This window comes from Mustela putorius, unplaced genomic scaffold, assembly GCF_011764305.1.
Source record: "Mustela putorius furo isolate JIRA1106 unplaced genomic scaffold, ASM1176430v1.1 tig00000596_pilon_pilon_pilon, whole genome shotgun sequence".
Classification (NCBI taxonomy): Eukaryota; Metazoa; Chordata; class Mammalia; order Carnivora; family Mustelidae; genus Mustela; species Mustela putorius.
In genome coordinates, this window is record NW_025421428.1 from 3164538 (window position 1) to 3281825 (window position 117288).

Genomic DNA, 117288 nt, shown 5'->3' on the forward strand with positions numbered 1-117288 from the left:
TCTCCATCTAGACCACCGCTGATCTGCTTCCCGTCACTAGGAGTCAGTTTTACACTGAGAATTTCGTGTCACTAGAATCTTAGAGGCTGCTTTCTCTTGAGTGCGGCGGGTTTCACTCAGCGTGATAATTCTGAAGTGCACGCATGTTACCATATGTGCTGGTAGTTTTTCCTTTTTATTGTTGAGTATCATTCCGTCGTGCGGACATACCTGCTTTTGTTTACCCATTTACCAGGAGTAAAATATACTGGTTAAGATACATTCAGAGCCTTGGGGCACCTGGATGGCTCAGTGGGCTGAAACCTCTGCCTTCAGCTCCGGTCATGATTTCAGGGTCCTGGGATCAAGCCCCAAGTCGGGCTCTCTGCTCAGCGGGGAGCCTGCTTCCTCCTCTCTCTCTCTGCCTGCCTCTCTGCCTACTTGTGATCTCTGACAAGTAAATAAATTTGAAGAAAAAAAAAAGAGAGAGAGAAACATTCGGAGCCTTGCCTCTTTCATAAAATCCCATCTTTTGTCTCTTTTAATCTATAGATTCCTCTTCTGTCCTTTTTCATTTTCCTACCAAGTATGAGTTGCAGAATCTTTGAACTTGCAACTTCCCGCAGACCGCATTTCCCCAGGCCACCCTGCACACACACACACACACACACACACACTGTCTTCAGTCCTCCGTATTCCTGTACAACAGCAGCAGTGTTCAGAGAGTGGTTCAGACTCAGGTTTGGTCCCTTTGGCAAGGCTGTAAGAGGCCCGTGTCTGGTTGTTTCTCCCCTGGGATCTCAGAAGCCGTTGATGCTTCATGCCTAAGTGTTCAGTGGGGCTGACAACCCGTGCTTTTCTATCACTCTTTTCCCGCTTAGAGTTGAAATGCTTTTATTAAGATGCGTTTCTCCTCACCTGTTATTTGGGTGGTCCCTCTGGGTCAATATTTTCAGGTACATGGTATACTTTCAATATGCAGTGTTGACCTTTTTGTTTAAATGGAATGTTTCCTTGAATTACAGTTTTTAGCATTTCTTCTTGCTTTGGGGTTCTTCTTCAGGCCTGTTACCTGTGTTTGATCTCCTTTGCGCGCCTCAAAGATGGGTCACTTTCTCTCGAATCTTGTGTCTCCAATTCTTTATCTCCTCTTTACTTATATGTCTTTTTCTTTATCACCCTCTATTTTTCTTAAGGTGTTTGTTATCTGTTGTGTTTAGTCCTTAACGCTGCTTGTGCTCCAGTCTTCACTTCTCTCTTCTAAAACTTTTCATTTATTCATTTGAGAGAGAGAGAGTGCACATGAGCAGGAGGGAGAGTCAGAAAGAGAGGGAGAAGCAGAGTCCCCGCTGAGCAGGGAGCCCAACCCGGGGCTCGATCCCAGGACCCTGGGATCATGACCTGAGCCGAAGGCAGAAGCTTAATGGACTGAGCCACCCAGGCGCCCTGTCTTCATTTCTCAAATAATTTCTCATTTTCTTAATTCTTCATTCCATTTTCAATCTATGTAATTTTCTCATGTTTTCTTTCATGTGCTTAGTGTATTTTCATTTTTAAATATGTTATGGTTTTGGTCTCTAACCACGTCTCCCTGGTGTGCTTCCATTGTCTATAGGGATGCTATTGTGCTTCCTCTTGGTCCCTTTTCTGTTCATAACTTTGGATGGAATTTGGCCTTAATACTTTTCTATTGTTTATTTGATTGTGAAATGATCCTTCCTGGCTTTTTGGATTAAGGCTATGTTCAGAAAAGATTTTCAACCTTCACAGAGCCCTCTCTTCTGTTGCTTTTGTATGGAGTTTAAAAATAAAACAGCTTGCTTTCTGGGACTGCCTCTGTCCTTACCCTTTCTTGAGTCTGGGCCATCTTTCTTTCCTTGTCTTCAAATTCTTGTAGGGTCTTACATGTTCCTACACTGCCTACAAAGACTCTCAAGAGGAATAGTCTCCCCTTTGTCTCTGTCCTGCTCAATTCTGCTTTTAGTCCCAGGTGTTTTCGCAAGTGTGGAGTCCTGTCCTAGAAGAAAGCAGGCAGCCTCATGAGCTTATAAGGGCTGCCTTGCTCCAGCCCTTACAGGTGCTCTTCCAGCAGGCCCTCGCATGAACCCACTTTTGGGAGAGGACAAAACTTCTCTCAGCTTCAGCCAGCACTTTTAGATGGGCTTCCCCTCTTCAGTGATCACCTATTGCCTATCGTGGGTTCTCCTGTTCTCACGTCCATCGTACACTACCTCGTTCCTTCCTATTCCTCCTGCACAAATGCTGTTCTCGTGGCAGTTTTTTGTTTGCCCCACCTGCTTATATTTTGGGGCTCATGGGGTTACCTTGTGACCTACTTCCAAGTATTGTCTGAATTTTTAGTTTTGCTACTGAGGGTTTGGTTTTTTTTTTAATGGACAGATTTGAAGAGATTGAAAAAATAGGCCTCCACCAACAACTTGCTTTTTCTGTTGAATTTCAGTTGTTTAATGATTTTGTCTCCAAATTCTAGCACTGTCTTATGTGTTCCTCTATTGACTACAGAGACCCCCAGGAATAATACAATCCAGTCAACCATGAATATCCTACAGTCGGCTTACAAAGGCTGGTAACTTACAGGGTATCTGAATCTAGAATTGTCTTAGTTTGGGAACTCTCTGGAAAGCTACTTCCTCTGGGAAACTGTGGTTACCACGCCTAAGTAGAGCTTCTCCCTTACTTGTACTTCCTTCATTATACCGCTTGGGTTTAGTGTGTATGCCACCCCAGAGAACTGAGAGCTCCAGGAAGCAGAGACCATACACATTTCATCTCTGCAACCCCAGACCCTAGCACAATGTCTGTCTGGTATGGGGACTTCATAAATTCTTCCTGAGAGAAGAAATTTGAGCTAAATAATGTTTACAGCTGTATTACATAACTTACAACATTTAAAAAATTATTCTTAAAAATAATTCAGACTCATCATATAAAACTTAGAAAATTTTTTAAAAAGCATATAGAAAAAATTTACCTACAATATCATCCCCAAGAGAGAACCACTATTAATTACGCTTTGGTTTATTCCATTTTGTTCTTCTGCATATTTAAACTATTTAGTTGGAAAAATGTTGTAGGCCATTTTAACCCCGTTTTTCATATATATTTTTGCACTTCTCCCGTGTATTATTCTTCCTAGCACTATTTAATAGCTGCGTATTATTCCAGTGTGATAAAAGCAATTTCAGTACAAAATTAAAGGCACTTCAATAAAGATGAGCTTACACAGACTTCCTGCTGATATCTTGACATAACCTTCCCTATAATAACTGGAAATGAGTATAAGGCAACTCCCGTTTTAGAATCCATTCAGAGAAGCTTAAGGGCAAAAAAATTAATAGAATTAATGTAGTAGACTCATTGCCAGGTGCTATTCCCATAAATTCCAGTAGGTGGCAGAACAGGTTAGCTAATAGTGGTTCTCAACCTCCATGGGCATTGTCACCTGCCAGGCTCCTGCCAGAGATTCTGAGTAAATAGCCTTGGCGTGGCCCAGTCATTTGCATTTCTGATAAGTCCCAGGTAATTCTGATACGCTGGAAGGAAACACACTGTGAGAACTCTGAATTACAGGAAATCGAAGTAGATCAATCCAAAGCGCATTCACGCACACATCCATGCATGTCCGTGTTGTTTACTTTCCACCGGTTCTGTGAACACAGGAAAGAGGAAGAGATTTCCTGTTCTCCAGACATAGCCTTGTGAAAGGGGTGGGGGGGCAGGAGAGAGGAGGAATAAAGCAAATAATGCTCTGCTTATTACTTGTACCTCTCCGTGTTTTTCTTCCTGACATGCAGCCTTCATGAATGTTTGTTTTTCTGATCCTGTCTCCAAAGAGAGTTCGAGCTTTGCGCCCTTAAAGCCTGAATGGACAACTAGGTCAAGAGTCACCTCACATGGCTGAATGTGCTCAACACCAAACTCAGTATGTCTGCTCTCCAAAAATTCCCAGAGATGAAATCTCTCCTCTCTGAACCTGAGATATAAAAGCACACCAGACAACCTCTTCCCTGACTCTGCATGAGGAAAAACAAAACATTGGTATGACTACGTTCTTGGTATCTGCACTTGGCTGCCTCTTGGATTAACTCCCCCATTTTAAATTTCAAACATATTATGGTTAATTTTGGAAGAAAAACTTGGCTCGTGATTGTCCCTATTTTCCTTTAAATACTACTCATCACCTGTGATACATCCACATTAGTAAAGGATAAAATTAAAGTACAGTTTTACTATATAACCAATACTGTTGATTAGCTCTGTTCTGCAGTTCTGGGTCTTACTAGACCTACTTTAAGAGACAATGCAGGGGTGCCTGGGTGGCTCAGTTGGTTAAGCATCTGCCTTCCGCTCAGGTCATGATCTCAGGGTCCTGGGATTGAGCCCCACGTAGGGCTCCTGGCTCAGTGGGGAGCCTGCTTCTTCCTCTGCCTGCAGCTTCCCCTGCTTGTACTCTCTTCTCTGTCAAATAAATAAATAAAATCTTTAAAAAAAAAAAAAAGAGAGAGAGAGAGACAATGCATATTTGTGACCTATCACATTAATTACTGGAATGTTAATTGTGATTGTTGATAGGTTTGCTTTCAACACATGCCTTGGGTTTAATTATTATTTCTAAATTAGTAATGCTCAGATTAGTGAAATTTTATTTGTGACCTTAATTCATCTTAAACAATATTGTCCAAGTATTTGAAAATGTAATAAAAGTAAATGGGTGAAAGATGAAGAAAGAATTAAAAAGAAGTACAAATAATCACACATAGAGTAAAAAAAATCTGTTTTCTGTCTTCACATAAAGACAAGAAATGTCAGTTAAAGCAACCTCGAGATGCCTTCTTTATATAAACTAAATTGGCAAACATATTCAAAATAACCACTCAATCTTCCCATTAAACTAACTGCTACCATAAGGAATGACTTTATAAAATTCTGAAAACTATATAGGTTACATCAATATAAAAGAAAATAATGGCAATACATCTGTGATGTTTTCCAGTCAACATAAGAATTACAGGTAAATACTGTTAAATTCTTTGTCCAACAACAAGAGTTGATTCATTTGGACAGTGTGATTTATGATTTATTTTTTTAACCAAATACCTCCTCAGTAATTTATAATGGCTTTGCAGTAATCAGCGCTGGAAAACAGATACACATTTCAAGTGGCATGAAAAGCCACACAATGGATGTTAAAAAAAAAACACTCAAAACTGACGGTGTTGTGGTGAAACATTGTATTTAATCCAGCAAGGTGATAAAGTAAATCCCTGTAACCCCTTCGGAAAGCCATAAGATAATTATGATACAAAGGTCATGAAATGTTCCTTCCCACATAGAGGAAGTTTCTGGGGAGCCAGAAATGATCCTTCGTGATTGTGACAGTCCTTAGGTGTTCGCTTTGTAACTGTTCAATAAACTGTGTGCTTTATACACTCTTCCCTGTCAGTGACAAAAGTGTTAAGAAAGAATTCTCTGCTTTTACTCGTGAGTCTTCTACTGGGAACTTATTCTAAGAAAATATGCACAAAGAAGTCCTCTGTACCACTGTCTAAAAGCAAAACTGGAAGGTACGTAATCACCCACCAAAATAGGAACAGCTTAGCAAATTATGATAATAAAAGAATAGTACAAAATATTATGGTAACGGAAAAGAGAGCACATTTTTGACAGCGCAATAAAACACAAAGATTTGTTACCATATGAATCAATACTTAGGTGATAAGGATTAGAATATTTAAAATTGTTACGATATAGGAGCTCTGGGGAATTTTCTCTATAAATCTGTCTTATTGTTAGATGATCTTTACCACAGTGAGAGCAGAACATGTGGTTCAAATGCAAAGAACAGGTACATCCCACTGGTAAAGACTACTCATGTCTAATCAGAGCAATCATCAAACATTGTGCCCAAATGTTCTCAGAACAATTTAGATGTTTATACGATATGCAGAACAGGGGAATCTAGGAGGTAGAGCTGTGTGTCACTGGTCTTTCATTTTGCTTCAGTGTTCGGATACTCAAAAGTTATTTTTCTTCCAGTTAACGTAGCCCCTAAGATGATCCATGGAACTTACTAAAATAACTTCCCAAGAACCTATGGAGCATCATGTAATGATTCAACCTTAAACAGTGTTGCTGGGGAGGTAAGGTGTTTACCTGAATTTTGAAAAGTTTATGGATCAAAGGTGAGTTGATGGTTTGCCATCTGGAAAAGGTACAACGTGAAGAACTGCCAACAGACTGCACGTCTAACTACCTCAGGCAAAAATGTTGAGTTGGGCTGAGTGGGCCATGTTGGTCAACGGAGGCTTGAAAGCTAGCGGGAGGTCAATGGGATCCTAAAGTCTGGCTCTAGGAGTGGTAACAAGGAACTTGGGGGCTTTTCCATGAGGATGGGAGAAGATCCAAGAGCAAAGTCAGGAAAACAAAGAGCAAGAACGGTTTAAAGAGATGAGCTGGAACTCGGTTATGGATAGGTTAATAAATCTAGACATACCCTGTTGGCAATAGGAAGTTACTGCAGTTGTTTCCACAGAGGGGCCACGCGCTCAAAGGAGTGGCTGGTAAGATGCCCTAGAGGCAGGTGCCAGTAGCTTGAAAGGCACACACAAGTGGCCGAGGGGGAGGGGAGCTGTCCAGGTCTGGATGGAAGAGCCTTGAAGTAGGCAGAAAATGGGAAGGGAAACAAGGATTGGGGGGCGGTAATCTAGGATCTGGGTCTGTGGAGGCTAAAACTCTGGGCCCCAACCTCCTCAGCACTCACTATTCTTCTAAGCAACTGGCCGTTTTCCAAGCCTCAATCTGCTCCTCTGTATAACAGAAGTGACAATCTGCCTATGACGGTACTATTGGGGCTCAAAGGTACAGGACCATGCTTGGTGAACAACAAGGAGTCCGACAAATTTAAATTAAGAATCAACCAACTAGGGGATTGAGTAGCGGAGGCAGGAAGACAATCCCCAAATCCGGAACCTGCATTAATGGCACTCTTCCCCTCACCCCTGCCCAATTTGCATCTACTCATGGGGTCGCCAGAATCCCTTCCTTGCATCTGACTTTTCAGTGTACGGTTTTCCTCTTGGATCTCATTCAGAAATTGTTATGAAGTTGGGTTTACATTCTAGAGCACACAGGAACAGTAAAGGCACAGAGCTGCTTCAGCTCACACGAGAGGCAGTTCCACTTCTAAAAACACATTCTAAAATGCAAGTGCTCTTGCAAAGTCCCATCCGAATTCACTGGGGAAAGGTGAGAAAATAGTCTTCACTACAGAATTATATTTTTAAGGAAATGCAGCTTTATTACTTTCAAGTACAAACAATAACTTGGACTTGACTAACCAAATGTTGCCTAAGTGAGAGAACCTGCCTTCATGTGTAGATATCAATGATTTATAGTTAGCACAATCACCCATGGTAGAACAACGCTTCTGTGATGCATGAAAATAATTTCTCATTTTATAGAGACATCTTGTCCCACATTTGCTCTACTATCTTAGGCACTCCCTTCTCCCCACATCCCAGACACTTCAGATAAACTTTACCTCTTTCCCTAGATTACAACATACATCAAATTAGTTAAACGTGAGCTGTGTTTATCACGTTGCCATAGACGCTGGATTGGTGAGACCAGCCTTTCTCAACCTGAGCGTTCTCCTCAAGAGCACTAAGTCTAAATTAGTGAAATTCATCTGTTTGCAATGTGAATAGAGGGAACACAGAATAACTGTGAGTTTCATCATCTGAACTCATGATTTTCCAGGTTTAAATATGCAAAAACATTTTAATCTGAGCACATTCATGAAGAGTAGAAGTAGCTGGGTTCTTTAAACTGTAATAATCCAGTGGGGTCTCACTCCTCAGGACTGTGATACGGATTTGAAGCAACCACAGTTCCGTGCTGTAGGGAAGACTGGAAACACACTGAAACCGCCTGACTGCAAACATCCATCTGCACTGAGCATGACCATCCCGCCTGACCAGGGAGCGGTGCAAAGACTATCCAGACTCCACTGGAGGATTTATTATGGGAAAAACCTTCACTTTCCTAGAGTAGTCACGAACAAGGGACCCTGTGATCAGACACTGCCAGAGATGGCTAGTGGGTATTTCTATCAAAAATGCTAACCTGCTCTTTGCATCAGACACTCTAGCTGGGGACTGCATAATTCTCAAGACAGACTTGGTGATCTTAAAAGTATCTTAGCAAGCACCAACATAACCAGGTAGGAAGGCTGCACCAATGGGACAGACCTAAAGAGCTTCTCCCCTACCCCAACGAACTCTGTCCCTAAAAGCAAAGGTGACCGTATGCCCTGCCCCAGACTGCATCCTAGAACAGTGATCTGATTCTGCACACTTCCCTACTCAGAAAGGCACTTGCAGGCCACCTCGGCCCGCAAGAGGAGGAGGCCCAGAGACTGGCAGAGTGATTTTGGAAGATTCATCGCGAGGTTCCCAAGAAGCCAGGGCACACAGCCAGAGCTGCAGGGAGCTGGCTGGGTTTGGCCAAGGCAATGTCGTAAAGCCCAGCTCCACCATCGTTTGCTACTTCTGCTAGGTCAAAATGCCTAACCTAACAAACAGCTTCTTCATGTCTAAAATATACTGTTTCCAAAAATATTTCTTTTCTCCCTGTTTTCTAAAATGCAGAGCAATAATCACTCTCCTGAGAACAAACACTAGAGTGATTACACAATCCTCATTCATAATTTAATGTGTCTGTAGTGGCCAGAATGGTCTTTTTTTAACCATGAAAAATGAAGTACAATCCTTAAAATTTAGTAGCAACAGTCCCCTACCTTCCACTTGTGAAAAGCTATCCAAAGCTATGTACCTTCCTGTGGAACTTTTCAACATCCAACCCCCCCCCCACCCCGCCCCGGAAAAGAAGTCTTTCTTCCTATTTCACCCATAGGTCTAAAGGTCAGCTCAGGGCCAGTTTTGACAAATTTGACTTATTACTTCAAATAAGGGGGCTGGAGGAACTTACCACCCTTTGGAATGCGAAAATGTCCCACTCACTCAGCTCTCCTAGACCCCCAACGCTCACCCCGGAGCCCGAAGTTGTTTCTCTGCCCTTTATGCACCTGACAGGAGAGGGGCCCTTTGCTTCCACCACAACAACTTCACTCAAGAAATCCAACGCTCATCAAAAAAGGATGGGGTCTCTTCTGCTCGTGACTTACGAATTTTTCAGAAATGAGAATATTCACCAAAAAAAGAGTAAAAGGCAATTTCTTCCCCTCTGAGCTAAGGAAGCAGAAGTCACTGCGTGCGGAAGGGCAGCCCCCTCATGCAACGCAAGGGGACGACGCCACTCCAGCTTTGGCTCTCCCCTACCCACTTCTCTCACTGGCCCTCCACTTGGCTTTATCTTTAAAGGATGCATTAGTTTTTCATTTTTATAAAAGCTGGCACTTGTATGAATAAACCCAGCATCTATAAAGCTTTTAAATAAAATGCTCAGGTGAAATGAAGGCCTCTGTGAGGAGGAAATCAAAGCTGTACCATGCTACCACCCGGAGGGGAACTTCGGTGTCCACCGAAAACTGAAATGGGATGTGTCATACAAGTTCCAGGTTTGTCGTTAAAAAAAAAAATCCCACAAATAACTCTAATTACTTGCCCTGTGAAATGCTGGATGTATCTGGAGGTGAGGTGGAATAGGGATGGTCATCAGATCAGTGACCTCAGAGATCTGTTCAGGTCGGAGGTAGAGGAGAAAGGCAGTCACCCTCCTCCTTGCCCCACGTCTCCCGAGGCTCCTCCAAAATGGATTCCAGCCGCAATTCCTGGTCCATCTCTTGAGAAGCCCAAGCGGACCTCAGGCACACAACTGAGTGTGAGATGGACTTCAGGGATGGAGACGATACTATATTCTTTTGCCTAACCTCCTTAGAGTCTACAGGAATATGAAGTATACCTGTCCTTGAAACCGAACACTGATTCTCTAGAGTCTTAACTCCACAGCATTCAGAGGTCCAGCCAGGCTCTGTGTTACTGCGGATTCTGGAACAGCAGGGTCCCCACCAGGTTTGGCTTCCTTCTCAGCTTTGCCAGCAAGCCCTCTGCCCACCTGTGAAGTGGATAAGCTTTATATCCACACCAGCAAGAATGAGTCAACCATACCCCCAGGCAGAGGCTACAACTGAGGTTCCAGTTTATGTGTCCATCTTCAAACTACTTCCTGTTGGTGTGCGGATGAAATAAGCCCCCTCACTTCCTGTAACACAATAGGAAACAGCTGAATTGTCCTGGAGCTGGCTCCCTCTTCTCTCCCCCTCATGTCTATGACAATTATGTTAAAACATTCCCACTCCTGATCCCAGAGTTACCTAACTTTACAAGAATGAGAAGGTGGAAGATACAAACTGGCAGCTCGCAGACTTACTTTGTTTAGCTCACTGTATTTTAAACTTTCCTCAATTAGCTGTCAACATTTTACAGATCAGGAGATTTCAAATAAAAATCTGGATTTCCACTTCCTCCTGAAGAAAATCACAAGACCTGCCTCCACTGTGCTCACTTCTACCTAACACTTAGAGCTGAGTAACTTCCCCATTAGATAAGCTTTCCATGATTCAGCACAACCCTGTCCAGCACACTCCAATCATTTACATCATGTACATGGCTGCCATGGCACTGGAGTTTGTGAACCCCAATCTAGGGCAATTCCTTCATTTTAAAGATGAAGAAAATGAGGGTTGGGGGATAGAAAGTTAATCTGCCTAAAGCCACATATCAGGTTAGAGGCAAAGGAGCAAGAAAAGTCAGGTTCAGGTGTCTAAGACTGCCCATTCTGTCTAAAGAACCACAATCCCCCTTAGCTAACATTTTCTAGGTAAAATCTGTTACATTTTCTACATTCCTCCTTTATCTATCCTTTTCATATACCTGGTTTCCTTATAGAGAATAACTTTGTACCAATGATTTCATTTAAATATCTTCGACCTAAATGAAACAATGAATCAGACAAAACTGAAATACCAACTCGTGCCCACACCTCAGCAGACACAGGACCAAAACCTTAGAAATCATTCAGCTTAACAAACGTGGCTACACAGACAGGGAAAACGGGGCCTAGCGAAGTGATACACTGAGGCCACACAAATGCTAGGTGATAGAGCTGGTTTTCAACCTTCCTGCTCAGTGCTCTTTCTACTGTATCCCATCACCTCTGTGCACTCACCCAGGTGGTAGGGGTCAAGGACAAGTGTGTTCCACAGGGGAACAAAAACTCCAGAACCCCCTTACACCTAAGACATAGCCAACCTTGACTCTGCCAAGTGCGAGAGTTTAGAATGTGTTGTGAACAATCAATTTGTAGAACTTGATTTGCCCTGGAAGACAGACTTTCTTTAGAACTGGTATTTGGTGAAGAGTTTTTGAATGTCACAGGACTCAGCGGTCTTTATAACACTGGTGGTTATAAAAGCAAAGCCCCACATGAGAGAAGTTGCTGGAACAACATCATAGCACCTTTGCTTCAACTTCAAAAGGAAAAAAAGGCGATAATAAAAAGCTTTAATAGACTGAATGTGTTTTTATAGGCAACCAATTAGCAGATTAATGAACCATTGAACCTTCTTTACTAAAAACGAATATTCAAGAAAGATGAATCCCAAATGCATCCTCTTATACTGACCAACGTAACTAAGTACAAATGAAGTCATTAGCATGCTGTGCTGTGTGTCAAGAAAACAAGCCCTCCCCCGCCCCGAGCCCTGGCCCCCTGGCAAACACAGATAAATGATTGTGCACTGCGCGATGATACCGTTAGGTGAGAACTTTGGTTCATGCAGTCGGCTGCCAGAAAGGTTGCACTGAAAACCCGCAGCCCTGGCACCCAAAGTCAGTCAGCGGTGGTCAGCTCGTGGCGTCAGCCGTGCTCCTTCCACAACACCAGGTGAATACTGTGGTCAGGCATGCTGGTGGCAAACACCAAGCCCGTGTCATTGTGCCCATCCAATCCATTGAGCCAGGACGCTTCGCCTGCCAGGAAGCTCGAGCCTCTCTTTGATTTCCGGTACTCTGGCAGAGGCCAGCGGCTAATCAGGCTCTCTGTCCGCAAGTCCATGATGTACAGGTAGCGGTTGTCAAACAGCAGGGCAAAGATATCTCCAAAGCCAAGTAAGGCCAAGTTTGCTATCTCAGGAGTCTTGATGACCCTACAAAGACAAGAGTTAGGAGATATGAATCAGAAGGCAATATTACTTCTGTTTCTGCCACTGTAATCTTTTCTGGAGACACAGAAAGACAATGCAAAATTCAAGAAAATTTAGAGAGTTAAATTAAAGTTTTGCATAAAAAAGAAGAGACAAAATACGGAGCTTCCTTAAGAAAGGGCGGGGGAAGAACCCTTCACAATGACACGGTAACATAGGCATGTAAGGGGAAAGGCAGCATCTGATGAAAATTTACGGAAGCACAAAATGCCCACCCAGATTATCTCACTTAACATCTCATTTCCAAGATGTAAAAACTGAAGTCTAGCTGAGGTACATACTTTGCCTAAGGATTCATAACTGGTCAGTTACCAGTAAGAACTGGGGTGCAATCACCTTCATGACTAGGTAAAAAGATGGATTCATCAAATCCTAGAATACCATCAGCCTCTTAAAGCCTGGAATAAAGACTGGAAACCAAGGGACTCACGTGCTACTCTATTCAGCAGGTAGCAAACTATAAAAACAGTAGAGGCTGGGGACGCCTGGGTGGCTCAGAGGGTTAAGCCTCTGCCTTCGGCTCGGGGCATGATCCCAGGGTCCGGGAATCGAGCCCCACATCGGGCTCTCTGCTCAGCGGCGAGCCTGCTTCCTCCTCTCTCTCTCTCTGCCTACTTGTGATCTCTGTCTGTCACATAAATAAATAAATAAAATCTTTAAAAAAGAAAAAAAAACAGTAGAGGCTGAAAGATTAGTTTTCCTAAATAATCCAGAAACATTAATAATAAATGCTTCAGAAGTTGTTAGAGACAACTCAGGGAGTGGGAGGGCAGACAACCTTCACCTTCCCCAAATGCTGGTGACAAAGGCACAGAGTGGGAGCGATCCCGCCAAACAGCAGCATAAATGAAAAACAAAAAATCATCGTCTGTTGTCTGCACACTTAAGTCTTTTGTGAGCACGCTTAGATAATTTGGAGGCACTAAGAAAAGAGCTATGAGAGAAGGATATGCAAATTCTGCTCTGGGAAAATCAGTTTGGGCCCCATGAGAGGTCAATTAACTTGACTGGCAACAAGGACACGACTGTCCAAGAGGTCAACCAGAAACGGCAGGGCCTGGTAACCAGGACAAATAAGGAGCAGGTGAAGGAGATCAGCTGAGAGGGAGAGAAACAGAATTTGCAGGAACAAATAGCTGGTCACCACCTGTAAATATGAAATGAAGGATGTGTAAGGCCAGACATGCTGAGCTCTAGAAGAGAGAATTCAGTCCACGTCAGAGAGTCACAGCTAAGCAGACTTCACCTGACATTAGGAAGGGAAAGGGATTCTGTCATGAAGAAGACCTGTCCCTCACTCACTCTGTCCCAAACCGAACTTGCTGGCCAAACCTGTTTCTCCTTCTTACTTCCTGGCTTGCTCCTTCACCCAGTTACTCAAGCTAGGAAACATGGCAACCATCCAACTCTCCTCCTTATTCAAGCCACAAATTCAATCACCACCATCTATTGATTTTACCTCTTAAATTCTCTCCTACTTTATTCACTATTATCTCAATTGTGACGACTCTGATCCAAGATGTCATCTTTTGCCTGCAGGGCTGCTGACAATTCCAATTGGTCTCACCACATCTACTCTTGGCCCCTTTCAGTCAATCTCACCTTAAAAATCTAATCCTAGGGGCACCTGGGTGGTTCAGTGGGTTAAAGCCTCTGCCTTCGGCTCAAGTCATGATCTCAGGGTCCTGGGATCGAGCCCTGCATCAGGCTCTCTGCTCAGTGGGGAGCCTGCTTTCTCCTCTCTCTCTGCCTGCCTCTCTGCCTACTTGTGATCTCTGTCAAATAAATAAATAAAAATCTAAAAAAAAAAAAAAAGTTAAAAAAAAATCTAATCCTATTACCACCTCATTTAACTTCAAACCCTTTGAGGGCTCTCTACTGCTCATGCATCTCCAGCACCAGGCTCCTTCAGTCTCAGGGCCTTTGAACAGACTGGTTTCTTGGTCTCCAATGCTCCTTACTGCACGCCCACTGCCGGGTAATGCAGATACTCGTCCTTCAGAGCTAAGCCCAAGCCTCTTCTTCAAAGAAGCTTTCCCTTATTCCTCAGCTACGTGAGGTCTTGAAGTACTTACTCCATACAGTGTGGCCCTTAGTCCAACCATGAAAACATCTCTAGGTAACTAGCTATTTAATATCAATCTTCCCTCCTGTGGGAATTTCCACCAGTGTGGTGAGTATTTCTGCAGGCTCCCATGTAGATCCTGATGCCTAAAACATAGGCAGTGCTCAGTAACCATCTGCAGCACATAATGAATGCAGCCGTGGAGCAATGAACACCGGCAAATGAAAATGCCTACAAAGCAAATCCAAAGGAAACTAGGAAAACAGCAAGAAAGTCTAGTAAGCCCCACATCACCAATGCAAAGCAGGAAATAACCAGAAACTTAGATAACTGGGTGGCTGGGGATAGGAGCACCGACTCCAAAGACTGAAGCACATGTATGTTGCAGAGAATGCAGGTCCTGACAGGCTCACAGCCCCTTTAACTCTGATTACTTTAGAACTGTAAACACACATCCCTGCCCTGTAGTCTGGGCCCTTGAACTTAAATAACCCTGCTTGCTGTACCAAGAGAACTCAGCTCCAGAGATTGCGTCATAGCGTCGATTTACTGAGCAACAGGCGACCATTCGTGCTTTGCTTCTTCTCAGTCAGCTTCAAAGCGTCAGCAGCCCGATCCGATCTTAGCAACTGATGCCAAAGGAGTTGCACTATGATTTCAAAAGAGGCCGGTTTATTTGTGTTGTGGCAGGTGGGGAGGAGGCAAGAGATAAAACGGCCCACCTTCCAAGAAATCTGAATCTAACACTTCTTAGCGGCAAACAATTCTGCAGCTTTATTGCTCAAAGCTAGTGTATCCGAATCCCCAAATTAACACAACTTTCATCTGGGCCTCTGGACTCTGTACATGCCACTCAGAGTGCAAAAAATACATACACAAGAAAGGCAAATGCAGGATCAAATTAAAACCCTTAGAAACTCAAAGCATTAAAAAGATGATGATACCTCTATTCCACCCTACTTCTCCATCCCTCCCATCCAAGTCTTAACTGAAAACAAAAACAACACAGCATGCCTGGGTGGCTCAAGTGGTTAAACGTCTGCCTTCGGCTCAGGTCACGATCCTGGAGTCCTGGAATCAAGCTCTGCATCAGGCACACTGCTCAGGCAGGAGTCTGCTTCTCCCTCTCCCTCTCACCCAGCTCATGCTCTCTCTCTCTAATAAATACAATCTTTAAAAACAAAAATGATACTAAACTGTAAAAGATCTGATTTTCCCACAGTAACTACTTGGACTTGAAATTCCTTCAGAAGTTCCTTCTCTCTGGCTTGCTGGTACTTTAAGCATATGCCTGCTAGATGATGCCAGGATGGTGGACAGAGAGACAGACAGATGGTGGATGGATGGATGGATGGATGGTGGAGGGCTAGGGTGAGCTGTGTGGGATGCTGGCCAAGGCCCATACCCACTCTTGCTTCATTTCCCCCATCTATAGAATGAAACACTTAGACTAATGTTCTCTGGCACCTGTTCCAGTCTTTTTTTCTCGAAGCGTAATTATCAATCATTTCTAGAAATGATTCTGACAGTTTGGAATCCTAATTGGTTAGAAATGTAAGTCTGATTCCAGGAAGATATAAAAGGGGTTATAACTGTATGACCAGAGAGGCAGGGCCTGCCAAAGTCCTGCAGGCTAGTGTGACAGATCCCATACAGCTGACCTCAAACAGTCACGCACAAAAACAATGACGAGTACATTCAATTTTCTGTACTACTCCAAGTCAGCATTTTCTGAACCATGCCGCAGAACACTAATTCTGGGAGCTGGTAATAGGTGCTCCTTAAAAGAAAGGTTCTGTGTACAGTGAGTGTGAGGCACAGTAGGTTAAACGAGCTCAAGCAGGCTTCTTCATGCAGGACTTCTCAGAGCTGTCAGTAATACCAATCCCCCAGGTCCTGTGCTTGGTCCTCACAGGTACTTCATCTCATCTTCACTTTCCAGATCAGGAAACTGAACTAAAGGTTAACTGAAATGTTAAGAAACTTATATAAAATCCTCCAACTTACAGGAGGTGATGCTGGGTTTTAAATCAAGGATTATCACCAAAATAATTTCTCTCTTTTTGGAGAGAGAGAGAGAGAGAGCATGCATGCCTGAGGCGGGGGTGGGGTGTGTGTAGGGGCAGAGGGAAAGGGGGAGAGAATCCCTAAGCAGGCCCCATGCACAGAGTGGAGTCTGACATGGGACTTGATCTCACAACCCTGAGATCATGACTTGAGCCAAAATCAAGAGCTGGGATGCTTAACCAACTGAGCCACTCAGGTGTTCCACCAAAGTGTTCTCTTAGTCACATACAGCACCAGCTTCCATTAGCTTCCAACATGCTTACAGATACCATCAATCTCCAAGAAGGGTCTAAGGTTATGCAGGAAATCACAAAATTATTTGGCCATGGACCTGTTCTTATTTATTTCTTTGGAGAGAAATCCTATAAGTTTTATTTTTCTCTAAATACTTCTGTCTTTCTACTAGTCAACAGAAGGCAACTTGATCCCTCAATGCAGAATTCCACTGAAGAGGAAGCAAAACTTAAAATATCAGAACCATACCTGAGAACATACAGATGGCCAAAGGACACATGAAAAATGTACAACATCACTCATCGTCAGGGAAATGCAAACCAAAACCATGATGAGGAGTGCCTGGGTGGGTCAGTGCATTAAGCACCTGCCTTTAACTCAAGTCACGATCCCAGGGTCCTGAGATCAACTCCTGCATTGGGCTCCCTGCTCAGCGGGGAGTCTGCTTCTCTCTCCCTGCTCATGCTCACTTGCTGTCTCTCAAATAAATAAAATCTAAACCAAGAACAAAAAACCATGATGAGGTACCACCTCGTACCTGTCAGAATGGCTAAAATCAAAAACATAAGAAATAACAAGAGTTGACAAGGATGTGGAGAAAACGGAACCCTCCTGCACTGCTGGTGGGAATGCAAACTGGTGCAGCCATTGTGGAAAATAGTATGGAGGTTCCTCAGAAAATTAAAAATACAGAACTACCTTACAATCCAGTAACTGCACTACTAGGTATTTACCCAAAGAATAGAAAACACTAATTCAAAGGGATACACGCATCCTGGTGGTTTTACTGCAGCAGTTATTAACAACAGCCAAGATATGGAAGCAGCCCAAGTGTCCATCAACAGATGAATAAAGATGTGGTGTATGTATGTATGTACAGTGTATGCTGAATCACTATATTGTACACCTGACACTAATATAACACTACAGTGGTAACTATACTGGAATTAAAATAAGAAAATAAATATATCATTATTTCACTAAATACACATTATCTGTCTAAAACCTTAAAAAAATTTTTTTTTAAATATATCAGAACTAGGGACCTGAAAGATCTCTTCATCCAAACCCCTCATTTTCCTGAAAAGCACTTTGTTTGTTTGTTTGTTTGCTTGTTTGTTTTGGTGGGCAGCAAAGTTTATTGAGGGCTAGTATAAAGCTCCCAAAGAGGGAGGGGACAGAAGAGGGTTGCCCAGCAGGTTTAATTCTGCAAGGGGAAGTGACATAGTAAGGGGACAGATCAAAACTTAGGTCTTCTAGACTCTAGCATAAAACTCTATATGCCTCTAAAATATTTTTTATGTGTGTGATTTTCAGCATATAACTGTTTATGACATTTCCAGATTCAAGCTATTGACTAGTTCATCCAATATTTAGTTTTGTCTTTAATATTAAACCACAACAAAAAGATAAACGGGAATATTCTGTCAAAGGGAAGGCTCAGAAAAACATTACCTGAGAATATCATAACTGGCGAAGTCCCACTGGTAGAGACCCAGTGCCGAACTACAGACAATGTATTTGCCATCAAAATGAAGTCTTGGCTGCAGGCAGATACTCCTATCCTCGGAGACAGACAATGTCTTCAAGCACTTGCAGTTGATTTCTCTCCCAATTGGCCAAATCTACAGATTAAAGAAAATAAGGAACGATGACAGATCACATCACCATAGAAAAACCTGTCCTTAAACAATGTGATTTGCATTTGCCGAAGCCAGATAAAAAGTGAAGTAAATCGGAAAGACCACAGGTTTTATAGTTCAAGCTCTGATGCTACATGTATGCACTGTGTGTCCTTGGGTAAGATACTTAACCTCTCTGAATCTCAGTTCCCACAATGAAGACACCTACCACTGGAATGGTTTAAAAAATGCAGTAAGAACAGATGTGAGAGTGCTCCGTCAACTTTTTGCAAATTGTTTTTTTTTTTTTAAACACAAATAGATTTTTATGTTTTCATAGTTTAGATCTAAGAATTAGAAGGGTATGAGATATGGGTCTTAAGAAAACAGAATGTGAAGATAAGTTTTTGTGGATCTTTTTTTCTTCATTTACAAATCAGGGGTAGAAATTGCCTCATACATACAGGACTCCCGGGTGGCTCAGGTGGTTAAGCGTCTGCCTTTGGCTCAGGTCATGATCCCAAGATCCTGGGATCAAGTCCTGCATCAGACTCCTTGTTCAGCCAGGAGCCTACTTCTCCCTCTAACTGCTGCTCCCCCTGCTTGTCCTTAGTCTCTCTTTCTCTCTCTGACAAATAAATAAATAAAATCTTTTTTTTTTTTTTTTTTAAAAGAAAGGTCTTCATACATAGAATGAGTAATTCTCTTCCCAAGAAGTTTAAGATGGCTATACTAAGCCATTCCTGCTTCCCTTGAAATATTCCCTCTGTGCTATTCCATTTTAATTTTCTTATATTTCCCAGTTTTTCTTTGATGAGGCAAATTAATGGAGGAGAAAACCTCACCTTGATCTCATATTTGTCCGCACTTAAGAGTATGTAGTCTCCAGGGCTGTGCAAAAGAGACTTGACTTTACACTTTTGCAAAACCACCTAGAAATATAAACATCCATGTTACAGAATGATCCTTTTAAAACTATTTCTATATCACTTTTTAAAAAATTAAAATATGAAAAAGAGCCTGAAATGAGATGGTATGCTACAAGAGCTAAGCTGTAATTCTATGATGTTAGCCTCTAGTTAGTACAAACAGATTCTCTATAATGTCAGCAGGATGTAAAATTGTCTAATGCTGGCGGCAGCATTTAATTTCTGCTTTACTCTGGAAGCAAATATTAGAAATGATTTTAAAAACTGTAAAATGTGACTTTATAACAAATGAGAGGAATAGGAAAGAAAACAGCCCATAGACCTAAAAGCAAATACAAATGATTTGTTTTCCTGAGCAGATGCATTATAATGGAAAAAGCACTGGACTTGGGACCAGAATCTGCCATATCCTGACTCTGTAACCTTGGGCAAGACCAGCCAGCATCTTTGTTTCTCAATTTCCTCATCTTTAAAATAGGGGATGAGGCATTTATTATATCTCATAACTGAAATGAAAATGAAATAAAACAGTTAAATGAGTATGATGATGTAATAAAAGCTAACATTTCACTAGCCCTTCGGATAGTCTGTAAACATTTAGTGGCTAGTTATTTTTGTAGTAAGTCAGCATCAAGTGAGAGGGAGGCCAAGCTCACTTCTTCAGTAGTCTGTGCTCCCGATTCAGCTGAAACTGACAGACCTACTACACCCAGATGCCCTGCTGGGTCCTGTCCCATCATCTCTTTCAGAATTCACAGGAACATTTACCAGATGAAACTCAGGCCCTACAGGGAGAAGTGACTTGCCTTAAGACATCACACAGTCAGCATCCTGGTCCCAAGTCCAGTGTTTTTAACAAAACACGAGATTGTCTTATGTAACTTTTCCATTTAAATAGTCAATGTAAAAAAAAAAAAGAGAGAGAGAGAGAGAGAGAGCGATGCTTAAATAGTCAATGTACCCAATACAGAACTGTGGTAAAAGATACATAACATAAAATGTACGATTCTCAATCAAACAGTTTAGTAATGTTACTGATCTTCTCACAAACCACCCTTTTAGCTCTGCCTATTTCAGAAAAACACATTCATCTACCTGACCTAAAACCCACTGGGTAGCTCTAATTCCTCCTTCTTTGTTACCTATGAGTCAGTAAGTTCGGCTGCCTTTCCCTTAAAGACATATCCTTCATGTGTGCTCTTTTCTTTCTTCACTGCTACATGGGTCCATGCCACAGGTATCTTTTGCTTAGATTACTGCAAAAGCCTACTTGGCCTCCCTGGGTCTGTTTGTGTCCCAACTCCAATCCATTTTTTACTTAGCAGTTATTTTCTTAAAAACATAAATCACAGTTTCCTGCTGAGAACGCTCAATTGTTTCCTACTACACGTACGACACCCAAATCCTTAACACGCCCAAGGCAGGCCTACACGATGGCCACCTCTTCCACACCACCCCAACCATAGCACAGCTCCACTGGCCTTCAGACCAACAAATGTTCTAGGATCTTTCCCACGCCAGGGCCTGGGCACATACCACGTACTCTGAAACACTGCACTTTATTCTTTATCTAGCTACCTCCAATTTCTTCTTCATGTTTTGCCCCTTCTCAAGAAGCTCTCCCTGAATGAATTGGGTACCTTCTAGACATTTTCACAGAGCACTGCACTTTGCTTTCATAGCACTTAACACCATTTGTAACTGCACATTTATTTGTGAAATTACTGTTTAATAACTATCTCTCCTACTGGGCTAATAATGTCTGTGTCAAGCCCAAGTCTGTTTTGCTCACTCCTCTATCTGCTATCCCAGACAGGAAGGAACGGGAAGCTCAGGAAAAGTGTTTCTATATGACATTTCCATGACTAATACTGCATTTGATCCTCGTAATCACCTTTTTTTGAAAATAAGAAAACACAATATTCTTTTAAAAATCCTATACATTTTTCTTTATCCCATTTCTTACAACTATTATTTTTTCAAGATGAAAACTGCTTTCGTGATTCAAAAAGATACATGTTTATCCTAAAAGGAAAAATAGCACCTACAATTCCATAAGTGATAATAACCTGTAACATTCTGGTGCATAACACACTTATTCAGAAATTGTTATCATACTCTACAATGTAGTTTTTTGTCCATGACCTGTTTTATTTGTTCCCTCCACCCACCAAATACACTGTGGGCATTTTTCTGTGCCCGTGAGTCATTCATTTGTTCAACTATTTACCAAGTGTCCCTTACTTGGCTGGTCGCTAATGCAGGCCATCGTGCATTGTGGATACATCTGTTCCATTTTAGGGCTCACCTACCAATTAACAAGACAGCACCTACCATCCTCCACCCCATCCACAGCTCCCTCACCCCTACAAAACCTGATGTCAAGGAGAGTTCTTCTGTAAGTCTTCCTACCTTGGTGACCCATTCCGTGTGCCCGGTGAGTGTGTTCAGGCATGTCCCAGCAGATAGAGCCCATACTTTCACAGTGAAGTCTGCAGAGCCACTCACCAAGATATCCAGTTCATCATTGTAGTCAACGCTAAACACTAGTATATATAACATACACAAAGTTAAAACATGCCCCTGTGAGGGTCTTTTGTAACAGAGTTCAATCGTGTTCACTCTCCTTGCTGACCAACTGTGTAATTCTCAGCCAGAGATACTGTAAGAATGGCGCTATTCAACTAAGATTTTATGATAAAAAATATATTCATTTCAAAATTCTTGTTATTATTACAGCTTATTCTTCTAGGGATGGAGCATCCCTGGAATGACACAACCTCTTATCCTTGTACTAGCTTCGAAGTGAGAGGTAACACCAGTGCTGGAGATAACGGCATTCCCACTCAGCCTTGCCTGCCTGACACACCACAAAACCAATCCAGCTCATGCAGGGAAAAAACAACATAGGTGGCCCTGTTCAGATTTGCCCTATTCTTCACAATGAGACAAAATGTCAAGAACAATACCCATGACCAAGAAAAGCCAGTGTAATGAGAAAAACAAAACACACATAAGGATCTCAAAGGTGAGACTAAGCCCTTCTCTCCAACTCTCTGAATTTCTTGAGGGGTGTACCCCCAGCACCTAAAACAGTGCCTGAGTATAGCAAATACTCAAACATTTGTTTTTAAATGCCTGCCAGACTCTCTAAAGGAACATTGGGGACCCAGAGATATACACTGGGCTTTTCCGTAAGGAACTCAGTCTAAGGGTAAAGGAGAAGTCCAAAAAATTTAAATGTTTACCTCTTGCTAGGGAAACACCAAGGAGAATGACTAACTCTGCCCAAAGGTATCAGAGAGGACTTCAGGGAGGAGGCGATATTGGAGATGGCCCTGAAGGATGAGTAGAGTTTATCAAGGAAAGAGAATATTGCAGGTAGAAGGAACAGCAAAGGCATGGAGTTAGGAAAAGCCATAGCAATGTCCAGGGAACAGCAAAGACGAAATTTTTTAGAGCAGAGGTCGTGAAGTTGATCAGGTATAAAATCACCTGGAATGTACATCCTGACATATGGAACGGTATACTGAATTTAATATATACCATGCTAAATCATGTATCTTCCAATATTAATTTCTGTAACAAGCAAGTGGTAACAAATTGAGGGAAAATGTTTAAGATGACAAACAAAAATAGGGAAAAAATTGTTTTCAGCAAAATAGCTAGGTTCACTTCAAAGTATTACTGAGCACCAGACACAATAAAAGGAACTCAGGACCTAAGGGTGAATAAGACAGGCAGGGTCCCTGTCCTTCTGGCATGTATAGCCTGGCGGGGAACTGGATCACCATACTCATTTGTATGGTGAGTGTTATGACAAAATTCAGGTTATTGGGAAACCTACAGTAGAAGGGAGTCCAAGAAGACTGCTCATAAAACGGGATGCTGAAGATCATAGACTATGACTCTCCAGGGCTGAGGCAGTGAGTAAATGGAGAAAAGGAAGAAGGGAGCTGATGCACAAGAAGATGGGAAACAGCTCAACAGGATTTCTGCACAAAGCTCCAAAATACAATGCAGCAGAGATTAGCAGCTCAGGTCTCAAGGCTATACTCAAATGACCAGTTTCTACACACTAGGCCACTATAAAACTACTAGGAATACTCAGGTATCTGTTTATCTTATCTCTAGACACTGGTTTATTTTAATCAATTGTCAACCAAGATCCAACTCAACATAGTATGTGTAGATTATACAATCTGAGAACTACTGTCACTCCAAAGGATTTTCAGCCCTGATTCTACAAACAGAGTAGACTGAATTTACAAGTGTAGGACTTGCTCAATTTGGAGGTAAGGAATCTGACAAAAGCAAAATGAACTGACTGTTCAACACGGTATAAATGAAATACGTCAAGGAATACCACCCCCTCCCAGCACAAGGGTACACAGAAGAGTTTTGAAATACACCACGGAAAAGCAAAATTCAGGAAAAAATTCCAAATAGGAATGCCTTAAGTAAAGGGATTAATGGCTATGACTAAGAAATAATAGGAGGGAAAGGCAGGTTAAGTTAAAAAAACAAAAAGAAAACAAAACAGGATCACATTCTTGGCTCCTGGTTTTAAGGAATGAGAGGTTAAATTAACTGTAGAAATCCCTGAAAAAGGGCAACCCACCCGCCCCTGTGTGCCCCCGGAAGTGCTGGGTCCTGGCTCCGGAACTCCACTCCCAGCAGGCCACAGTGTTGTCAAAGGAGCCTGTCACAAGCTTCTGCTCATCAAATTTCACTGCTGCACAAGTGTGGGTCTGGATGCCATAAACACACTGTCCTGTGCTCACATCCCACAGTTTTGCAGACAAGTCATCTGACCCTTCAAGAGAAAAACAGGGAAGTTAGTAAGAAACCAAACACTAAAGAAGGAAAATCTATCCCCAAACCATGGTATTCTTCAAGCAGAACCTCATGATCCCCTCCTTCTAGCATTTCCACTTAATAGCTGAAAAAAGCAAAGCATGGGGAGGGTAATAACTCACTCAGGGTCACCAAAATGGTGTGAACAGCACAGGGACTAAATGCAGGCTTTCTGGTTTAGTCCTCTTTCCTTAATTTTCCAGGTGACAGAGGAGTACTAGACAAAGCATCCCTTGGGCTTGCACTTGCAAAATTTCATATACCTTTGACTATCACGAGCTTTCTGATTTGAGCTTGAAATGATGAGTATTACCTACGATTGCACGTATACATTTGTATGCCTACCCATGACCCAACAACTCTGAGCGAATAAAGAATGCTGAAGAGTAAACCTGTGTGCCGGAATATATTCTACCCTAAGATAAGTCAAAGATAAGCCACAGATCACAGGCTAACTTCTGCAAAAGCTAACTGCTATTTCCTTAAGCCATCCTGAAATCTGTAAAGGAACCTCTAAGAAAACCATGGATAAATTATTCCCACACATTCACAACTCAACAATTAGCCTATAAAGCGTCTCAAGATTCTGCAGAAAAAAAGTGAGTTTTATCTCCGCATCTGATCAAATTATACTGATCATGATGATAATTCAGGATTAGCTTTATGTTTAAAAGTCTAATGATTAAATCAGCCTCACAAACTTACCTTTATAACAAAAAAGTAGTAATAAGAATTGTTAAAGACATTTTGAAAATAAAAAAATACACTCACAAGGACACAGTATGCAGGAAAGCACTGAATCACTGGCTTTGGAAAAGATGAAATGACTAAATAAAACTGGCCACAATTCTACCTTTAAGGTTGGTAGAAAGCCACTGTTTCACACAATGAAAAAAATAACACTTATGAAAAGGGTAGAGCATGAAATTCAACCTGGACAAACGCCAGGAGAACACACGGAAATGAAGACTGTACTTGCTGTCACTCTAGGTATTTACAGACCCAGTTTCCTTTTTATAAAACTAGAGATGGGACGTGGTTGGTGCTCCTCAATAGTCATATGGGGCATCAGAATCATCTGGGGAGGGGCACTGGGCTGGCTCAGTAGGTAAAGCATGAGACTCTTGATCTTGGGGTGTGGGTTCAAGCCCCATGTTGGGTGTACAGATTACTTAAAAATAAAATCTTTGGAAACAGCACTGTCCAACAGAAACAAAATACGAACCACAGAAGTAATTCAGATATGTAATTTAAAATTTTCTATTATTTACTTTAAAAAGTAAAAAATATATATAATTTCATTAGCCCAATGTATCAAAAATAAAATTTCAACACGTAACCAATATAAAAAATAAAATATTTTATATTCTAAATCCATTGAGTATTTCCCATTTCACATCTCAGTTTGGACTAGTGCCATCTCAAGAGCTCAAAAGCCTTATGTGGCCTATAGCTACTATACTGGACAGTATGTCTAGATAATCTCAATTATACAACACTTAAGAATGGTTAAAATGATAAATCTAAATGTTCCATAAATGTGTCATAGGAAGTGGAATGACTGGATCCTCAATCTTGTGTCTATTTTACCACAACTTGATAAAAACAAAAAAAAATTATCCTAATTGTTTAAATTAGTTTATATAGGAAAATATTCAGTTTTACACCCTAAAGAAGTATCAGAGAAAATTAGCTTGATGTCAGTCCCATTTTACAGAGCTGCAAGTCTACTCTGTTGGGCCTTCAGGAGCCACTATTCTCCTCTCCTATTTAATTTTTATTTCAACCTCCCCTGTGGACTCCCATTTGCTGCACTGACTAGCAGCAGGTCATCAATGATGCAACCCAGAGATGAAAGGGGACTAAATAAATGAAGACTATTTTTCATTATATGAAAGAAAAAACAAGGCCTCTCTACTCAGGAAAGATGATGAAAACAATACTTTGATATAAAAAAGCACAGGGATGGGTATGTAACAAAAAGGTAAGCAGAAAATGGAGCTGTAACTCAAATGGAGTAGTAAACTACCGGATCAAGTGAAGTTTAAATATTTAACTGGTAGAATCAGATCTCAGCTCTCAGCTGCCTCTTGGGGGCATTTGACTCTGATGACTAAAATGTCCTTGAAACTCTTCACCATTCTGGTTCTGTACCTCTTCCCCCTCTAACTACGCTCTTCAAGGATCCATCCTAGGCTATATTCTTCTTCCTCTCCAACTCCTTTTAAAAAACCCCTGTTCTAGCCATAGCCATGACGTGGCTAACCCCTCAACCTTTTGCTCTTGCCCTGAGCTACTCCCGAAGCTCTGATGTTGCATTCCAGATACCTATGGGAATCTCCACTCACATCCAACTACGTTAAGTTCATCCCAAATTTAATTCCCTCTACCCTCTCTATTTCTTCATTTTCTGTTCTTGTTACTAGCACCACCAACTTCCCAGGTGTATATATAGCTAGAAATCCCAGTTATTTTTTAAATTAACCCTTTCCTCGCCACATACTCAATCCATTCCAAAATCCTGTCAATTCCATTTTAATGGTGGCTCTTCCATTTAACTGCTCCTTTAAAAAATCTCTATCCTTACTGTTCTATATCTAAATCTATCTACTCTGACCTAAACTGCAACACGCTAATACTTTCAAATTTTTATTTATTTTTTAAATTTCTTTTCAGTGTTCCAGAATTCATTGTTTATGCACCACACCCAGTGCTCCATGCAATCTGTGCCCTCCATAATACCCACCACCAGGCTCACCCAACGTCCCACCCCTCATCCCTCCAAAACCCTCAGATTGTTTTTCAGAGTCCACAGTCTCTCATTGTTCATCTCTACCCTAATACTTCAATTCAGAAACTCTAGTTCTGTTTACTCTTCCCTAAACCGCAATACTCTAATACTTTAATTTGGAAACTCTACATTTGTCAATGCCAGAGGTCTCAACAGAAGAAGTATCATCTCCTAAGGGAACATTTTAGAAATGTTTTTAGTGTGTTTTCAATTGTCACAATGATTTTGGGGCAGAGGGTAAGGGGCATTACTAGCCTCTGCCAGGCTAAGGCTGAAAATGCTAGACATCATGGACAGTACACGAAAAGAATTGTCTCGTATTTTGCATGACCTCTTAACGATTCTGCCCGATATTCCTAAGTAAAAAGCTTATCCTTAGTTGTCTGAGCCTCAGACCAGTTTTACAAAGCATGGAGTTTATTCTAAATTTTCAGAGTATATCAGGTAGATTGAGGAAAAATGTATTTTGCTTTCTTGGGGACTTTGCTAAGAGTTTTTTCACTGCTTGAGGTCATACCACTGATGGTACAAATACAACACACTGCACTTAGAGCCGTCATGTTCATGACAACAGTACATACACAGGTGCAAACATCTCATTACATTTCTGTCTTCTAGCACAGCTGGGCTTGAGCACAACATGTTTAATGTATATTATTCTAAAATTACTATCTTTTTATTTCTGCTCTGGATCAGCATTTAGGTATTACATTAACTTTCTGAAATACGTGCCAGTAAGTTATTTCTATGAATTTTAGTTTAAGGTAAGATAATATTACAAAATATTTTAAGAAGAGGACCTGGGTCTGATAGAAATAAGAAAAACTGGTCTACTTGAAGACAACTCTGATATTGGCCCTTTTTCAGCTCAGAAAACTTTCATATTTTTTTCTTCCTACTCACAGAAAACCGTCCAAACTCATGTTCCCAATATTTAAGGTTTTCATAATACACCTCAAGCCAATTCTTCAGCTTATATTCTAAGAATCTCACAGGGTCCCTACTTATATCCTGAGATCAGCTAAAATGAATGTTCTTTATTTTTCTCCTATAAGCTCCACACTTAGTCTTTTCCACACTTTTGCTAATGTTAATGCTGATCTTCCTACTGGAAAGCACTTATTCTCATCTCTCTAAAATCCGCCCACTTTCCAAGTGAAGGAAAGCACTGCTTCCTCTGAACAATTATATTTGTTCTCCTCATATAATTCAACTGTATCATTTGATAACACCTCTTTTATAGCTATTATTTTTCTTATTCAACTATAAGCCAAGGTAACACTACAGCAGCCTGCAGACTCAATATGACCCAACCAATATTTTTAAAATGTGAATAATACTTAAAAATCAGCACACTATAAAACAAACAAACAAACAAACACACTAAAAAAAATCAGAATATTGCACAGAAATCTAGATCTGGGACTCTAAGTATCAGATCTGATCACTCTAACCTTAAATCCCATATGGCAATAATTCACTACAGTGGAGCAGCTGCTACCCTCTCTAAAAGGGCAAGTGCTTGCTCTTTCATAGTCTAGATGGAGACTTCTACCTAATCAGGGTACCTTCCTAATCCCACTGTGCACATTCTCTGAGCAAGAACTGTCCTAATTCATCCATGTATACTTCACATTGTCTTTCACATGGAAGTCATTTTATATATACCTACTGAATGGCACAAAGCACAACAGGTTCCTTTCTTACCATTTTAGAACTAAGCAGAAGGGTAACTACCTAATTCACTCTGCTATGTTAATTTTTACTATCAGCCATCAATCTTTTTGGCAATACTATTTTATTGCTTGTTCAAGGGGCTAATCTAAAAATGTCAACTGTAAACTTATTGCCAAATTCAAAATTTCCCAATTCTACCACGGAGAAAACACGAGCTCTTCAGTAACAGCAGGGAACAAACACATGTATGATTGTGTAACAAATACTTCTCTCACTGGTTATGCTTCCAGGGATGCTATTAGAAAAATTAAACTAATGCTTTGGATTATTTTCAAAAGACAGAGCAGAATTTTCAATATGCAAACCTGATGAATTTAATCAGAATAAAAAATACAAACTATAGACCTACCTAGAAAACAACCTTAAAGTGCAGGGCTGGGTTCATAGTTATTGTAGATACTAACTTTCCAGGTAGTTAAAGAACTCAGTGAATGTTTCCCATTCACTTCTGCTTCAAATAACTAATGCAGCTTTACTACATTTCAAAAGTAAAGTTTGATGAGAGGTGTTGTTTTTTTTTTTAAAGCTCAATGTGGCTCTGAAAATGAGTCAACTCGCCAGTACTTACCTAAGTACAAATGAGCACAAATCTCAAAGGCAATACTGCATCTTAATCTTTAAAAACTACCTGCCATTGATTGATCCTAAGGCAAAAAGAACACAGAAAAGCTCTCACCCCAATGGGAAAGTACATCAAAGTATAAAAGAACAGATGATGCCTTTCCAATAATCTGACTTATAAGACAGGGAATAACAAGAGCACGAATAGCTTTTGGATGACAAACGAAACCATGAAATGCCTTAAATTTAATGTTTATTTTATAAAACTGGCAAGGTATCTAGCATTTCAGAGAATATATCACCACATGAGAAAATATATATGCTTGAGAAATCCTACATCTCAAAAATGTTAAAACTGAGTCTGGTGGAACTCTCAGAGAGAAGGAGGGTTATTTAAAACTTTGCTGTGGCCATGGCACCAATTTGATCTCTCTGGAAAGGACAGTAAGAGGAACTTTAAAATCATTCATATTCCTGGATCTGTGATTCTACTTTAAGGCTTCTGCCCCAAGGAAATAATTCAAGGGAAAAAAGTGCAAACAGAGATATTCATAAAAATAGAACCACCTAAATATGAATTAATGTTGAATTGGCCAAATAATGGTGACATATTTACACAAAGGAACAGTATATGCTATTTAAAAAGGCAAATATATACTTAGGTAAAACTCAAATGTCTATTAGAAATGATCTTGGGGAAAATAAATAAATAAAAGAAAAAATAAAAGAAACTATCTTGGGGGGTGCCTGGATAGCACAGTTGGTTAAGCATCTGACTCCTGAATTTTGGCTTTGGTTGTGATCTCAGGGCTGTGAGATTGAGCTCTGTGTCAGGCTCCATGCTCTGTGGAGTAAGCTTGAGATTCCCTCTCCCTCTTCCTGTATCCCTCCCTTTCTGCTCCCTGTCTCTCTCTCATAAATATTTAAAGAAGGAAAGAAATTATCTTGAATGAAGAAAGAACACCAAGTATCCCTAAATATTATACACAATGAAAGTGAACAGACATTGGGATCATTGATAAGAACTACCTGGAATCATTCTAGACACTGCCTAAGAGTTATCTACAATGCCTATCAAAATGTATTGCCTAAAACATATGCATTGATTATAAGTAGAAGCACACGCCCATCATAATTAAGATATACATAATTCCAAATTTTAATGATTATTTTGTTATATAGTTACTCAATTGCTTAGGGTTAAAATATCTAACTTCCATGTGTAAACTCGTCTAAGTCTTCTTAGAACCACAGGAATTTACAGCAAAAGAGAAATACTTCCCTTCCCATATTAAACAGACAGGGAAACAAACACACAAAGGTTAAGTAATTCTTCCAAGATGAGCTAATTACTTGCTAGATCTAGACACCAACTTTTCCATTGATTTTTCTCAAAAAATACTGCTGACAGAAAAAAAAAATTTAACCAATATGGAGAACTGTACATGGAAGGAAGAAGCACTGAAAAAAACAGTTACAGCTTCCTGATTCACATCACATTTAAAAGAATGTCTGGAGCTTTCTTCTCATACAATTTTATAAAAATGATTTGTTTTCTAGAGGGAAAGAGGAAAGGGTTAGGGATGGGGGAAGGGAGAATGCCACTACAGATATCTCATATAATTAATCTTGCCATTCTCAAGCCTAAGGAGTAATTTTTTTCTGGTTCTAAAATTATAACCTATGAAATACAAAGCAACAAAACAGTTCCGAGGTCTCTTACCTGTACAGAGAAGTCCATCTTTATAGTAAAGTGCATACACTCTGGCACTGTGTCCAATTAATGATGAGGTCTCAAAGGCTTCATGGTCCTCCAGTTGCTTCATTCTCAAAATAGCCTTCAAATAAACCTTCTTCCAGTGCAAAGCGTCCTGAACAGAATCATCTATCTGCCAGCCCAAATTTTTACACGCAGTCTGCCACACCTCTGTACAGGCACTTATCACCTTATTCCACTGTTTAGAGACGAGGCAGCATGTGAGTAAAGTCTGAGGATCGAGCCATTTTAACAAATAAAAACTGAGCTCCAGGGGAAGGAGTTTGAGGAAGTCCCGCTTGAGGAGAGTCTCCAGGTTATTGGAGAGATGCCTGAGCTGGACTGCCCCACTCAGACTAATCAGGTGATCCAGAGTTTCATTTTTCTGCAAGTCCGTCAGAGAAAGAAATGTAACAGAAATGTTATCAAGCCATGTCTCAAAGTCCTTTCTCTCCATAAGGTTATGGAAAAATTTACCTGTGGCACATCAAAATATTGTATTAGTTCTGCTCAAAAAGACTGTTCAAGCAAGACTGCTAACAAATGAAAATTAGTGTAAAAAACTTGGCATTACAACTTTATGCTTAGTTACCACATTACAACTTTACAGTAAACATATTCCATCTGAAAATCTTCCATGCACACAGAGGAAAATACATACTGAGAAAACATACTTTAATAAATCATGATCTCTGAAACACAAGTCAGTGAGACTTATGTAGGTGTATGTGACTTGCTCCTTTTGAAGTCTAGCACATGCTACATGCATCTTCACAGTAAAAGATTTACAAAATGTTCATTATAAAATAGCTTTTTCTACGTAATATACTTCTCCCCACCCCACCACTCATCAAAACCTTCATAACACTGTTTACTTAATACACTCTATTTGGGTACTAAAATCACAAAAACAACCAGAAGGCAAGTCTCCTGAGCAGTAACTGGACATTTATCATGCTAGGCACAGCCTGACCTGTTACCAAAATCACAAAACCAACTACTGGGTTTTCGATAGATGTTCAGACAAAAAGGTTTAGGGAAGAAACATAAGCAGATGTCTTAAGTTACAGGTATTCTGGCTCAGGTATTCTGGTTCTTCTACTTCTTTTATGGCACCGCCTGTTAGAACATGAATTACTAAAGGCCTTACATGGCCTTACCTAGTTTTTATAAGCCTCATATGAGCTGGTGACAACCCCTAACCATGTGCCACACACATGAGCAGTGAGGGTCAAGGAAGCCTCACAAATAAGTCAAATTAGTAATCCCGAAGCTTCGAAAACACCAAGAAAACAAGAAGCATCATCTCTACTTTGCAGGGGAGGAAGTTAAAAGTCAGAGAAGGTAAGTGATTTGCCTACAGTCAACAGAGCTATTAAAATAGCATCAGAACAACCCGGAGGTCAGTGCTCTCACCATCCGTACTCTTCCAACCACACCAAGCTGTCTCTCTCTGATGACAGCCACAACCAGGAGAATCACAACCTGGTTATAAAATCTGGAGGCACTATGACTATCTGCTTATAGCACCTTCTCCTTTAGGAGAATGACAAATTGCTCCAGGACTAAATGGAACAGAAAAAAACCTTACAAATAGACAGCATTACATACTGTCAAGGTGTCAATCCACTTTTGACAAAAGGGACTAAACTAATGAAAAGAAAACAAAAAATAAACCAAACCCATAAAAACATCTTTCCCAAGGTTGGCTATATGTTGATAGATGTTGGTGCTGAATGATCAGTACACAGAGGTTTTTTTGTTCTTTTTATTATTATATGTTTAAACATTTCCATAATTTAAAAAAAAACCTTCCTTCTATCTGATCATTTATTCTCCAACCAGATTGTCATACTAATTTTAAAAATTTATATCCAAATTAATGTGGAAGAGGAAAATAAATTCCTTCCCATATATGTCATCTAAGTCAAGTCTACGTCAAAAGCCAGATCTCATCTTCCAACTCTGTTCATGTAGGTCAGTAAAAATCATTTTCATTAATTTTCCAATATCAAATTTGGCAAGAATGTTATTGGACACTAAAGAGTAAAAGCAACCAAACCTTCCAATCATATTATCTCCTATCGAACAGTTTGATTTTGGGAACAGTGAATGAACTTTAAAATAATACTCCAGAATCCTCAGGGCTTGGGCTAGGCAGGACTTTTTAGTTCATGGATTTACTAGGCAGCCAAAAAATAATCAGTTCACCAAAAGTTTTATCAACAAAACAAGCTAACAAGCTTCCTCTTCCTGAATCTAAACAACATTCTATCTATAACATTTCTGGAAATTTTTTACTTTAAAAAAACCACTCATAGCAAGTCAAAACAATCCTTTTCTGTGGACACTCACAAAATGTCACAAAATCTAATTAATTAATACTGGCCAATTAAAAACATGTAACAAAACATCTACCCAGGAATAAGTGCAGAGGACTTCCTCTCTCACACCTACATACACACAGAAGTATCCACACATCCATCACAGAAATGCTTATTTCTGCTTATAAGAAGCTGAATTACTATTTAAATGACTACAAGGCAAATTTATAATACCCATGAAAATGTTATCAGGTTTCCACCATTGACAAAAACTAAGACATCCTACAGAATGCCAAATTAATGTAGTCATGACACCACAGATTATGGGACAAACTTTCCAATGAGCACCTTTAAAAAACTCAGCCATGTCTGAGATTCAGATATTCTCTTAACCCCTAATAATTTTTTCCCCAACTCTGCACTATTACAAAACAAAACCCACCAGTTTTTACTTTTCAAACAAAAAAAAATCAACTGACTTTGGAGGGAACTTTCTTAAGGTCACAGGTCTAAAATGAACCCTTTTGGAGAGCCTCTAGGAATATCATGTACTCCTGGCAGCACAAGGCCCAAACAGGACAACTTCAGGAAGAAGGATTTCAACTCAACAGGAGCTTTCCAATAATGTAAGGGCTGTCTCCAGAACCCAATGCAATTCCCATTGCTGGGAAAGTCAAAGACAGTGGAAACAGAGGCAGAATGAGGTAAATGAAAATGCCCTGGAGTCAGTCAAATCTTTTACGGATTCAGCCACTTCCTATGGGATTATGGGCAACTCTGAGACCAACTACTAAAACTTCAGTCATCTGTAAAATGGAAGCTATCACTCACTTTGAGAGTTATGAAAATCAGAAACAGGGGCCAGAACAGCTTTAACACACAGTCTGAAGTAACTCACATGGTATTTTTCATAGTTTTATCGCTATGAATACCTGCCAGGAAAGCTGGCAGTAGCCCTAAGGCTGGAAAACATAGGGCCACCAACATCCCTTTCGACCCTATGACCCTAATCATAAAATTTCCCTTAAAATGGCTTAAAATATATGGAGGAAAAATTCGAGAGCTTAAACTTACTGAGATTTAGTTTTATAATTAAGGGCAGTTATTGACTTGAGGCTAGAATTTCCCACTAGGTGCATTTTTGTCTCTACCCACACTTCATTGTGTCTTGCCCTCCCCTGCCCCCACTTCAGATTAAACATTAAACCTGCCCTTCTGCCCTCAATACTAACAATCACTAAGGCTCCGAAATGGGTGGCGTGATGAAGACACCTAAACTGGAAGGTGGGAGGTCTAGGTTTGATCTCTAGTTCTGCCATTAGCTCCCTATTGTTCCCTTAGGCAACTCTCATATTTGTACTGATTTAAAAGACTCAAGTACTACTCATAGACATTACCTCATTGGATTATCAGAACTTCATGGAAAGTATCAGTACTACTGCCCTTAACGAATAAAATGAGGAAATTTATGGCCTAAGAAGTGGAGTGACTTCCCCAGGGTCCCATAAGAAGCACCTTAACATCTTTCTCAGCCCCCACCCCCTCGAAACAAAACAAAACTATACCCCTAGGTTTTATTGGAGACAGCCATTCTAGATAAAACACCCCATATGTGTTCTCCTTGTCTCCACCAGGACCTGGCCTAGTTAAGAATGAAAGCAAGACATCTGTTGTTGGAGAGGAGGATTCATCTTCCCTGTTTTCTTATCAAGCACTATCAGCAGTTACAGTACAGAGGTTCTGAACACATGTTATTTATAAACATACACATGCCCGGTATCTTTTGAATATCAAGAAGCTGGTAACCCTGGTTGCCTCCCGGGAAAACTGGAGAGCTAAGGAATTGGAGCGAGGAGCCCTTTCTTGAATTTAAAACCATGTGAATATACTATTTACTTTAAAATCGCCTTTAGGGGCGCCTAGGGGGCTCAGTGGGCTAAAGGCTCTGCCTTCGGCTCGGGTCATGATCCCGGGGTCCTCGGATCGAGCCCCGCATCAGGCAGTCTGCTCAGCGGGGAGCCTGCTTCCTCCTCCTCTCTCTCTCTCTCTCTCTCTCTCGGCCTGCCTCTCTGCCTACTTGTGATCTGTCTGTCAAATAAATAAATAAAATCTTTTTTAAAAAATAAGATAAAACCGCCTTTAGCTCTAAGATAAATAAAAACAGCTCGGAAAGAAACAGTGTGTTAAATACAGGCTCTGCAGCTCCACCTGTTGCTGAGTGACCCTGGGGAAATCACTTCACCCATCTCAAGTTCAGTCTCCTCACTTGTAAAATGCAACCACGCACAGCATTCCGTACAAGGGTTTTTGTGAGGATTAAGTCGGATAACGCACGTAAAGCGTTTAGCGCAGTACCCGACACACTGTAAGCTTCCAGGAAATGCCAGTTACCATTATTATTCAGCATTAATATTGTTATCTGTATCTCAAGCGGCACCCCACATACACACCTGTTTCCATCGCAAACCCACAACTATGGCGCAGTCCCTCACATTAATACAGCGCTTTGTACTTCAGAAACCACCTCGCCACACTTGATCATCTTTCAAAGTCATGGTAGCATCATTGTTTACTCATTTCGCGGCTAAGGAAACTGAGCAACTAACAGGCAGTAACTCCGAGACTCAATTTTCCCATCTTTAAAATCAACTCCAGATCCCTTCAACCCGCCTTCGTCGTTCCCAGGTCCCCCGCTTCCAGAGTCGTGTTCCGCGCAGCACTGACCTGAGCGAGCGCCCCGGGGCCCAGGACCTCGCGCCGGGCTCACACCGACTAGGCGCGCTCGGGCCGCCAGAGCCTCGCAGCGGCCGGGTCCGCTCCGCAGCCATGGCGCCTGCAGAGAAAGAAAGACAAACGGCCCGAGGCGCGGCTGGTCAGCAGAGGCGCGGGCGCCTGAGAACCCCCTCCTCGGCCTGACCCCGCCTCACATACAGACCTGGACCAGCGGCCGCCGCTCGGGGTCTGCAACCTCACAGGGGAGCGGCTTCCGGTGCTGCCTGCGTCATCTCCGCGCGTCCCTCCGCCCGCGGCGCCCAGCGGACGCGGGTGCACTTCCGGCCCCGGCCTCCGGGGGAAGCGGGCTGGCCCGGGAGAGCGCGGAGGGAGGGGGAGCGTGCGCAGTACAGCTTAGGCTTGTGGACCGTCGTCCTAAACTTATTTTTTGCTGTGTATCGGGGATGTGTCTCATCCGACCTGACCTGGCCCTGTGTGGCCCTTTTTCTTATCCTTTCTTTACGGAGGAGAGGCAGGACAATTTCAGATACGTGTCCGAAGTCAAACAGCCCATTGAGTCACCGGTTATTTCCCAAACACGGTTCTGGGAGATAGGGTTAATGAGCGAAAAGCACAAAAATACGGAACCCCTGGGATTTACGTCCTAGCGAGGGAGGCAGACAGATAAATAACTAAGCAAGGCATGTGCAAGTCTTAGCAAGTGCCAAGGAGAAAAATTAAGCAAGTTAAGGGAATCGGTGAGCGAAAGAACAGTCAGGTGATCTAGGTTCGAATCCCAGTTCTTACACTCATGCTGTGCCTATGGCCTACTTATTTAACCTCTCTGCATTTATTTCCTTCTTCTGCAGAGTAGTTTAGTACCTTCCTCATGCCATCCTTCTGAGGACTGAAAGTTGAAGCATAAATCTTTAAGCTTGAACTGTGCTTCCGATGTCCCCAGCAGTATCCTAAATCAATTTGTGTCACCGCTCTCAATTCCCACAGCAGCCCTACACCGCAGTTACTATTATTAGCTCCGTTTTTAGAGATGGGGAAACCGAGGTCAAAGGCATCTTGCCTAAAGTCTTAGTAACTGGCTTCATAGGATTTCAAGCCCCCTTCAGAACATAAATTCTCCTGGTCTCTCTGTAAAGGTTCATAAACTACATACACATACTCCTATCTTATACCAGCACCATCTGATAAGATTTTCAGCAATGATATTCTAATTTGCATCGTCTGATAGGGCAGCCACTAGCCCCTTCTGACCATTAAACACTTGAAAATGCCTGATATGACTGAGGAAATACAATTTTAATAGATTTAAATTTAAATAGCCACATGTGGCGAATGGCTACCCTGTTGAACAGACTGGTCCAATAGATATATCACATTATATAGACAATAAGACAGTCACATATTCAGTTAGTGGTAGAGAATAGCCAAGACTCCAAGCATCCTGGGTTCATCTAGTGTACCTAAAACAAGGGAAGTAAAAATTTGACTATGTGAGGTAGAAGTCACTATGATGGCTTGAAAGTCAGGTCTCAAGAGAGCAAAAGGGAGTCTCTGTAGCCAAAGAGTGACTGATGACATTCTAAGAAAATTTAAGAAGAAATGCACACAAAGATCAGATAACCTCTATGAAAGGGAAGGCAGTGCCAAGGAAATTAAGAAAACCAAGCACCCCTATGTGCCTCAACCCAGTGAAGTAAGAGTTTGATGAATCAAACTGAAAATCCCAGATGGAGCTGCCTGGAGATAGTGTTGTTAGACCTTCCCATGGACAAAGAAACCAAACTGTCTAAAAAACAGAAAGAAAGAAAGAAAGAAACCAAACTAAGTTGAAGCCAAGAGGAGATCTGGGAACAAAATTTATAGCTGAGAACTGAAAGTTGCAAAACAGGATTTGTATTTAATTAAATACAAGACCTATTTAATTGCTAAACTTAGAACTTATAAACAATTTCTTTTCACTTGCATTTTTTTTAGGTTATATTTTCCCACTTTGTAAAACAAATTTCCAAGATTGCATGACAGTGGTTGAGAAAGCATAGTCAGCTTTGAATGTAATAAGATTTTCCTAGCCAAACAATAAAAAAAAAAAATGCTGTGAGTGGCAGGCAGGAAGATCAGCATGAGAAAAAACAAAGATGAAATATAGCCCTGCCTAAAAACAGAATGCTCAATACAACTGCTTATGTGACAAGAACATGAAAATATGCTGAATGTTGTTTCTTTTCTTCAGCTTTCTGGTAGGAGCAGTGTTTGGAATAATTCCTACACATTCATGCCCTAGGAAAATGGCAAACATTAAACAAATCTCACCATATGATGTTTCTTCAGAAGAAAAGTAGGCACCCATTAGGGATGACTATTCCTTGATGTTTTTAGTCTACGTCTTGCACGTGCATATACTAGGGAGCAGGAACTATTCCAATTGTTTAGTTTCTTGAAAACACTCCAAAACAGACTGTACGACATTTCTCCTTGTGTGATGATGTGTGGAGGGGTGATGTAGGTGAACTGCTCTTTCAACTCCCACACTTACTTCACCAGGAATTCAGCATAAAGGCAAGGAGTTCGTTTCAAGAGGTACACAAGGTTGGGAGCATTTGAACAGGTTTGTGTTCTCTGTTTTTTGTTCTGGATTCACTCTAGCTGTAACATAATCTTCACTTGCTTTCCTATGCAGCCAGCAGGTATTCTGGGACAAAAGCTCAAGTTGATTAGGAAGAAACTTTATCCTCAAAGTCTTGGGCACCAAGCACTTTACTTCAATTGCTGTTAGACTGGAATGATGCTGAGCCACATTCGGGCATCATTTGGCATCTGGACTCAATAATTTCCAAAGCCCTGAAATTGCTTACAGACAACATGCAGGTAAGCTTCTTAAATCTTTGAAGCATTTGATGTCTATTAAAATAGGCTTGAGGAAAGTGAAGTTTCTTCTCTTTTTAAATCATTAGCAATTGAGCAAATGGAAAGGAGTTCAGATGATAATTGCAGGGGTTCGTTTTGTTTTGTTCCTTTCCAATTCAGTGGACATGGAGAAGGAAGAGAGTCAGGATTCTCAGGGGTTAAGAGTGAGCTTTGGAATTTTGCAGACTTGAATTCAAATCATGACATTACTCTTTGTACTTACCCATTGAGTGTTCTTTGGCAAGTTATGAAACCTGGATGCTTAATTTTGAAGATAACCTATCTGAAAGCATTACCAGGGCTAATTAAGGCATATAAAGTGCTTAGCACAGTGCCTGGAACACTGCAAGTGCTCAGTAAGAGGTTACTTTTATTATGAGAAGCTTTGTCAATTGAAGCTCCAGTAGAAATTTAATTCCTTGAATTTTCCCTTGCTTTATTATGTTACAATACTGTATTTACCCTTCCAGAAGGAAAGTTTCCATCTTCTTCAATGATGTGGAGTAAACTTGGCATAGGTCCACCCTAGATCTCCAAAGGGGTGCTATGCAGATAGCGGGAATTTGTCCATATTGATAGATGTGTCGGATGGATTAGGGGACATTGCCAAAACAGACAATGTCAGAATTCAGTATTGGATTAAACTGGAAAACCATACTGGAAGGATATAAATGTTTTATAGTAGCCATTGTTCACTGGGCAACAAAAGCAACTACTTCATGGAAAATTAGCCCTTGACCTTTGTAATTAGAGAAGAAACCGATCCAAGTGTTTCACTTCCTGAGAGAACATCATATATTTTCCTATAGGTTTTTAGCACAATGATGCCACTTGCTACTTTATATCATGTGTCTGTGTCTGATTCTTCTTTGCTTCTCCAGCGACCGACACAATGCCTTGCATTTAGTAAGTAGGCTTTCATCCAAACGAGGAAGAAAATAACCAATTAACATTTTATTCAGTTTCTATCTCATACCAAACACTGAACTCTGCAGAAATGAAGAAGAAAGAGGCATGATATCACCTGTCCAAGGAGCCATGATATAGTGGGAGAGGCTTAGAGCAAAAATAAGTCAGAAACCCTTAAAATAGTGTACTTCTAAGTGCTGTGAGGAGTACTTATAACATTCAGTGGGGGCAAAAACAAGAATGGAGATGAAGTTTGAATGAACATGTTTTTTTTTTTCTTATTTAGGTGACATTCTGCAGACTTCGGACTCACCAGTGGTGTTTCATTCTATTTAATGTTATCTTATTTCATGCCTTGCTTTTTGGGGCTGATTTTGTGGAAGAATACTTTTTGCGTGCTTTGCCTTATGTAGATATGAAAGTTCTTGAAACAAAGGATAAGGCAAGAAAATTGAACGTGGAACCCCTAAGAAGTAACCTTTCCAAGCATTATATCCTAAGCCAGTCGGAGGTGTGTAAAGGGAAGAATATATTTTTACTCTCTCTTATCTTCAGTAGCCCAGAAAATGGAACAAGGCGGGACCTCATCAGGAAAACCTGGGGTAATGTGACCAGTGTCCAAGGGTACCACATTCTCACACTGTTTGCTTTAGGAATGCCTGTTTTGGTAACTACCCAGCAAGAGATAGACAAAGAGTCCCATAAGAATAATGATATAATTGAAGGAATCTTCTTGGACACTTCTGAGAACCAAACCCTGAAGATCATCACAATGATGCAATGGGCTGTGACTTTTTGCCCTAATGCCCTATTCATTCTCAAGGTTGATGAAGAGATGTTTGTCAATCTTCCAAGTTTGGTAGACTATCTTCTCAATCTGAAAGAACACCTTGAGGATATCTATGTGGGAAAAGTTATCCATCAGGATACACCCAACAGAGACCCCAGTAGTCAAGAATTTGTCCCTTTTAGCAAATACCCAGAAAAGTACTACCCAGATTACTGCAGTGGTGAAACCTTTATTATGTCCCAAGATGTGGCTCGGATGATGTATGTGGTTTTCAACGAAGTACCCATAATGGTTCCTGCTGATGTGTTTGTAGGGATTTGTGCCAAGTCCATTGGCCTTATACCCATCCACAGTTCAAGGTTTTCTGGGAAAAAGCACATCAGATACAACAGATGTTGCTATAAGTTCATTTTTACATCCTTGGAAACTACAGATGCTGAAATACCCCTGGCATGGGAGGAAATTAGCAGTGGGAAAGAATGCACCCTGTTTGAGACTTACTACGGACTCATTTCCTGCAAACTTCTGACATACCTTGACAGCTTTAAACGTTTTCACATGAATACCGTAAAAAACTATGACATGTATTCTGGTGATTAGGAGGGATTTTTGTGGGTTTTTCTTTTTTTGGCGTTTTCTTATAAATGTGTTCTTCGTAAATTAACTCATACCTTGCTATAAAAAGCGTCCCTCCTTCCTTGTGTTTCTGTAGTTTCTCTTAGCAAGTTTCAAAATGTTATTAGTGCTGTGATGTAGTACATCATACTGAGATTTTATTTTATGGTATTTAAGTTGATAGAGTATGATTCTTTTCAAAATAAAACCTTTTGGGGTGCTTGGGTGGCACAGTCACTTAAGCGTCGGACTCTTGTTTTTGGCTCAGGTCATGATCAAAGGGTTGTGACATCGAGCCCCACATGACGCTCTGCGCTTGGCATGGAGTCTGCCTAAGACTCTTTTTCCCTCTCCTTCTACCCCTCCCTGCTGCTTCTCTCTCTCTCTAAAAGAAGAAGAAGAAGAAGAAGAAGAAGAAGAAGAAGAAGAAGGAGAGGGAGAGGGAGAGGGAGAGGGAGAGGGAGAGGGAGAGGGAGAGGGAGAGGGAGAGGGAGAGGGAGAGGGAGAGGGAGAAGGAGAAGAAGAAGAAGAAGTAAATCTTAAAAAAAAACAACTTTTATCCAGAAATGAGAGAACATTAATTATAACCAGAAGTCTTGTTTCTCTTTACAGTTAAGTGTATTTGTCAAAATCATATTCTGTGGAACTCTCGTGACTCACCAACAGAAAGGGTAACTGATTTTTGAGAATGCTCAGAATTGAAAGAGAACACTAAGGAATGTGTTGAACAAAATTTTCATCTTGGATGTAAGCAAGAAACATTTTGGTAACCGGGTGGTGGAATGACACTTAATTTAAAAGCATAATCACCTAGTATATGTTAACTTAAACCATACCAAAGACTTGGATCTCTCTTGGTAAAGCACTTTTCATCAAGTCCTAGTTAGACACTGTGTTACAGATGGGAGGCAACAAATTCACATTTTGTGTTATGTGTATACTCTTCATTAGTTTCCTAGGAATGCCCTAAGAAAGTACCACAAATTGGGTGAATTAAGAGAACAGAACGGTATTTGCTCAAAGTTCTGGTGGCTAGATGTCTGAAATCAAGGTGTTGGCAGGACCCTGCTCTCTCTAAAGCCTATAGAAGGGAAAATCCTTGTCTTTTCTAGCTTCTGGTGGTGGACAGCCATACTTAGCATTCTTTGGCTTGCAGAGAGATCACTTTAATCTCTGTTTCCATCTTCTCACATGGCCTTCTCCTGTGTGTCTGTGACTTCACAATCTTCCCTCTGTGCTGTGTCCTAATTTCCCTGTTCTAAGGACACCAGTCATTGGACTGGCACCCAAATGACCCCATTGTACTTTGATGACACCAGCAAAACTATTTCAAAATAAGGTCACATTAGGAATCAGGGGTTATGATTTCAACATTATCTTGTTGGGGGGACACAATTCAACTTACAACACACTTTCTGATTTCTCTTGTATAAAGACCAGGTCCTAGATCAATAGCTCCCATCCCGGGGTTCTTGGGATTTTAGGTGTCCCCAAAGTAACACACTTTGAAAATCCCTGCCATTACACTTCTTAGATCGTATTTTTTGACAAATGACTTCAGTTTATGTATAAAATCAGACTTGTGGACTAAATGAGATCTGTCAATCATTTAGCATTGGATTTGGCCCATGGTAAGTGTCCAATAAGAGGAAGAGGCAGCATTTAAAAACGTATGTATGCTCTGAGTTAAATAGCTTAGATTCAAATCTTGGCTCCATTTATTTGCTCTGTGATCTTGTGCACGTTCCTTAATTTTGCTGTGCCTTGGCCTCATGCGTAAACAGGGAAATAACAGTATTTTATTCCTGGGAGAGGAAGGACAGCAACATGAGTTAATAGATGAAAGGCTATTTGTTTATTTATTGGGGTGGGAGAGAAGCAGAGGGAGAAGGACAAGCAGACTCTTCGCTGAACCAAGAGCCTGACGTGGGGCTCAGTTTTACTGAGATCACGACCTGAGCTGAAATCAAGAGTTGGATGCTTAACCGACTGAGCCACCTAGATGCCCCTGAAAAGCTTTTAGAACAATGCTTCACAAACATTTGTTTGCTGATATCTTCAAAATATAATCAAGTAACACATCTGAGTAGCCACCAGGAAGCCAGGTTAACATTCTAGCTCTGAAGTGTGCAATCTGTCAGAAATAGTAGTCACTGTTAGTAATAATGGTAAAGAATTTTGTAATTTTTCCCTTTTAAGTTCCAGGTTTTGGTCATATTGCCTTGCAGTTCCTCCAAATGTTTCTTGTTTTCATATCTGGACCTCTGTTTTCCCTGCTGCTCTCTGTTGTTTTCCACTTGACTCTATCCTACTGGTTCTTCAAGATTCAGGTGTTTCCTTCTCTGGAAATCCTTCCTTCAAGTCTAGGGTAGATGTTTCCTGTTTTTCTCTCTTATTGTACTTACTATACACTAATGTTCTATATCTATTTCTAACAGAATTTGTTTCTTTTTTCTTCCACTATTCGTGGCTTGCTACCTGTGTGATTTTGAGATGACCTACTTAATTTTTCTGAGCCTGGGTTTCTTCGTCAGTGAAATAACAGATGTAAAAATGTCAACACGATGAATTTAGCACTTAGGACAATGTCTAACGCTTTTCCCAATGCCAAGCACACAATGAGCAGTCAATAGTGTTTATTGATTAAATGCAAAATAAAATAATTTGCAAATTTTATTTAATCGTTGAAAAAAAGTCACAGGTGCAAAATCAGAATAAGTTTATAGGTCACACATAGGAGAGAGGGCAACTCTCTGAACTTGGACATTAAATGACTAAAATCAACATCATGAATGAGATTAAACAAAAGTCAACTTAGAGATAGAATGTTTCTCAGGCTAGGAAAGACTTGGCTATAGCCTAGCTAGTGGTATTAGCTGTAGAGAAACAATGAGCATGGAAACAAACAAATCACCCACAGAGGGATATCAGAGATGATAGAAATGAGATGATTAATCTGGGACAAGGGAATTCCGGGCACCTGTGAACCACTTTGTTAGATTTGGAATGGTTTATCAACATCACTATGGCTTAAAAGAGATCTACCTGATTCTGAATCACACTCTTGATAAAACACTCATGCCAAAACCTCTGACTGGTGATTGGTGTGCAGTGTACTTTTCCAGTTAGAAAGCAGCGCAATGGAAATAGGTGGGAACATTTTTTTTCTCTTTGTCAATGAAAAGTGCATCCTTTGTTAATCAGTGAGATGGCATCCTGGTTTTTGTATAGTGCCCTGCTATCAGACTCTGGTAATTAAGGAGTCAGCGTCTCTCTCTCTCTGGTCAATTCAATTCTGACTTGATGGCTCTGAAAGATTAAAAGCGAAACCCTCAACGATGCTGACCCACCAATAAGTAAAACAAGAGTTTGGGGAATCTTCTTGCTTTAGCATGTTAGCAATCCTTCCAAACCACAAACCACAACGGAATAAAAGTCAATGACAAACAACAAAAAAAGCAAAGAACACCAGAAACATTTTTTAAAGATTTATTTATTGTCCATTTTCTAAAGGGATATAATGGTAACAAAAAAACCCAAAGACATCATATTAAGTTTTTATTCTTAGTATGGAGAACATAATTTCAAGATTCTATACTGTTTTTCAAAGAATATTTATACTCAACACTTTGACAGTGAAATCAGAAAGGTGAAAGGACCAAAAAAGAAAAAAAAAAGTGGTAAAGTGAATTCAGAAACAATTTGGTTCCATTCCATCTGAAGCAGAACTTTAAATAAGACATTGAGTAAGTCCATGAAAATTTTCTGGGAGAACAAAAACACCATCTTCTTGGAAAGATTAAGGCAGTCAAAGGAATCTGAAAAATACCCGGTGCCATGAAGACCAAGTTTGCCTGCTTTCCTGGCTCCACACTATGCTTCCATGTAGAAACACCACAGACATAGTGATACAATAACATTAGACACTCCATGATAATTCTGGGGGAAGGGAGGCCTCTCTTTTGTAAAATACAGGTGAAATCAAATGCCTTAGGAGAAGTTTTGGTCAAAAATGGTCTGTACTCTAGAAGAAATCATTCAGCTCCTTCCACAGCTGTAGTGGAAATAGGTTTCACGTAGTATGGACCTTCGCTCAGGTAAGTTCTGAGCCTCAAATAATTTGGGTTCCCAAAGATTTCTGCAATTGTCTTGGAATTGGCAAGTGCTTTCACCAGTTCATATTTGGCATCCTTTGAAGCTTTATCATGCTCCACAGACCGGTCCATCACATATTCCACAAACCCTGGACTATTAAACATAAGTTTCTGAGCCCAGGGTTGGTTTGCGATGGCCTGAAATGGAAAGCAGAAAGATTACAACTCCTCTGAGCCTTAAGAAGTTATATGTGTTACTTGGATAGCACATTAACCTTAAAAATGTTACTTTTGGGGCCAAGTGGGTGGCTTGCTTAGTTAAGCGTTTGACTCTTGATTTCAGCACAGGTCATGATCTCAGGGTTCTAGGATTGAGCCCACATCAGGCTGCATGCTCAGCAGGGAGTCTGCTTGAGATTCTCTCTCCTTCTGTCCCTCCCCCAACTCACACTCTCTCTAAAATAAATAAAAATAAATCTTTAAAAAATGATACTTTTGCCTAAATAAATTCCCCTCCAAAAATCTAACTTAAGAAAATAATCTAGGGGTGCCTGGATGGCTGAGTCAGTTAAGCATCTGACTCTTGCTTTTGGCTCAGGTCATAACCTCAGGATCATGAGATCGAGCTCAGTGTTGGTCTCTGTCCTTAGCGAGGACTCTACCTGTCTCTCTCCTGCTACTACTCCCCCGACTTGCACTCTTTTCCCCTCTCTCTCTTGCAAATAAATAAAATCTTAAAAAAAAAAAAAAAAGATCTAAATATTAAAAAGCTTTGTTTACAAAGATGTTTATCATAGGGTGAAAGTTATAATATAAATGTCTAATAGTGGGAGGGACAGGTAAGTAAACTACGATATAGAGTAAGAAAAAATTAAATAAACATTAAGCATGTTTATAAAGGAGGTGCCTGCGTGGCTCAGTGGGTTAAGCATCTGCCTTCGGCTCAGGTCATGATCTCAGGGTCCTGGGATTGAGCCCTGCATCAGGCTCCCTGCCCAGCGGGGAGTCTGCTTCTCCCTTTTCCTCTGCCCCTCCCCCTGCTTGTGCACTCTCTTGCTCTCGCTCTCTAATAAATAAATATAATCTTAAAAAAACAAAACTTCACCAAAAAAAAGTAAATAAATACTAACACTAAAAGGAAATACACAAATCAGGTCTGACTTTAAGTGATTTCAAAAATTTCTACTTAATGTTTACCAAATTTTAAAATAATGAATAAACAGCTTTTATGAGAGCTGACACGGCTTAACTCAACCTTGTGGGTTTGGGCAAAGCTTGCTGAAGACATACCTGAGCTAGTCCTTTAAGAATAGAGGTTACCAAGCAAAGTTGGGGAACACTGTTGAATGTAGAGGGCACAAAAAGGTCCAGAGATGGGAAGTAAGCAGTCTGGTGTCACTAGAGCATTAAGTGCCAGAAGGGGAAATGGCAGGAAATAAAGCTCAGGAAGAGGACCAGGGCTGGGACAGTAGAGGGCTCGCTTGATGGCACATAAGGAATCTGGAATTAATTCTGTGATCCCATAGAATCCTGCCTAAATCTCTGCCATAATACCTAATACCTTTAATGAGACAATCATTTACACACCTGTCTCCCTCATTAGTCCACAAAGTGCAAGGGCAGAATGTGCACTATGTACTCGTATATCACAGGCCATGGCAGAGGTACTGGCGCATTCTAAGTACTCATGTGCTGAGCTAGCTTTGTACCAGAAGGACCTGTGAAAAAGAAGAGGATGTGTACCGTGAACACTTTCAAGGCAGCGCAGTGCAGTTCGGGGAAGGGCTGATTACTGATGCCACGGAAGAGCTCCAGCGGATCCCGAGATAAAGAAGAAAACCAGGATTCTGTCATCCGCAGGAGGTCATCAGTCTGCTGCTCTGGCTACAGGACCGAAAAGAAAAATCTCAAGCTTTTGGAAGTCAGGAAGCTTGGGTCTGACGGCACATGTCCTGAGTTTGCTCTCTGATCTCTAAGTCTGAAGCACACTTTTCCAAACCCCGCTCACACTTCCCTAGTCGTTTCTCCTTTTCCTGATGGGGTTGATTAGGCAAGCTCTAGGGTCCTCTCTCTCCAGTTCTGACCTGGCTGACTCCACTTTAACTTAAAAATTGTCATTAGGGGCGCCTGGGTGGCTCAGTGGGTTAAAGCCTCTGCCTTCAGCTCAGGTCATGATCCCAGGGTGCTGGGATGGAGCCCGGTGTCAGGCTCTTTCACAGCTAAACCTGATCTCTATGGGTTAGGAAGAATTCTCTGCCCACTAAGAGACACTGGAAGTCACATGGTAAATGGCAGTTAGTTACACATCTTTCTTACTGGTAGGGCATCAAATAATTTGAAATAACAAGCAACCAATTTATTACAATAAAGTTTTCCTGTACGTTCATCAAATGACAAGTAGGTCATTTTCTCTTATTGATCAACAGTTTTATCCCTGGATCATTATCATTTTACATAGTACTTCTTCATCCTTTCCATGAATGATGTATTCATCCACTCTGCTTCATTGGCTCACTCCCATGAACATACCTGAGGACCTGCTGAAATCCCTGTATGACCTCAATTTCAGGCATTGCTCTCTCAAACCATTTATCTTTTCTACTCATGCCCTTTAATGTCTCAACTACAGGGGCGCCTGGGTGGCTCAGTGGGTTAAGCCGCTGCCTTCGGCTCGGGTCATGATCCCAGGGTCCTAGGATCGAGCCCCGCGTCGGGCTCTCAGCTCAGCAGGGAGCCTGCTTCCTCCTCTCTCTCTGCCTGCTTCTCTGCCTACTTGTGATCTCCGTCTGTCAAATAAATAAATAAAATCTTTAAAAAACCAAAACAAAAGAAAACTGTCACTAGTCATATACTGACTTTAACTAAGAGTTGAGTAACATTTATATTAAGTTAACCAGTATTTTGTTGATTTATACAGATTTATTCTCCTAAACATATCCCACTGCCCTTCATTAACTTCCTGATTTACTTACCGGTATATAAAAAATCGACGAAATTGCATCCAAACACCTAATTTTGAGCTCTGTCGAGGCATTCTTTGCTTGATATCCTATTTTCATGAGCAAGCGTTCAAAGCGAGTTCCTTTGAAGGATAACAAAATGTTTTTTATTGTGATAAAATTAATATTAACCAATTTTAAGTATACAGCTCAGAGTGGCATTAAGTACATTTATATTGTTGTGCAATCGTCATTATCCATCTCCAGAACTCCATCATCTCAAATCAAAACTCTGTATTCAGTAAACAGTGACTTCCCATTTCCCCCACCTCCATCCCCTGATAACCAGGATTTTACTTTCTGTCTCTGCATATTCAATGACTCTAAGTATCTCTTTTAAGTGGAATCATGTAATACTCCTCTTTTTGAGTCTGGCTTATTGTACTTAGCATAATGTCTTCAAGGCCCCTACATGTTATATACCATGTATGAGAATTTCATTCCCTCTTTTGGTTCACACTGGTCCACGCCCAAGGTGAAGCCCAGTGTGGGGCTTTAACTCATGACCTCGAGATCAAGACCTGAGCTGAGATCAAGAGTTGGACACCTAACCAAATCAGTCACCCGGGTGCCCGTCATTCCTTTTTAAGATTGGATGTTTCGTTGTATTGTATGCACCACATTTCGTTTAAGCCCTCGTCCATCAATGAACAGGATTGTTTCATAGCCAATCCTTCTTGGCTATTATGAATAATGCTGTTATGAAGACAAGTGTACAAATAAATTTTGAGTCCCTTCTTTTAATTTCCTTGGGTGTATATCTAGAAGTGTATTTGCTGGATCAGATGGTAATTTTAAGTAAAATTTTTAAAAAAGATTTTATTTATTTATTTTAGAAAGAAAGAGAGAGTGAGAGCACACTCAAGCTGGGGAGAGGAGCAGAAGAGGAGAGCAAGAGAGGGCAAAAGAATCTCCAGCAGACTCCACACCGAGTGTGGAGCCTGATGTGGGGCCCATCTCAGGATAACTGAGATCATGATCTGAGTTGAAACCAAGAGTTAGTCTCTCAACAAATTGAGCCACCCAGGTGCACCTCTATGTATAATTTTTTGAGGAACGATCCACCATAATGTTTTCCACAGCAGCTGTACCATTTTACATTCCCACCAAATATGTACCAGGGTCCCAATTTACATCCTTGTAAACACTTGTTATTTTCTGTTTTTGTTGTCTTTTTTTTTTTTTTTTGTCATTAATAGCATCTAAATGGGTATGAAGTAAACAATGGGATTTTTTTAAAAGTATGCTTTCAGGGGCGCCTGGGTGGCTCAGTGTGTTAAAGCCTCTGCCTTCAGCTCAGGTCATGATCCCGGGTCCTAAGATGGAGCCCTGCATCGGGCTCTCTGTGAAGCAGGGAGCCTGCTTCCCTTCCTCTCTCTCTGCCTGCCTCTCTGCCTACTTGTGATCTCTGTCTGTCAAATAAATAAATAAAATCTTTAAAAAAAAAAATCTTTAAAAAAAAAAGTATGCTTTCATATATAATGAAATCAACCTAAATTGACACAAAAATTAAACATGCAGTCAGAGACTAAATGACAAACCTAAAACACACATTCGTATGTAATACAGTATATATATATATATATATATATATATATATATATATATATATGAATGACAAATTATAGAGGATTTGGAATCAAAGGACCTGGATTTGAGTATGAGTTGCCCCACCCCGTCTGTGTGATCGCCAAAGTATGCTCTTTGCAGGACCGTAAAAGGATTACATGTTATAGGTAAAAGCACTTAGAAAAGTATGTATCACAAGGATACCGGTTGTGATACACAATAGCATTTTCTTTTTCTTTTTTTTTTTTTTAAAGATTTTTATTTATTTATTTGACAGAGAGAAATCACAAGTAGGCAGAGAGAGAGAGAGGAGGAAGCAGGCTCCCTGCTGAGCAGAGAGCCCGATGCGGGACTAGATCCCAGGACCCTGAGATCATGACCTGAGCCAAAGGCAGCGGCTTAACCCACTGAGCCACCCAGGCGCCCCACAATAGCATTTTCAATTTTCAATTCAAGATATATGTCATAAAGGTTTTACAGTGCCCGTATTATTTTTTTGTCCATATTATTTTTTGTATAGAATTCAGAGTGCTTTAATATACTAATGGATGTACACTGCCTACAAGAGACCCATCTGGAACCCAAGGATACATCCACACTGAAAGTGAAGGCATGGAGAAGCATCTTTCATGGTAATGGGCCTCAAAAGAAAGATAGGGTAGAGATTCTCACATCAGAAAATTAGATTTTAAACTAAAGACTAGTCAGAATACAGAAGGACACTACATCACTCTTAAAAGGGTCTATCCACCAAGAAGATCTAATAATTGTAAATATTTGTGCCCCCAATACGGGAGCAGCCAACTAAATAAGACAACTGTTAATCAAGATAAAGCGTCATATTGATATAAATACATTAATAGTAGGGGATCTTAACATGCCACTGTCAGTAACAGACAGATCATCCAAGCAGAAAATCAATAAAGAAATAAGAGACTGAATGACACATTGGACCAGATGGACCTCATAGATATATATAGAACATTCTATCCTAAAACAACAGAAAACTCATTCTTCTCGAGTGCACATAAAACTTTCTCTAGAATAGACCACAGACTACACACTGGGTCACAAATCAGGGCTCAACCGATACCAAAAGATTGAGATTATTCCCTGCATATTCTCAGACCACCCTGCTTTGAAACTGGAACTCAATCACAAGAAAAGGTTTGGAAGGAATTCAAACACTTGGAAGCTGAAGAACACCCTGCTTAAGAATGTTTGGATTAACTAGGAAATCAAGAAAGAACTTAAACAATTCATGGAAACCAATGAGAATAGAGATACTTTGGTCCAAAACCTATGGTATATGGCAAAAGCAGTCCTAAGGGGGAGATACATAGCTATCCAAGTCTCCCTCAAAAAAAAATAAAAAATCTAGAATACAAAGAACTGAAGAATCAACAACAAATTAAGTGAACCTCCCACACATGAAGAGAAATAATCAAGATTAGAGCAGAGATCAATGAGATAGAAACTAGGGATACAGTAGAACACATCAATGAAACTAGAAGCTGGTTTTTTGAAATAATCAATAAGACCGATAAACCACTGGCCAAATTAATCCAAAAGAAAAGAGAGAGGACCCAAACTAATAAAACTATGAATGAAAAGGGAGATCATGACTAACACCAAGGAAATAGAAACAATCATCAGAATTTATTATCAATAATTATATGCCAATAAGTTAAGCAACCTATGGATGCATTCCTGGAAACCTATAAACTTCCAAAACTGAATCAGGAAGAAACTGACAGCCTGAATAGACCAATATCTAGTAAGAAGATTGAAGCAGTGATCAAAAACCTCCCAAAAGGAGCACCTGGGTGGCTCAATGGGTTAAAACCTCTGCGTTCGGCTCAGGTCGTGATCCCAGCATCCTGGGATCGAGCCCCATATTGGACTCTCTGCTTGGTGGGGAGCCTGTTTCCCTTCCTCTCTCTCTGTCAAATAAATAAATACAATCTTTAAAAAACAAGCAAACAAACAAACAACCTCCCAAAAAACAAGAGCCCAGGACCCGACAGATTCCCTGGTAGAATTCTACCACACATTCAAAGAAGAAATATCTATTCTCCTGAAGCTGTTTCAAAAGATAGGAACAGAAGGAAAACTTCCAGACTCTTTTTATGAAGTCAGCATTACCCTGATCCCCAAACCAGGCAAAGACCCCACCAAAGAAGAGAATTTCAGACCAATATTCCTGATGAATAACGGATGCCAAGATTCTCAACAAGACCCTAGCTAACTGGATCCTACACTACATTAAAAAGGTTATCCACCATGACCAGATGTGATTTATCAATGGGATGCAAGGGTGGTTCAACATTCGCAAATCAATCAATGTGACAGAACAAATCAATAAAGAAGAGAGAAGAAACCACATGGTCCTCTCAATTGATGCAGAAAAGGCATTTGACAAGACACACCACCTGTTCCTGATTAAAACAATTCAAAGTATAGGGATAGAGGGAACATCCTCAACCTCATAAAATCTATCTATGAAAAACCCACAGTAAATATCATCCTCAATGGGGAAAAGCTGACAGCCCTCCCTTTGAGATCAGGAACATGACAAGGATGTCCACTCTTGCCCCTATTGTTCAACATAGTACTAGAAGTCCTAGCAACAGCCATCAGACAACAAAAAGAAATAAAAGATATACAAATTGGCAAAGAAGAACTCAAACTCTCTGTCTTCACAGATGACATGATACTTTATATGGAAAACCAAGACTCCACCCCCAAACTACTAGAACTCATATAGCAATTCAGTAATGTGGCAGGATACAAAATCAATGTACAGAAATCAGTTGCTTTCTTATATACTAACAATGAAAATACAGGAAGGGAAATTAGAGAATTGATTCCATTTACTATAGCACCAAGAACCATAAGATACCTAACCAAAGAGGTAAAGGATCTGTACTCGAAGAACTACAAAACACTGATGAAAGAAACTGAAGAAGAAACAAAAAGATGGAAGAGCATTCTATGCTCATGGATCAGAAGAATAAACATTGTTAAAATGTCTATACTGCCTAGAGCCATCTATACTTTCAATGCCATCCCAATCAAAATTCCACGGGCACTTTTCACAGAGGTGGAACAAACAATCCTAAAATTTGTATGGAACCAGAAGACACACTGAATTGCTAAGGAAATGTTGAAAAAGAAAAACAAGACTAGTGGCATCACATTGCCTGATTTCAAGCTTTACTATGAAGCCGTGATCACCAAGACAGCATGGTATGGGCACAAAAACAGACACACAGACCAGTGGAACAGAGTAGAGAGCCCAGATATGTACCCGCAACTCTATGGTCAACTAATCTTCAACAAAGCAGAAAAAAATATCCAGTGGAAAAAAGACATTCTCTTCAATAAATGCTGCTGGGAAAACTGGACAGCTATATGTAGAAGAATGAAACTCGACCATTCTCTTACACCATACACAAAGATAAATTCGAAATGGATAAAAGACCTCAACCTGAGGCAGAAATCTATCAAACTCCTACAGAATAACGTAGGCAGCAACCTCTTGGGCATCGGTCACAGCAACTTCTTTCAAGACACATCTCCAAAGGCAAAGGAAACAAAAGCGAAAATGATATCTTGGGGACTTTGTCAAGATCAAAAGCTTCTGCACAGCAAAGGAAACAGTCAACAAAACGAAGAGGCAACCCATGGAATGGGAGAAGATATTCACAAATGACAGTACAGACAAAGAGCTGATATCCAAGATCTATAAAGAACTCCTCAAACTCAACACACACAAAACAGATAATCACGTCAAAAAATGGGCAGAAGACATGAACAGACACTTCTCCAAAGAAGACACACAAATGGCTAACAGACACATGAAAAAATGTTCATCATCACTAGCCATCAGGGAGATTCAAATCAAGATCACACTGAGATACCACCTTACACCAGTTGGAATGGCAAAGTCAACAAGACAGTAAACAACAAGTATTGGAGAGGATGTAGAGAAAGGGGAACCCTCTTACACTGTTGGTGGGAATGCAAGCTGGTGTAGCCACTTTGGAAAACAGTGTGGAGATTCCTTAAGAAATTAAAAATAGAGCTTCCCTATGACCCTGTAATTGCACTACTGGGTATTTACCCCAAAGACACAGATGCAGTGAAAAGGAGGGCCACCAGTACCCCAATGTTCATAGCAGCAATGGCCACAGTTGCCAAACTGTGGAAAGAACCAAGATGTCCTTCAATGGACAAATGGGTAAAGAAGATATGGTCCATATACACAATGGAGTATTATGCCTCCCTCAGAAAGGATGAATACCCAACTTTTGTAGCAACATGGATGGGACTGGAGGAGATTATGCTGAGTGAAGTAACTCAAGCAGAGAGAGTCAATTATCATTTGGTCTCACTTACTTGTGGAGCATAAGGAATAACATGGAGGACACTGGGAGATGGAGAAGAGAAGTGAGTTGAGGAAAATGAGAGGGGGACACAAACCATGAGAGATTATGGACACCGAGAGACAAACTAAGGGTTTTGGGCGGGTGGAGGATGGGGTGAGCCTGGTGGTGGGTATTGTGGAGGGCACATATTGCATGGAGCACTGGGTTTGGTGCATAAACAATGAATTTTGAACACTGAAAAAAAATAAAATAAAAAAAAATGATACTCATGGATATGCCATAAAGTATCACTCTGAACAAAAAATTTCTAACAAATTTTTGTTTCTTTTTCTTCCCGGATATTACAAACATAAAACAAATATGTGTTTTCATTAAGTAGTCACAATCCCAAGAAGCAGTTGTTTACTCTTTTTATGAATGAATGAGGAAAACAGGGCCTACAGTAATGAAGTCAGTGTTAGAACTGGGACATGAATTCAGGTCTGACTCCAGTCCACGGTCTCTGAACCATGAATACTATCAAGGAAGGTATAGAGGGGACACAGTGCTTGGTCTAGCCAAATAAAAAAGTAAACAAAAATTCATTAGTAATTGAGACTTTCTAGGGATGAATCCAAAGTCACAGTAAAAAGGCTGTCCTCTGTAAGAGTAGTTTCTACAATGTAGCTAATGCACCAGCAAGTGAGCTTATATATTTAATCCTTGTCAAAAGTGAAGATATCTCTAAAGAAAGCCAAAATAGTCATACCAACCTGTTTTTTGTAAAACTTGTTTTCCTTCAACATTGGATCCCAGGATTCCAATTGTGTCCACTGCTACACCAATCATGGTGGGGTCCTGACTTTCTGTCATTTCAAAGACTTTCTCCACAAAGATAGGATAACGCTCACAGATCTGTTGAGGACTATCCATGATAGCCAGATTTCCAAAAAACTTCACAAATCCTAAAGATATTTACAAAAATATACGTTAATAGAGGAGGAAGACCATACAAATTGTGGGCCCAGGGCTTTCCCAGGGAGGGTAATAAACTACTGGCCAGGAAGGGGAAAATGGTTATAGTACTCTACTCGGTTGCCTGGCAATCAGATCGCCCATAAAAAGATACCAAAAGACCTGTGATGTGTGTTCCTGAGAACAGAAACCCCAGGCTGCCAGTGCAGCTGAAGTCAAGCACTGAAGCACTGTCATATGCAGGGGGAAGAGCAAAGAACAAAGACCACTGGATATAAACTCCAGGAAAGCAAGTTCGGAATGCTCGTTAGGAAGAAATTTTTTTTTAAAGTAAGCTCTATGCCTAAATGTGGGGCTGGAACTCATGACCCTGAGATCAAGAGTCGCATGTTCTACTGACTAAGCCAGCCAGGCGCCCCAAGAAATTTTTAAACAGAGATGTTCACTGGTGAAGTAAGCAGGCTACCTAAGGAAGGAATACAGTTCCAATTTCTGCAACTGCTCGAGAAAAGCTAATTGGCCATATCCTAGAACAGCATGGCTGGACTAGATTCTGTATTAGATAAAGAGTCTAAGAGAGAGTTGCTGAATCTGTGAAATATACAGTAGTAGTATTTTTATTTATGTTGCTTTTGACTGAGGTTTGAAGGAAACCATCCTAATGCTCTAAAAAGCAATGGTATTTCCAGAAAATCAGAATTAAAAAGGCATGGCTCCCATGGCAATAGATTCCACGTCATTAAGGGCCTGCAGGTATCATCTAAAGGGAATCTGCTCTAAAGAAAATAATCCCTGGCCTCTCCTGTCAGAGATAACTCAGAAAAAACAGAAACCAGTATTTCTTACCTGGCAAATAGAAACTAGAGAAAGGGTCTGAATCTGCCCCAACAATTATATTAGAAATCTGATCAATTACTCCTTCTTGAGCAAGGTACTGTCGTCCATGATGAGTATATGCCAGTGATGTCACCATTTCTATACAGGTGGCTCTGAAATGCCAAGATTTTGCATATGGTTAACATAGTTTATAAACTGTTTTCATAGGCTATGTTACCTAACTCTTTTAATCGGAACGTCAGTAACCTGGCTCTACTTTTCAGATGAGGACACAAGGATGAGATAATTGCAGGGATTTGTTCAGAATCACATTGTTATTACAAGATAGAGTTTAGACTTAAATTTTGACCTGACTTGAGGCCCATTACTATTTCCACTATAACAGACCTGCTCTAAAGAATTTTTCTTAATTTTTATTTTGAAATGTCATGCATATACGAAAGAGATCAGTGCAGTATGCCCCCATGTACCCATAATCCTGATTGCATAGCCATCAAGATCTTGCCTTACACAAGGCTTTTTTTTTTTTTTTTTTTTTTTAAAGATTTTATTTATTATTTGATGGAGAGAGACACAGAGAGAGAGGGAACACAAGCCCGGGGAGTGAGAGAGAGAGAAGCAGGCTTCCCGCTGAGCAGAGAGCCCGACTCAGGGCTTGATTCCAGGATTCTGGGATCATGACCTGAAACAAAGGCAGATGTTTAACGACTGAGACACCCAGGCACCCCCTTACATAAGATTTCTAATAACGTTTTGCTTTTCATCTTTTTCCCTCCATTTTTGCCGAATTATTTTAATTTTTTTTTTAAAGATTTTTATTTATTTTATTTGACAGAGAGAGAGATCACAAGTAGGCAGAGAGGCAGGCAGAGACAGAGGGGGAAGCAGGCTCCCTGCTGAGATCATGACCCGAGCCGAAGGCAGCTGCTTAATCCACTGAGCCACCCAGGCGCCCCCCGAATTATTTTAAAACAAATTCTAGTCATCTAGCCATTTATCTCTGCATATTTCGGTATGCATCTCTAAAAAACACGAACACTTCCTCAAACAATTATGTCATTTCCACATATTTTAAAAATTGATAAAAAAAAAAGTGCTTGGTATCAGGGCAACTGGGTGGCTTACTAAGTTACACAGCTGACTTGATTTCAGCTCAGGCCATGACTTTAGTGTTCTGGTTACTAAGTCCCAAGCTGTTTCCTGGACCTCCAAAAAAAGACGTTTTGCTTTAAGAGCTCTCTCAACTAACATACCTGACCAGCACATCCTCCCCAGTCAGCTCTCTGAGGAGCTGAGTTACCAATCCACTGGTGGTACAGTAGGTTAAAGATTCTGTTGACACGGAAGAAATCTCCACAATTAACTGAACGAAAAAGAAACAGAAGAAGCAAAAAGGTCAGAACAGCCCCAAATCTGTTAGATCTCATTTTTTTAAACAGTTAATTGGATTTTTATAACCAAACAGGTTTTCTTGTCCTTTCTCAGATTCTTCTAATGACAAGATGAAATGAAGCCTCTTCTAACATAAGGAAGACTCTACTCTTTTCAAAATTCCCTGGCCCAAGGCCTTTAATATTACTTCTTCTTCTTTTTTTTTTTTTATGTTCAGTTAGCCACTGTGTAGTACATCATTAGTTTTTGATGTAGTGTTCAATGATTCATTAGATGCGTAGAACACCCCATGCTCATTGCTACACGTGTCCTCCTTAGTACCCATCACCTTGTTACCCCGTCACCCCAGGGTAACAGTTTCTGAAACCCTCAGTTTCTCGAGGTCCATAGTCTCTCACAGTTTGTCTCTCCCTCTGATTCCCCCCTTCATTTTTCCCTTCCTTCTCTTAATGTCCTCATGATGCTCCTTATGTTCCACAAATAAGTGAAACCATATAACTGTGTTTCTCTGCTTGACTTACTTCACTTAGCATAATCCCCTCCAGTTCCACCCATGTCAGTGCAAATGGTGGGTATTCATCCTTTCTGATGGCTGAGGAATATTCTGTTTGATATATATATATAAAACATCTTCTTTATGTATTCTTCTGTTGAAGGGCATCATGGCTCCTTCCACAATTCAGCTATTGTGGACATTGCTGCTATGAACACTGGGGTGCATGTGCCCCTTCTTTTCACTACATCTGTATCTCTGGGATAAATATCTTGCAGTGCAATTGCTGGGTTGTAGGGTAGCTCTATTTTTAACATCTTGAGGAATCTCCATACTGTTTTCCAGAGTGGTTGTACCAGCGTGCATTCCCACCAACAGTGTAAAAGTGTTCCCCTTTCTCCGCATCCTCGCCAACATTTGTTTTTTCCTGTCTTGTTAATTTTTGCCATTCTAACTGGTGTAAGGTGGTATTTCATGTGGTTTTGATTTGTATTTTCCTGATGGCTAGTGGTGTTGAACATTTTTTCATGTGTTAGATATCATTTTAAATTAAACACAGGACTAGGTACTTTATATAACTGAATTTTTTTAAAAAGTCCATTACTTGTCTCCATAAGTAGAGAAACTTCATAAAACATGTAAGAATTACTCTGGCACATAAATACTCTACTATATCTGATTGTATCTGTACCTTTTTTTTTTCCTTAAGAAATCATCAATTCATCAATCAGGGTACAAAAGCCTAAATCAGCAAAAAGACAGTTATAAATCATTCATTCATTCATACATTCTATCAGTCAGTCATTCACTTACTCATTCCACAAGGTTGTCCTGAGGGCTTATAGAGAGATATAGGACAATGAAGGATTTTAAGTAGAGGAATGACAACCAGATTTGAATTTTTAAAAGATCATCCTGACAGCATGTGAAAATAGACTAGTGGTGAGAGCTCCTGGTAGTTTAGACTAGGGTGGTGGTGGCTGTATGGAGGAAGAGAAGTGCATGCTTTAAGTAAAACTGACCCCGTGTGATGACCTAATGGTTATGTAGCAGGGAAAACAAGGACTCACAGAGAATGAGCTCAAGGTTTAATATCCAACTATGTTGACTATGATACAGGGCCAGGGTGTTGTGGCTAGTTTTGATGGGAGCATGGGCTGGGTAAGGAAACACAGGAGTTTGGTTTGAGCATGAGTGTGAGGGGCCTAGGATACATAGGTCTAAAGAGAAAACAGTGAGTAAGCTGTTGGGACATGAGGGTCTGAGCTCAGAAGAGAGGTCTGTGTTGGAGGTTTATGGAGTCATCCCATATAGATGGGAACTAAAATCATAAGATGAATAAAAATGCCTAGAAATGAATATACAGTGGAAATAAGGTTCAGGAAATCACCTTCATGAACTCCACCCATTAAAAGTTCAATAGAGGATAAGAGCCAGGAGAGTGAGAAGAAATAACCAGAGAGGCAGAAGGGAAACCAGGATAGCATGGTATTAAGACATGCAAAGTAAGAAAGTGTTTTGAACAGGGAATTAGACTGTCAGCAGTTCCATTTTGAATATGCAGTCTATTAACTGTATGGCCTCAGTTAGCTCCTCCATCAATAGCGAGGTTAAACTGGGAGAAGGAGAGGAGAAGGGTGTTGGGGGAAAGTGGGAGGGGGAGACGAACCATAAGAGACTGTGGACTCTGAGAAACAAACAAACAAACAAACAAACAAACAAACAAACTTTTGGAGAGAAGAGGGGTGGGGGATTGGGTGAGTCTTGTGGTGGGTATTAAGAGGGGTACGTATTGCATGGAGCACTGGGTATGATGCATAAACAATGACTCTTGGAATACTGAAAAAATAAAGATAAAAAAAATAGTGAGATTAGGGGCGCCTGGGTGGCTCAGTTGGTTAAAGCCTCTGCCTCCAGCTCGGGTCACGATTCCAGGGTCCTGGGATCAAGCCCCATATCGGGCTCTTTGCTCCGTGGGGAGCCTGCTTCCTCCTCTCTCTCTGCCTGCCTATCTGCCTACTTGTGATCTCTGTCAAATGGGTAAATAAAATCTTTAAAAAAAAAAAATAGTGAGGTTAATGATGATCATGTATAGTGTTTACTATAAAAATTGAAGACAATATATCTGGAGATTTATCACAATGTTAAGTACAAAGTGGGTGCAAATCAGAGTCATTTCTTCATCTTACTACTATAATCATTTCAAAGTTTAGTTTTAACATTATCTCCTTTATTATAGTACTTTATGTAGTACACTGTAAATAGTTTTTATATGACTGTCCCACATACTAGGGTGGTTGTTCAGCCCCACATCCCCAGCATCTAATATAGGGCCTAACACACCCAGTAAATGCATGGCAAACAAGCCATCTTGCCTTCCAGCGTGAGCACTACTGCATTCTGAATTGTAGGCATCAGAAAGTGTGCTTTTAGGGATGCCTGGGTGGCTAGGTTGGTTGAGCGTCTGACTCTTGATTTCAGTTCAAGTCATGATCTCAGGGTCATGAGACTGAGCCCTGTGTTGGGCTCCATGCTGAGCTAGGAGACTGCTTAAGATTTTCCCTTCCTCTCCCTTTGCCCCTTCCCCTGCACTCCTGTACTCACTCTTGAGAAAAAAAAGCATGCTTTCAGTCTTACCTCATACACTCTGTATCGAACAACGTCGTTTGTTTTCATTACCCTTTTCACATCATCCAGCAGATTGCTTTCAAATAAAGCCTCCAGTCCAGCTTGGGTTAGTGATATTCTTGATAAGGACTTAATGGCCTTATAAGAAAAGAAAATATCTCTTAAATCATAAATGCAGACTATTAATATCTACTTCATGAGATTGATGTGAAATTAGTGTGTGGAATGCATCTTGCACAATGAGCATTCACTATGTTTTAACTATCATTATTTAAAACTGAAAAAGATACATAGTATTCCCTCTAGAAAACAATGATGTAATTTTGTTGTCTTCTCAAGCAACCTAATATAAGCTCCATGATGGGTACTTTGGATATGTGTATTCCAGAAAACAGAAGGGGTTTACTGGTATTTATCTGACACCATTTATTTATCTGATACCATCTATATGAGTTTGGGAATTCAACTATACAACTCATTCATCCTAAACTTTCACCTCTCCATCCAGAAGGTCTTCTTTGTTTTTTAGGATACTCTTTGTTTAAGTTGATGGTTCTAGGTGACTTACCGCTTTAGCTACAGACAGATTGTCTCCACCAATACAATAAACGATCTGTTTTAGTAATTCAGCATTATTTAGAATCTCAGTAACCGCTTCAGAATTTTCAACAATTCTTCCAACCTAAAATAAAAAAGCAATCAGAAACTTCCTTAGTGTTCATTTATCTTAGAAGTTACTGATTACAGCTATAAGACAAGCCATTAAAAATTCCAAATGACTCAAATTCATTAAAGCTGAACACACTCATGTATAGTCACATTACTGAAAAGAAAGAAAAAAAATTAATGGTAAAAAGTTGACACTTCAGTGACAGAAGACAATACAAATTCTAGTTCTATCCATTTTTAGCTGTACTGACCTCAGGCAAATTAACTAACTTCTTTGAACCTAATTTCTTATCTGTGAGGATACAATACTTAATTGAAGGATAATTATGATGATTGAAGGAGACTAAAGAGGAAAGTACCTACTATGGTGTCTAGCACATAAATGGTTAGAGAATCAATCAATACTTTCTCCTTTTTTGTTAACTCATACTTCCAGAGGAGAAAAGGAGAAATAGCACTTGAATGTCTACTGAATAACTAACTGCTTGGTCGCTAACAACTTAACAAGATAAACCTCAGCAGCAGCTCTTCACCTGAATAGTAGAGTAGTTTGGTTACCAGGATTCTAAGAGTCACTGTCTTAATTCTTGGTTTAGTGACCTTTACAAGACTACTTTTTCCACTACTATAATAAGACCTACTATGGCAATGACTTTCTCTAAGACTAGGAGCTCCCTGAAGGAAGAAGCAGGCTTTATTTGTCTTGGTAATTCTAACAGTATATTGTACAACGCCTGCCATGTAAAAGGAATTCAGTCAGTATTTGATGAATGAGTATTTCGGACAATACTTACTAGAACTCCTTCCTCTAGCTTGGATCCTCCTGGTTGTAGTTAGCTATGCACACTGGAATAGACTAGATACTTGCTAGGCATAGACAGATCCCGTTTTCTTCATCCCTCTGTCTTTGGCACCCAACACAGAGCTAGTCCAGAGCAGGTGGTCATTAAATGTCAGTTCCCTTATTATGTGCTAGTAAAACTTCATACCTGGGATAGAGTGAGAATTTTTACGGAATCATTGGGGTGAGTCAGTCCCCTCTGAAGGTCAGCCCCGAGGTTCCGGGCCACGTGAACTGGCTCCACAGCTTGGAGCAATCTCTCCAGAATGGATACACACAAAGTGGTCTGTTCCCTAAAGAAAACATCACAGATCTCATTAGTTTGTGTCCTGCCAGGTATGAAGTAACAACCTATTAATATCTGAAGCCTGGCTTAATGAGGATCTTCCCCACACAGACTTTCCTTTAAAATACTAACTTCAGGGGCACCTGAGTGGCTCAGTCAGTTAAGTAACTGTCTTCTTCGGCTCAGATCATGAACCCTGGGTCCTGGGGTCAAGTCTCACCCCCATGTCAGGCTCTCTGCTGGATGGGGAGCCTCCCTTTCCCTCCTGCTCACGCTCTCTCTCGTTATCTCTCCCTCTCTCCCAAATAAATAAATAAAATCTTTAAAAAAAATACTAACTTCTATGGGGCGCCTGGTTGGCTCAGTGGGTTAAGCCGCTGCCTTCGGCTCAGGTTATGTTCTCAGGGTCCTGGGATCGAGTCCCGCATCGGGCTCTCTGCTCAGCAGGGAGCCTGCTTCCCTCTCTCTCTCTCTGCCTGCCTCTCCGTCTACTTGTGATTTCTCTCTGTCAAATAAATAAATAAATAAATAATCTTAAAAAAAAAAAACTTCTATTAATTTATTAAACATTTACTAAGTACCTATTATGTGCCATGCCTGTGCTAGGGCTAAAAAGAAGGAGAATATATATTCTCTAGCCTCAATGAACTCAGTCTAATGGAAAATACAGGAGAACAGAAAGGCAACTATAATTAGGTGGATAAATGTTAGAGGTTGGGGTGGGAAGCTACGGGAGCTCAAAAAAGAACACAGGGATTAGGAAGCCCACCAAGAGGGGCAACAGCTGAGCTAAATTTTAAGAAAAAAGTGGGGATTACCTAGGACAAAAGTGTTCCAGGTAGGACACATGAAGAGGAACAGAGGAATGAGGCAGTGTTATACATTCAAGGAAGTACAAGGGGGAAGAATGGGAGAGAAGTGGGGAGAAAGAAAAAGAAAGTGTATGAATGGGGAGCAATAAAACAGGAAAGATGCACAGAAGCCAGATTCTGATGGGTCTTTTTTGCCATGCTACAGAACTCAGACTTTTTCCAGAAAGCAATGGCAAGCCAAGTAGTGTTTTTTTGTTTTTTTTTTAAGATTTTAATTATTTATTGACAGACAGAGATCACAAGCAGGCAGAGAGGCAGACAGAGGGGCGGGGGAAGCAGGCTCCCCACTGAGCAGACAGCCCGATGCAGGGCTCGATCCTAGGACCCTGAGACCATGACCTGAGCCAAAGGCAGAGGCCCAACCCACTGAGCCACCCAGGTTCCCCACCAAGAAGTGGTTTTAAGCAGAAAGTAACATGATGAGATCTGACTTGAGGAAGTTACTCTGCATCAGAAGTTTTCAGTTAGAAGGCAGGTGATAAGGGAATGAAACGAGGGAATACTAAGGAGGGATAGAGAAGAGGGAAAAGATTCAGGAGCAATTAAAGAGGTAAATTAATCAGAACTTGATGATTACCAGCTGTGGATAAAGAAGATGTTTCAAGAATAACTTTCTTTTCTATTAATGGGCAGTACAAGTAAAAAGCCCGGGCACTCATATACTGTTAATAGGAGCATACAATTAAACTGATACAGTTTTTCTTTTCTTTTCTCTTTTTAAAAATCTTATTTATTTCACAGAGAGAGACACAGAGAGAGAGGGAACACAAGCAGGGGGAGTGGGAGAAGGAAAAGCAGGCTTCCCACCCTTGAGCAGGGAGCCTGATGCGGGGGTCGATCCCAGGATCCTGGGATCATGACCTGAGCCTAAGGCAGACGCTTAATAACTGAGCCACCCAGGTGCCCCTGACACAACTTTTCTAAAAGTTGATTAAGCAATACATAGCAAAAGCCTTACAAATGAACATAACTTTTTTAACTTAGGGATTCCACTTTGTATAACTACACCTATGGGAATAATTAAGAATCTTTATTATGCCCAAGATAACTGAAACTGTATGTCTATGCAAGAATTTGTACATGGGGGGCGCCTGGGTGGCTCAGTTGGTTAAGCCGCTGCCTTCGGCTCAGGTCATGATCTCAGGGTCCTGGGATTGAGTCCCACATCGGGCTCTCTGCTCAGCAGGGAGCCTGCTTCCCTTCCTCTCTCTGCCTGCTTCTCTGCCTACTTGTGATCTCTGTCAAATAAATAAATAAAATCTTAAAAAAAAAAAAGAATTTGTACATGGATGTTCACAGCAAGAGAAACAACCCAAATGTCCATCAATTAATGAATGGATAAACACAAACCAGTTTTATCCATCCCATGGAATATTATACAACATGGATGAAGTATGGAAATACTATGCTTAGTGAAAGAAGCCAAATATAAAAAAAACTTCCTTTTGATGATGATTCCATTTAAATGAATGTCCAGAACAGACAAACCTATAGATTCCTGGTTGTCAAGGACTGGGGGAGGGATAGAGAGGAGAAAGGGGGAGGAAGGACTGTTAATGCATATGGGTTTCTTTTCCTTTTTAAAAAACTGTGACTGGATATACCACAGAATTTACCATTTTAACCATTTCTTTAATGTACGGTTCTGTGCATTAAAGTTCATTCATGTTGTGCAACCATCACCATCAACCACCTCTAGAACCTTTTCATCTTTCCAAATGGAAAACTCTGTATCTATTTTTTTTTTTTAAAAGATTCACTTATTTATTTGGTAGAGAGAGCGTGAGGGAGCATGAGCAGGGGATGGGGACAGAAGGCGAAGGAGAGGGAGAAGCAAACTCCCTGCTAAGCAGGACACCCAACACGGGAGTCGATCCTAGGACCCCAGGATCATGACCTGAGCCAAAGGTAGACAGTTACCCGACTGAGCCACCCAGGCGCCCCCGAACTCTGCATCTTTTAAACATTAACTTCCCAATCTCCCCTCCCCTGAACCCCTAGCAACCACCACTCTACTTTCTCTCTATATAAATGTGATTACCCTTGGTGCCTCATCTAATTGGAATCACACAGTATTGTCCTTTTGTGACTGGCATTATTTCACTTAGAATGGTGTCTCCAACTTTCCTCCAAGTTATAACATGTATCAGAAGTTCCTTCCCTTTTAAGGCTGACTAATTCTCCCTTGCCTGTATATACCACACTTTGTCTATCTATTCTTCTGCTGGTAGACACTTGAATTGCTTTGTTATTGTAATTTCAATTTGCATTTCCCTAATGACTAATGATATTGAGTATCTTTTCATGTTCTTATTTGCCATCCATATATCTTCTTGTTCAAATATTTTGCCCATTTTTAAACTGGATACTTTTCTTATTACTGTATTTTGAGAGTTCTTTGTATATTCTGAATACAAGTCCTTTATCAGACATATTCTTTGCAAAGATTTTTCTCCGTTTTTGACTTGCCTTTTTATTCTCTTAACTGTGACCTTTGAAGAGCAGAGTATTTAATTTTGACGAAGTCCAATTAACAATTTTTTCTTCTATGGATCTTGCTTTTGGTGTCAAACCAAAGAAATCCTTGTTCAATCCAAGATTAAACAAACAAACAAACAAAAACCTCTCCTGGGTTTTTTTTTTCTAGAAGTTTTATAGTTTCAAGTTTTATATTTAGGTTTATAATCTCTCATACACTGTTGGTGGGAATGTAAAATGGTACAATTACTTTGGAAAACAGGCAGTTTTGTAAAAAGTTAAATATACACCTACCATACGATCTAGCCATTTCACTCCTAGGTATTAATTCAAAGAGAAAAAAATATGTCTATGTAAAGACTTGTACACAAATATTCATAACAGTATTATTTGTAATAGAGTCAAATGAAGACAGCTCAAATGTACACCAGCAGGTAGAGAAAACAATGTGGTACATCTAGACAAGGGACTACTACTTAGCAATAAAAAGGAATGAAGTATTCATCCACACCACACATGAAAAAATTTTAAATAATTATGATAAATAAAAGAAACCACAGTACATACTATGGGATTTCATTTATATAAAACTCTTTTTAAAAATTTTTATTTATTTATTTGAGAGAAAGAGAGAGCAGAGCAAGAGAGAGAGCAAAAGCCGGGGGCAGGAGCAGAGGGAGAGGAGGAAGAAGCAGACTTCCTGCTGAGCAGGGAGCCCGACACGGGGCTTGATCCCAGGACCCTGGGACCATAACTTGAGTTGAAGGCAGATACTTAACCAACTGAGCCACCCAGGTAATCCCTCAAATTGTTTATTTTATTATGTGCAGCTTATTTTATTCAAGCTGCATTTCAATAAAGCTATTTATTTTTAAAAGCAGCTATAGATTGAACAGTGTAGTACAAAAATTTCAGGTCACATGTGGCCCTTTTTACTAAAGAGCCAAAGAGTTAATCACATACAATCAATCTCCATGCTGTAAAGCAATAATCTTAGGACTTACTTTATTTCACAAAAACTCCTGTCAAGTTTCTAGATATACATCTATTAGGTCAGATTCTGAACCAATATATAGCAACCTGGGTGGTTTTGCCAGGATAACAGAATTAGATCTAGAGACTGCCAATCTACTAGCTGCATAAGAATTATTCCCACAAACTGCAATTGGTACCTACTATGTACCCAGTTCTGAATCACCCTGTTTTAAATTAAAATTGTTTCCTTGGGCACTGCTCCTTCATTAGGCAAAACACATCCCCCATGGACTTTATTCTTCAAACTCCCATTCATTTCACTTCCTACTCTATCTCTGGTAACTTACGATATGACTTTTGAAATTTTATTCATCCATGATATAAACTGGTTCGATTAGGTGGCCTCTTTAAAATTTATGAGAATAATCTTCTATTTGGCTTATATTGTACTGTGTGCTACACCCTAAGAGAGATGCAGAGATGAACAAAATATGTCCCTTGCATTCAAAGAATTTTCAAACTAGAAGTAAACACATAAAGAACTATAATATAATGCAACAGTGTCAAGCATCATTAACAGAAATAATGATAATGTCTCTCAGGAGGTCTGAGGACAGGTCACTTGAAACTGGAGTGGCCAAATGAGACTTTTTGGAGGTGACAGCACTTTACCTGGGCTTTCAAAAATGGAAAATATTGGGCGCCTGAGTGGCTCAATTGGTTGAATGACTGCCTTTGGCTCAGGTCATGATCCTGGAGTCCCTGGATCAAGTCCCACAGTGGGCTCCCTGCTCAGCAAGGAGTCTGCTTCTGCTGCTGACCTCTCTCTCTCTTTCTCTCTGTCAGATAAATAAATAAATAAAATCTTAAAAAAAAAAAAAAAAAGAAGGACCGGCATGAACGAAGTTAGGAAAATGCCAAGTCATGCTCAAGGGAAAGTAAAGGGTGCCACATGGGAGCTGAAGCTGAAATATTTGTACAGGAGTGGAGGGGAACGATGAGGCTGGAAAAGTACATGGAAATATACTGGAAGGGCCCAAATGCCAGAAAAAGAAGTCATGATTTCACCCTGTGGACAATGGGAAACCATGGATAAGAATTGGGACAAATGACCTAAGAAGTTAACTGTGGTTGCTGTGTGGGAAGAATGTGCTGGACAAGGAAGCTTAAAGGCAGCGAGTCAGACTAATGCAAGAGACCTAGCAAGAGGGAGAAAATGAGGGCCTGAATTAAAGAGGAGAGAAAAGAGATATTTCATAGGCAAAACCAGATAATGTTAACTAACAGACTTAATGAAGCGTAACATGTATAAAAAAGGGAGGAATCTCAGCAGGATATAGCCAAGAAAGCCCCTGAAATTAGCCAGTGTTGATCCAGTGATTTTTTTTTTTTTCACCTTTTCAAGGAGACAGATCACTTTTACATTTCTGGATCACAAACATTTGTAAACTGTTTTAAATGATCAAACGCTCAAATGCAAAGTGCTTAAAAAAAAAAAAAAGATTTTGTTTATTTATTTGACAGACGGAGATCACAAGTAGGCAGAGAAGCAGGCCGAGAGAGGAGGAAGCAGGCTCCCTGCTGAGCAGAGAGCCTGATGCGGGGCTTGATTCCAGGACCCCCGGGATCAGGACCTGAGCCAAAGGCAGAGGCTTTAACCCACTGAGCCACCCAGGCGCCCCTGCAAAGTGCTTTTTAATTGAACCGTACAGATGGGCATAAAATGAAAAAAGTTGCCATCCTAGGTCCCACTTCTGTATTAATAGATTCTGCTGTACCTTTCAGATATTCTCAATGTTACAATAGTCTGTGTAGTGCGGGGGAGGGGCAGCGATTGAAATCCTTAAAAACGTTACACATAATGAGACCATAAACTCCTATAATATTCCTTTTTCATTCAACAACTTGTATTAGAGATTTTTCCACGTCCACATATATAGATCTACCTCAATTTTTCTACTAGCTGCAAAGGCTTACACAGTAATGTATCCTAATTTATTTCCAACCCCTTTTAATGGATATTTAGGCTGTTTCTAGTTTTTTGCTGTCACCTTCTGTCATGCATCTCTCTCTCTCTATACAGGACATTTCGAGTGCGAGCATACCTGCCTGTTCCATGCCTACGGATCAAAAGATACGTGAATTTAAAATGTGGGTGGGCCTTGCCAAATTGCCAGGACAGGACCCCTTCCTACGAGGACAAGAGTCACGAACCCATACACTCGATTGCGGAGCCTCCTCCCAGGTGGGCAACCTCGCTTTCCCTCTCCAATTCCTGTTTCAAGGATGAAGGCAGCGAGGCCGGGCGGCGGCCAGGGGCACACAACTCAGAGGCTGGACCTGCACGTCGGGTCTGACCTCCCGACCCGGGGTCCCTTCCGCTGAAGTGTCACCGATTTCCTTACGCTCCCTGCGACCGGGGAGAGCCCCTCCCCTGGTCCCAGCCACCCCCGTCTCTATGCTTGGGGTCGTCTCACCGATGGTTCTCGTTGAGCAGGGAGAAAAGCGGGCCGAGGCGCAGTTCCGCCGCCTGCTCGCGGAGCTCGCTGAGCGGCACGGTCTGCAGCACCGAGTGGAGCGCGCGCAGCTCCTCCAGCGGCGCTTCCAGCCGGGACACCTCCCTCAGCAGCGCCAGCGCCTGAGCAGCCATCGCGCCCCTGCCGCCGGGGCTCGCGGGTCCGCGGGCTTCCGCCTCGCGGCTCCCACGTCCCGGCGCGCCGCTCCTAGCCTCGCGAGATCTGCGGGGCGCAGCCTCTCTTCCCGGGGTTTCGGCCGGGACTGCGAGCTGCTCCGGCCGCACCAATAGCGATGTGGGGCCCGGCGGGCCGCGCGCGCGCTCGGGGGCCGCCAAGCCTCGCGAGACGGGGGCCGTCAGGAGCTGGGCCAACTGTCGCCAGTGGTGGCGGGGTCGCGGCCGGGCGTCATCGTGGGCGCCGTTCGGTGGGTCGCGGAGGCCGACTTTCCGGTCGGCTTGCGTATTTCCCTTAGAGAGCGAAGGCGCGTCAGATGCCCGGCAAGCGGAGTGGTGACTATGAGGACCCACAGAAGGTTAAACGGCCTCGCGGGCGGCCTCCCGGCCCCAAAGCCGGGCTGTCGGCTGCGGCGAGGGCGGCGGTGGTGGAGGCCGCCGCGGCTTGGGCAGCGGCCGAGGCCACCCCAGGCGGCGCGGAGGCCATGGGCATCCTGCTCCCGGGCCAGACAGGAATCAAGAGGAGGCGGAGGGTCATGCCTCTGGAAGACAAGATGAAAATTCTCGAGAAGCTGGAAGAAGGCGTGAGTAACACCGACGTGGGGCGCCTGTTTGGCGTCCACGAGTCAACCGTGCGCACCATTAAGAAAAACGAGAAGGCCATCAGGGCCAGCATGGAGAGTGTTTCGCCTGTCTGCTCCAAGGTGTTGTGCATTCCCCGGGACGTCAACATCGAGAAGATGGAAACCGAATTAACCTTTTGGGTGGAGGACCAGACCATAGGGGGCCGGCCTCTGACGCTGAAGGCCATCTGCAGCCAGGCCAAACGCATTTACAAGCAGCTGGTGGAAACCACTGGCAACGGCAACCCGGATAAGTTTCATGCGAGCAAGGGATGGTTTGAGAAGTTTAGAAATCGCTACAGCCTGCGAAATTCGAGGTTGATGGGAGAGGAAGAACCGTTAAATGCCCAGTCGGCGCCCAAGTATTCCAAACAACTCCAGAGACTGATCAGGGCCAGGGGCTATGTGCCTCAACAGGTCTTCAACGCCGAGGAGATGAGCCTGTTTTGGAAGTGCATGCCCTCACGTACTTTTAGGGAAAAAGACAAAAATCCCGAAAGCTTAGAGGAAGCCAAGGACAGGATTTCCCTCATTTTTTGTGCCAACGCTGCCGGTGACAAAATGATAAAACCCTTGCTGCTTTATAAAGACCCTAATCCCACTTGTCTTTTGGAAAAAGATAAAAACCGCCTTCCTGTGTTCTGGCGATCACACCCCAAAGTATCACTAACCACTGCCCTCTTTTTGGATTGGTTTCATAATTGTTTTATCCATCAGGCCCGGACTTACTTAATAGAAAAAAATCTTGAGTTCAGAGTGTTGCTAATTCTGGACAGAGGTCCCAATCACCCAGACTCATTATTCTTTGCTCATCCTAACGTTGATATTGTGTTCCTCCCTCTGGAAGGCACTAGCTATCTTCAGCCCTTGGATCAGGGTATAATTGAAGCATTCAGGAGGTATTACACCAAGCATATGTTTGACCACTTTGCTGACTGTATTGAAAAGAACCCTTGTCTTACTTTAAAAGAAACATGGCAACAGTACAACATTGCCGATGCGTTGGTAGTGATAAAAGAGGCAATGGATGATATAAAACCGGCCGCTCTTAATAAAGCCTGGTGGAAACTTTGGGATGATGTTGTGAATGATTATGCATGTTTCCCTAGAGCTAACGAAGAAGTTGCGAAAATCATAGAGTCTGCAAAACGGATGGACTTTAAATTCTTTGACATTGAAGAGGGTGAAATTAACGAACTGCTCAAGTTTCAAGCTTTGGCCATAACTGAGAGAGAGTCTGTATCAGTAAATACGGAAGAAGACAAGTCCCCAGAACCAGAGGTTAAGATGAATCTAAGGAAACTGAATGCTGTCTTACGTCAGGCTTCAGACCTCATCGATGCTGCAATTGATATGGATCCGTTCCTCGACCGAAGTTTGGCCTTTAAAAAAGACTTAAATAAATTGTTATATACCTATAAAGAGGTGCAAAAGAACCTTCAGAATAAAGCAAAGGAGTTGAAGGAAGAAAAAGACACGAACAAAGAGGTAGTGTGGATGAAGACGATGGATACAGAATCGGAGTCTGAAGAGGAGTCTGAATCTGAATCCGAGTCGAAATCCGAATCCGAGTCGAAATCCGAATCTGAATCCCATAAAGAGGAGAAAGTAGAGAGAAAGAAAGAGGATAAGAAGCCTCCAGAAGAAGATCCTGGATCCTCAGGCAGTGGCACTGAGACTCTCACTATATCTGAAGAATCTGCCAAAGCCATAAATGCAGAATTGGACTTTTGGAATCTAACCTTGGAACTGAATCTGGAGAGAGTAGACGTGCCTGAACTAAAGGAAGAAGAGAATCCAGAGGCATTTCTTTCCAAATGACAGTTCATCTCTTGCCATTCTTCCCCTGTTGCCCCAACATCTACCTTCATCATGACCATCCTTATCATCACCAGCCACACATCCATATCATTTAGTCATTCAACAAACAGTAATTGAGTATAAGCTCTGTGGGGTCCTGTGCTAAACTTGGGGACATCATCTCAGGAAATCATCTCAGGATCTAAGGTAAATGGTCATTAACAGTGGCTACATTTCTTGTTAATGTAATAGGTATAAAAGATCACAGTCTTGACTTATTTTACTGGACTTTGAATATGAAGTTTTTCTTAGGGCCACAGCTTCATTTTCTCTAACCCAGTTTCCCACAGATACTAAGTTCTTCAATCACAAACGGAGATTTTCTGAGTTAACCATGGTAGTCAGTATGAGATTACTTGCTTTTTTGTTTGTTTCAAAGTTTCAGTTTTAAGTAATCTCTGCACCCAACATGGGGCTCAGACTCACAGCCCTGAGATCAAGAGTCATATGCTCTGTCTGCCACTGAGCCAGCCAGGAGTCCGGAGACTACTTGCTTTTGAAAAGCTGACATGGGCGTACGTGTTCTACAACATTCTTACATGAATTTTCTTTGTTATTCCTCACTGTAGATCTGTGAAGGTATTAGTATCTGATATTAGGTATAATGTATCTGTGGTATTAGTCCTTCCATGCCCCCCCCCCCTACTCAGAGCGTTAATGTAATTGTCCTGAGTCTTCACAGCTAACTATGTTAAGTGTTGAGATCAGGGCTGCAACTCCTTTATTAACGACTTAGTCAGACACTGGTGAGAAGTGTGGGCCTTTAAGAAGTTGGAGTCCCAAGGAATGAGACATACAGTAAACAGATAATGAAAATAAACACAAAGGCTGTGAACCAGCAGCCTGCTGGCCAGATTTGGCTAACAGATGTGTTTTGTTTATACCCAGCACACAGCAATTTTGAATTGGTTTCCAGCATTTCCACGGCTCCTTAAGGTACAGTTCACATATGATACAGAATCCACCAATGTAAGTGTATAGTGTGTAGAACTTCTAAACATTTGTGTAACCACTTCCACAATCAAGATATAGAACAGTTTCCTTAACTTAAAAAAGTTTACTTGTGGCCTTGTGTACTCAGTCCTTTCCCCTGCCCCAGAGATATCATTTAGATATTAAAATATTTCACATTAAAAAGCTGTATTAAAAAATTGCACATCCTGGCATCAGTGGACTCTGCGTTCGTGAAGGGAACAGTCAGTCATTAGCTTGCTACTTTTTCTTATCTGCTTGCAACTCCGCATCGCTGATGATGTTGAACAAAAGTGTATACAAAGTGCCTTAGGGGAAATGGACTGTGGGTTGAACCCTGCAAAAATCTGCACGAAGCAGCTGGCCAGAAAGATGAATGAGTTCAGAGGGAGAGCAGGTGGGAACAAGAGTATTTTAAGCCAAGGAGGATTAGATGGGAGATCCTGTGAGGAGGAGGGGCTCTGGTGGATAGGAAGGCAGCTGTGGGTGTGGGTGTGCGCACCCGTTATGTCTTTGTGTGTTTCACTTGTTTTTGTTGGCAGGGTGGGCCCCTATAAAGTGGAAGAGTTTTGTGTATGTGTATTAGTGTTTGTGTGCCATGGTTTCTGGAAGTTTCATATAGTTAAGAAACTTAGATCTCTATATGTATACATGTGGGGATCTTAATCATTTTGTTGTTGTTAGACTGGGATGGGTAAATTAGTTTCTTCATTTTGCAGGCGTTGTAGGTCAGCATATGGTGTCTGGGTTTTTCGGTTCTAGGAAGAGAATTTCCTAGTGAGAATTACTCCCCCTTTCCCTGCCCCCTCCCCTCTTTCCTCCCGGCCAAGCTGCTGGGGCATGGCTGGGCTGTGGGGCAGGCAGCAGGTGGTGAGGGGATAGGGCAGTGGAGGCCCTCAGTGCCCGCCCATAAGCTGCAGCTCAGCTCGAGGCTGCAGTTTGCTACGTCTGTGCTACTGAATTACCAGCGACGCCATGGACAGGCTGGGCTCCCGGTGCCCTCTGCCAGGCTACCTGCAGCCCTCTGTCCTCATATGCCTCCTGGTGAGTGCCCTGTGCCCTGTGAACTCTCGTCCCTAACCCTCCAACCTGGGGGTTGCGGGGAGAAGGTGCATTTCTTTTTTCTGCTCCTGGGATTTTGAGCTGGGAGCAGGCAGGTAGGAGGTGGAAGGGGAAATCCTCCAGGAAAATGTTAATTGGAAGTGGCCACAGAGTGCCACCAGTGGTGTGGTGGTGGTGGTTGAGTGGGAGGTGGGAAGAACTGTAGGAGAGCGTCACAAGTCTTGCTGCTCACTTTTTGGGTGATTTCTTTTCTCTGGCCCTTACATTCCTCATCTGAAAAATTGGCACAAATCAGTAGCTCTTAACCTTTTTGGAACTGTAGGTTTTCTTGATTTGTGTGTGTGTGTGTGTGTGTGTGTGTGGAGTATATGAAAATTCTGGATTTGTACAAGGAAAATGTATAGGTAAACACAATGTAGCACTCAATGCCAGAGTATCACAGATTACTTTAAATTAGGTCAATGATAAGGTTAGGACCACTGGGTGGTTTCTGAGGTCTCCTTTGCCTTAACAGAGGTTGTAAAGTCAGTTAACCTCCTAAAGTTATGTAAATATTACAGGACCAAAAAAAAAAAAAAAAAAAAAAAAAGGCAGCATGAAATAGGAACCAAAAGGATACATAAAATATTTTAAAAGAATGTAAATTAGAAAAAGTCTTTAGTAAAAGGTAAGTATGAAAGTGTTATAAAGACTAAAAATTCTAGTGACTCTTCTTCCGTTATAATGTTTCTGTTGGGGAATATTGTGATGTGTGTATTTTGTCAAGTTTGTGTTCATATGTCACAGAATATGTTACAGAATATATTGTAGTCCACTTTTGGTTCCAAACTGGCCTCTCATGCTTCCAATACACTGTTGCTAGGTCTACAAACATTTCTCAAACCTCCCAATCAAGGGTGGTCAAGTCCTACACATGTGAAAATGAGTGAGACTGAAGAGCTCATGCGCAGTGGGGGACACCTGTGTAAGCAGCTGTCTGTACTTCACTGGGATCAATGGAACAGCAGAAGGATGTGAGCAGCAACCCTGGCCTCTACTTACTAGATGCCAAGAGCATCTCCTCCCTAGTCCTGACAGTCAGAGTTGTCTCCAGACATTGTCAGATGTCCCCGGGGAAGCAAAATTGCTCCAAGTTGAGAACCACTGGAGTATGTGAAGCTGAAATGACCCCACTAAACCCATTCTTAGACATGCTCACAGCACTTCAAAAAACCCACAGTGGGATACAGGAGTCTTGGATTCAAGTCTTGGTTCTGTCCCAGCGTTTCTGTATGTTCTGTCTCAGTTACCTTGTTTGTGAAATGAAGGATTATCTTAGATACCTGGGGGCCCATTTACCTCTTAGCATTTTGACTATGAGTTCATATGGGACTCTCAATACATTTTAGGTGAGTTAATAGTTAATCCTATAAGCTCAGTTTTTCACTCATGCCTACTGGCCGGAATGTTCCAGATCTTCCTTAGGAATGACTTTTTTGGTTGGGGGACAGGCCACTACCCTTATTGTCCAGAGTCTTTGCTGGAAGATACTTTAGAGTCATTGGAGCATTTCAGTGTTCCAGTATTTTGGTTCTCTGCTCACAGTCAACAGTGGGTGACTCAAAAGCCCTACCTACTTCACTATTTAGCCTTTTTTTTTTTTTTTAAGATTTTATGTATTTATTTGGCAGAAAAAGAGAGCACATAGGTAGGCAGAGCGGCAGGCAGAGGGAGAAGGAGAGGCAGGCACTTGGCTCCCTGCTGAGCAGAGAGCTCTATGTGGGACTCCATCCCAGGACCCTGGGATCATGACCTGAGCTAAAGGCAGACACCTAACCTATTGAGCCACCCAGGTGTCCCCACTATTTAGTCTGTATAGCCACATCTTGCTGGTGTATTATTAATTCACTAGTTTATAAGTATTTATCATGACCCTTCTGTGTGCCGTGAACTGTGCGGGAAGTACAGTGATGAGCAAAGCACGGGGCCTTTCTTTATTGGATCAGTGATTACAAAGTCTTTTTCCTGTCTGGTTTGAACCCATGACAACTCTGAGGTAGGCAGCAGAAGTGTCAGAATGTACATTCTCTAAATAACAATTATAGAAGGGAAAGGAGGTAACTTGTCAAAGGCCACAGGCAGTTAGCAGTACTGGCACTAGGTTTTAAATCCTGATCTCTAGTGCTTTTATTTTTTTCTTACAGTCTAACTGAGTTGTCATTTAAAAACACGCATACAATAAAAGCTTCATTGAAAAGCCTGGTTCTTTTGTTCTTGCGTGGTCACTGATATAGTTCAAAGGACTGGTATTTTGATTTGGAGGTGGTGGAAGTAGTAGGAGGGAATGAGAAACCCAACCCAGACAGGCCTCTAGTCAAACTGAAGCTCCACACATAAAAACGCTGTTCTCAGGCCTGCCAAGAAGTAGGAGCCAGGCCCCAGGCAATAATGTGGATGGAGTGGGAGGACTGAGGCTTATTTGAGTGAGGCCTGAGCCCTGGGCTGGGAGGCAGGAGAAGCACACTTCTGTTCAGCCTTGCCTGGGTCACCATGGGCCCCTTGCAAGTTGCCCTCTATCCTGTTAGTGGCTCCATGATCTCCCCTAAGCAGAGAGCCCTGGAATAGAAGCCATTCTCCAGTTGTTTCCAGTTCCTCTTATTTTAAATGTTTATCATTAAAATAGTAAGAACAATTGTATCTTGAGTGTCTTCTGTTCTCATATTTTCATTGCCATCTTCTTTGCTCAAGATCTTGAGGTCTGTTTCCTGGATCATTGTAATGGCCTTATAAGTAGACTACCTTCTGGTTCACTCCTCTCTCTAACGTTACTCTATCCAGCTTGACCATGTTTATTACTCTCCTACCTAAAAAACCTCCAAAAGCTCCCTATTCCGTGAGTACAAACCCTAAATACCTCTGTCAGACCCTTTTCTTTATAAGGCTAGCCAGTCTTACTTCCCTATGATGCCATACCTGCAGACTGGATATCTCATGTATCCCTAAATACCTCTTGAGTCTATACATATTATCATTTACTAGGAGTACCTCCCTCTCCACTTGACAACCTACTTACGATTTCAGATCCAGCTTAGATGGTATCTTCTCTTTAAATCTTCTTCTCCCTCAGGTATAGCCTTCCTCTAGGTCCTACCACCTCTTAGTTACAGCAGCACAGGTCACATTACTTTGAATTAGGCTACCTTTTCCACTGGACTCCCCAAAGTACTTCCCCAGGCACAAATGACTGGAGGTGAAATTGACTCTGTACAAAATCATTAGATCTTTCATAAATAATCCCCATAGGATAATAGCAGTTCAGTGGATTCTGGTTGCCATTACCTCCAGTTGTAGTTTTATACAGTAAGAATGGATTTCTGCTCATCTAGAGGACAATTCCTAATCACGGCTTCACCAATTACAAACTATGTGATCTTGATTTCTGAGCCTCCATTTTCTTGTCACCTGCAAAATGCAGAGGAAAATATTTAGGCACAGAAACTTTGTTTAAGCGCTAAAGCTTGATATTGATACCAAGAATTATTTTGTGAATGGGGGATAGGGATTAAAAAAATGACCCTTAGCCTTGGTTCCAGATGGCTTGAGCTCTGGAAGATCATGACTTGGCCATGTCCCTGCTGACCTGTGCTTTTCTTTTCCTACCGTATAGATCCTGACAACTGCTTTCCTGTCATACCCCATGCTCAGGACCCTTAGCCTGCAGCTCCGTTCAGCTGTCGCTGGCAGCTATGTCTCCGGCACTTACTCCATCGTCTTTGTCAACTGTCCCAATGAGCAAATTGCTAGAGATATCGCCAGGTATGGTGAAGGGGCTCAGGTGCTGCCCCGGGAGGCTGGGGGAGCTCTCAGGATGCTCTACTGTGTCCACTACACAGCTCTTCGCTTGGGGTCATAAGAAGAGCATGGCTGGGGGCGTCTGGGTGGCTCAGTCAGTTAAGCGTCTGCCTTTGGCTCAGGTCATGATCCCATGGTCCTGGGGTCGAGCCCTGCATGGAGCTCCCTGCTCTGTGGGAAGCCTGCTTCTCCTTTTCCCACTTCCCCTGCTTGTGTTCCCTCTTTTGCTGTGTCTCTGTTAAATAAATAAATCCAACCTTAAAAAAAAAATAAGTACTGCTGAATGATCTCTCATCAGATCCTGCTGCTGGGCTGGAAAATGTTGAGTGTGCATGAGAGCATTTAAAAGATACAAGGCCCAGAGAGCTAAGCAGCTTGCCCAAGGTGTTAAGGTCAGAGGACGGGGGAGCTCTGCAGGCTGAGAATTTTAGTCCTCAAATTCTTGGCCCAGCTCTCTCTCTTCTCGGTGATACTCTCTTAGCTTGCTCCCGGAGGCGCTCACCATGCAAGTGAAGCGGAGGAGGCTGTTCCATGTATTTGGCAAATTTCTTTCTTTCGTTTCTTTATTTTTGTTTTTCTAGAGATTTGTTTATTTATTTTAGAGAGAAAAAGAGAGTATGTGAGCAGGGGAGGCACAGAGGGAGAGTGAAAGAACCCCAGGCAGTCTCCCTCTTGAGCGTGGAGCCCAGTGGTAGGGCTTGATCCCACATCCCCAAGATCACGACCTGAGCTGAAATCAAGAGTTGGATGATCAACTGGCCGAGCCACCCAGGCGCCCCAGTATTTGGTGAATTTCTCAAAGCAGCTCTGGTGTGGTGCAAAGAGCACTGGCCTTATGACGAGACCAGGGTTTGAGTTTTGGCTGTGCCACTTCCGTAGCTGTGCGACCTCAGGCCACACTTTCTTTCTCAAAGTGTTAGTTTTCTGAGTTACAATATAGGTTAATGCCACTTAGCTCACAGGAGCAATATAAGGGTGAAATGATATGAAATTGGTACAGTTCTTACCCCAGTAGATTGGGCATAGCAGATGCTCACTAAGTGTTTGTTGTATCTGAATGTCCCCCCTCACTCCTTTTTATAGAGGTGACTTTGAAGAGGGTTAGTGGGTCTGGAGGGTGAAAGACTTGCCTTCCTCTTTAACTCAGCCATCTTGAAATTTGATGGTAGACTAAGTTATGGTGTTTTAAAATGTTGAATCTGGTCTTTGGGGACACACAGCTTCCAAATTCTTGGTCACAGATTAACCTTGCAATTTATTCCATTTTTCTCCCCCCAGCCAGAATGTCTGTTTTTCCATCATTAATATTACATTTGGAGACTAGCACTTGTCTGAAAGAACCCATGGTTATTCCAGAAATATGGCCATAATATTTAGCAGCTAGGAATTGAAATCCCTTTGATGTTTCTGGTATAACTCGGGTATGTGCTAAACTGTTTGGGTCAGCCACTCCGAGTCCGATGTCCAACATCAGATGACATCTGTGAGGTGGGGTATTGGGAGGAAAAGGACTCTAATGACTGGAGCCTAACTAGTCAAAAGGCCAGTTCAGTAATGGGTCTGTGTCTCCCGGGGAGAGGTCTTTATTGCCTTCTTGCATCCAAGGTTCTGACGCAAGTCAGAATAATAAGTAGGGGGGCCTGGGTGGCTCAGAGGGTTAAGCCTGCCTTCGGCTCAGGTCATGATCTCAGAGTCCTGGGATCGAGTCCTGCATCGGGCTCTCTGCTCAGCAGGGAGCCTGCTTCCTCCTCTCTCTGCCTGCCTCTCTGCCTGCTTCTCTACCTACTTGTGATCTCTGTCTGTCAAATAAATAAATAAAACCTTAAAAAAAAAAGAATAATAAGTCAGGTGTTTATCGAGGTCTCATTCTTGGTAGGTAATGCTTTTGGTCTCTGATAGGCTTTAGGAGTTTCTTAGTGTTCAGCTATTGATTTGGTAAATATTCTCTATATTTTCTGTGTCCTTCTGTGTCTGTTTAACTGGAACTCCTAGTTAGGTAGATGCTGACTTTGTTCTCTGGGACTGAACTTTTATATTTTTCTGTTTCTTTATTCTGCATGCTGGGAGAATTTTGGAGTAGTCTTTCCTTTGTTTGTCAGCTGTTTTGCTATTCAGCTCTCTTATTTTTGTTTGTTTGTTTGTTTAAACAATTATAACTTTTTTAAAAAAGATTTTATTTATTTATTTGACAGACAGAGATGACAAGTAGGCAGAGAGGCAGACAGCGAGAGGGGAGGAAGCAGGCTCCCGGCTGAGCAGAGAGCCCGATGCGGGGCTCGATCCCAGGACCCTGGGATCATGACCTGAGCCAAGGGCAGAGGCTTTAACCCACTGAGCCACCCAGGCGCCCCACCACAATTATAATTTTTTAAAATAGTTTTTTAATTGATTTCCTTTTTGAGATTTCTCATTGTTTTTTAATAACCAACTGCTCTTATTTTATAATTGTCTGATCATATTTAATGGAATTAATAACCTTGCCTTATCTCTCTATGGATATTAATTATACTGAATGTATTTTAAATTTTTTTCCAGCTTTATTGACCCACTATTGATCTATAACATTGTATAAATTTGAGGTGTACACCATGATACTTTATATAAATATATATTGCTAAATGATTACCACAGAAAGGTTAGCTGTTACCACACCAGTGACCACAGATAGTTACCTTTGTGTGTGTGTGGTGAAAACTTTGAAGATTTGCTCTCAGCAACTTTCAAGTATACATAATTATACTTATTTTAAAATTTTGGCTTTGAATGTTCTCTTAACTGATTCTTTTATGTAAATTCTTCTGTTCAGTTTTTGTCTCTCTCGGTTATTGATCTTCCTCTGTTCCTTGTGACTAATTGGGACTTCTCTCATCTTCTCAGTCGTGCTTGTTAGGCGGTGCAGAAGGGCTGCCAGGTATTGGCATTAGGCAGCACCGTCTTCAGTGTGAGTCCGGGCGGGGGGCCCTCGCAACTGCTCTGCTGGCACACTTAGCGATCCTGCCTGGCGACAGACACTCCATTACTGGCGCCCGGGCTCTGGGAGATTTCAGGGGTCCACCTGCTCCGGCCATGGCATCCCAGCTACTCACTTGGATGGTTGCCTCCATGTTCCTCCCTGCTCTGGTTTCGTCACCTCCAGACGGGGACCATCGCTCTCATCTGTGGCAGTTGGCCTGCATGCTCCCCCTCAGGTCTCAGGGTGGTCTTTTCTCCTTGGGGGCTTCCTCGCCGTCGCTGGTACATAAGGCGTTCTTACTGTGTGCTGGCAGGGCTGAGCAGTGAGCATTTCCTGTTGTTTCTAAGGTTTGCTGTCAAAGTGGCTGCGGCATCGGTTTGGTCCACGCACTTAGCCTGCAGGTCTGAAGTGGAGCCTTTAGGGATGTGGCTGTGGAGCTCTCTGTGTTTTGTTCAGTGTTTTTTTCTTGGTGGTTTCAATAGAAAAGAGGCAGACAGGTTTAGTTGCCAAGATTTCTAGGAGAATAAATGGTACATGATGGGGAGGGCCTCACGAACAGGAGCAGGCAGGAACCCCAGCTTAGCCACAGAACCAGCACCGAGGCCGGGTTCCTCAGCTCCGGGCCGGCGGTCTGTCTTCTGTAGTGTTCTTTTGAGTTTAGTCTGCTGCCTCTCAGTTCTGGGTCAGTTCAGTTCTGGTTCCTGGTTCATTGAAAGACACATTCTTAGCTAGAAAAAATAACTAGAAACATTTCTTACTGGAGCCAGGGTGAAAATTCTGAGTGTTGAATCGGAAGACCTGGATTGTAGGGTCCTTTCTGCTGCCAACTGCATGTACGACCTTAGGCAAGTCTTCCTTCTCTGGGCTTCCATCTCCTGTGTATAGGGGGAAGTGGATTAGATCAGGACCGTAGCTCACTAAATAAGCAACGTGGGCTGCAGTGTCATGAGGGCGGGTGATGGTGGAAAGCAGCGCAGCCCTGACGCTCCCTGTGAATTGGGAGGAAGGAGAGCGGTGGGAACTGTGTGGACCTGAGAAGCGGATGTCACGCCTCAAGGGAGTAGCCACTGCTCGGCTCTAGCTAAATGTGACCTTGTCAGACTGTAGTTCTAATGTTACAAGACTTACTTTCTGGTGAGAAGAAAGATAATCTGTATTTTTTTAGTGTAAAATATCCTAATAGTAAACATTAGTAACAAAGTCAAGATTTTTTAAAATGCTGTAAGAGCCAAACCGTGTCTGTGGTCTGTGATTCACTAGTGTGTGGCAGTTTCTGTGTAGTCTTGGCAGTTTCTCGAGGCCCTAACAGTTCCATGTGTCTTTGTGTCTGTTCTCAGATGAGAATGAGGGCTCCAGCTCCCATCTGGAATTCACTGTGTCTTGGGTGTGTGTGTGTGTGTGTGTGTGTGTGTGTGTGTGTGTTATCAGCTAATGTACCCTTTTGCTCTCATGTTCTCTGGTTTTATTTTTGTTTTTGTTTTGGGTTGTTTTTGGCCATAGGGTCTTTTTGAATAACACAGTCCTCCATATTTCTACAGTCTTTTATCTATGGACAGGCTGCTGTGACCAGTCACTGAGGAGTTTACATTCTGGGCCTTGGAGGCAAAGGGATTACTTTTTTTTTAAAGGTTTAACTCACTCCCTGTGTTTCCTTGCCATCTTTAAGAGCAATAAAATGTAATTTCTCAGTGGACAATTGAGTAAGTAAGACTTGCCACAGTTGCTTAAACAGATTTGTGCCATGTGCCTCTCCTTACAGTCAGGGGTTTATTTAGCTCTGGAACTTTCTAGGGGAATGCCACATTAATGTGGAGCCTTAAATAGAGCACCATTGAGCCTGGAACTCTTGGAAGAGAAAGTAGGTCAGTTCTCTTGGCAGCAGCTGAAGATAGGAGAGATCGGTGAGCAGGGCTCCAAAGAAGTTTATCTGGCAGGATCCAAGCACTTCAGAGCACAGAGACTGGTCCCCCTTGGTGGCCCAAGACCCGAGAAAGGGTTGTCAGGGCCTGCCTGATTCTGAGGGCTTCTGGCTTTGATGCTTGGGAATGCTTCTTTGCATCAATGATTTGGCGGTGCTCCTGTTTCTGTGACGCCTGCGCTGATTCGGGCACATCTGATTGTGTTCCCTGGGGCTCCTCACGGGAATCAGAACTTCAGACCAGGAGCTCCAGCCCGTGGTCTGTCCAAAAAATCTTAGAGGTCTGCAAAGTGATGACTGTGCTCTTAGGGCTCTGCTAGAAACGTTTACATTAAAAAAGGTGAAGAGAGCCTATATTTTCCAAACACAAGGTATGTTTGTTGTGGTTGTTGTTGTTTGCTCTTACTTGGAGTTATAGCTGTTCTGTGTGGTCACGTGAGTATCTACAGATCAGAAGCAGTGAGTGTCAGCCTGACACATACCTGAGAGGTAAAAGCAGAAGATGGTGGTAGAATAAAATGACCGTGGAAGGGTTGGAAACCACTGACCGAACTGATCCTGTTGTAGTACAGCAGGAAGGTCAGCTTAAGTGAGGGGGACATGTGTGTCTTGGATGGGTGCTCAAATACTTATTCTTGGAATGAAAGAAAGAACGTGGTTAAATTCATACCGCCATCCACTGCAGGGTGAGGAGTGGAATCCAGGTCTTGCGTCCAGTGTTGACCAGCTTCCCTTCCGCAACCAGCCTGGGCCTATCCCTCAGACTGCTTCGCCATAGCAGCTCCCTTCCTTTTCTCCCGAACCCAGGGAAGGATTTATAAACTGTGCTTTCTTTAGAAGTTCTGGGCTTGTTGGTTATGGAGTGTGTTGGTTCGAGGGGGAAGAGCACTCTAAATGGTTCTCTACTTAGACTTTGGTTTCCTGGGTAATTCCCCTAACTCCTGTCCCTTGTCCCTGTTCTTAAGATGTTGGGTACTCAGTCTGGTGACGGTGACTGTGTCTGTTTGCTTTAGGGCTAGCCTGGATAAGAAGCTGGCTGCCTCTGTGAACATCCTGCCCAAGGCATCCTCACTGTGAGTTTTGCTATGGCCTGTGGGGGTGCTAGGTCAGGTCCTGGCTGGTGGGAAGAGCATTCAGCTCCTGGGAAATTGTCAAAGAACAACTCAAAGATATTTGTTTAACGCTAATTTGTATTCAGAGGAAGTCACCAAGTGGATTTCTGTCACCTAACAAAAGCAAAAATGGTCTGTGCATGGAGAAGGGCGGGAAAAGAGCTATAGTTTAAGAACAGTGAACCTTGTTTGCACTTTCTTTGTTTAAATTAGTTAGCTTGCTGTTAGGAAAGAAGCCCGACTGGGCATTCCATCCCTGAGTAATCCTGTGAGGGATATCAAAGAAAATAATTCCCACTGCATTTGAATTGTCTGGAAAAGTCTGAAGGGTTGGCTTATGTGACAAGCTGTTTCTGTGTTGTCTGCCTTTCATTTCTTTAACACCCTCACCTGAGTTAATTCTGGTCTGTTCCATCTTCCTCATCAAAATATGTTCCCAGTACTAGCTGTGCAGGATTTGTCTTGTGCCTTGATGTCTCCCAGCAGCCTGTTTCTCATCTCCTTCCTCCCCTTGTTGTTGGGGTTGGGGGCAGTGAGGAGAGAGAAATAATATCTACTCTGAAGGTCGAAACAGAAAAGTGCTCTATAATGGAAGTTCCCTCCACACCCCTCTCCCAACAATGTCATGGCCTCAGGGACTCACATCATCTAGAGCTGTAATTCCCAAATTTGGCTGTGTTTTAGATTCTTGAGCTCCATTCTAGATCTGCTGTATCATTCTTCCGAGGGTGGGGCTTAGGTCACCGAATTTTTAGAAAATTCTGTAGGTGATTCACATGAAGCCAGCCTGGGAACCAGTGCTTGGGAACTAGAACAGAATTTCAGCCTCACCTTCCCTTTGTATGTCCATCCTTTTTATAATTGACCCCTTCACCATAGCACCTGTGGCCTAGGTCATCTCAGCCTCGCCCTGAGTCAGTGTAGATATTTTCAGGCCAAATTTCTTTCCCTTCCTTTAATACTGTTGTTGTACTCTTTTCTGAACATCATTACTGATTTTGTTTTTTTAACTTTTGGACCTGTTTCTATATGTTATAAAGCTCACTTGTCCCCTGAAGCCTCCTGTGTTTTTTTCCCCCCTCCTGTGCTTTTTTAATTCTCCATTTGTGGGCACTCCACTTTGAAGGTAAATAATAAATGTAGCATTAGTCCAAAGGATAGGAGTGGCCTAGAAGCCAGAAGTATAGGATGAGCATAGAAAGAGTTGAAGGGGTGCCTGGGTGGCACAGTCGGTTAAGTGTCCGACTCTTGGCTTCAGTTCAGATCGTGATCTCAGGGTTGTGAGATCGAGCCCTGTGTTGGGTTCCATGCTTAGTGTGGAGTATGCTTGAGCCTCTCTCTTATTCAGATAAATAAATAAAAATAAAACTCAAAGGGCTGGAGAAGCCCAGTTTGGAGGAGAGATAACATAGGAGTTTCTGCAGGGCTGCCCTGAGGTGGCTCTTCATGTGGAAGTTGGGGAAGACGACTGGGTGGCAGGTGTTGGCATTCCATAAAGAAAACCATGTCTCATGTGAAAGCCTGTAAGGTAGAGCGATGGGTTTCTTCAAGAGATGGTGAGCCTCTCACCCCCAGGAATGTTTAGGCAGCTGCTGGGAGCATGCATTAGAATGGTTGGACTAGATGACCTTCAGGGACTTTGGTCAATTCCAGACATTTTAATGTGGGTTTGGGAAGATTTTTTTTTTTAAGATTTTATTTATTTACCTGACAGAGATCACAAGTAGGCAGAGAGGCAGGCAGAGAGAGAGGAGGAAGCAGGCTCCCCGCTGAGCAGAGAGCCCGATGCAGGGCTCGATCCCAAGACCCTGAAATCATGACTTGAGCCAAAGGCAGAGGCTTAACCCTCTGAGCCACCCAGGCACCCCAGGTTTGGGAAGATTTTAAAGTTTCCACCTTGAGGGTGCCTGGGTTGCTCAGTTAAGTGGCTGCCTTCGGCTGCCTTCTCAGGGTTCTGGGATCAAGGCCCACTGTGGGCTCCCTGCTCAGCGGAAAGCCTGCTTCTCCCTCTCCCACTCCCCCTGCTTGTGTTCCCTCTCTCTCTATCAAATAAATAAATCTTTAAAAAAAAAAAAAAGTTTCCACCTTGGTAAGTCACCTGATTGGGCCAGATTTGGCATCCTGCTGGGCTCATCTTGTGAGCACCGTAATTTTTTTTCTCTTCTCCAGGTACTTTTGGAATGGAGAAATCGAAGAAGCCACTGAGATCCTGTTGGTGAGTGAGGATGGGGGGGTTGGGGCCTTAATAGGGGAAGAGTGAGACCAAGGCCTTTTCTCAGGTTCCAGTTAAAATTAGCAAAGATCAAGCAGTTGAAGTTCTGCCCCATATCAGATACCCTAAGCCAATTTGCAAATGCACCCTTGCCTGGTCACCTGGAGGAATGTTGTTTCCTGAATGGCCAGATGACTCAGCAGCTGCATGACTGGGGCTAAGGTCCTCCCTAAAGCAGGGTTTGTTTGTTTGTTTGTTTGTTTTTACAGCTAATAAAGACAAAGACTTCCAAGGTCCATGCGCTGTCCAGCTATATCAGGTAATTCTGGCATCTCTTCTCAGCCAGGGATGTACTGGGGACTAAATGAAGGAGCTTGAGAAGCAGGAGACCTAGAGCCTAGTCACCCACCTCCCACATGACCCTGGCATGTCCTGTCCCTGTAAAATGAGAGGCTAGAATGAATTAGTTGAGACTGGTTCTCAAAATTTTGGTCTCAGGATCCTGGTACACATTTAAAAATCATCAAGGACCCAGAGGAGCTTTGTTTACGTGGGTTATGTTAAAGTTTATTGTATTAGAAATTTAAATTGAGAAATAAAAAAAAATTTTTTTAGTTCCTTTAAAATAATAGCAATAGGGGCACCTGGGTGGGTCAGTCAGTGAAGCACCCAGCTCTGGATTTCGACTCAGGTTATGATCTCAGGATCCTGGGATCGAGCCCTACATCAGGCTCTGTGCTGGGCATGGAGCCTGCTTAAGATTCTCTCTCTCCCTCTCCCTCTGCCTCTCATCCCCTGCAAAATAAAACAAACACATATGTTGATATGTGTCCCTAAAATAGGAAAATGCATTATCCCCAGTCACTGGATAGGATTACCCCAACTCCCAAAAGTTTATGTGCGCGTGTGTTGTGATTTACTAAGTAAGCTGCCTCATGAGAACTGGACAGTGCCTCTTTCACGGGAAAGGAGGGAGCGGATTATCACCCCCATTTTTCAGATGAGGGACTGAGGCCCAAGGCTTTATATATCTTCGGTCTGGGAAGTGAACTCACACTGTGGGTTGAGGGCCAGATGAAAAAAATGGAGAGAAAGGAGAGATCCCTGTGGGTTTGGATGGTCAAGGAAGATCCATTGGAGAAGGTCAGTTGTTAAGTTGGGCCTTGAGCGATAGATAGGCTTTTAAGTGATCAACAGAACTTTCTAGGTGGAGAAGAGCATCCAGAGGTGTAGGGGAGGGAGGGTTGCTTGGGGAAGGCACAGTGATGAGTGTGGGAGAGTAATGAAGGCGGTAAGTGACATTTAACGAGGGCACGCAAGGCTGGTCAGCATCCGGGTGAGCGCATCATGTGCGTGCCTCATCGCGCTTAATTCTCGGCAGTCTAGTCATGGAGGGACATTTTATCTCCTCTTTTGTAGGGCCTTTGGGAGGAATTAAGGGAACTGTCCATAGTTCCAAAGCTATGAGGGGCAGACTTAGAATTTGAACCCATGACCGTGAGACTCTAAAGCCACCCGAGACAACTCCTCACTTGTTGACAGGTGGGAAGCAGGCTCCGGAGCAGTGGGCCACGGTGCCAGGTGGGTGTCTGTGGCAGATCGCAGAGCAGCTCCCGTGAGGCTCTCCAGTCGGGTCTAATTGCAAAGGCTGATTCCAATGCTCATCACTTACAGGCCTCTGCTTTCTTTCCAAAGGTTGGTGCATCCTTTTGAAATCCCAGAAGTCTTCAGTCTTCCCATGGACCAAGGAGACGTCCACTATTTCAAGTGGCTGGAGGAGGGCGTGGAGGAGGACTGAGGGCGGCGGGGCTTTTGTGTCTCCTGATGGCTGCCTCTAGCCTGCAGCAGCTGCGCTCTGGGGAAGGGGGGCCGCTCTCTGCTTCCTAGAGCCCCTGGATTCTGTGTTTTTGTCAGCATGGAAGAACTGGGACTTGAGCTGAAGGTCTGAGCCCCTGAAGCTGGAAGAACCCAGTGGAATTTGTCTCAAGTGCTTCAGGCTTAAAGGTGGCCGGGGGCAGGTGGGAAGGCAAGCACAGCTATGTGGGGAGGCCAAGGGGAGGTGGCGCTCAGGGTGAGGTTTGTCGTCTGCTCCTTCCGTCACTGGGCCTACCTAAGTGTCCAGGATGCATGGACTCTCCTGCTTCTCAGGAGGAGAAGCCTGGTGACCTGTTCACCTGAAGTGTGTGGGAGGAGTGTCGCCTTCTAGGGGAACTGGCAAGCGCTTTAGCCAAAAGGATGAATTGCTAATGGTAGAAATTCAGGGACAAGCAGGATTATTTCTTGCAACTAAAGATGCTCTTTGTTATTCCTGAGTCCCGAGGGGCTTCATGAGTGTGGGTAGGACTGGGGAATATTAGGTATTAGACACAGCCCCACGGCTTAGAAGCAGGTCTAGACTCCCCCATAGCCTGAATGTGACAGGTATCTGAAGGTTCTGGTACCTTGCTCTTTGGAGACATAGATTCTGAGCCCACGGTACTAACCTTGTCACATGAGTGTTGAAACTGAGCATCCTAAAGTGGAAGGCCCGCTGGGGACCTGCCTGACCAGTGTTTTCCAGACTTGTTCCCTTGGGCCTTAGGGGTTGGTGGAAGGTATCCTGGGTGCTTCCTGGGTGGGGGCAAGGGTATGAGGCTCCCCACCCGTACCTCAACCTCCTCACCCATACCTCAACTACCTTTCATCGTTTTTATATATTAAGCCCCCTTGTAAGATTTTTGTTTTTTGTTTTTGTTTAAATTTTCTTGGTTAACAGCTAGTAAACCAGTGGTCTAAACCAGTCTCCCATTTTATAGATTACCAAAGGGAATTGGAACTGCACTGAGGTCCAGCAAGGGGCTGGCGTGTTGCGTTAAGGATGGTAAGATCAAGACTGCTCACCCCGTGTCTGGTACTTCTCTGCCTGCTCCTGGGTCTCAGGTGGAAGAGGGCAGAGAAGGCAGGGCCTGTTGGGGTGAGAAGAAAGACTTGAGCTAAGCCTCCTCCATGAATCTGTCAACAAGGTAACCTCGCTCTGGGGAGACGCAGGGGCAGTTTGGATGGGAGTCCACAGACCTCTGTGGAATCCTGGATCTTCCCAGAGGGAAGGGTATTTATTGCCAGGCTGTAGTTCTGACTTGTGCTGTACTTCTTAAACCTAAGTTCCTCCAAATACAAAATGGAGGCCCTCCCAGGGCCCTTCTGTGAAGCCCTTATTGGGACTTAAGGCTGATGCTATTCCAAAGATCCAGAGGATCCTTTTTTGATAGCCAGTGGGGATTTTGGAGCTGCCTAAGGAGGACAGAGAATGATAATGGTGATGTCCATTTTTACAACAGATGTTTCTGATACACGGGAAAATCTTAAACCTTAGTGAAAATGCTTTGGGGGCCACAGAGGGATTGCCTCTCTTGCTTTCAGGTTAGAGCCCAGATTCCTGGTCTGGCCTTCAAGGCCCTTCATAGTCTTGCCTCACCTCACTTTTTCCAACTTCACCTTCCACTTCTCCGTGCCCACGCTGGCAAGGAGATGGCTCCAATGTGCTGTGTGAAGTGATTCCTGTGTTCAGGCCTCCCCTCAACCCGGAGTGCCTCCTGCATGAATGCCTGGGAAATCTGGCTGCTCCTTGTGAGGCCGGCTCCCCCGCTTGGAAAGAAGCTCTCCGGCCTCGGTGTCCCCGTTACCCTCGTGTATCATAGTCAGCCTCCTGTTTCTAGATCGTGAGCTGCTCAAGGTCAAGGGCATGTCTCGATCTATTTGATCTCTTGCACAGGATTTGGCTAGTATGTCCCAAATGGATGTTTTAAGGATTTGAATAAAGCTTTCTCTGTAGCCCACAGCTACTAATTTATGGAATTGGCAAAACCCAGCATTTTTTCTTTGAACTTCCTTAAAGTGGGACTAATTCCAAAGGAGATTTTTCTATTTCTGGCCTTCACCGGGCCATTTTCTGTGCTATGCACAGAAAACTGCTTCTCGGTGAACTTCCTCTGCCTCAGTGTCACAGCTGGCTACAGGAAATGGGAGAGGAGAGGACAAATGTCCGCTCTCTGCCTAGTGCTCTCCTAGATTCTCCTCATTATTTTATCCTTCTAATTCAGTGTTCTCAGCTGGTAACTGACTTTTGAGATCAGAGAGCATGACACTTAAAATACTTGGCTGAGCTAGGCTGTGAACCCACGTGTCCAATTCTTGATCTGACGCTCTTACGGTCTCCTTCAGAGAGGTTGGACATATCCCTTTATAGGCCAAACAACTAGAGAGCCTACTGTAGCCAACTCTAAATGAAGGGTTATTGGGTCCAAAAACATTCATGCAGTAAGTTGGTCTGGCACTTAAAAATATATGGTATTGTTTCCTTCTCCCCACAGATCTGGAGGCTGGTGACAGGATCTAATTCTGTAGATGAGGGAACAGATCTAGGGGAGTTCAGTGATTTTTCCCATCTGCGTGACTCCCAGCTTACTTACCCTAGACCACACTGTCCCCGCAGAGTGCTGCTGTGGGCTGGGCTCGGCCCTAGACTAGCAGCTTCATACAGGAATGCCTTCCCAGCATTTCTCAGGAAAAGTCTGTTTTGAATCCAGACTCTCCAGAAAAAATCACTTGAGAAAATGAGAAAAAAATATTAAAATTATCTGTGAATACTAAAGCTTTAAAGCATAGAGATGTTAACTGGCTTGAAGAAATCATCAGATTAAAAATAAAGAGCAGGAAACACCAGCGTGCAGAGTTGAGGGAGAAAGGAACCAGGATGGGAGCGCAGGGGAGAAATGAGTCAGTCTTGGGTTGTTGCTGTGTCCCAGGTGTGTCTGTCTAGCTGTGTCTGCTGCAAACTGTGAGTTATTTTTGCATATAACTTTATGCACATAGTATACTTTAAACAAATTCTGTGAGCTTTGTTTGAAGACACTAACTTTGGAAGCAAAATAAATTTTAACTGAGCAATTTTGACACATGATTTTGTGTATTCTTAACCTTGCTAGGATATTGGAATATTCTTTGAATACTATCTGATAACGTTCCCTGGCATTTTCCAGTGTTTAAATATTCCCTACAGGCTACAGTTCTTTGTAAATACTACTGAGCTTAAAACTCCTATTGGTTAAAATTTTTTGAGGTATGTATAATGGAGAAAATATGAAAAATGTTTCAAGTATTTTAAGAATAACTTGTGATTTAGGGAATTTCTGAGAATTCTAATTTCTTGCTCCTAAGCTCTGAAGGTAAATGTTTGTCGTAAATCTGGATCAGTAATCTTGACCACAAAGAACCAGGCTCTCTTCACCCCGAGAAGGACCACTGATCTGAGGGGGTCTGTACGGCTGTTCACTTTGGAACATGGACTGGAACTCAGGTCTCCTGAGACTGCAGACCAATCACTTTTCATTCCATTAAAGTGATTTCAGTCCAAAGAATCATCCCACCCCCTCACCCAATCCTGGCTCCAGCTGTGATTTTGTTCTAAGGGCAGTTAAAAGTTGAAAGCAGAAAGCAGAAAGCAGGATGGAAAAAAGTGGGGGCCACAGTTAATTAAGAATTCTAAGTGCAGACTTAATACTCAGGGGGATTAACATGCTACACTTTACCCCTGAACTTACAGAATCCACTTGAACCTGTGGCCTGCATCTCGCTATTGCTGACATTTCCCTATCCATTCATACCAGTTTTTCTCAAATTAGACAAGCTTAAGGTCCTAACCCATTACATCTCTATGGTTTCCTCTTTCACCTGGGAGCTGACTTCCGCAGGGGTCACAGCTGGCGTTGGAAGGGTGAGGAATGCTAAGGAACCTGCCTAAAGTGCTGTAAGTTAGAACCAGCAGAGACAGGCCTTGAAGTGACTGTAGATTTCTAGGACTGTGTGCCTGTGAGCACTAAGTAGTTTTACAGTGACTGTATATGTATTTTAATAAGGTCTGTTTGTAAGGCCATTTCCCATCTTTTACTTCTCCCCGGCCCTCAGCTAATGCTTTTTGCTTTCATGCGTCAGACACTCACAGATAAAAAGTTCCACATCCTATTGGCGGTAAGGGTGAGAGTCCGGCGGGTGGGGAGAACAGGGAGTCAGTTGAGGGAGTGGCAGGTGGCCAGATGGGATCCTGTCATTCCTCCTCTGTTTCCAGAAAACCGAGACCAGAAACCAGATAACTCCTCCTGGTACCCAACAGTGGACAGTTCATTCACTAGGGGAAGGATAGTTAATTTTTCAAAGGGAGCTTTTAAATTATAAACCAGACACATTAATTATAACTTTAATATAACAAATGTTATTAAAAGCAGCAATTCAAAACCATAAATCTTTCCAAAGGTGCACAGGGTTATTATAAGGTCAGTTGGCAGTAATGCAGCTATTAACTGGTATGAATGAAATGCTGGGATGTGGCCTTGCTAGGCCTTGTGCTGACTTTCCAAGTGAGGAAGACACCCCCCTTTCCCGCTTCCCCCTCTTCAAGCCCAGAGCCTCTCCGGAGCATGAGTAGAGAAGGTGCAGGTGCACTGTGGCAGGCCTGGCTCAACCTATGCTTTCTCAGAAGCCTAGAAAGCAGGCCTGGGGGGTTGCTGTACCCTCTGAAGCCAGGCAGGAAGCCACAGATTGGATCCCAGATCCCACACCCTTGCCAGACTGGAGGCTGGCTTCTCAGTCCCCTTCCATCTGGCCCCAGTTGGGGGCTTCAGTGGTGGCAGCTGTGGGGCTGAGAGGAGGGAGGATGGGGCCCACCCCCCGCTGTTCCCTGCATGGCTGATGCTAGGGAAGCAGGAGGAAGTGGGTGGGCCACGTGCAGCAGGTGAGGTCCTCTGTGAAAGGCACTGTAGGAGTTGAGATTTGAGGCAAGGGGCATCTGGACGATCTCAGGGACTCCCTGATGCTCACAGGTGGGGAGGGGCTGAGCCTAGCAATGGAAAAACCAGCTCCCCAGGCCCGCTACCCCCACACCACCCCGCTGTTCATCTACCTTCGCCCTGCAGCTGGCAGCCTGCAAAACCCAGCCAAGCTGGAGGCCACAGCAGTGGTTGGCAAGGCCGGTCCCCATCTGGTCCACCCCCTGCCCTAGTGAAGGCACTTCTTTCTACTTTCCAATCATGTGAGTCTAATATCTCTGGAAGCAGCAAAAATGAGGGGTCCCCTCTCCTTCTCACTTTTGGTTTTCCTCCAGATGGGTATGAGTTGTAATGTCAGTTCTAAGAATTCTATTTTTACTCTCACTGACAAAGACTTTCCTTTGAGGGGACTGAATAGCACAAGCCCTTTAAAAATCCCAACCTGTCCCAAAAAGTGATTGTCAATCTCAGGGCCCAGCAGGGGCTAGGGAAGAGAGTAGGCGTCCTCTGTGCCTCCTGCGGGGTCACAGCTGGATCATGGCTGAAAGAAGGGGGCAGAGGCTGGACTTTCACATTTACTTGCAGGACACGGCCCCTGAAGAGGGCCAAGGGAGAGCCAAGGGCAGGAACCAGGCTGGCACCGGAGGGGGTGGGGTGTGTATGTGTATATGGTGTGTGTGTGTGTGTGTTGTGTACTCCAGGAGGGTGAAAGCATACGTGTGATGGGAGCTTCTGTGCGAGTGTGTATGGTCTGGCTTGTGTGGTGGGTTGGGGGGGTGTGGGAGGCACAGGAGACAGTCTGAAGGTTAGCATGATGTGGCTGCTTTTCCTCCCACTTCCTCTCCCTGTCCCACAGGTTTTCAAGGCCACTTCCATTCCGGCAAGGCCAGGTGCAGCTCCTTGGCAACTATGAGGGCTGTGGCCAAGGAGAGGCCAACTTCTGGGACCCGGGAAGCTGACACTCAGAGCCTCTACTCTTAGCCTTAGTAAGGGGGCCCTGGAGTCAGTGCCTTCTGAGGCAGAGACCCAGCCTCTTCACACCTCAGATCCCGAGAGTCCCACGGTCTCTGCCTCACAGGCTGTCCCAGAGGCAGTCTCCCCCGCTTGCCACCCCGGCCAAGGGCAGCAGGGAGTGGCAGGAAAGCAGGAGGGAGAAGCTCTGAGACGCGTCCCCTTCTCCACCTTCAGCCATGCTTAAAGGTTCTTATAATGCGATCCCTGGGTCGACTGGCTGCCCGTGGGTCCAGTGCGAAGGACATCCAGGAGAGGGACAGCCATGCGTGTGTAGGTGTGTAAACACACACACCCAAATGGGGTAGGAGTGAGAAGGACACGGACAAAGAGAAAGACCTGGGCCTCAGACAAAGGGGTCAGAGAGCCAGGGGGACACAGATTCGGAGTTACAGGTAAACAGTCTGAGGAAGTATGTGGAGACACCGAGTAACAGCCAGTGGGACCTTAGAGACACAGGCAAAGGGGTCACGAGGCTGAGGTGGCCTGGGAGCAGGACGGGCGCGCAGAGCGGCGCAGGCCACGGGCTGGCAGGCAGGTGGGAAGGGCCTCTTGCCAGGCACGTGGGAGCTGTCGCGCTCCTCCCCCACCCCAGCCTGGAGAGAACGGTCTCTCCGTGGGGTTCCCGGCTGCGGGCATCTCCCGGAGCGAGTCAGTAAGGGGTGGCCCCTTCCCACTCCACCAGGTACTGAACCTTGCCCTCGGGCGTGACCCTCCGGGCCAGCACCTGGTACTTCTCCCCACAGGCCAGCCGCCCGGCCGCGCCGAAGTAGTTGGTGATGGAGGACTTGAGGTGGGACAGGGACGAGTCGTCCTCGCTGATGCTCTCGAAGGTGTGGCTGTCGATGCCTTCGTCCAGCCGCTCGGGGCCCGAAGCCGCCTCAGCACTGCTGTCTGAGGGGCAGCGCCCCCCCAGCTCGGCTGCCCGCCGCTTTGCCCGCAGTGGCAGGTACGCTTTGGCCCCCAGCTTCCTCTTGCGGCTGCCCACCGTCCGTCTAGGTCAGCATGGGGAGAGGGAGACGACAGGAACGGGGTGGGATCATCCTGACGAGCCCTCTTCCCGAGCACCCCTGGACACCGGGCACCGGGCACTGGGCCGGGCCTGGGGCCTGGCGGGGGATGGAGTATGTCCCTGGGTCCTCCCCACAGGCCAGAAGAGGCTCGGGAGGAGGAGAAACTGGCTGCGGGGGAGCAGTGAGCCCGGAATTCCGACGAGGGTGTGCCCCCCACGAAAGCATGCCTGCGGAGGCCCTGCTGGCGCTACTTGGTCCCTTCCCTGGGTGCTCCTGGACTCGTTTGCAGCTAGGCGTCCAGTGGTGTGGGCAGACAGGACCGACACACTAACGGACCTTGTCCCCAGAGCCTGGACTGGAGAAAGGCGTGCGTGTGCGTGCAACACACACACAGGGACAGAAAGAGCTGGTGGAGAGACGGACACACATAAAAGAAGAGGTGCGTGTCCACAGGTGCTTTGGAACAGAAAGCGAGCCCCGAAGAGCTCGGAGAACCAAAGAAACTGGAGGAACCAAATACAAATACAAAGGTGGCGCCCCGAGATGCCCGCGGGCGCACAGACGCCAGGAGGCCAGTGTCCTAGCATGCAGGTGCAGGAGCCTCCCGCACCGCTAGGGACCGGCTCCTGTCAGACACACTGTAGCCCTGCCCAGGTCCCCAGGCGTTTCTGTCCCCTCTCCCAGACCCCCACAGAGGTAGACAGCCAAGAAGCAGGACACCATACAGAGACCTGCAAAGCCATGGCACACAAAGGCCAAAGACCCTAGCATGGAAACTTCCCAGTGACAAGTGTCACATCCCCTGCAGCTGAGGCAGAGCATCCCAAGTGGCCATATGCAGCCCCGTCTGCACCCCAGGACTCAAAACCAGACGGTTCCAGACCCAGACTTACAGAGCAGAGAGGGTCAGGTCCTCACGCTTGAGGAGGTATGGGGCCGGGGGGCGGGGCGGGGGGGGGGGGACTAGGGAGAAGGACGGAGGCCGAGTCCGTCCCGCAGGAACCTCACCTGGAGTCATAGGAGAGGCTGGTGGAGGCCGAGCCGGAGGTGCTGGCGGCGTCAGTGGAGTCCACATCTGAGAAGAAGGTCTGGCCTGAGCTGGCACTGAGAGGGAGGAGAGGGTGAGCTGCCCCCCGCCGCGTGTCTGCCTGTCCGCCTTCCACCCTGCCAGCCCTCCCAAGTCCAAGGAGTCCCGGGACACTAGAGAAAGCCTCCCCTTGGCACCATCCCTGGCGGTGATGGGAGCCCTGATGAGCCTGGCCCCGACACCTGGCTACTCCACAGACCCGAAGGGCCTCCATTTCCAGCCTCTGTTCCCATCTACCAGCCAGGCAGTCCCAGGTGAGGAGGTTCAGAGAGGCCGGAGGACTGTGCTGAAGGTGCCCCGTTAGTAACCGCTGGGAGGGGGCTGGAGCCCAGGCCTGTCTGGCCGAAGCCCTCCTCCTCCAACAGGAAGCACCACATGACTTTTCATCCTTTTGGAACTGAAATGGGGGACTATGCAGTCCCTCCCCTGAGGTGCACCAAGCACGAGGGGCTGTGGGAATACACAGGAGCGTCCGCACATCTGGGTAGTGTCCAGGAGGGCTCCCTGGAGGAACGGGAATGTGGGATGACCTAAGCAATTCTGGTATCTGAGGGCCGGGAGAGCAGGAGAGGGGCTGGAGAGGACCGGAGGGCCCAGGCCACATGGCCTGGCCTTTGATCCTGCTCTGGGGAGCCGTCCCTGGGAGTCCTGGAGCTTTCCCACAGGAGGAAGGAGGGTGTGCCGAGACCGCTCAAATGTGGGAAGAGCAGCAGGCAGCCCATGCAGGTGGCCTAATGCCGTTTGGACCCTTTTAACTGGAATGACCCTTGAGGGAGCTTCCATTCCTTGAAAGGCTCTCTGCTTTGTGCCTTCCAGAGCCTTCTTTCATTGCTGGGGGAAGGAGGTCTCACTGCTTGCTTCTACCGCCACGCTTTAGAGTAGCTCTCTGCTGGGTTCCTTGCAGTTACCTTTTTTTTTTTTTTTTTTTTAAGATTTTATTTATTTATTTGACAGAGAGCTAGAGAAAGAGTGCAAGTAAGCAGAGTGGCAGGCAGAGGGAGAGAGAGAAGCAGGCTCTCTGCTAAGCAGGGAGCTAGATGCGGGGCTCAACCCCAGGACCCTGGAATCATGACCTGAGCTGAAGGCAGCTGCTTAACCAACTGAGCCTCCCAGGCGCCCCACACGGCTACCTTTTTAAGCTCTGAATTTCATCCAGCGAGAAGTCGAATATGCTGGCCAGGTGGTGGTTGGTGCTCCAGGCTGAGGTAAAGTCGCTCTGTGGACACAGGATGGATGGGGATGAGGGTCAGTGAGCATCAGAGCCACCTCCCAGAGCACCCTCTCTCCGCCGAGGGCCACACAGGCTCTCTGAGAACTGGGCCTCCCCAGGGTAAGACTTGCCACCCACTCCTTCGTCCTAGGCTGACCAGGGAGCTGGACCATCCTGGTCCTGCCCCCAACTCTGTCTCTAGCTGACTGCATGACCTTCCTATCTCTGGGCCTCAGTTGTCTGAACTGCCCGAGGCGGACAGAAGAGCTGCCATGCTTCCCGGCTCAAGGGGTTGGGACGCACAGCAGAGTGAGAGGCTGCCTACGAGTGCCTCGCACGCCGTCAGGTTGGAGGACATGTGAGGACCGTTAGTGTCCCTGCCCACGCGGAGGGCTGTGGTGCCAATGCCTGGCCACTAAGGAAGGAGTGCTCTGGGCACCTGTCCCAGGCTGAACTCGGCCAGTGGCTGACGTGTGACCTCAGGAGAGTTACTGGCCCTTCCTGGTCCACAGTGACCCCACGGGACTGTGGGGGCAAGGACATTACCTCCCCTGCCCCGCCCCCCTTGGCTTCTGGGGAGAACTTGGGAAGACAAGGGAGTGGTCTTGCAGTGCCTGGCCTTTGGCAGGGATCTGGCTTCTCCTTTAAGGGATGTGACAGAGTGCCCCCGGGCCTGGGGGGCTCAGTTCCCTGCACAGGAATCCCTGATATGGGCTGACCCTGTGTGTGAATGTGGAAAGCAAGAAAACAAGAAACTAACACTGGGAATAGCATCTTCCAGCAAAAACTTTGATCTTTTTCTTCTATAAACTCGCCTTTTCTGCTGCTGGAATTCGTGAGGCAACAAACTGTGGAGACAGAAAGGGGAGAGGGGGGCAGGGTCAGAGCCTGAAGGCCCAGAGGGAGGAGGGACAGGACTGGGGACACAGCAGTGGAGGTGGGGAAAGGCGCTCTTTCCGGACAGTGGGTGTGGGAGGATGTGGGGGGCGGGTATGGTGGGGAGAAAAGAGAGGAGGCTGCTCTGTCCCCAGTGCCCAGGACAAGGCGCTCAGCTCGGCCAGGAGAGCCAGGGACCCTTTACACACTCACTTCCCCTTCCCTCTCTGCCTAAGCCCTAACCCAGCAAGGCTGGGCCCCATGACCTGGCTTGCCCTCCAAGCAAGGCAACAGGGGCCACGGTGGAGGGAGCCCAGGATGTGGGACTGAGGCCCAGCTCGGTTGCTAACTGGCCCTCTCTGGTGCCTCCAGTAGGGCCTATCCGGGTGGAGATCTTCCCTGCTGGAGTCTTCCCTGCTTGCGTGGATGCCACCGTCCCCTCTGGGCCCACCGCACAGCCCATTGGCTGGGGCCGGAGCTGGGAGGAGCAGAGACCCCTGAGCTCAGTCCCCGGGCACTGACCCAGGCTTGCTCTTTCCTCTCTTACGCAGCTCAGAGGCGCCGCCGCTCTCGGTGGGCCCCAGGCCCTTGTCCGGCAGCAGCTTCCCTGGGGGGTTGGGGGGGACACGGATGCGCAGACGGAAGATGCACTTCTTCTTCTTGATCTCTTTGCCGCAGAGGAACCTGGGGGGTGGGCCGGGGAAGGAGAAAGCTCTGGAGTCTGTCGGTCCATCGTCTTCCTGGTCAGGAGAGTCAAGCATTAAAATAACCTGCTCTGCCTCCCTGGGCCTAGAGCTATAACCCAGGGTTGTCCATGGAGACGCTGATTCCTCAAGGCCCGTGGGAGCGGGGGTCCCGGAGGGTGGCTGGGAATGTGGCTGAGGGCTCCTCCCTGTCCTGCCTCTTGCACATGTGTGGTTCCTGCTGCTCTTCTCCCTCTCCTTCTCCCATGCCTCAACCAGCCCTGAGGTCGCCTCCTACAGCAGGGCCTCCTCCAGCCCCCAGCGGAACTGCTATGGCCGAGACACTGGATTCTACGCCATTCTGCTTTCTGGTCTCCCCAAGGAGACTGCAAACACCTCCAGGCACTTCCCTCCTTCCAACACTGGCTGAGCTACTGTGAGCTGCAGAGATGACTCAAACAGGCCTACCCTCAGGAGACTGTCCACAGGGAGGGCAGGAGACCCCACTCTTTAAGACTAGCTGTGTCTGGGCCCCAAACCACAAGAAGGTGGATGATAGAATGGATGATTGCATCTAGAGATGTCTGGAGGGGCCTCACAGAAGCAGGGACCATGTGCTATTCCTCACTGCATCCTCGGCACCTACACAGGGCTGGCCCAGAGTAACGCTGCAACAAACAGCCATCCAGGGAACAAATGAGCGAAAGGGACGGAAGAGCACTCTAATTAGCAGAAGGGTCGGAGCCAAGGCTCTGAGTGAGAGAGTGGTGGGTTCAGAATGGCTGACACCCAGAATAAATACGGTAAAAGATCAGCGGCAGAAGGTGTGAGCAGGGTCTGCTCAGGAGAGGCCTTGAATGCCACGCTCAGGATCCTGGGCACTCCCTGCAGTGGCAACAAGGAATGTGTCAGCTGTGTGCTCTGAGAAGGTGTCAGCAGTCCGGAGGGGAAGACACGGCCGAGGATGAGGTAGGAGGCTGCAGCCTGGCCGGGAGATGAACGGATCCTTCCGTGCCTGGCTCAGAACCACAGATGGCTGGAGCAGGAGGGGCCCTCAAAGATCAGGGGCGCACCCTCCATGGAGCCAAGCCAGGACCCAAACACATCATGCTGCTGGAGGGGTCGGGGAGGCCTCACAAAGGAGGTGGGGTGCTCCCTGAATCTTGAAGAATGGGTAGGACTCATCTAGTCAAAGAGAAGGGGAGGGAGACCCAGGCTGGAGCAGTTTGAGCAAAGGCCACGAGGCAGGGAGATGCTTTACACCCAATCCCACTTGCTGGGGGCCCCACGCACTCCCTCCCTCCCCTGCACGCACCGGCTTTTGTAACTGTTCAGCGCATTGAGGAGATGTGGTCCTCGGTCCGTCACGGGGGTGCTGGTGAGCTGAGGAGGAGCAGCCAGCAGGAGAATCAGACCCAGCACAGGACCCTTGTGCCCTCCCTCCCCTCATCTCGGAGTGAGGATCCTGACTTCTTCTAGGATTCTAAATCTTTTCACCTCTCTGAGCTCACTTCTCCATCTGGAAATGCGGAGAGTCAACTCTTGTCCTAGATGGATCAAGAGGTTTAATGGGTCACCCGGGTGGGGTGGGGGGGGGAATGCTCAGTCAGTTAAACATCTGCTTTCAGCTCAGGACATGATCCCAGGGTCCTAGGATCCAACCCAACGTCGGGCTCCCTGCTCGGTGGGAGAGTCTGCTTCTCCTTCACTCTCTACCCCTCCCCGCCTTGCTCTCTCTCTCTTGCACATGCACGCTCTAATAAATAAGTAAAATCTTAAAAAAAAAAAAAAAAAAAGTTTAAGAATGTCCATGCTCTTGACCCCGTCATGAAACACCATGGGCTCTATCATAGAAATGGAACATGAAATACAAACAAAGCTTTAAGTACAAAAACCTTCCCTGGTGCATCAGTCCTATGACCGGGAAGTATGCAAAGTGGGGAAGAGACTACTCGCCCAACCAGAAGGAATGCAGTGAGTAAACCATGTTGGAAACCAATGGAGCCATTACAAATGTTGACAAAAACTCAGAATATGGAAAAGTATTTGTGATGTAATGTAAACTGAGAAAAATGATTTCAAATTTTATCTACTATATAATGTAAGCCAAGGAAAAGCAGACATAAAAGAAAGGATGGGAGACGTCAGTAGCAGTTGTTTTTGTGCAGTGTGATGGGGGAATATGGGTGGCTTTTTTTTAAGTGGGCTCCACACCCACCACAGAGCCCAACATGGGACCCGAACTCAAGTCGCTGAGACCAAGACCTGAGCTGAGATCAAGAGTCAGACACTTAACCGTCTCAGCCACCAGGTGCCCCTGGATGATTTTTTTAAAGTCTATTCCCTTGGTTGGCTCAGTGGGTTAAAACCTCTGCCTTCCGCTCAGGTCATGATCTCAGGGTCCTGGATTGAGCCCCGCATCGGGCTCTCTGCTCAGCAGGGAGCCTGCTTCTCCCCTCTCTCTCTGCCTGCCTCTCTGCCTCCTTGTGATCTCTGTCTGTCAAATAACTAAAATCTTTAAAGTCTATTTCCTTATACTTTTTAGCACTTAACAGTTTTTCTACCAGGAACATGTGTGTTCTTTTTATAAATCAGAAAAAAGTTATTAAAAATATTAGCTCTACCTATTTTTTAAGGCTTTACAATATGTATCAGTTTTTAAAGATTTATTTATTTGTTTTAGAGAGAGAAAAGGTGTGTGCACACACACCCACGGGGTGGGGGAAGCGGGGGGGGGGGGAGAATGAGAAGCAGACCCCCTGCCAAGCACAGAGGCTGATGTGGGGCTCGGTCCCACGACCCCAAGATCATGACCTGAGACAAAACCAAGGATTAGCTGCTCAAGTGACTGTGCCACCCAGGTGCCCCAACAATATCTATGTCTTATAAATTATCAGATACTATAAATGAAGATGTCATTATATGAAAAGCTTCTGCAAAGCATAAAGGTCATTTTTTTTTTTTTGTAAATTCCTGTCTATCAAAGAGAGATTTGGGGCACTCAGTAGAGAAGATACCTCACTCTGGATTGGTGGAAAGGACTCTAAGGTGGTTGTTAGGGAAAAGGGGGCATGGCCCCCCATGGGAGAGCTTGGTTCTAGTCCCAGCTCAGCTCAGCTCAGCTCAGCAAGTCAAGTCTCCACCTCTGATGTCCTGAAAGCCTCTGGTTTGTTACTTTGCTCCCTGGGTCCCAGGCCCCAGGCCCCGCGGGACGACTTCTGCTATGCAGAGTGAGACCAACAGGGGGCAGGCCCACTTCACTTTCCATCGTAACCAAGTACCTGGAGGTCTAACATCTCTGTAGAGAGCCAGATCCACCCCTAGCTCCCTGCTGCTAAGTCAGTGAGACTCCAACCCGCCCGCTGGCAAAACCTGGGCCAGGAAGCCCGTTGCAGGGCACGGGCTCAGAGGCTTGGACTCAGGGACATAGCAGCTAAGAGGCTCTGGCTCTTTGCCCCAGCCCACAGCCCTCACAGACAGGCAGGGCTGCTGAAGAGCGAGCCCTCAGCTCCCCAGATCCCGGTCTGGTCCTGGGCAAACCCGCTCCCCTCTTGGGAGCTTGGGAAGCCCCCTGGAGAGCTGCCTCCCGCCACTCTGCCGTCCCACGGTCCTGTGTACCTTGCCGAGCTGCAGGAGCTCCCAGTGGTGGTTGACAAAGGCCAGAATCTCCTCAAAGTCAAAGTACTTCTTCTTGCTCTGCACCCCCAGGTTGTAGAGGGCCAGGTGAACCACATCCACCCTGGGTAAGAGGGTGAGGAGGTGGGGCTGGGGTGAGGCGGCGGCCTGCCGGGCCAGGGCCGGGGGCCTCCTGTGTCCGGGCTGAAGGGCGGGGGCAAGGCTGGGAGCTGGTGGCTGGAAATGGAATTGTTCCCGGGGGGAGGCGGGAGCGGAGCAGCTGGGAGGGACGTGGGTGGGCCGCAAGCCCCACCCTCTCACCATCGGAGGGGCAACCGCTCGATGTACTCCGGGCCCTGGTTACACACGGAGCAGAAGAACAGGTAGAACCTGGGGGCGGGCGGAGAAGGGCCTGTGGTGGGAGGGGCTGACACCCTACCCTAGCCTAGACCCCCGCCCCGCACTGCCCTCCTGCCTTCCCACAGTCGGCGCCATCCTTGTCCCAAGGGCTAGTGGCCCTACAGCGGGTGGGGGTTAGCATGGGGCGGGACAAAGACCAAGAGAGACTTCCCCACCCCTCCTTCCCCCACGTTATCCTGGAGGGCGGCTGAATTCGCAGCGAGCTGCGCTAGGCTGAGCTGGAGCGGGGACCCTCTTCCCCTCTGAGACATGCATGCACACAATCACCAACACGACACACTGACCAAGACGCACAGTATCTGGGGCAACCCACAGAAGCCTTCTGTTAGCTTAGCCCCATTTATCAGAAGCCAGATCAATCATCCACCTCCCAGTTCCCCCTGGAGTAGCCAAGGTAGGGGTGGGGCGGGGCTGCCTCTCTCCTTCTTCCCCAGACACTGCAGGAGACTGGGGCTTAGGGAAGGTGGGACTGTGTCTAAGGTCCCCCCACAAATCGGTGGCATCTGGGGCTGCGGCCTGGTACGGTCCTCTGCTGAGAAGGCCTCCTTTGCCCCAAGCTGCCTCTCCTAGACAGGGGCCCACCATCGGAGAACCCCGCATGTGCAGGGCCCGGCAGGCAAGCTGGAAGAGCCGCTGCCCCCTGATGCTCTCCCACCCAATCCCTCCCCATGACCCCCACCCCGCGCCCCGCCACCACCCCAGGCTGAGCCCGACCAGCCGAGCACCTACCGGTCTCCGAACATCATGGGCTCATTGAGGCACTGGGTGCAAGCCTCATGGAACCACTGCCGGCACCGGTGGCACTGCAGCATCCGCAGGTACCATCTGGAGAGCCAGAGGAGTCAGGGTCAGCCAAGCCCGAGCTCCCAGCCAGCCAGCGGCCTCAGCGGCCTGGCCCTGCACCAACGCACACTCCGCCACGGGCAAAAGGAAGAGAACTCACAGTCACCGAGCATGGACGGAGCCTGCACCGGGGGCGGTCCGGGCATGCGTTCCATCGGTTCATCCTGCCGTCTGGTAAAAGACGGGCCACTGCCCTAATTTTACGGGGGACTCTGAGCTTAAATGGCTTGCTCAGGTCACTCGGGACGTGAGTCGGGTATGGTGACTCAAATCCTGGCTTTCTCCCTTCAAAACCTGCACTCCTCATGCCACACCAGAGCCCCATCTCTGGACTGCACCACACACACCGCTTCTCAAACACCACCAAAATGGAAGGGTCTGCCCGGGAGATGTCGTGGGAGCCTTAAAGCCCCTGTAAGCTACAAGGGCAGCACCGTGTCTGGCTTTTCTTACTCAGTCCTCTGTCTACCCTATGATGGTCATCCAACGACTGCTTCACTGAGCGGGAAGGAAGAGCAAAGCGGCACTTCCTTAATGAAAACTGATGCTTTGTTTGCAGCTTGCCAGGTGAGGTCCCTGGACTGCGCGCGCCTGGGGTCTGGGTTAAACTGAAGATCCCTTGGTCCCCTTGAGACCTGCTCGGTGTTTCAGGAAACCCCTGGGAGATGCATTTTTAACAATCACCCTGAGCAGCTCTGCCTGGTAAGCACTGAGAGCCACTGTCTCAATTCTGTAAAGGTCTCGTTAAGCATTTCTCCCTTTTATCCCAAAGACCTTCCCACATGCATGGAAGTTGACACCAAGGTTGTTAACCCCACTTGAGAGATGAAGCACTTTAAGGGACTTGCCCAAATTACCCAGCAAGGTTGGATAAACTCAGCCTCTAGGACCCCTACTACTTGTCAACAGAGCTTGAGGATAAGATTCAGGACTTTGATGCATCCTGTGGGCTGTGTCCTGAGGACACAGACCCCATCTCTCCCTTCTGTTGTTCCTGCCACAATGTCTGGTCCAGTCAGTCCAAGGGAGCAGGCTCAGTTACCCATGGCTACATGGACCCAGCCAGGTCAGGAAGAATCAAAGACTCCTGCCCTACAGTAGGGACAAGAATCCCCTCCACAGCATGCCTGACACATGACCCTCACCCCCTGCTTGCACACTTCTAAAGGAAAAATACCTTAATATCTCACCAGGAGCCTGTCTCATTGACTCTGAGAATGGAAAGGTTTATCCTCAATTCCGTGCCCCAGCAGTAACAGCTCACATGTATTAAGTGCTGACCAGGTGCAAGGCACCGGGTGAGATTTTATGTGAATTATCTAATCGCTGCTCTGCTCACAATCCCATGTAACGGGAACACTCCGCTGAGAACTGGGCCCAGGGTCTGCGCACAGCTCCAAGGGGCTGGGAAGATCCGGACACTCTCTGCAATACCTCCCACCCTTTCCGTGAGGTGCAGTCTGAGAGTGCAAGCCGGGTCACCTCGAGCCCCGCCTCCGGGCCCCACCCGGCGGCCTTAGCCCCGCCCCCTGGGAGGCCCCGCCCCTGCCGCGGGTCCCCGCCCCTCGGGGGAAGACCCCGCCCCCGCAGCCTTACTCTCCCGGTCCGCCGCAGTAACAGTAACACTGCTGCTGGTTGGTACGGTGGGGCGAGTCCCATTCGAGCTCCTCGGGTTGGTAGGACAGCACCATCTTCACGGCTTGCAGCGTCCTGGCGATGGCGCCCTTCTTCAGCGCGCCGCCTTTCTGCAAGGAGATAAGGGTCTGACTCAGCGGTGGGGGTCCCGGCAGGGGGCTGGTGGCTGGGAGGGGTGGCGGTGCGGGGCGGCCACACGAGTCTGCACGCTGCGGCTAGCAAGGGACATGCTGACCCCGCGGACCCGCAGGTATTCCTGGCGTAGTGAGAAACGCAAGAAGTTTTTCCTCATCGATCCCAAATCTATCTACCCTCTCTCCATCCCGAGGCTCTCCTAGTAACAGCATTTTAGGTAACAATATAGGTAACAATAATAACCAATATGTATTGGGGGGGGTACTTACATGGGTGTTGTCTTTTGATAGCAAACACCATTTACTGGGGGCTTCCTACCCCTGGCACCAAACCCAGATCCATTGTACCATCTGTTGAAGCTCAGGGGGGTTAAAGAACTTGGCCAAGGACATATGACTTGCTGGTCAGCGGCAGCAGCACTGCCTGCCTCCAAAGCCCAGGCTCTGTGACCCAGAGCCCAGGGCGTGTAGGCTTCCCGGTGAAGTGGGGAAAGGCAGGGAGTGCGAGGAAGGAGGGCTCACCCGCACGGCCAGTGCGAAGATGCAGCGTCGGCAGAACCAAGGTGTGAGCAGGGGTCGGTCCGCACTGCCCGCTCTAGGGATGTGGCACTGCTGATGGTACCCTACAGCAGAGGGTGGGTGGTGAGTGCCCGCAGGGGAGCAGCAGCCCCCAGGCCAGTGCCAGTCAACCCAAAGACCACGGGGCTGGGGAGGACGCAGCAAGTCCGAGCAGCTGGGGGGGGGGGGATCGGCCGGCGATCTTCACCAAGGCAGGCAAGCCGGTGTCCAAGCAGGCAACTCAAAGACAGCCTGGGCCCCGGTGGGGGAGACACCACAGTCTGGCTTCAGCCTCTGGGTCCCATCTCTCCACCCTTTCTCTCTACTGGGTTAGGGGGAGCTCCAACCTGCACATCTTGTCTTACTTTCCAGAAGCCCCAGCTCTCCCCAAGGGTCACCTCCCCAGGCCCTCATTCCCAGGACCAGCCCCCTGTCACTCTTGGAGCTCCAACAGAAACAGGAAGAGCGCTGAGATCCCAACAGTGAGGCGTGTCCATTTGGCCAGCAGGGCCTGGGGAACCTCTGGTCAGGACCTCCTCTGTGCTCTGCTCACCACACTCACCCAGGCCACACTTCCCACAGATGAGGATCTCATTGAGTGGCCCTGACGTCTTCCCCAGACAGATGTTGCACTTGGGCTCCTCCCCCGGAACACCAGCTGAAAGGGAGAGAAACCCTCCTGGGTCAGGTCTGGCACAAGGGAATTAGAAGAGTTTAAAAATTTACCATCTAGGTACTAAGCCTCTACTCGGTGTGGGACCTGGCACTGGGCCCGTGGGCCCACTCACTGAATCGCCCCAACCATTTGGAGCAGCCTGGTATCATCAGCCCATTCTAAAGACCAGGAAATTGAGGCTCAGAGTGGTTAAGTCCCAGAAGTTAAGTAGGAGAGCAGGGATTCGAACCCATGACTGTTTGACATCAATTCCTTTGTTCTTTCTGACCATATCCTGCTTCCTCTTCTGCCTAATTTAGTTTTTTATGTAAACAATAATAGAATATAATGAAACTCCATGTTCTTAACAATTAAGAGCTCATAGCCAATCTTGTTTTGACTATATTCCCATCTATTTCTTCCTCTTGTATTATTTTGAATCAATTCCCAGATACCTAACCATTTTCTGAAAATATTTCAGTATGTAATTCTGGAAGATCAGGATACTCTTTAAAAAAAAAAATGCAACATAACTACAGTGCCTTTATTGTACCTAAAAATTAAAAACAATTTAATATCAACCAACAAATTCAATTAGTGTTCATATTTCCAATTGTTTCTTAAATAAAAATGTCATAAGAATTTTAAGTATGTTCAACTGCTTTTTATGTGCAAGTTCTTTCTCATCTCTTTTTTTTTTCTTTACTTTTTGTTACCGTTGAAGAATATGTGTGTTTATGTGTGAAAGGTTTGATATATATTAATACATTCTGATACACGTTTCTGTCTTGTCCTCCTGGCACACTCAAAGTTTTGTAAGGGCAGAAATGGTATCTGCTCATCACTAAGTCCCCAGGACCTTCTACTTTGTGTAACACATAATGTGTACAAGACACATTTGTTGAATACATGGTCTCTTGCCTCTTATTCCTGAATGTGCCACGGCCGGTCGCAGTGAACCCGCACCCGCTCAGGGAAGTGAGCTGCTGATGTAAGCCAATAAAGTAGTAAGCTTGATTAAGTAATCAATAACACTGGCTTATTCAGCCTTGTGCTCTCATCTTGGGTGATGCTAGAGGGATACTGTCCTGCCTGTGGGGCACAGTTATCTGGCTGGGAAGACAAGCTGTTCCTAACAGGTGAGCACTGTTAGCCTGTCCAGGGTCCCCAGCACCGGTGTCTTTCTTCCCCTGCTGGCTCCCTACGATGGGAGAGTAGCTCAAAAGAAGAGCTCCCCATGCTTTAGACCTTTGTAGAAGAAACTGAGAGTGACGGGGCACTTGGAGAAGAGTCTCCACTTCAGCATCAACCACGATACCTTGGAGACAGGGGTGGTTTGGAGCCTCTACGACCCGGCTGGGTTCTGTGGCCTCTACTTGGCAGGCTCCTTGAAGTCCTTTCTTACAGTAACAAATTCTTTCAGAAGTGCCACCCCGGAACTCAGCAGTGCTAAGCTAAGTGCTACACTTGGGTTCTCATGTCACCAGCCTGTGAGGCCACTAATGTCATCACCTCCTTTCTTCAGAGGAAGAAACTGAGGCTCAGGGAAGTGGTGTCACTCGCCCAAGGACACGTAGCTAGCGAGCGGCAGAGCTGAAACTTGGCCTGAGGTCTCCTGAGCCTACACTTGGAGCTCCGTGTTGGAAGCGTAGGAGTGTTGGGACTGCTGAGTGGCGTTTGTCATGTCTGTGGGAAGGAAGAATGACGGCCAGAGTAGGAAAATGTCAGCTCTCTGTGTACAGGGAGGGCACCCAACCCAGCTCCCTTTCGAAGGCGGTCCAGCTCTGTCCAAGCATGTCTGTCTCCACAATGCCTGGTCTGTCTCTGCTTTCTTGGCTTCCCACCAAGACTAGGGCTGCCTCCACTAGTTTTCTTCACATGTGGACAGGGCACACTGTGCTCACATCTAGAGGTGCCAGTTTTGATTGCCTGGGCCCCTCGCCCAGGTTCCTAGCCCCAGCCTGACCCTCAGCTTTGTGCAGTTGGGGATGAGGTGCCATCCCGGCTCTGCCGGCACCTCCCCTGAGCCACCTTCTCCACCTGCCTGCCTCCCTCGTGACGTGGGAGTGGTCAAGGGCATGATGGATGTCAGAAGTGCCTTTCCATGTAAACACACAACTAGCCATCCTATCAGCTCAGGTGGGCTTGTTGGGGAATAGGGGTCCATGAACAAGGCCAGACACAAGCAGTACAAGAGAGAAGGAGAGAAGGAAAAAAAAAATCAAGTGGAGGAGGAGAGAGGGCCAGGGATGGGGCCAGGGAGTCCGAGCTCTTAGGAGTACTCACCATGCTGTATGTCCTTCCACAGGACCCAGTATTTGGAATTATCTTCAAAAGTCACGAGGCAGCTCTGCTTAGAACTGCTGACCTGGGGCATGAACAGGGAGGGACAATGTAAAAAAGTGGCCAGGGAAAAGCCACTGGGACACGGTCTTCCACTCCCGTTTTTGTCCCCACAGGATAGGGGGATTACACCTGCTCCTTGTGCCCCCGAAAGCAGAGCTAGGCTCGAAGGGGAGGGAGGACAGCAGTTCCAGAGGCAACTCGCGCCGGAACCCGGGGCCACAGTCAGGGTCTGGGGGACCGCAAGCTGGTGGGAATGCAGATGGCAGCACAGGCTAGGTGGTCCTCTGAGATCCCTTCCAACCTGATGCTGTTTTGTTCTCTAGGCACACAGAGCTCTATTCTAAAGACCTGGTTGGATGACACCGGCCCTAAAGATGGCACCTGCAAAAGCAGGTTCTGGGTCCTTCCAGGATCATCTTTTGAGCAGGAGGGGCATGAGGGAGGCCTAGGCCGGAGGCTGCACCTGGAAACTGGGACCAGGGAGGAGAGGTTTACCCTCTTGATCTTCCCGAGGTAATACAGCCCATCGGTCCAGCGGCACAGCACATACTGGCCCTCTGTCAGCTTGGACATCAGGTCTTTGAAGTTGTTCTTGGCTTTTGCAAGGGCCCCCTTGTTGGGGAGGTGGGTGGTGGCACCATAGGAGTCCCGAGTCCCTGGGTCCAGAGAGCAATTCTCCATCGGCTTCCCCTGACACTGGAAGAGAAAGAGAAGAGGATGTTTATTCCCTGCTCTCCTGCTTCAGCAGTCCACCTGGGGAGGGAAGGAGACTACTATTTACACAACCTATGCTGCTACGTGCCAGGCACTTCTACCATCTCATGGGATCCTCGTGACAGTCCTGTGAGGGAGACTTTATTATTCCCATTCTATGGATGGAGAAACTGAGGTTTGGCAAGGGAAAGTGGCCAGTGCGGCAGAGGCCAAGCCAAAGCTCATAATCAGGTAATCAGGTGGACCGATTCTTTTTTTTTTTTTTTAAAGATTTTATTTATTTATTTATTTGACAGGCAGAGATCACAAGCAGGAGGAGAGGCAGGCAGAGAGAGAAGGAGAAGGAGGCTCCCTGCCGAGCAGAGAGCCTGATGCGGGGCTCAATCCCAGGACCCTGAGATCATGACCTGAGCTGAAGGCAGAGGCTGTAGCCCGCTGAGCCACCCAGGTGCCCCAAGTGGGCTGATTCGAAACCCTGCCTCTCTTCCCACCCATACCATGCTGCCTTCTAAAGATAAAGAATCTCTCCATCAACCATAGAGTAGTCTCCATGTCCACGTGGCCTGAACTCCCAGGCTCAGGAGCCTGAAGATTCATCCCTTAAGCAAACGTGTTCTGAGCGGAGGGCCTTTTCCAGGGGAGCATGGAGAAGACTTCGCTGCTTACCAACCCCCCACCCCAGCCCAGCCCAACCCCTGCCCTGAGATCTGGCCGGAGGAAGCTCACCTAGGAAGGAAAACGCCTAGGTGACTTGTGACGGGGTATAGATGGTCCACCTGTGTCTTCATAATCCCCCGTTCTGCTCTCAATTATGCAGTGATTTAATGGAAACCAGTCCTGGGACATTTAAACTCACTCTGTTTCTACTCAGATGCAAATGTGCTGCTAGCAGGTAAGGCAACACAAGCCACCCTCCCAGCACCTGTCTCTCCTACCATCCTGTAGAACACACTTCTGCCCCACTGCTCTCTTCTTCCTGCTAATGGGACCACTAATGGGAACCCCCAAACCCCCGAGCGCCTTTAGAGTTTTCCAACCAGTGAGTTGCCACAGTTGGTCAACTTCAAGCCCAGGGGATTTCTGGCATCTGGCCCCTCTTTTCCATGTCCCTGTCCTGGTCTGAGTTCAGGCCTCTCTTTTGCTTGGGCATTCACTCATCCCATAACTATTTCCCAAGCTTTGTGCTCACTTACGCGGGGTGCTGGAATGGGGAATGAGACCACCGGCACGCACTGCACGTCACTCCCTGCTTTCCTGTCTTCCCACCAGACACTTCCACACGGCCACCAATTCTTACTTCTCCCTTCCAGAAACCTTCTGTGGCTCCCCAGTGTCTTCACAAGCTTTGGCCCCCTCCTCCCCTCTCTGGGTTCACCTGGCTCTATGCCCCTCCACACACTCTCCGCTGAGCCCAGAGGAACACAGCCTTGCTCTGTTCCCTGCACCCCCTACTCTGGTCCCCTCCTTCTCCCTGCTGTGGCAGGGGGCACCTGGTGTTTGTAGACAGGGAGAGAGTCCTGTGTGTTTTGCTGTGTCAGTGCCTGTGGACTCCTGTGAGATTGTGTTTCCCGATGTCTGCGGCCGTGTGTCAGTGGGTTTATGAAACTGAATACATGTGTGTGCCTGTCAGGGGCCCTGGGGCAGGCAGGGCACTGCTGAGGTCCAGGCTCCCCAGACGACACTGTGGCCACGTTCCCCTCCACCCCACACCCCCATTCTGCCCTCTTCTGGACGGCAGAGCAGTGCAGGCCTTGGGCGAGGTAATTGCCCCGAATCCCAGCCTTCTCCCTGCCACCTGGCTCCCGGTCGCTGCGAAGTCCCCGCCCGCCGGGCCCGGGCCCGGGCCCGGGGCCCCGCAGGTTCACAAACTGACACTTCCTCCCCCGCTGCACCGTTGGGAGCCGGCTCGGTCGCCGCGCCCCCACTGGCCGGGCGGGGGCCCCCGGGTGGCGGCCCCCTCCCCGCGCCTCCATCCTCCCGGAGCGGGCCCCCGCCGGCTGTGATTGGTTGATTCAAACCCATCTGCAAAGAAATGCCTGTTTGCGGGTTCCCGTCGGCGTCCAGTTCAAATCCGCGGCACCCGGAGCGCGGGGCCGGGCGGGGGCAGGAAGCGAGGATGATTCATGCGCCGGGGCCTCTCCCAGGGCGGCCGTTGGCTTTTTTTAAAAAGGGTGTTCGGGGCGGGGGGGGGGGGACTTGCAGAGGTACCCCCCTCGGGTTCAAGCACTCCTCTCTTCGGTTGCTCCGACGCCAAGCCTCCCTGTCCCAGTCCTGCAGCAGCCTGACTTCAGACGTGAGCAAAATCCCAAATGCCTCTGTCGGTCTCCACCCCCGCCGCCACCACCACCCTCCGCCCCCGAACGGGAAAAGTCAAGATTTGGGGCCAGGGAGCAGCGACCTGTCACCCACGCCCCCCGCCCCCAAAGGCTCGGGGACCCGGGCGGAGCTCCCCCGCTCCGCAGACGCCGCTTACCCCCGTTCCAGCCCCAGGCATGCAGTTCCCCGGGACACCAAACTCCCCGCCCCCCCCCCCCCCCCGCCGCCTCCCGAGGCGCTCGGTTCGCCCAAGTCCGGGGAGACTTCGCAAAGAGGGACGTGTGCCGGGAGCAAAGCGTCTGGCGGGGAGTCCCCGCTGCACTTACCGCGAGCCTGCGTGTCGGCCGGTCCCACTTGGAGTCTGGCCACCAGGCGCATCGGCGGAGGCGGCTGCGCGCGGCCCGCGGCTGCCCGGCCGAGTGTCCGCCCGTGGGGCCGGGGTCGGGGTCCCGGCGGGGGCGGGGCGGGGCGGGGGCGCCGCGGGGAGGAGTGGGGGGAGGCGGGGGAGGGAGGGGCCGGGGCGCTCAGGAAGGGGCCCCCCGGGCGCGGGGCGCCATCTTTTTCGCGTTTTCCCGCGAATTATTGACGTCCCGCTTATGTAATTAGCGGGGGCCGCGGCGGCCTCGCCATTGGAGCCTGCGGCCGCGGGGCCCCGCAGCGCCGCCCGCCCGCGCCCGCGCCCGCCCCCGCGCGTCCCCGACCCCCCGCCCCCCGCGCGCGCATCCCCGCCGCCCCGCTCGCCGGGCGCAGGCACGCGGCGCGACAGCACGGGGACGCGGAACCCGCCGCGACCCGGCCACGCCGCGGGCACACGCGGAAGCACCGCCGCGCGCCGCCGGAGGAAACCCTGCAGGCTGTGCTGGGGGCGCAGACCTCCCGCGGGCCCGGACGCGCTGCGGGGAGGTGCGGACGCGCACTGATTGCCCGCGGAGCCGCGACCCCGGGGAGGCCGGACGGGGCTCCCACACGTGAACGCACGGCCGCCCGCACTTGCCGAGTGGACGGTCGGCACCGCGACACGGCCCCCGCCGAACATGGAAAGGTCCACGGCGCACCCAGCGCGAACCCAAGGTCCCAACGCGTGCTACACACAGCACACAATAGAGACACTTACAGGATGCAGGCATAGAGACACACAAGGAGAGACACAGTGTGCTGGGCATAGACACACAACAGAGCATACGCGTAATATAGACGAGCAGCAGGCATAGACCCAAAACACAGTAACAACACAGACACGGGAGAGAAAGTATCCCAATGACATATCGCGCACAAACACAACGCAAAAATACAATCGCAAATACCACAGACACAAACACAACGTATAAATAGTTCACACTGTGAAAGACAACATGCAGCGTCCTAGAAATAGACAGAGGCAACGGACATGGCTCCAGTCAGAAAGTGTCCTGGCCCAGGGCATAAAGGGCAGACCTGTGCCTATCCAGACTCACTCTCTGTTGGGGGGGTGGGGTGGATAACACTTGCAAAGAACCCCCCACCTTGTCCTTCAGCCTCCTCTGACCTGCTACCATCCCGCTCTGCAGATCCCCCTGGGAGGTTGGGCCAGTGTGTGCATCATGGGTGTGGTCAGTGGACACCCCCATCCCAGCCTTCCTTGCTCACTGTCAGGTTGCCCACTGTTGGCCCTTTGCCTCGCAGCCTGGGCGGATGATCTCTCGGGCTGGCTGGCTCTGCCTTTAGGGTGCGATGGACAGAGCTGATTGGGGGGAAGAGGCTGCCTCTGGGTCTGAAGGGCCAGTTGCACGGATTAGTGGCTGTAGGACCCTGAGTTTCCTTATCTGAAGAGAGTTGCTGTGAAGATTAGAGTTTATATTTGTACAGCTCCTGGTACCCAGTGGGTGTGCTGTGATTACTGTAGTTTCAAGAAATTATATATTCCTTGAGGGCACCCTTGCAGGGGGACTAAAGTGGGAGCTAGGAAGCCCACAGTTTCAAGGGAAATCAGGTGTGGGCACATGCAGACATCAACACACACATACACATATGAGGGGCGTGGTGCAGTGATCTAGATTGTGGAATTGGGAGAGTCCTGGTTTCCTGTCTGGTTCTGCCTCCGGGCCCCTATGGGATCTTGGGTAAGCTGGTTCCCTTTTAGGCCACATTTCCTCATCTGTTCAAAGGACTTATGAACACTACTCCATCTCACAGGTGGTTGCATTGATGGGGTTAAAATCAGATTATGAATGAAGATTAAAATAGCATAATGAAGGAGCAGATGCTTCTGTAGAGGAAAAAGGGGTATGCAAAGTGCGGAGTTGTTAAAGCACTACACCAGAAGGGTAGAGAACATCACCAGTGATTGTTCAGAGGCAGCTCTGACTTCGAATTGAGAAGAGGGTATAAATATCTTGGGAAAGGCAGCGTGTAGGTAGAATCTGGAAATAGGGAGGTGAGCCTTCCAGGTGGGGAAAATGGTATGTGCAGGAAGCCTGGGACAGAGCAGGCTGTGTTGTTGGGGCTGGAGTTCAGGAGTGGAGGGAGGCAGTGGAAGGGGAGCTTGGAAGAGAAGGTGGAGCGGACTTTGGGGCTATGCTCGATCCGCAGCCCACAGCCAACCAAGGCCACTGGGCAGGTGACAGGCTAAGCTGTGCGTCTTCTAGAGAGAACTGTGGGAAGTGCCATGATCTGAATTTACTTTGGGATCCGGGAGGAGCGGCTTGCAAGTGGGGACAAATAAGACAAAGGCAACCCAACTGCTAAAAATAAAAATAAATGGTTAAGGATAGCAATGGGCAATTCACACAAGAGGGAATCTAAATGGCCAAAAATATGAAAAGAAGTTCGGCCTCACTGGTCACATGAGACATGCAAATGAAGAGAGCTGTGAGCTGTGCTACCTCATTTCATACCTACCAGACAGGCAGAGCCAGAGGTCTGTCAACATGGGGTGAGGTGGGGGGATTGCTGAGCACGTGGCACGGCTGGAATCCCCATACATTGCTGATGAGCATGTCAGGGGCTCCAGCTCCACTGGACAAGTGTTGACAAACTTTAATGAAGTCCAGGTTGCCTCTGCCTGCCATGCAGTGACTCCACTCCACTCACTCTGCCTGTGATGCTGAGAACTTAGACCTTAATTCATTGTCCATCCTCAGATGTCCAGATAAATGATGATCTCTTCATACATGGGTGACAGATGGGGTATAAAAATAAACCAAGACTATAAGCTTCAACACAGATGTTTCCTAGAAGGAAAAAAAAAAAAAAAAAAAAAAGAACAAGTCCAGCATCAAGTTGTGGAATAGGTACAGTGTCCTATAAAAAAGTATCCCAAAATACTCAAAACTGTCATATATATATATATATATATATATATATATAAAAATATATTTAGGGACACAGGTACAAAAAATGTTAAAATGTGTACGAGAAATCAAAGACACTGAATTAATCTTAGTGGTTACCTCTGGAAAGGAGGGTTGGGAATGAGATCAGAAAGAGATACACAGAGGATTTAACTCTAACTGTGGTGGTCTATTTCTTAGGAAACTAAAAATATCTGAAGCAAAGGCAGCCAACATTTGACAGAACTGGGTGGCCCGTCCATAGCTGTTCTCGGAAGACCTTCTCCTTCTCAAGCTCAAAACATTTTCTCTGTTTTTTGTATGTTTAAAATATTTGGAAATTTCCTTTATTTGTTTTTAGTCATTTCTACACCCAGCGTGTGACTCGAACTCAGCCAGCCAGGCACCCCTGAAATATTGGGTAATTTTAAAGACCTTGATGAGAGCGCAAAGAGGGGTTGATAATCACACTAGCTGTCACGTATGTGGGGCCATCACGGTTACCATGTCCTAACATGTCTGTCACGGAGGCCTGCCAGAGATTGGGACCCCGGCAGGGCACCCTCCAGACCTATTTCCTAGGGAGAATATGGAGGCCAGGTGATGTGATTTGTCCAGGGTCACATACAGTAGGGAGGGAGGAGCGGTCCCCTTCTCCGCAACTGTGTCTCTGCACCTGCCTGTCCCAGGAGACGACAAAAGGCCAAAGGTCACCCTCCCTGCTGTATTCAACTTTCTCCGTATACTGCGCTGTTCTAGTTTTTCCTATTAAGGATAACTTGGAAAATAGGGAACGGCACAGGAAGAAATAAAAGTCACTTGTGATTTTCTCCATCTTTTCAGCTTTATAGAGGTGTACATAGTCCCTACACCATAAATCCACCTGCTTTCAAAGTACAGCACTAACTTATTTTGAGAGAACATAATTTTGTTCCAGAAATATTTTTCGAGTACTCTACAAAGAAAAACTTCTTTTCACAAATATGGATAATTATTGTTGCAATACAATTTTGACAAACAGCTATAGTAAAGCTACTTTTACCCTTGAAGCCAGGTAGCCAGCTAGTTGCGTCTGTGTTTCGCTGCCCAGATTTGGGGGTCAGTTCATAACGTCCCTGGCACAGAGGTGTCAAGTGTTTTCAAATTATAGTAGAAAGAATGATTGTTAACACCATTTAAAAAACAAAAAATAACAATGACAATGACACTTGACAAGGTCAGACTCTGACCTGTTGAAGTACTTGTGGTCTTGGTTAGCTGCCAAGCCATAAACACCTTTACCTGTGGCTTCTTTGGGGAAAAGAGAGAAGGCAAGGTTCTGCCCCCTCTTTGAGCCCAGGAGGGGAGAAAAAAAAACTTGCTGAGACCCAGGGGATCCTAACAGCCCTCCCCACAGGCGTGCGGCGGGACCATCAGTGGGTCCCTTCCCTCCTCTGAAATGTAGCCTCCCTCTCTGTTAAGTGTGCTCTATTCACAATTCAACATTCATTGAATTCCACACTTAGGGCAATGTGGGCGTCTGGACCAGAGCTGGCCATTGGGATTGCAGAGACAGACCCATCAACATTAAGAAAGCGGTCAAGGCAAGGAGTGGTAGCCTTGAGCAACTACCAGGGATCTCTAAGGCTCCTGTGACAGCACTGTCACTCTATGAACGGCATGGAAGTTTGGTTTCTCCCTCTCTGGGTGGCCTTAAATAAGTCACTTCCTAATCTGGGCTTCCGACGTCCTCACCGGTTAAAGCATAATGTTTGGGATGAGCAGTTCCTAGTCTTTCTCCACAAAGGCTCTTGTATAAAGATGAGACCACCAAACGCTGCTTTTATCATAGGACCATTTTGTCTTCTCTTTTGTGTGAAATAGGTCCACATTCAAACAGAACTTTGATAGATATGATACAAATAACATGTAAAATATAGATTTGATAGACAGAGAGGATTCAAGCCCAAAGCAAGAGCACTGGCTATTTAGTACATCTATGCCATCTATGCTTTCAGAGGGGATTACAGATAACATTCAAGCCACTCTGTCTCCTTTGCTTTATGGTGGGATATTCATGACGATCCCCAAGGGAGTGGAGCATATGCCACATACCAGGCATAGCCTGGGTTTCACATGAGCTATCATGACTCCATTTCACCCTTAGGAAACAGTAAACTTGGCAGAGGTGAGCCTCGAACCCAGTAGTCTGGCTCTAGAGCCTTTAACCCCCACGCCCTTTCTCCCCTATGAACATTGCT

The 117288-nt window shown here is 45.0% G+C and overlaps 5 protein-coding genes and 1 long non-coding RNA gene across 29 annotated transcripts; 3 read left to right on the forward strand and 3 right to left on the reverse strand.

Annotated features, from left to right (window-relative positions):
- The first annotated feature begins 614 nt into the window (after positions 1 to 614).
- On the forward strand, positions 615 to 8618 carry LOC106004016. 3 transcript variants are annotated; one of them, XR_006607408.1, is made up of 6 exons: positions 615 to 719; positions 2503 to 2578; positions 3834 to 4038; positions 5444 to 5564; positions 6037 to 6140; positions 7860 to 8618. It is a non-coding gene; the product is annotated as an uncharacterized LOC106004016 (long non-coding RNA). The 3 variants fall into 3 exon arrangements; XR_006607409.1 differs by having other exon boundaries at positions 653 to 719; positions 2471 to 2578; XR_006607410.1 differs by lacking the exon at positions 2503 to 2578 and having other exon boundaries at positions 640 to 719.
- Positions 8619 to 11526: 2908 nt separating this feature from the next.
- On the reverse strand, positions 11527 to 36197 carry FBXW2 (F-box and WD repeat domain containing 2). Of its 2 annotated transcripts, XM_004775635.3 has the most exons (8): positions 36102 to 36197; positions 35891 to 35999; positions 30810 to 31319; positions 23762 to 23956; positions 21553 to 21686; positions 19057 to 19143; positions 18045 to 18214; positions 11527 to 12166 (listed from the first exon to the last, which is right to left on the reverse strand). In XM_004775635.3, exons 3-8 carry the CDS (start codon positions 31297 to 31299, stop codon positions 11878 to 11880), a joined length of 1365 nt encoding a protein of 454 aa, XP_004775692.1. In that variant the 5' UTR covers positions 31300 to 31319; positions 35891 to 35999; positions 36102 to 36197; the 3' UTR covers positions 11527 to 11877. The 2 variants fall into 2 exon arrangements, with proteins under 2 accessions (XP_004775692.1, XP_044938255.1); XM_045082320.1 differs by lacking the exon at positions 23762 to 23956.
- B3GALT9 (beta-1,3-galactosyltransferase 9) lies at positions 35642 to 41099 on the forward strand. Its single transcript, XM_013047355.1, has 5 exons — positions 35642 to 35674; positions 35852 to 36038; positions 36100 to 36285; positions 38670 to 38761; positions 39996 to 41099. The coding sequence occupies exons 1-5, from the start codon at positions 35642 to 35644 to the stop codon at positions 41097 to 41099; spliced, it is 1602 nt and encodes a 533-aa protein (XP_012902809.1).
- Positions 41100 to 44589: 3490 nt separating this feature from the next.
- On the reverse strand, positions 44590 to 69255 carry PSMD5 (proteasome 26S subunit, non-ATPase 5). Its single transcript, XM_004775627.3, has 10 exons — positions 69070 to 69255; positions 62130 to 62274; positions 61040 to 61153; positions 60481 to 60609; positions 57212 to 57321; positions 55968 to 56110; positions 54920 to 55111; positions 48181 to 48290; positions 46952 to 47092; positions 44590 to 45406 (listed from the first exon to the last, which is right to left on the reverse strand). Exons 1-10 carry the CDS (start codon positions 69240 to 69242, stop codon positions 45149 to 45151), a joined length of 1515 nt encoding a protein of 504 aa, XP_004775684.1. The 5' UTR covers positions 69243 to 69255; the 3' UTR covers positions 44590 to 45148.
- A 343-nt stretch (positions 69256 to 69598) lies between these two features.
- Positions 69599 to 90756, forward strand: LOC101686644 (protein CutA homolog). 13 transcript variants are annotated; one of them, XM_004775633.3, is made up of 6 exons: positions 71740 to 71911; positions 77445 to 77593; positions 83514 to 83573; positions 85782 to 85827; positions 86094 to 86143; positions 88620 to 90756. In XM_004775633.3, exons 2-6 carry the CDS (start codon positions 77475 to 77477, stop codon positions 88798 to 88800), a joined length of 456 nt encoding a protein of 151 aa, XP_004775690.1. In that variant the 5' UTR covers positions 71740 to 71911; positions 77445 to 77474; the 3' UTR covers positions 88801 to 90756. The 13 variants fall into 13 exon arrangements, 5 of the variants coding, with proteins under 5 accessions (XP_004775690.1, XP_004775689.1, XP_004775686.1 ...); XM_004775632.3 differs by lacking the exon at positions 71740 to 71911 and adding an exon at positions 71918 to 73780 and having other exon boundaries at positions 87520 to 90756; XM_004775629.3 differs by lacking the exon at positions 71740 to 71911 and adding an exon at positions 71918 to 73780.
- Positions 90757 to 94144: 3388 nt separating this feature from the next.
- PHF19 (PHD finger protein 19) lies at positions 94145 to 111950 on the reverse strand. 9 transcript variants are annotated; one of them, XM_004775623.3, is made up of 15 exons: positions 111898 to 111943; positions 109206 to 109406; positions 108651 to 108732; positions 106272 to 106367; positions 105674 to 105774; positions 104979 to 105127; positions 103269 to 103364; positions 102441 to 102509; positions 102123 to 102243; positions 99820 to 99887; positions 98344 to 98505; positions 97706 to 97793; positions 96866 to 96951; positions 95657 to 95752; positions 94145 to 94630 (listed from the first exon to the last, which is right to left on the reverse strand). In XM_004775623.3, exons 1-15 carry the CDS (start codon positions 111916 to 111918, stop codon positions 94288 to 94290), a joined length of 1779 nt encoding a protein of 592 aa, XP_004775680.1. In that variant the 5' UTR covers positions 111919 to 111943; the 3' UTR covers positions 94145 to 94287. The 9 variants fall into 9 exon arrangements, 6 of the variants coding, with proteins under 6 accessions (XP_004775680.1, XP_044938258.1, XP_044938259.1 ...); XM_045082324.1 differs by having other exon boundaries at positions 94497 to 95054; positions 111898 to 111945; XR_006607414.1 differs by having other exon boundaries at positions 94587 to 94630; positions 98344 to 98561; positions 111898 to 111947.
- Positions 111951 to 117288: the final 5338 nt, after the last annotated feature.

Bases quoted from the DNA above. Each gene is read 5' to 3' on its own strand.
- PHF19 (XM_004775623.3), bottom strand. From the start codon at position 111,918: ATGCCTGGGGCTGGAACGGGG. The intron at 106,368-108,650 runs GTGAGTACTCCT...TCTCCCTTTCAG, and splicing joins GTGGAAGGACATACAGCATG to CTGGTGTTCCGGGGGAGGAG. The intron at 105,775-106,271 runs GTGAGTGTGGTG...CCTCTGCTGTAG, and splicing joins CTGTGGGAAGTGTGGCCTGG to GGTACCATCAGCAGTGCCAC.
- FBXW2 (XM_004775635.3), bottom strand. From the start codon at position 31,299: ATGGAGAGAAAGGACTTTGAGACATGGCTTGATAACATTTCTGTTACA. The intron at 21,687-23,761 runs GTGGGTTGCCCT...TATATATACTAG, and splicing joins CCGGGGGCACACAGGGGCGG to TGTTTAGCGTTGACTACAAT. The intron at 18,215-19,056 runs GTGAGGTTTTCT...TTTAATCTGTAG, and splicing joins CGGACAAATATGAGATCAAG to ATTTGGCCAATTGGGAGAGA.
- B3GALT9 (XM_013047355.1), top strand. From the start codon at position 35,642: ATGGCGCAGTCCCTCACATTAATACAGCGCTTT. The intron at 36,039-36,099 runs GTCAGCAGAGGC...CCTCACATACAG, and splicing joins AACGGCCCGAGGCGCGGCTG to ACCTGGACCAGCGGCCGCCG. The intron at 38,762-39,995 runs GTAAGCTTCTTA...TTTCTTATTTAG, and splicing joins TGCTTACAGACAACATGCAG to GTGACATTCTGCAGACTTCG.
- PSMD5 (XM_004775627.3), bottom strand. From the start codon at position 69,242: ATGGCTGCTCAGGCGCTGGCGCTGCTGAGGGAGGTGTCCCGGCTGGAA. The intron at 56,111-57,211 runs GTATGTTAGTTG...TTGGCATTTCAG, and splicing joins GGGGAGGATGTGCTGGTCAG to AGCCACCTGTATAGAAATGG. The intron at 55,112-55,967 runs GTAAGAAATACT...AAATATCTTTAG, and splicing joins CTCTAGTTTCTATTTGCCAG to GATTTGTGAAGTTTTTTGGA.
- LOC101686644 (XM_004775629.3), top strand. From the start codon at position 73,712: ATGGACAGGCTGGGCTCCCGGTGCCCTCTGCCAGGCTACCTGCAGCCC. The intron at 77,594-83,513 runs GTATGGTGAAGG...TGTTTGCTTTAG, and splicing joins ATTGCTAGAGATATCGCCAG to GGCTAGCCTGGATAAGAAGC. The intron at 83,574-85,781 runs GTGAGTTTTGCT...TCTCTTCTCCAG, and splicing joins CTGCCCAAGGCATCCTCACT to GTACTTTTGGAATGGAGAAA.